The following is a 144179-nucleotide window of genomic DNA, read 5'->3' on the forward strand; positions in this document are numbered from 1 at the left end:
ATAGAAGAGAAAGTGGGAAGTAGCCTAGAACATATGGACACAGGCGGTCTCTTCCTACGTATAACCCCAGCAGCACAGACATTAAGGGCCTCATTGAATAAATGGGACCTCCTGAGACTGAGAAGCTTCTGTAAAGCAAAGGACACTGTCTGTCACTAAGACAAAAAGGCAACCTACTGACTGGGAGAAGATCTTCACCAACTGCTGGGAGCCGATTTGAATAGCTGCCATTACAAGATGGCATTTGGCCCCAGCCTCGCTTGATAGATAACTCCATATTAGGGTTGCAGTTCTTCCACCGGAAAACAGGGTGAGTTGTTGTGATCTAGCTGCCCACACTTCCCCTGACCGGCAGGGGAACATCCTGGTCTGTAATTGACAAGGATGCTCCCCTGCTTTCTTTCCTGCCAGTGGGTCTCCAGAAAAGCAGTTAAAGTATCAAAGTATCAAAAGTTGCTAGGCAGACTCCCTATATAAGCAGCTATAGTTCAGAGCTCCGGGCCCCTTGCTTTCTGCTCTCCCTACAACCAAGAGGCTCCAATAAAGCGTGATTTGAGAAGAATCCTCGTCTGGTGGCTGTTCCTTCCTGCTGGTCAGGGAGCTCGCCGCAACTGGTGCCGAGACCTGGGACGCTGGGACAAGCTTTGGTACCGAGTGAGGGGCCAAATAGGATTCAGAACTCGACACGTGGAGCAGCAACGTCGGTGAGTCTCCCAAGTATGATGATTGCTGGGGTTACACCTGAGGTACTTTGCTTGATCTTTGTGGCCCTCATCATTCTCGTTTTTCTGTGCTGCTTTTGGTTGCACTGGGAAAGGAGGAGGGCACTGCAAGCACACCAGGACAGCCTATCAGAGTCTGATTTAAAAGGGGGTGGGACTTAGGCAGGTCTAGACTGAAAAGAATAAACATAAAAAAGGATAGTAAAAAGGAAAAGGATAAAAGGTATACCAAAAAAAGAAACTCAAGAGAACCCTAAACGGGAAGAAGTGGATGGAAAGGAAAAGAACCGGCTTTACCTAGTCTCCACAGAGTTCGCTGACTTAGATTTGTTGGGCGATGAACTCAGCTCACAGGAAGAGGGGGAGCTAGAGGAGGAGGCTGCTAAGTATGAGGAAGAAAGGTATGAGCGGGATTATCACCGTCCCCCAGCCTATAACCCACCCGGTGCTCGCGCGCAGATGGAGCGTGTGTCCTGCCCCTCGGCACCGCCATTAGGTGCACAAGCGGCTGAACCAGGAGAGGGTTGCCATTATATCAGCCAGAGCACTTGGGCACGCTTGGCCTCAGCATACCCGGTGATAGAGGATTCTGTCACCCATCATAGGTGGTATGAGCCAGTGCCATATAAATAATTAAAAGATCTGATAACAGCAGTTAAGGATTTTGGGGCTACTGCAGATTATTCAATCGCCCTCCTGCGCAGACTTTGCACCTCGGTGCTGACGCCTACAGATTGGACAGAGTTGGCCAGGGCCTGCTTGACTAAGGGACAATTTCTAGATTTTAAGTCTCTGGTTGCCGATAGAGCCCATACCCAGGCTAGAGTTAATGCTCAAAATGGTTATCATGATTGGACAGCTGATATACTTCTGGGACAAGGACAGTTCGCTGGCAACCAGGTTGGACTTCCTATGGAGGTCTATCAACAGATAAGTGATATTCATTACAGGGCCTGGAAGGCACTCCCCAGTAAGGGGGAGGTGGCTGGAAATTTGACAAAAATTATCCAAGGGCCTGTGGAGCCGTTTGCAGATTTTGTGGCTAGGATGATGGAGGTTGCAGAAAAAACATTTGGTAGCTCTGAACATACCTTGCCCTTTGTGCAGCAGATTATGTTTGAACAAAGTACCAAGGAATGTCAGAGAGCCATGGCCCTGGTTGCTGCAGATCCAATCCAACTTGCTCGGGACTTTCATAACCTGTATCATGTCCCCGCTGACACCCTGCAGAGGAAATTTGCCCTGACCAGGAATGATGCTAGAAGTATTGTAAAAGCTTGTTCTTCTTGCGTCACCTTTCTCCATCCTCCTCATGTTGGCATCAACCCCCGGGGTCTGCGACCAAACGCCTTATGGCAAATGGATATTACTCATGTTCTGGAGTTTGGCCGCATCATGTACCTTCACGTTTCAGTGGACACCTACTCGGGTGTCATTTTTGCCACCCCCTTGGCGGGGGAAAAATCTATTCATGTGAAGACCCATTGCTTGGAGGCCTGGGCGGCATGGGGAAAACCTGTCCGTTTAAAGACAGACAATGGCCCTGCCTACTCTTCCAAGGGTTTTCGTGCCTTTTGTGCACAACTCCAGGTTGAGCACACTTTTGGTCTGCCCTACAACCCCCAAGGCCAGGGGATAGTGGAAAGAGCCAATCGCAGCCTCAAGGAGCTCTTAGAAAAACAAAGAGGGGGAATGGCTGAGACTGCCTCCCCCCGGAATAGGATTGCTATGGCCCTTTTCACTCTTGATTTTTTTTTTATAATGGATGACAAAGGTCATACTGCAGCCAACAGACACGCCCACACCTCCCCGGAAGGGGCAGGGAAGGATGTGGAAAGTGACGTGGAAGGATGTGTTGGAGAATAAATGGTATGGCCCGGACCCCGTTATCCGGAGGTCCAGGGGAGCTATTTGTGTTTTTCCCCAGGACCGAGAAGTGCCTCATTGGGTCCCGAGCCGCCTGACCAGAACTGTTGAAGTCCATCATGACAATGACCCAGCTGCTCTTCAGGATGCTGATACTGCTGATCCGGTCGAAGATGATGCCACTGCTGTTCCTGATGACAATGGCGATGACAATCCGGAATCGAGCAGAGCAGAGATGGGGAATACTGTCTGCCTTCTTCACACTGGCAGGAGGTGGCACCCTCGTCTGATGGCAAGGCATGCTCTGGACACTCCAGGCAAGGGCTTTCAGACGCCTCAGACTTGAAGAATCCTGGCGAGCAGGCTTGGCAGGCATCAGCAACCTTCTCGTAGCCCGCCTGGCACAGACACTGCCCAACAGGTACCAGCCACAGTGGCCAGGGGGTGAGTCTCGGAGACGGCCATGGTGATGGTCTCAGGGAAGCGAGCCAGGCTCTGCAGAATCTCTGGACACGGAAGGGGAGTAGCGCCACACAGGGGCCGAAGTCCTGGAAGGCCAGGTAGAAGCCCTTCCAGGTGAGTGGCCTCACCGATGCGCTCCACCACGTTCAGCTTGACATTGCGAGCCTCAAAGTCGCTGCTGACTGTGGTCTCATCCGGGGTTATGGTGTCGATCTTGGTGAACTGGTGCTTCTGGAAATTGGTACCATAGTCCACATCCAACTCGGCGTAGTAGAGGTTGAAGGTCTCTTTGCAGGAGCTGGCGCCTCCCGGGAAGCTGTTGCAGTCTCGCACAGTGAAGTAAAGCCTCAAGGAATTTTTATTATATATTTACCTAAACCTATGCACAAAATATCTAAGTGTATGTGTTTATATACACATTCATTTGGAAGTTAAGCCACATGAATTTGCAATGCTCTTCACAAGAACCACTCCACATGAGTAACTTTTTTTACAAGGGTTAGTCATAGAAATCCAAGTGACTCTCAAAACAATACAGATTTTAAATGTAACCCTTGATTGCCTCTTGGAGATGGAGAGTGAACTCCTATTGCTAAAGATACCACACACATAGAAAACATAACTTGAGCTGGAACTTATCTGTAAGCATTTTCTGTCTATTTAGCTTCTACTGTTCAGAAAACACTATTCAATTTGACAAAGAAGGGAGGAAATTATACAGTCCTACCCAGCTGCAATATCTATGAATCATGACAATTACCAGTTTGATAAGATATGCAGAAAGGTACAATAAGTGGCACGCACATGTCGATAGCAACCAATAGATACCTAATTAGACTTAAGGCCCAATTCTAGAGGAAAGAAATCACACGCAACACAGAAAAATAGATATCATCCCATGAACCTTAGAAAAAATCTACAACTGCCACTTTGCAAGACCAGCATAGTTCTTTACTACATTCTAAATTTTATCCTGATACTAATAGGTAAGTTTACTTACCATTCATCACAGCAAATGTAGTAAACTGAAAACAATGCAAAGACCAACAGATCATGTAGAGCCTAACCCAATGGATATATGTACATCACAGCTCCAGCATCTATGGGTCTGGGAACATCTCAGAAAAGAGGCAGGAAATTTATAAGAATCAGAATACTAGGAATTCTATCATATAACAATCTCTCTTAGAAATGGTTTATGTGGGATTCCTCTCTGCATGTTGTGGATACCATTGGTTAATAAAGAAATTGTCTTAGGCTTGCACAGGGAATAGAGGTAGGTGGGGAAGCTAAACTGATTGCTGGGGAAAAGTAGGGAGATTCAGGGAAAAGACAAGGAGACTCCACCAGAGACAGACACACTGAAACTTTGCTGGTAGGTGATACACAAATTACTAGAAATGGGTTAAATTAAGATGTAAGAGCTAGCCAATAAGAAGCTAGAGCTAATGGGCCAAGCAGTGATTTAATTCATACCATTTCTGTGTGATTATTTCAGGGCTAAGCGGTTGGGAACTAACTAGCAACCTCTTTCCAACAAATGGTTGCATTTTAAAAGCCCAGAATAACAGCAGAGACATGGAAAAAGTAAAATTTTGTAGCATCCCACCCCTAGACAAAGAACTACAGAGAATTATTGACTGCTGGAAGTAGAATTAGTCTGCTGGAGTATATAAAAGGGCCTGACCCACAGAGTTACAGGATCCACAACACAGGGAAGAAACAGAAAGAAGAGTCCCAATGAGGGACCAATATCAGTAGTGTAGAAACTAGAGGACTCGAACCAGACCAATGACTCTTTGCAATGAAAGTTTGCTAATAAAGATATATGTCCTAAAGGGTATATTGTGTGACTCATGGTGTCATATTGCAGCTCCCATAGTGAGATTTTAAAATTTTGCTCCCCTTTCTTTTTTTCTCCTAAATTTTATTGGGGGGAGCATTGCAGGGGCAGAAGGTGGATGCAAAGTACAGGGAAATAAATGGGATCAAGAGGTGTGATGTAAAAGACACATAGAATAAATAGAAAGTTTAAAAATGAGTTTTGCCTTTGCTTCTAATATGCATGTTTAAAATTCAATAAAAGTACAATTTAACTACAGAACTGTGAGTTATTTTAAAACATAAAAAGCTGCAAGTAATAATGTAAGAGAAGATTGTAAACTCTCAGTCAATGTTTCCCACTTCAGGTCTGGCTCACCCACACTTCAGTCAACAGGTTTGGCTCCATTGTGATGCTCAAGCAAAGTACAGGGCCTACTCCCCCAAGTGTTGCAGCTGGTAAGGGTCAGGGACAGCTGTTTTGCTCTTATGCCCACAGGACCAGCATTCCCACCTGCCTCAGATGGGAATATAGTGGGGGTCTCTCCACCCCCATGCCAAAAACCCAGTTCTTTTAGACTTTTCTTTCTTTCCTACAGACTTTTCATTTTACTGGTGAGTTCCTAACAAGTTATAGAGTCATTCATAAACATTTTTATTCCCACTTTACTTTTCCCCTTTCTCATTTCTTTATAACTTCACTAAATATTGGTATCTTGAATTTTGTAAGAAAAGAACCCTCTACTATATATTTTAGTAAAAGAGTACAGTAAAAACAGTTTTATGTGAGGAATGAAATTCAGTTTTATGTGAGGAATGGAAGATAAAAGTATTTTTAAGCACTCCAGGCAGTCGTGCACATGTCTTTGATCCCAGCACTCAGGTGCAGAGGTAGGTGAATCTCTGTGAGTGAGTGGGAAGCCTAGTTTATAATGTGGGCTCCGGGACTGAACAAAGAAACCCTGATGTGGGATGCCCTTCTATATGCTGAGAATATGGGTTGCTCTTATTGGTTGATGAATAAAGCTACTTTATGCTAGCTTATGGCAGGGCAGAATATAGCTAGGCAAGAAAGCCAAACTAAATACAGGGAGAAAGAAAGCAGAGTCCGGGGAGACATTAGCAGTTGCCACTGAAGCAAAATGTGAGATAACAAGCTGCAAAACTTATTGTAAAATAGAAACTAATAAAAATGATTTAATTTAATTTCAAGAGCTAGCTAATAATAAGCCTGAAATAATAAGCCAAGCACTTTGTAATTAACATTAAGCCTCAGAGAGGCTATTTTAAAAGTGGCTGCACGACAGGGTGGGATGAAAAGCCTCCAGTTACAAATAGAATTCATCATCTGATGTGGATTCACATAAGACTTGAGAAAGCTTTAAAAGGGTTCTGAAAGTACAGAAACAGAGCCATACTGTGCTTCCTAGTCTCACAATCTGATGCCAGCAGCAGTGCAGAGGTATGTCTCCTAACAGTTGCCTACAAGATGAAACTTGCAGTCAGTTATCATGATCTAAGCAGTGTGGCAGATTTTCACAGTCTTGCACAGTTCTTGATACAGAAAGGCTAATCTTCCATGTGCTGCATGACAGATTTAGCTTTTGCTCATACAGACAAATAAAAGCTAAAAGATACTCAGTAAAAGAGGTTCAGATGGCAAGACTCTAAACAGGTTTCAGCATATTTTACAATATGTGCTGGCTTAAGAAACAAAGAAAATGAGTATAGGTAGTTATAGAAGTATATAAATCATTTAAAAATAAAATAAAGTATTTAAAGAGATAGTAAAAATAATATAAAAGGTAGGAAATACACAGGGAGTCTGGATCCTTGTATTGTGGTGATTTTGAATTTTTTGATGGTTGATGTTTAAGAGACAGCTGCTGGGAGACATGGGATTGAAAGAGAGACTGATAAAATATACCAACCTAAGTATTTTAAAAATGCCTTAACTTAACAGAAGTCAAAAAATATATTTGTAGAATGGAACTTAAAAGATGCATTGCTTTGGAGAAATGATTTTGCTTTTGTTTCCACAAGAAACAAAAAGACTGTGAATTCATTCTAGGTTGATTTGGATCTGGTTCTTGACAGGTAATATTGATCAACAAAGGTTATAACTGTTCCTCCCAGGACTTGGTCATTATTTCAAAATTTTAGCAGGTACCTTAATGATACTTCACCCACAGACACAGAAAACAGTTTGGAGAACATGATATCCACCTTCCCAATGTTGGTGTGTATGAATGGTTTTTGATTATTTGGTAGGTTAAGGATGTTTGCTATATTTAGGGAATATAGAATATAGGATAAAAAGGCAACTATTAGTCTCAGATGTTTTGCATTGGCATGGAGTTTGGTATAATAAAACAAATTTAACTTTTATACTGTAAATGTTTCTATTCATGTTTAAAGAATTTGTATATTGATGCAAATTTAAGATATTGTCCTTATACTGTACATCTGTTTCTATTTTTGCTTGAGGTATTAACTATACTGCTCATACCTATTCAGCCTGTTTAATTATTAATATAAAGCTTTAGTCCTTAAAAGCTATTCAAGATAATAAAATACATGCTAATGGTCACCTATATCTGTCACACTTATAGTCACACTAGTTAGGTTTTCAAAGTTATTATTTCATATAGATATGTGATCTTCAAGCACTTCAAAAACTTACAGAATATGTCATTTAAATGTTTTAATAACTTAGACTTTCCTCAATTTGAGATGCATCTGCTCTCGTAGCAAGAGTTACTTGGCTCTCTTCCTATCCCATCCAGCTTACATCCAGATCCCCCCACCACCACCCCGTTTACCTCCCTCCCTCCCTTCTTTGGAGGCAGAGCACCTCCCAGTTTAGCCTGCTTGGGCACTGGGACCAGACCCGAAGCTTAAGGAAAAGGGGAGGGCGGTAGCTCCATTGTCCCCATAGCCTGCCTTCAGCAAGCAGGGTGGGCCCTTTGTTTGCGAGCTAACCAAGCAGCAAGCAGATCCGATCTGGACACCAGGGGAAACATCACTGGGGAGTGACATCATTGGGAAGGTACATCAGTGGGCAAGAAGACCTGATCCTGTAAAGGAAGATCCATAGGAGAGTATTGGGAGGAAGAGATGGGGAGACGCCAATGCAAGAATTCACCCAACAATCTGAAAAACAACACGATACCACCAGAAGCCAGCGACCTCACAACAGGAGGACATGATCACCTTAATCAAGAAGAAGTAGAAAAAACTAACTTCATGAAAGTGATTGACACCCTTAAACAGCATATAAAAAACGCCCTTATAGAAATGGATGAGAAGTATAACAGAAAGTTCGAGGAATTGAGTAAATCAGTGAATGATACCCTAGGAAACCAAGGAAAAACAATCAAGCAGATAATGGAAACAGTTCATGACTTGAAAACTGAAATGGAGGCAAAGAAGAAAACACAAACAGAGGGCCGGCTGGACATGGAAAATCTAGGTAAACGAATAGAGACTACAGAAACAAGCATAACCAGCAGAATAGAAGAGATAGAAGAAAGAATCTCAGATTCTGAGGATAACATAGAGAAAATAAACGCACTGATCAAAGAAAACAGCAAGTCCAACAAACTCTCATCACAAAACATTCAGGAAATATGGGACACAATAAAAAGACCAAACCTAAGAATAATTGGAGTAGAAGAAGGAGAAGTAGTGCAGCTCAACGGTCCAGAAAATATATTTAACAAAATTATAGAAGAAAACTTTCCCAACCTGAAGAAGGATGTACCTATGAAGGTTCAAGAGGCATACAGAACCCCAAATAGGCTGGATCAAAAAAAAATCCCCTCGCCATATAATAATCAAAACACAAAATATACAAAATAAAGAAAGAATATTAAGAGCCGCAAAGGAAAAAGGCCAACTTACTTATAAAGGTAAACCTATCAGACTTACACCTGACTTATCTATGGAAACCATGAAAGCCAGAAGGTCCTGGATAGATGTACTGCAAAAACTCAGAGACCATGGATGCAAGCCCAGACTACTATATCCAGCCAAGCTTTCGTTCACTATAAATGGAGAAAACAAAATTTTCCAGGATAAAAACAAATTTAAGCAATACGTAGCCACAAATCCAGCCTTACAGAAAGTAGTAGAAGGAAAATCAGTAACCAAGGAGTCCAACAACGACCTCCAATAACTCAGACATCTAGAGACCCTTCACCAGCGCAACTCAAAGAAGGGAAACACACAAACCCTACTACTAAAAAAGTGACCGGAGTTAACAACCACTGGTCATTAATATCACTTAATGTCAATGGGCTCAACTCACCTATAAAAAGCCACAGGCTAAGAGATTGGATTCGAAAACAGGATCCAACATTCTGCTGTCTACAAGAAACACACCTCAACCACAAAGACAAGTACCTACTCAGAGTAAAGGGCTGGGAAAAGGCTTACCAAGCAAATGGACCTAAGAAACAAGCAGGTGTGGCCATACTAATTTCTAACGAAGTTGACTTCAAACTTAAATCAATCAGAAGAGATGGAGAGGGACATTTTATACTCATAACAGGAACAATTCATCAGGAAGAAGTCTCAATCCTGAATATCTATGCCCCTAATATAAAAGCACCCACGTACGTAAAAGAAACATTGCTAAAATTCAAGACAGCCATCAAACCGCACACACTAATAGTAGGAGACTTCAACAGTCCTCTCTCACCAATGGACAGGTCAATCAGACAGAAACCTAACAGAGAAATAAGAGAATTAATGAAGGTAATGAATCAAATGGACTTAACAGACATCTATAGAACATTCAACCCAAAGAGGAAAGAATATACCTTCTTCTCTGCAGCTCATGGAACCTTCTCGAAAATTGACCACATACTTGGTAACAAAGCTAACTTACACAGCTACAAAAATATATTACTAACCACCTGTGTCTTATCAGACCACCATGGATTAAAGTTAGAATTCAACAACAATGCTACCCCCAGAAAGCCTACAAACTCATGGAAACTGAACAGTCAACTACTGAACCATACCTGGATTAAGGAAGAAATAAAGAAATTAAAGTCTTCCTTGAATTGAATGAAAATAAAGAAACAACATACTCGAACTTATGGGACACTATGAAATCAGTCCTAAGAGGAAAGTTCATAGCACTAAGTACCCACTTAAAGAAAACAGAGAAAGCACATATTGGAGATTTAACAGCCCACCTGAAAGCTCTAGAAAAAAAAGAAGCAGACTCACCTAGGAGGAGTAGAAGATTGGAAATAATCAAACTGAGGGCTGAAATCAACAAAATAGAAACACAGAAAACAATCCAAAGAATCAATGAATCAAGAAGCTGGTTCCTGGAGAAAATCAACAAGATTGACAAACCCCTATCCAAACTAGTCAAACGGCAGAGAGAAAATTTGCAAATTAATAAGATCAGAAATGAAAAGGGGGACATAACCACAAACACAGAGGAAATTCAGAGAGTCATTAGATCTTACTACAAAAGCTTGTATGCCACTAAACTGGAAAATGTAAAAGAAATGGACACTTTTTTAGATAAATACCATTTACCAAAATTAAATCAGGACCAGGTGAACAATCTAAACAGACCTGTCAGTCGCGAAGAACTAGAAGCTGTTATCAAAAACCTCCCTACCAAAAAAAGCCCAGGGCCAGATGGGTTCAATGCGGAATTCTACCAGAACTTCCAAGAAGACCTAATACCTATACTCCTCAATGTATTCCACAATATAGAAACAGAAGGGTCATTACCAAATTCCTTTTATGAAGCTACAGTTACTCTGATACCAAAACCACACAAAGACTCAACCAGGAAAGAGAATTACAGGCCAATCTCACTCATGAATATCGACGCAAAAATGCCTCAACAAAATACTGGCAAACCGAATCCAAGAACACATCCGAAAAATTATCCATTATGATCAAGTAGGCTTCATTCCTGAGATGCAGGGCTGATTCAACATATGAAAATCTATCAATGTAATCCAGCATATAAATGAACTAAAAAAAAAAACCATATGATCATTTCATTAGATGCTGAAAAAGCATTTGACAAAATTCAACATCCATTTATGTTAAAAGTCTTGGAGAGATTAGGGATACAAGGGTCATACCTAAATATAATAAAAGCTATATACAGCAAGCCAACAGCTAACATCAAATTAAACAGAGAGAAACTCAAAGCCATTCCACTAAAATCAGGAACACGACAAGGCTGTCCACACTCGCCATATCTCTTCAATATAGTGCTTGAAGTTCTAGCAATAGCAATAAGACAACATAAGGGAATCAAGGGGATTCAAATTGGAAAGGAAGAAGTTAAACTTTCGTTATTTGCAGATGATATGATAGTGTACATAAGCGACCCCCAAAACTCTACCAAAGAACTCCTACAGCTGATAAACACCTTTAGTAATGTGGCAGGATACAAGACCAACTCCAAAAAATCAGTGCCCCACCTATGTACAAAGGATAAAGAAGCAGAGGGAAATCAAAGAAGCATCACCTTTCACGATAGCATAAAATATCTTGGGGTAACTCTAACCAAGGAAGTAAAAGATCTATTTGACTTTAAGTCTTTGAAGAAAGAAACTGAAGAGGATACTAGAAAATGGAAGGACCTTCCATGCTCTTGGATTGGGAGGATCAACAAAAGCAATCTATAGATTCAATGCAATCCTCATCAAAATCCCAACAAAATTCTTCACAGAACAATAATCAACTTTATATGGAAAAACAAAACCTCGGGATAGCCAAAACAATCCTACACAATAAAAGTACTTCCTGAGGCATTACCATCCCTGACTTCAAACTCTATTACAGAGCTACAGTAATGAAAACAGCTTGGTAATGGCACAAAAACAGAGAAGTTAACCAATGGAAATGAATCAAAGGGCCGGATATTAATCCACAAACCTATGAACCTCTGATTTTCAACAAAGGAGCTAAAATTATACAATGGAAGAAAGCATCTTTAACAAATGGTGCTGGATGTCAATCCGCAGAAGAATGAAAATAGATCCATATCAATCACCATTCACAAAACTCAAATCCAAATGGATTAAAGACCTCAATATCAGTCTGAACATACTGAACCTGATAGAAGAGAAAGTGGGAAGTACTCTACAACATTTGGGCACAGGACACCACTTCCTACATATAATCCCAGTAGCACAGACAAAAAGAGAAACATTGAATAAATGGGACCTCCTGAAACTGAGAAGCTTCTGTAATGCAAAGGACACGGTCATTAAGACAAAAAGGCAGCCTAATGAATGGGAGAAGATCTTCACAAACCCTACCTCAGACAAAGGTCTGATCTCCAAAATATATAAAGAACTAAAGAAACTAGAAATTAAAACTCTAATTAATCCAATTAGAAAATGAGGTACTGAACTGAACAGAATTCTCAACAGAAGAAGTTCAAATGGCCAAAAGACACTTAAGGTAATGCTCAACCTCCTTAGCGATCAGGGAAATGCAAATTAAAACAACTTTGAGATACCATTTTACATGTGTCAGAATGGCTAAAACCAAAAATACCAATGATAGCCTATGCTGGAGACGATGTGGAGTAAGGGGAACACTCATCCATTGTTTGTGGGAATGCAAACTTGTGCTACCACTTTGGAAATCAGTGTGGCAGTTTCTCAGGAAATTGGGAATCAACCTACCCCAAGATCCAGTAATACCACTCTGATGAATATACCCAAGAGATGCCCAATCATACTATAAAAGCATTTGTTCAACTATATTCATAGCAGCACTATTTGTAATAACTGGAACCTGGGAACAACCTAGATGCCCCTCAATGGAAGAATGGATAAAGAAAGTTTGGAATATGTATGCATTAGATTACTACTCAGTGGTAAAAACAATGACATTTTGAATTTTGCATACAAATGGACAGAAATAGAAACCACTATCCTGAGTGAGGTAACCCAGGCCCAAAAAGATAAATATGGTATGTGCTCAACTCATTTGTAGACTCTAAGTATAAACAAGGACATTAAGTCTATAGTTCACAAGCCTAGAGAAGCTAAATAAGAAGGTGAACCCAAAGAAAAACACATATAGATCCTCTTGGAAATTGGAAGCAAACAAGAGTTCTGGGTAAAAGTTGGGAGCATGAGGGGTGTAGGTAAGGTTGGGGAATAGGGAGAGAGGTAGTGGGTAGGGAGAAGAGAAACACTGGGGAGAACTTGGGGGAGTGGAAGGGTAGTGATGAAGGAATGGAGGATATAGGAACAGGGAAGAAGATATCTACATTAAGGGAGCCATTTTAGGATTGGCCTGAGACTTGGCTCTAGAGGGGTTCCTAGGTGTCCATGGGGATGTCCCCAGCTAGGTCCCTGGGCAGCATAGAGTGAGCCTGAACATCCTTGCCCCACTATCACACTGATGATTATCTCGAATATCACTATAGAATCTTTGTCCTGTGACTGATGGAGATAGAGACAGAGACCCTCATCAGAGCAACGGACTGAGCTCCCAAGGTCCAGTTGAAAAGCAGAAGGAGGGAGATGATGACCAAGGAAGTCAGGACCACAAGGGGTTGTGTGAGGCAGTGTGTCTGTTCTAATGAGAGCTCACCAAATCCAGGTGTGCAGGGTTAAGCCAGCCCCTTTAGGAGGTGGGTTTGCCTCAGGCGAATGCGTACTGATGAATGGTCTCGTGGGAGGCGACTCCGCCCTTTCTTTCCTACCTCCTGGGCTACGCAGGAACCTAAGTTCTGTAAGTTTTTCATTAAAGTTGTAAATATTCTTTTATATCTGCATTGCATTTATTTACGCTGATACATTTGGCGCCCGCCCCTTGGGGCTTTGCGGAGACCTGGCCCAAATCGGAGTCTCTTGGGGCCACCGCTCCCAGCGGCTGTCTCCCTGGGCATGCAGACTGTACCCTTTCAGCCGGTCCCACTACGGCTGGGGACACAGCTGAGATTCACTCGATCTTTCCGGTGCCTGCTAAAAAGTCAAACGGGAATTAGCACTCCCCGGCCCCGCCCTGCCTGACAGTGGCACAAGCGCCTCTGTAAGAGCATGATCAGTCTTTGTTCCCCTCCCACCTCCGCCAGCACTTGGGTCACGTGACCGCAGCCCGGTGAGCCAGCTCAAACACGACTGAGTCCCTTTGATTTGTTCACTTTGGTGGCTTTCTCTCTGTTCCTTTTCTGGCCGAATTGCTATTAATCAGCCTGGTGTCTGCTCCAATTTTGTTTTTGAATCATTTATTTCAGACTTAGGCCATGTGGACTCAAGTGGACTCTTTTGCCACCACTGGCAGGAACCAGTCATTGCAGGTAAAAGAATTTTTTTCTTATATAAATAAAATGTCTGAGAACGTGACTGTTTCATATTTCAACAGCTTTTTTTGAGTGTACCAAGTGGGAGTTTTTACAAGAGGTGTCTATCACCCCACATTTATGGATATTTTTGGGATTCTTAATTTTCCTTAGCACTATTTGGTTTGATAATAGGAAAATGATAAAATCTCTTAAGGCAGAGGTTGAACATTTAAAAACTATTGAGAATGACAACAATCTTCTCAAGAATCAGTTTGAAGTTCTCCAGGAACTTTCTTTGTTTTGTTAAACAGATTTCTCTGATTTGTTAAACAGATCTTTGTTTAACATGACTCGGTTAACTGAAAAAAATTTAGAAAAGGTACAGGCTGATGTTAACGAGAAATTCATTACTATGGAAGAAGGAACAGCTGAATTAGATCGTAAGTTCCAGCAGTCCCTTTCTGTAGGAACTGAAACATTAACTGAGAGAATCAAAACTGCTGAATGTGACAATCGAATTTTGTCTAAAGCTTATGACAGATTGGCGGAAAGATTATCAATACAAGAAGGCACGGTTTATGCCAGAAAAATTATGTCCAAAGATGAGATGTTATCTCTAATGGACAAACTCCATACTTTAGAATCCTCAATGAAGGCTTTGGAACATAATTCTGGGCAGGAGATTCAGACATTGCAGAAGGCAATGGTGAATAGAATTGAAAAGATTGAGGAATTTCTAAATTCTGATGAAGAAGAGCAAAGGGTAGAAAGGCAAATTTTAACTACATCTGTGGATAAATCCCTCCGGGGCAATTTCCACAAAGCTCTACCTACAGCTCTACCTGCCTTTCCAGTAATAACAACAGAGAAGGTGATTGGTTCCAGAAACCCTAGGGTCATCAAGGAGGATACATGGGAGCCTGTCCATATGAATGACCTCAAAGAAATAAAACAGGCTGTCATGACTTTTGGGATGCATGCCTCTTTTGTTAAAGAGATGCTAAGAACTTGGGCCACAACAAGCAGAGCAACCCCCTCGGACTGGCTCCAGCTGAGCTCTGTGGTACTTGAGCGTGGACAGCAATTTAAATGGAAATGCTTATTCAGGCAAGAGGCTAGACTTTTAGAAGAGCAGGAAAAGGCAAAGGGAATTGACATTTCCCTAGATAAAATTCTAGGTGAAGGGCTGTTTTCTGACCCTCAAGAACAAGCTAATTTGGATGAAAACACACTCTCCATGTGTACTACAGCAGCCTTAAGGGCTTGGGACAGGGTACAAGGCCCAGGACAGAGAATGGAATCATTTGTCAGAGTTAAACAGGGTCAGAGAGAACCCTTTAGTGACTTTTTACAAAGACTAACTAAGGCTGTACAAATAGGGATATCTGACCCAGAAGCAAGACGTATAATGATTGAGTCTTCGGCTTACAAAAATGCAAATGTGGAATGCAAAAACATCTTGGGCCCTTTAAAGTTCAGATCAGCGCCCTTAAAAGAATGGGTCTTGCATACACTGGATGTAGACACATTTGACTATGGCACTGAAGCATGGGTAGAAGAAGCAATTTCCAATGGTAAAAGGAGACATCAGAATACCATATGTTTTAATTGTGGCAAAATGGGTCATATGAAAAGGAATTGTAAACAACAGATTTTCAGAAATAATAATAATGCATCTTCTAGAAATAACAGAAATAGGAGGACTCAGCATTCAGGTTAATGTAGAAGATGTGGAAAAGGCAGACACTGGACGAATGAATGCAGGTCTACAAGAGATAGACAAGGAAACCTATTACAGACAGGAAATGTGATGGGGGGGCCTCACAGGCCCCCAAGACAAACATGGTTCAGTCATTTCCAGTTTCTGCAGAGAACGTGCCTCATCAGGACAATTAGGAAGCCCCATGCCTACTGTTAAAAGCAATAATGATCAGAAAGATGAATTACGTGTGTTTTGGCAAACTTCTATAAATGATCAAAGACCTAAACTGAGAGTGTGTGTAAATGGCATTTTTATTACTGGCCTGCTGGACACAGGTGTTGATGTAAGTATCATTACCCCAGAATCTTGGCATCCATATTGGCCTCTTCAGAATGTATATGTTCAGCTCCTGGGAATTGGAACCCTATCTTGAGTAAGGCAGAGCACGAGATGGGTTGAACGTATAGGGCCAGAGGGACAAATAGGAAAATTAAGGCCATATGTAGCCAATATCGCAATGAATTTATGGGGTTGTGACCTATTACAACAATGGAATATCCAAATTAACATTCCTGCTACTTCTAGAGCCTATATTTCTGAGAATAATATTAAAAGCTATTACAAATGGAGAAAACCAGCCATTAGGGCTGTACAAGAACAAGCAATTGATGTCTCTTCAGAGATACCAACAGCCTTGCCTCTAAAATGGTTGACTGAGAAACCAATATGGACAAAGCAATGGCCTTTAGCTGAGGAAAAGTTACAGGCTTTAGAACAGCTGGTACAAGAACAACTAGATGCTGGACATATAGAAGAATCTACCAGTCCTTGGAATTCTCCTGTATTTGTGGTTAAGAAAAAATCAGGTAAATGGAGAATGGTGACAGATCTCAGGACCATCAACAAGGTTATTCAACCTATGGGCCCTCTGCAATCTGGAATTCCTTTGCCCTCTTTATTACCAAAAGGATGGCCTCTCATAGTTATTGATTTAAAAGATTGTTTTTTCACTATACCTTTGCAAAAAGAAGATAGAGAAAAATTTGCCTTCACAGTGTCTACTTATAACAATTCTCAACCTTCGAGGAGGTACCACTGGGCCGTCCTCCCCCAGGATATGTTAAATAGCCCCTCCCTGTGCCAATATTTTGTGAACCAACCATTGCAAATAATACACAAGAAATTTCCCAAATCTATTGTATACCATTACATGGACGACATATTGCTATCCGATTCAAACATAGATACCTTGAACAGACTGTTTAAGAAATACAGATATTTTTACCTAAATGGGGATTGCAAATCGCTCCTGAAAAGTTTCAGAAGGGAGATTCTGTTAATTATTTAGGTTATAAAATAGGTTTGCAAAAAAATAAGACACAAAAGGCACAAATTAGGAGAGATCACCTACGGACTCTTAATGACTTTCAAAGACTGTTAGGAGACATTTCCAGTCTACGACCAGCTATTGGAATAACACCTTATCTAATAATTCATTTGAACAAAACCTTGGATGGTGATAAAGATTTAAACAGTCCCAGAGAATTAACAGCTGAAGCAGAAAAGGAACTGACAATGATTGAGGAGAAATTACAACAGGCACATGTGGACAGAGTGAATCCAGAGCTCAATTGTATTCTCATCATATTACCATCAAAAATTTCTCCTACAGGAATTTTAATGCAGAGATGATATTATTTTGGAATGGATCTTTTTACCACATAAACCAAGTGAGAAACTGAAAACTTATGTGGAAAAAGTCTCTGAGTTAATTATAAAAGGCAAGCTGAGACTTTGTCAACTAGCAGGCATAGACCCAGCAGAAATTATAGTGCCTTTCACTGCTGATGTACTAAAGAAATTATGGGAAGATAATGAACCATGGCAAAGAGCTTGTGCTAATTTTTTGGGAGACATTAATAACAACTATCCAAAAAAGCAAGCAGCTTAACTTCATAAAGAGAACTTCTTGGATCCTTCCTTGAATTGTCCGTGATGCTCCAATAACTGGAACCTGTACATTCTATACAGTTGCCAATAAATCAGGGAAGGCAGGTTTCAAATCAGAAGACTTGGGTAAGGTGGAACAAAGTCCTTATGATTCTGTCCAGAAGGCAGAATTATATGCCATTCTTATGGTGCTAAGAGATTTTAAAGAACCTATTAATATAGTTACTGATTCACAATACACAGAGTTATTTTACATATTGAAACTGCTGAATTTATACCTGATGATACAGAACTAACCTCATTGTTTATCCAGGTACAAGATTTGATCAGGAACAGGCTTTGCCCTATATACATAACACAATCCGATCCCATACGGGTCTGCCAGGTCCTCTAGCACAAGGTAATGCAGAAATTGATCAATTATTGATTGGCAGTGTGCTACAAGCCTCTGAATTTCATAAAAAAAATCATGTTAATAGCAAAAGTTTGAAGAAAGAGTTTTCTATTACATGGCAACAAGCTAAGGAGATTATGAAGAAATGCCCTACCTGCTCTTTCTATAACCAAACACCACTGCCAGCAGGGGCTAATCCGAGAGGCACCCATAGGAATGAAATCTGGCGCATGGATGTGTTCCACTTTGCAGAATTTGGCAAATTAAAATATGTTCATCACACCACCATTGACACTTATTCAGGTTTTCAGTGGGCAACTGCTTTAAGTTCAGAAAAAGCTGATTCAGTAATCACTCATTTATTAGAAGTCATGGCTATCATGGGTATACCTACACAAATAAAGACAGATAATGGTCCTGCTTATGTTTTAGGAAAATGAAACTGTTTTTTGATTATTACAATATCAAGCATGTTACAGGTATACCATACAATCCTACAGGTCAAGCAGTCATAGAAAGATCAAATCGAACTATAAAGGATAAGTTGAACAAACAGAAAGGGGTGGAAAACACCCCCAGAAATAGGCTACATAATGCTTTGTTAACCTTGAATTTTCTCAACGCTAATGAGAAGGGAAGGACGGCTGCAGAAAGACATTGGATAATGGAAAAGTCTACTGAACTAAATCAACCAGTTTATTTCAAGGATGTGCTGACCTCACAATGGAAGCCAGGAGATGTGCTGCATTGGGGAAGGGGTTTTGCTCTTATCTCCACAGGTGAGGAAAAATTGTGGATACCGTCAAAATTAATAAAGGTTCGGTTTGAAGAAGAGAAGCCACTTGGAAAAGATAAATAACAATTCAATCACAAGGATGGCAAGCATACTGAGGGTAGTAAGGTTTACAGATCGGTTGGGGGCAGGGTTCTTTTCTTATCTCCACAGGAAAATACTCATCTTCAATGAATTTAAGGGATCCTGAATATTTAATTACTGATGGATGGAAAATAGTTACGACCCACTAAGTATCAACAACAAAATTCTATACATACTGTAAGTATTGATTTTTTATATATATATTTATATGTTTTATTGGACACTTCTTTATGTGTAGAGCTGGTTTTGGAGTTGGACTATGGCTCAGTCCCTCTTCAATTCCAAGCCTGTTGATAAGAGATATTTCAGAGTTTCTGTCTCAAGTCAGGAGCCATGAAATGGGACAGAATAAGAATAATTATATACTTGATAAACTTTCTTTGCCTTCCCTCACATCTGTGTCTTTCTTTATATGTCAGTATATGTCCTTGTTGTTAATGTTTTAATTTCCCATAACAAGCAACATATTTTCCTACAGTAATCTTTGAAGTTTCCATGATGAAGATGGGGCCCCACAACATCAACTCAATCTGGTTTTTATGATGTCACAATTTTTTCTTAAGCGCTAATATTAGACCTGTTTTTTGGTACCAACTGCAGGAGACAATTTCGAATGATGCACATTTTTGACAACACTCTGGCCGGACCTTCTCAAAACGCTCAGAGACTAGTTATAATTTTCTTAGGTCAAAGGTTAATTTGGGAATTTTACCATCATTTGCTTTCACAGGGGCCCCTAAGAAGAACGTCGCCCCCATGTCAGCTAGAAGCAACCTAAGAGGATGACGTCCCCTCTCCCAACAGAGTTTGCCCACAGGGTTAGGGACATCTTTTAGTGGTTGGTTTAGGGGTGAGGGGATGGGGAGATATTGTATGGAATTAGGAGTATATTCAAAAAAAGGGGGGGATTAACTGGTTTGATGGGATAATTGGTATTTGTGATTTACTGTTTTTAGAAAATTATATTGGTACTGTTTCTTGTATATCGATATATTGAATATTGAATGTGAGTGTTCCTACCTCTATTTTTGTATAAGAGTATGCTTATATTGTATGGATACATCTATCATATCACAATGTACATTTCTACCTCTGGTACTATTTATGTAATAACATTGTTTACATTTGATAAGTAATGACATTGTTTACAGGTGAAGATCATTGTCTTCATATATTGCACAGTTGTTTATTCTCTTAGTTTTCAAATTAGATAGGTATTGAGAATTATATGTTTGTCATATTTATTTTTAGGTTAATCAGGTCTTTTAGATACATAGAGATTATATTTAGTATAGATAGTATAATCGTCAGCCTCTTTGAAGAGCTGTAGAAAATGGCCTTTAACCTAACCTAGAATTCTGTGCCAACGAGACACAATCACTCCTGGCAACACCACTCTACTCCCGAGAGAACGTTGAGCACCAAAGACACTCCACTGGGAGCTGTCTTCTTGGCAGAACTGGCCTTTGGGTTAAGAAAATATGACTAAAATATGAAACAGGATTGTCTTATCTTGCCAAGACAGGGTAGGATAATTCTAAGAAAGTTTCTTGCATTTGATGTTAGGCCTTAGCCAAAGTTGGTTGACTCAACATTGCAAACGAGACTTTGGGTGATTGCCCAGGTAGTCAGTTGTCTCTGTCATTTGTTGCACATTTTGGATATCTCTCATTTGTTAAGTAATACTTATTCCCTTCTCAGATCTTTGATGGAGTTGAAGATTATTTAATTGTAGTTACTCTCTACATTATTTGGACTCCTTGAGATAGAATGTCTAGCAAAACTTTTGTTCTCAATATTGTTTGTTATATTTATCATTTGTTATTATTGATTATAGTTATATTTGGTTTGGTTCTGTCTTATTTAGACAAAAAGGGGAGATGCAGGGTTAAGCCAGCCCCTTTAGATGGCGGGTTTGCCTAGGGCGAATGCGTACCGATAAATGGTCGCATGGGAGGCGACTCCGCCCTTTCTTTCCTACCTCCTGGGCTACGCAGGAACCTAGGTTCTGTAAGTTTATCATTAAAGTTGTAAATATTCTTTTATATCTGCATTGCATTTATTTACGCTGATACACAGGTAGACCAGGTCTAAACGAGCATGTGATCAAACTGGACTCTCTGATTGTGGCTAACAATAGGGCTGACAGAGAAGCCACTGATAAAGGCACTGGGACCTATTTTTTGGCATTTTTCTGGCTTTTGGGACCCTAGCTTATATGGATGCACAGCTCCCTAGGCCTGGATGTAGGGGGGGAGGGCCTTGGACTTCCCATAGGGCAGAGTTCCCTGCCCTCTCTCAAGCAGGGAGGGGGAGGGAGGAGGGGGTGTGAAGGGAGAGGAAGAGGATTGGGAGGAGGGGAAAAAGTGCAAATATTTGAAAGAAAAAAAGTTTTATTAAAGATAGTTAAAGGATGACCTGTAACAAGGCTGCATTCACGAATACAAGCTGAAAGAACTAAGATATAAAATGTAAAAGGCATTAATGAGGGGATTGAAGTTGTTTGAAACCTTATAGCTGGAAGCCTGAAAACTGTTTCCTAAATTGTATTGATGTGCCAAGCGAAGAGTCATACAGTCCCACTCTAAGTTACAGGTTACAAACCTTGGAGCTATCAATTATGTCTCAAAAAAGTAAGACAGAAAGTGATGATAAAGGCACATGACATCATCCGTAGATCTTCACATACATACACATACCTAACACATGTGTATACACATACACACACACACTCACAAAACTAATGTTTTTGCTACAGTATAAATCATGTTTCAAAATAAGTTGATCAAAGATTAATAATCTATAATTACAAGGTAAATTATCATTACAAAAGTGTAATGCTTTTTTTGCAAAGTTTCTATAGTACCAGAACTCATTCCTTCAACAGAACTAATTCAGAAATGAATAGTATATAAAATGAATAGCCTATAAAAAGGTGTGTAATAAAAAATATCTTGAATTTTGCAGGCAAATGGATGGAGTTAGAAAACATCATTTTGAGTGAGGTAACCCAGATCCAGAAAGACAATTATCATATGTACTCACTCATAAGTAGGTTTTTTTTGTTTTGTTTTGTTTTTTATTTTTTTTAATTGAGAAAAGGAAAAAAAAAAAGAACAAGTTTCCACCTCGTTTTTAAACATAAAGCAAATCAGCCTACAAATCACAATCCCAGAGAACCTAGACAACAATGAGGACCCTAAGAAAGACATACATAGATCTAATCTACATGGAAGTAGAAAAAGACAAGATCTCCTGAGTAAATTGGGAGCATGCGGACCTTGGGTGAGGGCTGAAGGGGAGGGAGAAGCAGGGAGTAGAACAGAGAAAAATATAGAGCTCAATAAAAATCAATAGAATTTAAAAAAAGGAGAGAAGTTGGCTTTACAAATGAGGAAGTGCAGGTAGTATACATGGAAGCATGCAAAACAGCTGCAGAACTCTGATACAAAGTTATATGGGGTTGTAAGCTACCCAATGTGGGCACTGGCAACTCCAGTCTTCTGTTGACCATTTGAGCCATCTTTTCCATCTCTGAAATAATTTTCTTCTTAAAGAATAATGTAGAAGGGACCTCAGATGGTCAAAGAGATGTCTTGAATTTTGGCTTGATTTTGTAGCTTTTCCACTTCGTTTTGGTTTGAACTGCTGGGGCTCAGGACTCACTCCAAATCCATAGTTCCCTGGTCACTTTATTTAACACTTCTCTTCCATTTTCTATCTAGGAAATTTGGTAGACTTACCTTACATATCAACCGTTATTTTGCAGCATAATTTACTCTAGTCTTTCTCCTGTTTCCTCCATGCTAAAACCATTCTTCACATTTAATTTCAGAACCTACTTTTTTTGCTTTGTTTCAAAGGACTACCAAAAGTATTAAACACTCTTTGCAGATATTTATTAAATAATATTTCCTTTTTCTGATTATTTTTGTTGTTGTTGGAGACAAGATCTTACTAGGTAACCCAGGCTAGCTTTGAACTTCTAATTCTCATGTTGACCTCTGAATGTTGGGATTATAATCATGTTCTATATACTGCATATATTTATTTTTAACAAATATTTTTCTTCATTATTTGAGAATTTGGAAAAATATGTGTAATAATTCTGAGTTGGGCTGCTCCCTTAATGGAAAATTTGCAGTTAATACATTAGAGAGATTTCTCAATTCTTTCACCACATATTTCCAATCAATAACACGCTGTGGTTATTTTGAGAATCAGAGGTCTTCTTTCACATTTGTGGGTACATAAAAACAAAAATTTGAAAAACATTATGCAGCCTTAGAATAATTAACTTCTATTTCAACTAAGAATTTTTAAAAAGTTCATTAACAAATGAATATTCAGCTTTTCCAGCAGTATTTATTAAAAAGGCTGTCTTTTCTCTAAAAATGTAATTTTTTGGCATCTTCGTAAGAAATCAAGAGTTTGTAGCTTTTGTGGGAGTATGTCTGGATCTCTCATTCTTTTCCATGGATATACATGTCTCTTTTTGTTCATGTACTATGCTAATTTGGCACTATGATTCTGAAATACCTTAAAGTCAGGTCTAGTGATATCTCCTAACTTATCCTTTTTTCTTGGGATTTAATTCTGTAAAACATGTCATTGTGATTTGTTTGGTATTACAAAGAATCTAGAGATTGTTTTTGGCAAGGTAGTTATTTTTACAATATTGATTATTTAAACTTATGAGCATAGTAACCATTTCATAGTTCCTTTAATTTATCTCTTTACCATTTAAATGTTCTCAGCATACAAGTTTTTAACTTCCTTGGTTTGGTTTCTTGAAAAACATGCATGTACTGATTTATTTTGTGGAAACTGTGAATGGGATCGTTTTCAATATCCTAGTATAGAGATATTTGCTTACCTTTATTTATTTCAGCTCTATCTAATCACAACTGGAAAATAAAATCAGCCTATATACCTACCAACTGATGAACTGATAATCAAAATGTGAATTCATTTCTGCTATATATAAAAGTACACTATTGTATTTACAGGAAAAGGAAAAGAGCTTGGAAAAAAAACAGTGATTTAACCTATATTCAAACATAGCATGTTCTTAGTCATATGGATATCCTAGCTTTGGATCCTTATAACGCTATGTTTAACTTTTTGGGAACTGTAGAAACTCAGAAAATAGAATAGGTTCCATGAGAAGAATTGGCTCTACAATAGAGGATAGAGAAACTAACAAAAACCATACAATATAAAAGGGAATGGAGGACTAATGAGATCAGAGAATGAAATATGTTGAGTTGAGGAAAGGTGAAACTAAAAGGTTTGGATGAAAATGATATAAAGAAATATTACTTGAAAACAAACAATTTTGTAACTAATATATAAAGAAATTAAAACTGATTTGAGGAGCATAATTATATTTAATAATAAACCTGGCTTGATGATAAACTGGTTGCAGAAAAAAGGGGCTTTAGTGTGAACAAAATGACTCTTATCAGTAAGAATAGAAAAAAGAGCCAGAGAGTGATGGGACACACCTTTAATTCCAGCACTGGGGAGGCAGAGAAAGCAGATTTGTGAGTTCAAGGCCAGCCTGGTCTACTCTAAAACTACAGAGGAACCCTGTCTTGAAAACCAAAAACAAAACAACAACAACAACAAAACAGAATAGAAAAGATTGACAATATTTGATAATTGAAAGAAATTAAGAAAAATAGAATTGATGGATAGTGTTATATTCTACTGACTTAACCTTTACAATGAAATATCACAGCCATTGAATTAAATAAGAATGAAGAGTAACCCGAGGAGAGAAAATAAGTTGTTAAAATTATAGGACTCAAAAGAAACCAAATCAAGAAATAAAGTCATTACAAGCTCACCAAAACAATGTTCTAAAAGAGAAAGTAAGCGGGGTTATTTTATTTGACAGTTACTAGGGAAACTGCAGAATATAAATCATTGTTAAATCCAGAAACAAACTCTGTTGATTCCCATAGTTGCAATTCTTTTCAACCTTGGTTTTCTAATCCCCTACTTCAAGAAGTCCAAGTCAGGTCCAATTTCAAAACACACGTTTATTTTAACAGAAGAAAGAAAATTAAAAGAAAACTAGAATAAATTTGCATACTGTATTTTTTTCATTAAGAAGTAGTTACAACATACAATATATTTTCTCACAATGTGAACTAAAGAGAAAAAAGTAAGAGATAAAATAAAAAATATGAAATAAAAGGCTTATTTTAATAAGTACATGATCTGGCCATTACATAGAGAAGAGTGAAGCATTTAAAAATAAAGAAGTTTAATAAACTTTAAAATTTTCAAATTTTACTTTTCTCTCTGTAGCTCAGGACATCACGTTTTGTATGGTAGTCATAGGAATATTGCTGACAGAATTTTGGGAAAGCACACAGGGCATAGTTTTTAGGAAATGAGCTGTAAATGCATTAGGAGTAAGGACACAATAATGTGTAGACAAGCTCTAGATAAGAAATAAATACTTCTTTAGGTACTGAAGGAATTAAAGGCAAAGAAAGGTATGAAAGGCAGTGAAACTGAGGGAAGGTAAGGGAATAACAGAAAGGAGAGAAAAGGGAGAAAAGAAAGAAGGAAAGAACAAGGAAAGGAGTAACAAGAATTAGGAAAGAATGGGGAAAATCACTTTTCCTAATGTTATAATTCCTGTTGATGAAAATAAGATAGGTGTAGCAAAGGAGTTATGGAAGAAAAAGAAGATGAAGGACTTATATCCTTCTTCTGTACACTACTCATGTGCTCTTTTAAGATATGTGTATGTTCTGTAGGGCATGACAAAAACACATTTTCTCCACATGTTGCCTCTTGAAACTGTTTTTCCTTAGGCTTAATCCTTGAACTTCTGGCTCTTTTTGATTCTAGCTCTTTTTGAGAAAGATCCTCACCCTTTCTACTCAAATCCACCTTTTGCCTCCGCTGTTGACGCCTTTCTGGTGTCTGTTCCTGTGACCGATTCTCTGGGTTCTCAGGCTTCTCAAGCTATAATACACAGACAAGCAAAAATATGTTGTATATAGTTCATGTTTGTACTGCTACCAACAACTGTCCATGACCCATCTCCTTACCTCTAGAAGTGTGTGAATCCGCTCTAAGTTAGGATTCTGCCCAGCTTGCAGCAGCTGCCAAATGCTATAGTTCTCATCTAAGGTCACTTCAAGTAGATCTCCCTCCATCATAAGCTCCTCTAGGGGGGCCCGGGTGGCTTCCGGCAGTTCCAATACAGGACCAGTTAATTGTGATAATAGTGAAGGCAGCAGTTCCTCATCTGGAGGGTTAGTGGACAGCTCTTTTAGAGTCAGACCTTGAAAAAGCTGAGGACAGGACAGAAATCATTTGGTGGTATCTAATCAATAGTCTACTAACACCTAGACTTACCTCTTTTATATAAAGTTTCCTTTAGAAAAGACTTCTCTGGACTTATCAGTCTATCTTCATTTAGTACCAACTCCTCTTCCTGAAGACAGAAGGAATGGATTACTTTAATAAAACTGAAAAATCAGACTGTGGAAAATCAAATTTTATCCATTCTTTATAGAAAACAATAGGAAGTGATTCTCAACCTTCCTAATGCTGTGTACAGCCCTTTAATACAGTTCCTCATGTGGCGACCCCCAACAATAAATGTTATCTGTCATTTTGCTACGATTATGAGTCATAATGTAAATATCCAATATGCAATATATGTAATAGGTGGGGTCAAGACCCACAGATTAACAACCATTGATACAGAATTTAAGAATCCAGAATGATGCAGAACAAGGGAGGGAGACTGACCTAAAAACCATTAGTAAGAGTAGATCTTTAAGGATAGAGACTAGCCTACAGAAATTTAAATGTTAAGAAGTTAGTTGAGCAGCTTACCTTAAGGATATCCTTGCCAGTACTGTTCCTGACAGAGTCAGAGGCAAGGTCTGAAGAAGAGGTAGGAGTCTTCTCATGTCTCAATTTATTCTGTAGCTGTTGGCGGACTTTGGCTAGCTGTTCCAATAAAGCGGTCACATCCTCAGAAGCTAGAGCCTGTCTGGCACGGCCTTGCCAACCAATGGCTCTCTCTGTTAGGCACTGCAGGGCCTCACCCTCAGGTAGCCTCACAGGCAGTCTCTGTAGTCCTACCAGCAATGACAGGATGGTCTCTAGACGTGGACGCCTTGAACGCATGCACAATGGGCATAGGAATTTAGTATTCCATTCCCACCAAGCTAGCAGCTGAGATGATGTAGGACTGGCCCTTAGGGAACTGAGCAGGCGTGGTACTGTAACACATTGTCCATGAAACCAGTCTTGACAGAGGTCACACTGCAGAACTTCCACCCCTGCAGGAACCTTCCCACATATACAGATGGAGGTCGCAGAGGCAGTGGTTGATGAGGACATTGGATTGGGTTTGGCTGAGTTAATGTGTCGCAACTGCAAGATGCCTTCCTTTTCTTTTGCTTCTCCTTCCTTGAAGGCCATGATCTATTGAACCCAGGACAGGGTGAAAGCTGTTGAGCACCTCATCCTCTCTGGATTACCCTCTTTATGCTATTCCCAAATTAAAATAATAGGCTTGGTGATTTCCGCTTATAGGTAACCAATTCAGACTACATAATCATTTTCTTTTCAGAGAGATACCTACAAACCAAATTTTCTGCATGTCAAGCTGCTTACCACAGATCCTGGGTCCCTGAGGTCCTGTGCAGACAGCCCCAGCAATTCTGTGTCGTATTTGTATAACCCCATCTCCTTTTCCATCCACCGACTGCGCTTTGTGCTAATGGAACCAACATCTGCACATGGGCAGAGAACCTATTACCAGACAGAAGGAAGGGGTATTACTGTTCATTTTCCCGAGATGCCCCCAAAATTTATGTTCTTTTATGAGCTTTTTCACAATACACAGAAGACACTGTGGTATAATGTACTAGACCTTACCTCCAACAGTGTGTAGCAAGAATTCTTCTTGAGAAAAGTCTTAGAAGCTTTCTCTTTCCAGGAGTGTGCTGTCAGCACCTGATTTTCCAGTTGTCTCAGTTCTTCTAGCTCCACAGGTAAATCACGACCCACAGCTACTAGGCCCTCCAAATCATCCAAGCAGGGGTAATGATCGCCATTCTGAAATAGGCACAATTAAATTATGTCATTTAATTTTATGTATAATTATGTTTAGATTTGTTGAGTAAAGTTGTATATATTCTACTCTATATCTAACCATAGTGCTGATGAAATGAAGATATACTCTGAAAAAAGAAAAAAATTACAAACTACATTTTACAAAATTCTTCCCTTTCTGTCTCAGAATCAAAAATTCAATGAGGCTATCAACTTGCTTTTTCACCCTTGTTTTGGTTAACTCTTTGTGGGTTTGGACTCTTTTCTCCTCTTCTTGTTCTTATCCTGATAACCTTAACTTCCTCAATGATCTAACTTCCCATGTTCAATTTTTCCCATAACCCAACTATGTGGAAAACTAAAATAAAATGGTTTCTCTTTATTTGCAGTGTTAGACAGAAAAGTAAGAAACATGGTCCTCACTTGAATCTCATTCACATCAGCAATCCAAGCCTGTGCCTTAGTCAGAGCTTCCTTGAGAGACTGGATATTAGGCAAGTAGACAGGAATGTTTTCTGCCTCACGTATTATAACTTCCAAAGTGGCTGGAGTATGTTTTTGCCTAAAAATAATTGGGAAAAAGAAAATTATATTTAATATTATATTGCTTTATGTGTACTTTTTTGTCCTAGTTTCCTTTGCTACCAGTTTAGGCAGTAAAAGTTTTGATAAATCAAGTGAACAATGATACTGGAAGTCTCAGTAAGGATACAGTGGTTACCTGTATATTACATTAATGATGTTGATAATCTGAGAACTCAGCCAAAGAATACACTGGCAGTTTTTGGTTTAAAGTATTGTTAAGATTTCCCGTAGGCTCAAGACCTGTCTACTCTCAGGTACTTGGTTACTTTAGAAGTGTCATGTATGGGGATTGTGCTCTAAATTCACATAAAATGTGGTTGGTTACACCTATAACATTTGTGCTGCTACTGTACCACACTGTCTTGCAGGGAGTTGGTAGGTGAGTAATATTGATTACCACTCTCCTCAAGTAGAGTGAAGAGGACCTAACTAGCACATGAATATAATTGGTATGGGGTAAAGTTTCTAGGTGGGCACCTGATCAATGTTTTTCTGTTGAATTATGTAAGCACATAGTATTTTCAGCAAGGTTATGGAGAGTAACCAATAGTTTTGGTCAAAGTATATGATTTGGGGGTTGGGGAACTATAGGACCCTTTGGCTGCTGAAACAAGATAAAACCCATTTCTGGCATTGCAGGCTTCAATTGGTATTCATACAATTGTCCTGATAGGGCACTATGGGAAAAGTTCTACTATTATTCTACTAAAGGAACAATATCAATAACATGACCCCCAATAACACTGTGTTATACCCATATATCAACTGTCATCATCAAAGTTTCTTATTGCAGTAGATGGGAATTAACATAGACTCACAAATAGACTAATGAATAAAATAAGAATTTCTGAAATTCTAAATTTCTAAAATAAGCACTTAGCTCCAAATGGAATTATTTCAAAAAGGCCCTCTTCTCCAAAGTTTCCTCCTCTTCTAGAGGAGGAATAATTTTAAGAGCCAGAGATACTAGATGATTCCAAGGGAAGTAGCTTCTAGACACAACTACACTGGTACATATATAGAGTATACACACGACATGCACAGAGTGAAATCAGAGAAAAATCCGAGTGCTAAGAGGTGAAATAGACAAAAATAACCTCCCTTAACCCGAAGGCTGTTTGCAATTAATGTGCTGGGAGAGGGAGGATTAGTTTTCTCCCATAAAGAGTCATTGGCCATACTCCAGCACAGGTTCCATACTCAAGTGTATTCTAACACAAAATGGACTTCTGGTTTGGTTATGTGTGTTTTGCTATTTTTCATTTTATTGGTTTTCTTATTTTAAGTTTGATGTTTTATTTTCTTTTTGGTTTTCTGTCTTTTTTAGAAATGGAAAAAGAAGATATAAAATTGAGTATGTAAGGAAGTAGAGAGGTCCAGGACGGAAAAAAAATATGATTTATTTAAAAAAATTTTAAATAAAAATTAATAAAAACCTGAAAGACTGGCATGGCATGTTACATACATAAGACTAGGTTAACCTGGTATGCTTTAGGTAGAGGTATGAAGCCCAAAATAATGCACAGAAATTATACTCTGAAGCTTACCTAGCTTCCAAGCAGAAATGGGCCTTTTCCTCCCAACGTTCTGCAATAGTCAGCAGTTCTTGTAGCTCTGCTCGAGCTTTATTCACAGAAGGGCTGGAGGGTACCTTGGTTCCTGTAACTAAAAGCTTCTTCATGATGACCAGAGAGTGCTTCTGGGCTGAAGGAGATAGGGCTTGCTTCACTTGATCTAGCCATTGTATCTGTTCTATCATTTCCTGAAGCTGATGAGCTTCGGGGACTTCTACGCAAAGCTGTTGACCCTTTTCCAACAGAGACTGAAGTAGTTCTGAATTATAAGGCACTGAAATTAGAGCCTCACGGGTCTGAATTTGGTATGCCTCCACCTGTTGCAGGACATCCTACAAAAAGTTAAAAAATGAAAATTTTAGCAATCTAGACACTCAATACATGACCATCTACTAGTAGAGATTCTCACTATTTTATCGTCACCCTTAATCATTTTTCCCTTTGAAATATTCTATTATTTGAGGTGCTTTATTAGAATATCCCACATACCCTTTAATAATCTGAAAATTAAATTTTCAGGGATTACTTAATACAATTAGCACTGGGGAAGGTCCCTTGAAACCGAGACAGGAAAAACTTCTAATAGTTTCATTGTACAACAATAAGAGCCAGACTTTCATGTGTCAGTAGTTTTAATATATGCTTAGTTCATTGACCTTTCCAGCTTGAAAAAATCACTGTTGGACCTACTCAGACTACTACACAGCTTGTAAGTAAATACTTTAGAGAGTCTTGTTGTGTTTCTGTAGAGAGGCTTGACAAATGTAGACACTCTGTGTTCAAGGTAAATTTATTCTTTCACCAAATTCTTGCTGACTGTAACTAAAATAAGATTCAGTTTATACTACACACACAAAAAGGGGTGTAAGTACTTTGTTTAGAATCAGATTCTTTTTATTTTATTTTAATTTTCTAAACAGAGTATCTCTGTAGCTTTGAGCCTGTCCTGCAGCTAGCTCTTATAGGCCAGGCTGGCCTCGAACTCAGAGAGAGAGAGATCCACCTGCCTCTCCTCCCAAGTGCTTGGATTAAAGGCATGTGCCATGCCACCATACTCAGTGAGTAATCAGGTTCTTACAATTCCTTTATTACTTGGGATTCCCTCATGTATCTCCTTTTAACACTAATTCCATTATTTCATGCCCCTCTTCACCTTAACTTCATTAATCTGATGTATGGCACAGGGCAGAGTATCCATCTGTTTGAGAAGAACCTGTAGCTCAGTCAGGGTGAGTTGTGGAGCTTCTAACCTGTAGGAGGAAAGGAGGATGTATTTAGTAAATCTGCTAATGCCTTCCTTACTGTAAAAACAATAAGAATTTGAACTTTGTATTTTTCCTCCCTATTATACCCCCAAAAGTTCATCTTCTGAAAATCAGAAGCAGAGAGACAAATAAAGATGAAAACAGGGATCAAAAAATCTTTGTAGAGATCAAATAAAGATGTAAAAATAAACGATGAATGAAATATGGGAAGGTTCTGAGCAACATCAAAAAACCTAGAATATGTATTATAGATATAGAAAAGTACCATTCTGTAAAAGGCATAAAATACATTTTATGTAAAATCATGCAAGTTTTCCAATTCTTGGAAGAGATGCTTATCCATGTACAAAAGGTCTGCAGAACAGCAAATAAGACAAAAAAGAAACTCCACTGATATGCTATGATTAAACATAAGAAATAAAGAAAAATTACAAGAAACAGAAAACAAGTCAAATTAAATAAAAGGCAGGTCCAGCAGAACAAAACCTTATTCAATGGAAACTTTTAAAGTAAGAAAGGTATAGTCTAAATTCTAAAAGATTATAGTTGCCAACCTAGACTATTATAGTAAAAAACTCTACTAAAATTGAAGGAGATGGTACCCTCACCACCACTCTACTCCATACTCAGGCTTCCCACATCCTTCTCCAGTGTCTAGCCTGAATGCTATCTTTTTTCCCCAAACCTGACCAGATTCAGTGTGGGTACCACAGCCAGTGTCCTGGTCTTTTCTAGCCACTCATATTTATGCTATAACCAACCTCCAAGTTTCTGAAAGGTCCCACAGCCAGTGCTCCAGCCTGTTCTGAGCACCCCAACCTTCATCTCAGTCAAGCTCTAGACTTCTGCCAGGAACCACCCTCCATGCAACCACTACTCACAGGTCCCTTCTTTTTTCCTCCAACACCTCATTAGGTATCCAGACTTTCTACATCCTTCTCTAGGATCTAACCTGGTGAGTACCCTGACTACCCTATCAGTGCCTTCCCCACAGCTGACTAGAGTTAGCCTGGGTCCTACAAGCAGGGTGTCTGCCTAGTCTGGCCTTTCTTGCCTTCACTGCAAAATAGAGATGGCCTTGCACCAGGTTCCCCCTACTTATCCCCTAACCTGCCGACTCTCAGACCATATCCAATCTTTCCTCCCAGAGATGTACTGCCACACTCCAGCTTGGAAGAGTAAGCACATCCTGTACACAAGACCAATCTCCTCAGTCTACGTGACGTCATCCTGCCCCCCAAGTCACTTCCAACCTCTAGACTTAAACCCTACCCAAACTGTCTCTTCTTCCTCATGCTGTATTTTATCTGCAGCAAATTCAGAACTAACAAATGAAGTCCATAACAAATGAAGGCCACAGGCTATGATTGTGTTGCAAGAATACCAACAACGTTAAAGATCAGGTCAGAACCCTTCCTCCAAAAGGTACCCATCTGGTAAAATGCTGCCACAAAGAACTTAAAGGAATAGCTATAAACCTTCTCATAGAATTCAAGAAAGTTGCAGCAAAACAAGATGAAAAAAAAAAATTAAAGTGTCTTGTATTCAACAACAAAACTCCAAGATAGTCAGTGACTATGGAATAATTTAGGTTGTCCCCTGGTCTCCATATGTGTTACTTGCTTACTTACACACACACACATACACACACACACACACACACACACACACACACACAAACATATTTTACCTAAAGACTCAGGCAAAAATGAGCTGTAGATAAATTCTGATCCTAACAAATTGCAAGATTTACTATCATATAGGGTATCTTTTGTTTTCACTGCCATGTATGGTAAGGTATTGAAATATATTCTAAAATTCCTAGTTCAGATTGCACTATTTTCTATTATATTCTAATTCTTCACAAAACATTTGCCCAGTATTAAGTTTCTTCTTTTTAAAATTAAAAACTTTAAAAATTTTATGTGAGTCTGATTGAGAGTATATGCCATATGTGTGGGGATACATGTCGAAACCAGATGTGTCATATCTCCTGGAGTTAAGAGGCACTTAGAAGTTATTCCAATGAGACCTGACTCAGGACATCTGGAAAAGCTCTCTTAAAATGAGTCATCATCTCTCTAGACCAGAGATCCTTCTACTTAAAAGAAAACTATTTAGTTTTGAATTCCAGCTGGCTAAATACTACATACAAATTGTTGCTACAAGAATTCCATTTTAGGAGTTGCTGAGGAATCTCATCAGGACGGGTAAGTGTGTGCTATCCAGGGGCGGACTGTCCCGGAAGAGAGCACAAACCCCCTCCCCCAGCTCCTTCTGCAGGGCTGTCTTTCTCTCCCACGATCCAGCACCCCCAGCACCCCTCCCCAACCCTGCCCTGCTGTATGCTAGGACCAGTGCTCAAGTACAGTTTTAAGTTCCTAAACTAAGGCGACCCACCCAGAGCGGTGAGTGCCTGCCTACCGGGCAGACCTCAGGGTCCCCTGTAAGGGAGCCGGGCACCTTCAGCTCTGGCGCCAGGCTTCCTGTGCGCTCCTGGATACCATCCCCCCCTTGCTCCATTCATCCTGTTGGCCCTGGATCATTGGGCTACTGGCGGCCCTGCTTAGTTGCTGAGGAATCTCATCAGGACGGGTGAGTGTGTGCTATCCAGGGGCGGACTGTCCCGGAAGAGAGCACAAACCCCCTCCCCCAGCTCCTTCTGCAGGGCTGTCTTTCTCTCCCATGATCCAGCCCCCCCAGCACCCCTCCCCAACCCTGCCCTGCTGTATGCTAGGACCAGTGCTCAAGTACAGTTTTAAGCTCCTAAACTAAGGCGACCCACCCAGAGCGGTGAGTGCCTGCCTACCGGGCAGACCTCAGGGTCCCCTGTAAGGGAGCCGGGCACCTTCAGCTCTGGCGCCAGGCTTCCTGCGCGCTCCTGGATACCATCCCCCCCCTTGCTCCAATCATCCTGTTGGCCCTGGATCATTGGGCTACTGGCGGCCCTGCTTAGTTGCTGAGGAATCTCATCAGGACAGGTGAGTGTGTGCTATCCAGGGGCGGACTGTCCCGGAAGAGAGCACAAACCCCCTCCCCCAGCTCCTTCTGCAGGGCTGTCTTTCTCTCCCACGATCCAGCACCCCCAGCACCCCTCCCCAACCCTGCCCTGCTGTATGCTAGGACCAGTGCTCAAGTACAGTTTTAAGCTCCTAAACTAAGGCGACCCACCCAGAGCGGTGAGTGCCTGCTTACCGGGCAGACCTCAGGGTCCCCTGTAAGGGAGCCGGGCACCTTCAGCTCTGGCGCCAGGCTTCCGGCGCGCTCCTGGATACCATCCCCCCCTTGCTCCATTCATCCTGTTGGCCCTGGATCATTGGGCTACTGGCGGCCCTGCTTAGTTGCTGAGGAATCCCATCAGGACGGGTGAGTGTGTGCTATCCAGGGGCGGGAACGGTTCCTACTTCTACACTGAAGAGATATACCCAGAGAGTAAATCACAGCAAAGACGGGACCAAGAGACCAGGCCTCTCCTGGCTCCATTTGAAGGAAGAGATGGGAAGGCGTCAATACAAGAATTCCTCCAACAACCTGAAAGGCAACATGACACCACCAGAAACCAGAGATCCCGAAATAAGAAGAATTGTACACCCTACTCCTGAAGAAATAGAAGAAATCGACTCAAAAGTTAACTATATGAAAATAATAGAGGACTTTAAACAGGAGGTGAAAAACTGCCATAAACAATTAGAGATTACAAACAAAAAGGTAGAGGAAATGAATAAATCGCTCAAAGACACGCAAGAAAACCAAGAGAAACAAGAAAAAGCAATCAAACAGGTTAGGGAAGCGGTTCAAGACATGAAGAATGAAATGGAAGCAATGAAGAAAGCACAAACCGAAGGAAGAATGGAGATGGAAAATCTGGGTAAACGAACAGGAATGACAGAGACAGGTACTAACAACAGATTACAAGAGATAGAAGAGAGAATATCAGACACTGAAGATACCATAGAGAAAATAAACACACTGATCAAAGAAAACAGCAAAACCAACAAATTCTCATCACAAAACATTCAGGAAATTTGGGACACAATAAAAAGACCAAACCTAAGAATAATTGGAGTAGAAGAAGGAGAAGAAGTGCAGCTCAACGGTACAGAAAATATACTTAATAAAATTATAGAAGAAAACTTTCCCAACCTGAAGAAAGAGGTACCTATGAAGGTTCAAGAAGCATACAGAACACCAAATAGGCTGGATCAAAAGAAAACATCCCCTCGCCATATAATAATCAAAACACAAAATATACAGAATAAAGAAAGAATATTAAGAGCCGCAAAGGAAAAAGGCCAACTTACTTATAAAGGTAAACCTATCAGACTTACACCTGACTTCTCTATGGAAACCATGAAAGCCAGAAGGTCCTGGATAGATGTACTGCAAAAACTAAGAGATCATGGATGCAAGCCCAGACTACTATATCCAGCCAAGCTTTCGTTCACTATAAATGGAGAAAACAAAATTTTCCAGGATAAAAACAAATGTAAACAATACGTAGCCACAAATCCAGCCTTACAGAAAATTATAGAAGGAAAATCACTAACCAATGAGTCCAACAATGCCCACAATAACTCAGTCATCTAGAGACCTCTCACCAGCGCATCTCAAAGAAGGGAAACACACAAACCCTACTACTAAAAAAGTGACCGGAGTTAACAACCACTGGTCATTAATATCACTTAATGTCAATGGGCTCAACTCACCTATAAAAAGGCACAGACTAAGGGATTGGATTCGAAAACAGGATCCAACATTCTGCTGTCTACATGAAACACACCTCAACCACAAAGACAGGCACCTACTCAGAGTAAAGGGCTGGGAAAAGGCCTATCAAGCAAATGGACCTAAGAAACAAGCAGGTGTGGCCATACTAATTTCTAACAAAGTGGACTTCAAACTTAAATCAATCAGAAGAGATGGAGAGGGACATTTTATACTCATAACAGGAACAATTCATCAGGATGAAGTCTCAATTCTGAATATCTACGCCCCTAATATAAAAGCACCCACGTATGTAAAAGAAACATTACTAAAACTCAAGGCAGCCATCAAACCACACACACTAATAGTTGGAGACTTCAACACTCCTCTCTCACCAATGGACAGGTCAATCAAACAGAAACCTAACAGAGAAATTAGAGAATTAATGGAGGTAATGAAGCAAATGGACTTAACAGACATCTATAGATTATTCCACCCGAACAGGAAAGAATATACCTTCTTCTCTGCAGCTCATGGAACCTTCTCGAAAATTGACCACATACTCGGTAGCAAAGCTAACTTACACAGTTACAAAAAAATTTTAGTAACCACCTGCGTCTTATCAGATCACCATGGATTAAAGTTAGAATTCAACAACAATGCTACCCCCAGAAAGCCTACAAACTCATGGAAACTGAACAGTCAACTACTGAACCATACCTGGATTAAGGAAGAAATAAAGAAAGAAATTAAAGTCTTCCTTGAATTCAATGAAAATAAAGAAAAAACATACTCAAACTTATGGGACACTATGAAAGCAGTGCTAAGAGGAAAGTTCATCGCACTAAGTGCCCACTTAAAGAAAACAGAGAAAGCACATATTGAAGACTTAACAGCCCACCTGAAAGCTCTAGAAAAAAAAGAAGCAGACTCACCTAGGAGGAGTAGAAGATTGGAAATAATCAAACTGAGGGCTGAAATCAACAAAATAGAAACACAGAAAACAGTCCAAAGAATCAATGAAACAAAAAGCTGGTTCCTGGAGAAAATCAACAAGATTGATAAACCCCTATCCAAACTAATCAAACGGCAGAGAGAGAACACGCAAATTAATAAGATCAGGAATGAAAAGGGGGACATAACCACAAACACAGAGGAAATTCAGAGAGTCATTAGATCTTACTACAAAAGCTTGTATGCCACTAAACTGGAAAATGTAAAAGAAATGGACACTTTTTTAGATAAATACCATTTACCAAAATTAAACCAGGACCAGGTGAACAATCTAAACAGACCTGTAAGTCGCAAAGAATTAGAAGCTGTTATCAAAAACCTCCCTACCAAAAAAAGCCCAGGGCCAGATGGGTTCAATGCGGAATTCTACCAGAACTTCCAAGAAGACCTAATTCCTATTCTCCTCAATGTATTCCACAATATAGAAACAGAAGGGTCACTACCAAATTCCTTTTATGAAGCTACAGTTACTCTGATACCAAAACCACACAAAGACCCAACCAGGAAAGAGAATTACAGGCCGATCTCACTCATGAATATCGACGCAAAAATCCTCAACAAAATACTGGCAAACCGAATCCAAGAACACATCCGAAAAATTATACATTATGATCAAGTAGGCTTCATTCCTGAGATGCAGGGCTGGTTCAACATACGAAAATCTATCAATGTAATCCAGCATATAGACAAACTGAAAGAAAAAAACCATATGATCATTTCATTAGATGCTGAAAAAGCATTTGACAAAATTCAACATCCATTTATGTTAAAAGTCTTGGAGAGATTAGGGATACAAGGGTCATACCTAAATATAATAAAAGCTATATACAGCAAACCGACAGCTAACATCAAATTAAACGGAGAGAAACTCAAAGCCATCCCGCTTAACTCAGGAACACGACAAGGCTGTCCACTTTCACCATACCTCTTCAATATAGTGCTGGAAGTTTTAGCAATAGCAATAAGACAACATAATGGGATCAAGGGGATTCGAATTGGAAAGGAAGAAGTTAAACTTTCGTTATTCGCAGATGATATGATAGTGTACATAAGCGACCCCCAAAACTCCACCAAAGAACTTTTACAGCTGATAAACAGCTTTAGTAATGTGGCAGGATACAAGATCAACTCCAAAAAATCAGTCGCCCTCTTATACACAAAGGATATGGAAGCAGAGAGGGAAATCAGAGAAGCTTCTCCATTCACGATAGCCACAAACAGCATAAAATATCTTGGGGTAAATCTAACCAAGGAAGTGAAAGATCTATTTGATAAGAACTTTAAGGCATTGAAGAAAGAAATTGAGGAGGATACCAAAAAGTGGATGGACATCCCTTGCTCTTGGATTGGGAGGATCAACATAGTAAAAATGGCAATTCTACCAAAGGCAATTTATAGATTCAATGCAATCCCCATCAAGATCCCATCAAAATTCTTCACAGATCTGGAGAGGACAATAATCAACTTTATATGGAAAAACAAAAAACCCAGGATAGCCAAAACAATCCTATAAAATAAAGGATTGTCTGGAGGCATTACCATCCCTGACTTCAAACTCTATTACAGAGCTACAGTAATGAAAACAGGGTGGTACTGGCATAAAAACAGAGAAGTCGACCAATGGAATCGTATAGAAGACCCGGATTTGATCCCACAAACCTATGAACACCTCATTTTCGATAAAGGAGCTAAAAGTATACAATGGAAGAAAGAAAGCATCTTCAACAAATGGTGCTGGCACAACTGGATGTCAACCTGTAGAAGAATGAAAATAGACCCATATCTATCACCGTGCACAAAACTCAAGTCCAAATGGATTAAAGACCTCAATATCAGCCCGATAACACTGAACCTGATAGAAGAGAAAGTGGGAAATACCCTACAACAGATGGGCACAGGTGATCGCTTCTTAGGTATAACCCCAGAAGCACAGACATTAAGGGCAACATTGAATAAATGGGACCTACTAAAACTGAGAAGCTTCTGTAAAGCAAAGGACACTGTCACTAAGACACAAAGGCAACCTACTGACTGGGAGAAGATCTTCACCAACCCCACAACAGACAAAGGTCTGATCTCCAAAATATATAGAGAACTCAAGAAACTAGACTTTAAAAGGCTAATTAACCCAATTAAAAAATGGGGCACTGAACTGAACAGAGAATTCTCAACAGAAGAAGTTCAAATGGCCAAAAGACACTTAAGGTCATGCTCAACCTCCTTAGCGATCAGGGAAATGCAAATCAAAACAACTTTGAGATATCATCTTACACCTGTCAGAATGGCTAAAGTCAAAAACACCAAGGATAGCCTTTGCTGGAGAGGCTGTGGAGGAAGGGGTACACTCATCCATTGCTGGTGGGAATGCAATCTTGTGCAACCACTGTGGAAGTCAGTGTTTCGGTTTCTCAGGAAATTCGGGATCAACCTACCCCTCGACCCAGCAATACCACTCTTGGGAATTTACCCAAGAGATGCTGTATCATATGTCAAAAGCATTTGTTCAACTATGTTCATAGCAGTATTATTTGTAATAGCCAGAACCTGGAAACAACCTAAATGCCCTTCAATGGAAGAATGGATGAAGAAAGTATGGAATATATACACATTAGAGTACTACGCTGCGGTAAAAAACAATGACTTCTCGCATTTTGCATGCAAATGGGTGGAAATAGAAAACACTATCCTGAGTGAGGTATCCCAGACCCAAAAAGACGAACATGGGATGTACTCACTCATAATTGGTTTCTAGCCATAAATAGGGGCCACGGAGTCTACAATAGGCGAATCTAAAGAAGCTAAGTAAGAAGGTGAACCCAAGGAAAAACATATAGTTATCCTCTTGGATAAGGGAAGTATACAAAATTGCCGGGGAGAAAAGTGGGATGTTGGGGGTGGGGTGGGATGGGGGTAAGGGGAGATGGGGAGAGAAAAGGTAGAAGGAAAGGAGGGGGGACTTGGGGAAACAGGAGGATCGGGATAAAGGAAGGTTGGATAGGGGAGCACGGAACCCCATTTCTTAGTTAAAGGACCCACTTTAGGATGGGCAGGAGACTTGACCCTAGAGGGGATCCCAGGTGCCCAAGCTGAGGCCCCCAGTTAGTTCCTTGGGCAGCTGAGGATAGGGAACCTGAAATGACCCTATCCTAGAGCAATACTGACGAATATCATGCATATCATCCTAGAACTTTCATCTGGCGATGGATGGAGATAGAGACAGAGACCCACACTGGAACACTGGATAGAGCTCCCAAGGTCCCAAGGAGGAGCAGAAGGAGGGAGAACATGAGCAAAGAAGTCGGGACCACGAGGGGTGCACCCATCCACTGAGACAGTGGAGCTGATCTACTGGGAGCTCACCAAGGCCAGCTGGACTGTTACCAAAAAAAGCATGGGATAAAACTGGACTCTCTGAACATGACGAACAAAGAAGCTGATGAGACGCCAAGGACAGTGGCACGCGGTTTTGATCCAACGCAATGTGCTGGCTTGGTGGGAACCTAGCCAGTTTGGATGTTCACCTTCCTAGATATGGACGGAGGGGGGAGGACCTAGGACTTACCACAGGGCAGGGAACCCTGACTGCTCTTTGGACTGGAGAGGGAGGGGGAGAAAAGTGGGGGGAAGGGGAGAGGGGTGGGAGGAGGGGGAGAAGAATGGGAGGAGGGGGAGGGAAATGGGAGGCTGGGAGGAGGTGGAAATTTGTTTTTTTTTTTCTTTCTTTTCTTTATTCTCCTTTTATCAATAAAAAAAAAAATGAGGAGAGCCAAAAAAAAAAAAAAAAAAAGAATTCCATTTTAGCTTACATAGATTTTTGTTACTAATTTTTATATAGTTGTCCACCTTTTCTTCTTTTCTTATCTTTCTTCTTGAAGCTCATGACTGCCCCAGGACTAGCAATTGTTGGACAAGGATTCTACCACTAAATTCCCAATTTTGTTTGCTTTTCTAACATACCTATCATCTGAGTTACTGATTAGTCCAAGAACTTGGGAAATACAAGCCTCTGCCTCACTTAGGCATTTTTTCAGTCGTTGAAGCAGTTCACTATTAGGGAATTGTCTTTCACGAGCTTCAGATTCCAATGCCCTTAGTTCTTCAAAACCTAAAAAAGAAAACAAAGAGTCCAAGTTGTGAGACAGTATTACAGGAAAACAGAAAAGAATTTTCTAAAAGCTGATACACTTTGGTTAAAGGTTCTTCCATTTCTATTACTCACTGCGTTTCCGTCCATCCTCTACCTCTAGAGCTGCTTGTACTTTGTTGGCCCAGTTGTCAAAAGACTCAGCCCGAATCTTCAGCTTTTGTAGCATAGCAGGCAATTCATCCAATGTATACCTATACCTGGAGGAAGACCGGAAAAAAATTATGTAGACTAGATCTGAATTTTTTCTATTTCTTTTATATAGGACCCATACTCACCGTAAGTATTGTCGGTTCCTTGAGCACTTACAAAGATCATTGATGTGAGAAAGGCAGACAAGACCATCTGGGCAGTCATAACAGGCCAAGGCTGATAGAAAACACGTGGTCTTACACTTGATGCACTGACGCTCATCATCTGGGAGCAGCTCAAAGGCTTCTCGTTCAGCTTCCGTGACGCCCTGGGGGTGTTCAACCCACATATACTGTAAAGACTAGGAGCAGGGTTGTGGACACCCCACCACAGCCAATACTGAGCCCTGCTGTGGACGTAAGCTTGTAAGGATAGCTGTAGAGAAATTGGAAGAAAAACACATAAACACATACAGTCTCTGCCCTGACATTTCCAATAGCATGAATTAAAGATAAGGTATAAAGTGCTTACTCAAAATTGGTCTGTGTCTCTATCACAGTATGTTTGATGATTCCTTAGCCCTGGTTTCTACCACCCACCTTCTCCAACAAGGCCTTTCGGAGACGTCGCTCCTCCTGCACCATAATGAACATCTCCTTGTGAACTGCCACTGCTAGATTCAGATCCAGCTTCTCTGGGAATGCAGCCATCTTGCAGATTAACTCCTCATGGGAGAAGACACAATAACGCTGGAGGCGGCGGTAGTGTTCAATACACTGGCGTCCAGCAGGTAGCTGTGTGTTCAAAGATTGTGTATGGCTACCTGGAGAAATCATTAAGTGTAGTTTCTCCACAATGACCCCTATTCATATCCTTTATGCCTTTTTACCTGAAGGTCCACCACACCTAGACTTACCCAATCAGCAGTGCAAAAATTCACTGCCTCAGCAAAGTTATATCCTTGGTTAAAACCACTGTGGTAAGCACGAGGGAAAGTAACAACAAATTCCCCTGCACATTGGTTTGTACGAACAACCTGAAAAATAGAAGAAAAATCAGGAATAGTTATGTGAGAACTATTGATGATGCATATTAACTTATGAATGCCACTGAATTCTGTTACGGACTTCAGAAGGGCAACAGTAGAAATAAAAACTATCTTCAAATGTATGACTGAAAAACAAAAATGAGATTGTGAAGACAAAAAGAGATACACTTAGAAGAAAGTATAAAGCAAAATGATAAGAGAATTTAAAGGAAAGATAATACAACATCATGAAGGTTCTTAGTCAAAAAAGAAAAGATTTTCAGTTCTTATCATCTCTGACTTTCACATTGTGCTCATACAGATTGTAATGGCTAAAGTAATTTAATAAACCACATTTAAATCACTTCTTAAAACAGGAATTATCTGAAAGACTCAATGGAAAAGTCAGATTTTGTTTCAGAAAATCTGCTGAAGTGCTAGATGATCAAAGCTAATTAAACACACAAAAAGAATATAGATATTATATTGGTCAAGCAAATGAAAATATTCTTTACTGTGGTGAGCCCACAACCATTATACAACAAAAATACAGCTGACAAACCACTAGACAAATTCTCAAAATATATAATATTGTAAAGAACTCATTTTGCAGAGCTGCATGGACACCTGCCTTTTGGATAAATCCCTGTGAATTCTGCAGAAATCTTGTGAAATTATGTCATTTCTCCCTTCTACAGTATATAAATTTGACCTTGCCTGTAGGGCAACTGGATACATCCCGACACCATGAAACCACAGTGTGAAAAGTATACACTCAGTCAAGTCTTTGTTCTCATAGCCAAAAGTCAACATAAAACTAATCTCCCACAACTGTCTTTACTGACTGGATTCTTCAACAAGGAAGGGGCCTATCTGTCTGTCTAACAGCAAACTCAGGAAGATGTAATCTACTGGCCTTTTGCTCTAACCTAGCAAGCTACTAACATTCTGTATTACACTTCATCTTGGTTTTAACAGACATAAGATCATAGCCCAGGAAATTAACTGTTTATGCTCTTACCCCTAGAGATGCAGAAAAAAGGCTTGAGTTGCTAAATCAGCCTCAGAGAAATCAATTCTCACTTGAGTACTGGCATGCACCTTGCTAAAATCGAAAGTAAAGCCCAAGAGATCCCCTTTTTACTCAGCCAGCTAGATGTTAAGGCAAATCAAGCCCTCAGGTTACCATGGCTACTAAAACAGTATAGGAAGAAAGTGAAAATACCCAGAGAATGCAATAGTGCTGCTACATTCTTCTGCAAATAATCATAAACTTCTAGTTATACTGAAGAAATATAGTTAGTGCACAAAAACTTCCTCTTAGAATTCTGTAGTGATTTAAAAGGTCCTGTTTTTAATTGATCCTCTCGATATCTGCAGAGGAGCCATCACAGCCATGCCTCCTCTGAGATGTAATGTGCCTCCTTGCAAGATCCACAGGTTTTTGTGATTCTGTGAAATGTATGTTTGATACTATTGTTACTACCTATGGAATAGCTAACATGTCTGTATGCCTAATAAAAACTTAAAGTCTTGTAGATAATGGCTCTCTTTTATTCATTTTTCCCCAAGAAATAAAGAAACATGCAGGAAAAACATGCCTGAGTCAGTCAATTTGTTCTACCCCTCAGCTCCCAGTTCCCAAGGCAATTTTCCCTTGGCATAGAAGTCCTTTTCTGAGCCCTGTGGGAGTGCTGAGACTGGTAATTAATACTTTACATAATTAGTGAAATGCAAGTCAAAACATGAATGTGTAGTTCACTTTTCACCATTATTAAAATAATACTGAGAACACAAGTCTTGATCATCATTAAAAACAAACATAAACAGGTATTAGTAAGATGTAGAAACATCAGGGAAATGTACCGCTAAGCAAGAATGTGAAATGGTCATGAAGTTGCTATAATGTTCCTCTAAATGTTAGAGAATTATTATATGACTATGCAATACTACTGAATACACACCAAACAATTGAAAACAAACATTTTTTTACAGATATTTCTTAACAAACATTCAAAACAGAATTATTTACCACAGCCAAAAGTAAATTAACTTGAAAAGTTATCTTTATACAATAGAATATTATTTATCCACAAAAAGCAATGATGTAGCCAGGCAGTGGTAGCGCACACCTTTAATCTCAGCACTTGGGAGGCAGAGGTAGGCGGATCTCTGTGAATCGAGGATAACCTGGTTTACAGAGTTCCAGGATAGGTTTCAAAGCTATGGAGAAACCCTGTCTCAAAAACAAACAAACAAACCGAAACAAACAAACATATGAAAGTTAAACGAAGAAAAGAACATAGATATTCACAAAAGATCACCTATTTTAAGAGTATATTTTTAAGAAATAGAGAGTAAATTCATAGAGACTAAAAGTCCAAACAGCACCTACTGTTTCTAGCTTGCAGTGCACTGAGGTTCTTAGATATCCACTACTTAAAGCTGGGAAATTGTTTGTTTATGAAGTGTGAGGACAATTTTATTTAAATTTAAAAAAATCTTAGCAGTTGCCAGGAAGATGTAGAAGAAGAAAAGAGAAAGCCTGGGTGGCAGAAGTTGAGCCCACCTTCCTTCTCCCTTTCAGCCTAGCTGCAACATTAGATCTCACCCAAACCAGAGATTCATTTTTGTGACCAGAAGAAACAGTTTTCCTTCAATGGGCCTTTAATGCTTCTAACATGCTCACTGTAAAACCCTTACCCCTTAATACTGAAAGAAAAGAAGAAACCTGTGTGGAAAGCCTACCTTTATTCCCAGCACTGTCCTGAGTAGCTGACTCAGCCTGTCTGAGCAGGCTCTGTGGAATTCTTGCTCATTTGTTTTTGCTAAGGGGTAGATAACCCAGTGCCCTGACTGGGGTCATTCTTTTGCAAAAACTCAAAATTAGAATTTAGTCCCCTGATTAAAAAGCAACATTCAAGAAGAATCTAAATATTAATATTTCTATTCAAAGTGTGAACACAAACATGTTTTCTTAGCAGTTTATCTACTGGGAAATATTTTTAGAGATAGGAAAGGCTGTTCTTGCACTGACTGCTCCTAGAGCAAAGAACATGTGCGATTTGCTTCAAATCTCAGGAAATGCCAAGACAAAACCACACCATGCTCCTAACATCCCTGAACTCTTCCATAAGCTATTGTGATCATCTGTCCTGGTGACTGGCTGCTCTGCATCAAACCAAGCATAAGCACACAGTCAGCTAATTTGTTTATTTTATATAAAATATAGCTTATGATCAACCTACCAGAGCTCATACCCTTAAAAAACCAGTCCTTTCCCAGAAGCCATCAAAAATTGTTCATTTATTATTTCTTTTATTTCACTTATTATTTCCCTTCCTCATTTTTAAAATATATTGTTACACTGGATGACAACCACAATTTTCTAGGACTATAGGTCTTTTTGTTTGTTTTATACCTATACTTCATAGACCAATTTTGTTACAAAGATAGTTGCTAATTCTTCTTACTCAAATAAGTTGTTAAATGTATTGAACATTTCACTTTATGGACAATTTCTGGTTTTTTTATAATTTTCTTTTTATTTATTATTATTGTTATTATTCTTTTATATGGGGTTTCTCTGTGTAGCCCTATCTGTCCTGGAACTAGTTCTTGTAGACCAGGCTGGTCTCAAACCCAGAGATCTGCCTGCCTCTGCCTCCCACATTCAGGATTTAAATACCACCAACTTATTTTATTACTTTTTGATATTTTTACTTTTTCTATGTTAGTATCACTATGTTGCCTACAAAGATCTCTTTAGAATTTATGAGAGTTAGAATCAGAAGCCTAAGTCACATACCTGACTTTGCTAGGAATCTTTTGTGTGATGTGTGCATTTCATAGGAGAATGGTCTCACATGTATACCTAATTCAGTAGTTGAAAGTCACAGTATACTTAAAGAATAGTAACCAATTAAAGGTAGATGATTCTTGAAGTATCAGAAAAAGTAAAACTGGTCACAAGAACTAAGATCAGTAGGATCTGATAGAATGCCTGATACATTAAATGATAAAGTTTCAATAGAAAAACATAATTATTAAACTGATAAAGTTTACCTATAAACTTAAAAAAAATCTAAGCATGGAAGTATATGCTAAACATATACAAGAAAATTTTATAAACACTGTTACATTATAAACCTGAATGACTGTTCACTGATATTCAGGATTTTTTTCTGTAAAATGAATAAAATTAAGAAGGAAAATATATCTGGGTCGTGGTGGTACACACCCGGCACTGGAAGGCAGAGGCAGGTGGATCTCTGTGAGTTCAAGGCCAACCTGGTCTACAGAGCTAGTTCCAGGACAGGCTCCAAAGCTACAGAGAAACCCTGTCTCAAAACAAAACAAAACAAAACAAAACAAAAACAAAAAACCCACAACAACAAAAAACAAACAAACAAAAAATTACAACAAGAAGGAAACATTAAAAGTTCCACGTCTGGTTTGTTCAGATAGAATAAACTAAAATATAGAAAAAAAAAACAGAGCAAATAGAAATCTGAACTGGAAAAGTGCAAAATATTTCAAAATAGAGTACTTTGTTTTCCATAAAGTTCTGTAAAACAAGCTGATATAAAATAACTAAATTGCCAAAATCTACAGTGCAATTTCAACATATCCTGATGAGATTTTATAGTTAGAATTTATGCTCAATAATATTATGACAAGGAACTCAGGACCGGGAGGGGTACACCCACACACTGAGACAATGGGGATGTTCTATCTGGAACTCACCAAGGCCAGATGGCCCGGATCTGAAAAAGCATGGGATAAATTTGGACTAGCTGAACATAGCGGACAATGAGGAAGAATGGGAACTCAAGAACAATCGCAGTGGGTTTTTGATCCTACTGCACGTACTGGCTTTGGGGAAGCCTAGGCAGTTTGGATGCTCACCTTAGGAGACCTGGATAGAGGTGGGCGGTCCTTGGGCTTCCCACAGGTCAGGGAACCCTGATTGCTCTTTGAGCAGATGAGGGAGGGTGACTTGATCGGGGGAGGGGAGGGAAATGGGAGGCGGTGGCGGGGAGGAGGCAGAAATCCTTAATAAATAAATAAATTAAAAAAATATTATGACAAAACTGGTTCTAGAATATGTTAAGATAGTTTTTGTGGTGTTAAATAATAATCCAACCTTTCATATTTTTCTTCCTCTATAACCTTAGATAAGCACTGAAAGACAATTACATTATGTGATGTTCTCTTAAATACTCAAAAAATACAAATAATTTTGTTTCTCTACAACTGGTCTTTTTTATCCCTTTTACCTTTATTTTTGTGTCTAAGGAACTGCATTTTCCCTGGACCCTCATTTCCAGTTACTCACTGGTACTCCATGTGACATGAGAGTGTTCGGATTCATGAGAGTGACAAGCTGGTGTAGGAGGTCAGGTTGGCTGTCAAACAGCTCAGGTGTCAGTCTCTTCATAACCTCTTCCAAGTGTTCTGCTGCCAGAGAAGGTACCCCATACCAGGTTTTTGGTTCACCCCTGCTCAGATAGAAGAGATATATGAAGTGTAGATATATTCTTGTATACAGGTGGTATCATGATATTCATCCCAGGCATTGGTGTCTCACTCACCAGTGCAGGTAGTTAATGGAGTAACTCCAGTGATCCTCAATATGCCAACAAAATGCTGAAAAAACCATGCCCACATATAACCAGGGCACTTTCATGCCTGAGATGTCTGCATTGATGTGACAGAGAACAGACTGGTCCAGCACTGGCATCACATTCAGATTCCAACCACTGGTAGCATACTCCTGTTGGGCCAGAGATACATTGTAGATATAAGACTTAAACTAGGAAGGAAAAATGAGCTAGATATACAGACAAAAATAACAGTGTTCTTAGAACATATATGTTTCCTATAACCTGTGGTCACTTAGGAAGTGTATGTATGATTTTTAAGTATAAATTTTCTTTCAAGGAAGAAAAAGCATTATCACATAAAATATGCTGCAAATGAAGGTTAACATGACCCAGAAATAAGTAAAGTACCATTTTCTAAATGTTAATATAAAGTCTTTTTATCCCATTTGTCATCTATCATATCTAAGATATTCTCTTTAATAGTCAACATATTGGTAACTAATTATTTTTTAATCTTAGCAATATAAAATTATTATCTTATATGAATTACTTATATGCATACACATACATATATGGGTCTAAAATTCTACTCAAGTATTAGTATATAGTAAACTAAATACTTTCCACAGGATACTTCAAAATCACCAAACTACTAAGATATAATGTTTTATTTGTTGTGCTTTAAAACCAGATATATTAGTAAATTTGGGGAGACTGCCACAAAGTCATGAACTTTAGAATTTTTTGTGAAATATCAATTAGACATTTTTTTTTTTTTTTTTTTGGTTTTTCGAGACACGGTTTCTATGTGGTTTTGGAGCCTGTCCTGGAACTAGCTCTGTAGACCAGGCTGGTCTCGAACTCACAAGTGCTGGGATTAAAGGAGTGCGCCACCACCGCCCGGCTTCAATTAGAAATTTTAAAGCAGCCTTCCCACCAACCCTCTCAGGTTTCCTTTCTAGCTCATCTTTATTCTTTTGTCAGTCATGAATTCTCAGAAAAACATTTTACCAGCGATTCCCAATGCTGAAAGTGGAGACTTTTGATATCCCTCCTATTCTCCATTCCAATTTCTCCAGATTTACTCTTAGTCTTTTTTTTTTCTCTTAGTCTTATAGCAATAGAAACTTCTCCTCCCACTCCATATCCATTCTTGTCCTACACAACAGCCAGGAAAGGAATCTAGTTGCTGAAGCAAGAGAGAGACCAGAGGGCTACTGTTGCTTTTTAAAGAGAAAGAGACCACGCCCCAGGGATATTGGTTAAAGGAGCAAAAGGAGCTCTCACAACAGACCTCTGTATGATTTCTTTGTGACTTATTAACTGTGGGAACTGGGCAGGACAGAAACCTTTGTCAACAAATTCATTCCTACATTCTAATGTATTTGGTATAGGAAGATACTTTGCAGGCTATAAAACAAAAAAGGTAAGCACCACATCAGTCACAAACCCTTTCATCAACAATGATATCATAACCTACAAAATATGCTAGGGCAATGGTGAAAAAAAGCTTGTGTGAGTAAACAACAAACACCTGATCTGACTTATGGTTCACTCCACAAGACAGAACACATTCCTAACACCCCTTCAGTGACTAAGAATCAAAGATTAGATAGCCCAAAGATCTAAGGTAAAACTAAATATTAGTAGTTAAAAACAAAAACAAAAAAATTCTCCTGATGCATAATGGGAGAAACAACTGGAATTGGAGGACATCTTTGGGGTGAGATAGAAACCTATCTATGAAAATTCCATGGAATCTATGAGCAAGACCCTACCAAAGGCTCCTAGTAATGGGAAAAGTGGAATCTGAACTGGTTATCTTCTGTATCCAGGTAAGGCCTCAAGTGGAGGGACTGGGACAATAATCCAGTCACAAAACCGTCAACCTACAGTTTGTCCTCACTGCAGAATGTTCTGGGATTGCAGCCTAGCAAAATCCTCATCAAAGAGAACAATTGATGGGAGCAGATGCAGAGTCCCACAGTCAAACATTAGGCAGAGTTCAAGGAGTTCTGTGGAAAAGGAGGAAGGATTTAAGGAACTAAAGGGTTCAGGGACATTACAAGAACACAGTCCAAAAAAATCAATTGACAGAGACTAATGGGGGCTTACAGGAATCAGGAAGCCTGCAGAGGTCTGACTTAGGTCCTCTCTATATATGTTATGGCTGAGTAGCTTGATGTTCTTCTGGGATTGCCAACAGTGGGAGCAGGGGCTGTCTCTGACTCTTTCTGGCTTACTTAAGGGACACTTTTCCTTCTATTGAGTGGTCCAGTCCAGCCTTGATATAATGGTATATACCTAGTCTTATTGCAGCATATTATGTCATGTCTGGTTAATGTCCCTGGAAGGGCTTCTCTTTTCTGAGGGAAGACTATGGAGGGAGGGGTAATGACAACACACTGCAGGGTTGCAGCCATGATATAATATATGAAAGAAAAAAAACAAACAAAAACAAAAGTTAGAAAAGTATATACAAGGGAAAAAAAAACAGACTCCTAATGATATTCTGCTATACTCACAGATCAGTCCCTTGCTCAATCATAAAAAAGAAGCTTTCTCCTGTAGCAAAAATGGGAACAAAAACAGAAACCAAGAGCCAGACAATATACATACAAACATTAGAACACACATATCTAAACAGAATGTCCCTATCAAATCCTTCCCCCATGGTACCGAGGGACTCCTGCAAAGAGTCTTAAAAAGCCAGAGGCATGAGGACACCAAGAGAACAACATCCTCTGAATCAACTAAGCCAACTGCAGCAAGCACAGGGTGTACACAGGTCTACATCAGGTTATCTATAATATATCAGCTTTCATTTTAGTATTTTTTTTATTTTTTATTTTTATTTTTTTTGGTTTTTCGAGACAGAGTTTCTCTGTGGCTTTGGAGCCTATCCTGGAACTAGCTCTTGTAGACCAGGCTGGTCTCGAACTCACAGAGATCCGCCTGCCTCTGCCTCCCAAGTGCTGGGATTAAAGGTGTGCGCCACCATCGCCCGGCTCATTTTAGTATTTTTATAGAATTCCTGAATATGTGAATGAGTGGATCTCCAGCTCTTGAGTCTGTTCTTGGTGCTCTTCTCTTCCTGTTGGAGTTGCCTTTTCCAGTTTTTATGATTGTTTTTGTTTTAAATTATTATATCTTGTCATATTAGGTTGTTATCTCTCAGAAGTGTGTTCTTTTCTAATGACAGACAGAAAGACAGTGGAGGGGAGAAGATGTGGGGACTAAGTGAAAGGAGTAGATGATGGGGAAACTATAATCAGGATATAATGTAGGAGAAAAGAATTTATTTTTAATAAAAGGAGAAAACAGTATAAATACAAACAAAACGTTTTTCTTTACCACACTGATAAAAAAGGGTGAAGTTTCAATATTCACATATAAGGAAATGTTAATATTAAAACTCCTTAACTGATAATCATGGTATGTTACTCTCCAAAAACAAAAGAAGAAAAAACTGACAGTAGCTGACAGTGGCTACGAAAATATTGTCAAGTAATCTGTGTAGTTTCAATTTTCATGTGAGAACAATACTATGTGCAAGAACATAAGGACAGATTTTAAGTGAAAACATGATTCTTTCTAGTCATTTTATTTTTTAGATATTTACTAGATATTAATAGATGCACTCACTACCTCTTCTTCAGGGGATAAGTTCCATTTGCCATTGTTGACAGGAAACCCACTGCCAAATTCTTTGGAGTGAATGTCTGCTCCATACTCAACTGTCACATCTTCCTCAATGCTGCTCACCAGCCTCCAGAATTCCTTTTCCACAACTTCTGTAGGTACCATCTATGAGAAGATGTGAAAAGATAATCATGGCTCACTGAAATTTGCTATCATAACACTAGGAGACATTAACCCCTCAGACACATACATGTACAGGCATGTTGAAGTAGTCAGCCTTGAAGGAATCAGCCATCTCACCAAAGCTCTGCAAAGTATACTCCTGTGTAGCCTGCTCAAAACCAAATGCTTCAGGGGGACGCTTACATTCCTGATAAAGAAAGAAAAGAAAAGAGAAGGGAAGGGAAGGGAAAGGGAAGGGGAAGGGGAAGGGGAAAGGGAAAGGGAAAGGGAAAGGAAAAAGGGAAAGGGAAAGGGAAAGGAAAAAGGGAAAGGGAAAAAGGGAAAGGGAAAGGGAAAAAGGGAAAGGGAAAGGGAAAGGGAAAGGGAAAGGGAAAGGGAAGGGAAGGGAAGGGAGGAAAGAAAAGGGAAGAGAAGGGGAAAGAAAAAAGAGAAGAAAAAATTCAGTAAGACAAAAATAAAAAGGAGAGAAAGAAAGAGTAAAAAATATAAAGGTTTTCAGTCTGCATTTAGTAATATACATTAGAAACCACATTTTAAAACATTTTCAAGTTTTTTCAATGTTTAATTCTTCTTTCCTTTTACCATTATTTTCACAATATAAGAATCATCATATTCTCTACCTAATTTAAATATTTACCACATTTCAGCTATTATCCCATTATTCTTGCTCACTATCAACTAATTTTACTCCATCTCAATCCAAAAAGATAGATAAAAGAAAATGACCAGAAGTTATGATAAAAATGTCTAAGATGAGGTGGGTGGTGGTAGCTTTAATCCCAGCACTTGGGAGGCAGAGGCAGGTGGATCTCTGTGAGTTCAAGGCCAGCCTGGTCTACAGAGCTAGTTCCAGGACAGGCTCTAAAGCTTCAGAGAAACCCTGTCTCAGAAAACCAAAACAAACAAGTCTCAAATGAACAACTCTTACCGCCAAGATACACTTTGGGCACCTCCATATCCCCTTGGGGACTTCAGAAAGGGGTGGCAATAGGCAAAAGATATGGTAACTGTCATCACAGCCATCGCAGAGAAGAAGTCTATCATCTTCATCCCCACGAGAGCATATTCGGCAAACATCCACCTACCAGGAAAAAGAAAGTAAATATGTACGGTTTGGTTCTTCTATATACCTTTCTCAAGTTTCTAGGCTACTGATTCTGAATCCCTATAACCATACAATATGAAAACACAACAGTATATAAATAATCATAGCAATGCATTAATAAACGAATCATGTTCAAGATATTTGGAAAGCAATCATGAAGTCCTCTTTTAGAAAACTCAGTAGTGAGGCTCAAAATGTAGCTTACTTAGCAGAATGGTTACTTCATATTCATGAAGCTTTTGGTACTATTCCTAATACTATATAAACTAAGTATGCCCATGTACACTACAATTCTAGCACTTGAGATATAGGTAGGATAATTAGAATTTCAAGACTATACTCACATACATAGCTAGGCTAGCCAGGAATATAATACAACTATATCTCACATAGCAAAAAGTAACATAAAAAATTCAGTGACATAAAATTTACTAGGGTTGTCTTCCAACTTACACTTAATAGCTAAGTCTACCTACCTCCACCAACAGACCTTGTTTGCCCATATTCAGGGAACCAAAAATCCTCCTCTTCAATACCAATTCACCCATCTCTACTTGCTCCACTCATCTCTGCTACAGACCCCTGCTCAGTTCTTCAGGTAGACTCCAGATCCTGCTCAGTCAGCTACATACCCTTCTATCCCAAGGCCTGCCCGCTCTAAAGGAGGGCACTAAACCAACAGATCTTCTCACCCCCTGGGACAGTCCTTGGAATAAATTGCCCCGAACATCCTGATGATGTGGAAAGTCCATCTTAAGAATTCTTGACTTTCCCCATCCCTAGGCTAGAGACTATGGACTGCATCAACTTTACACCAAACTTCTAACATGCTCCATCTATCCTCCCTCCATGTGCTTGGTTTGCACTCTGAGCCCTAACTTCTGCTAACATCTACCATATTTACTCAGTCCTAGAACCTTGTTTAACCCCATTCCTTGCTGGAAAATTCTAAACCCCTCCCTAGCTGTATTCCCCCAATCAGTTACCCCAACCATCATATATCTTCTTAGAAAATAGTAATATAAAGTTCGATTCGTGGAAAGTTCCATGAAAAATCAGAAACAGAGTTGCAGTTTGAGGCAAAGGATAAAGACTTCAGCCTCAACTCATCACAACTAAGAAGAAATATACTAACTGACGGGAGGGATATCACTGATTTTTACGCTATTGTTTATTTTTCTCTACTTACTATTTAGCTATTTATTGCTGACAATTTTGTATCTTGTTACAATGTTGGGTTTTAGTTTCGTATCTTGCTGGGAAAAAAATTAGCCATTTTGATACCTAATAAAATAAACTTCAGACAAAACTTTCAAGAAAAGATAAAAACAGTCACTATATACTAGTAAAAGAATTCACCAAGAATTTAAAACAATTGTACATATTTTTATACTAAACTGTGATATTTTCGAATTCAGAAAACAAACAGTTCTTTTAAAGGTTTAAAAGGTTAAGTCTGAAGTAATAATTGTGTGGAATTTGAGTAGTCAATCTCTTTTCTTTTGATAGGCTTTCTAAACAAACAAGGAAAAAAGTACAGAACTTATGTGTTAAATAACAATTTAATTAACAGATACCTACAATTCATCTCTGTTGTATATGGAGCCACCTCTAAAATCAATCACACTATCAGCATTACATCAGGACTAAACAAATACAAAAAAGATGTTGACACAATTCCTTGTGGCTTAATAGAACTTAGTGGAATAAAATCAGAAATCAATAGCAAGAGAAGCACATAGGAGCTACAGAATTGGCTCAGGAGATAATAACACTGGTTGATGTTTCAGAAGCCCTGGGATTCACATGCCCAGCATTTACAAGATGGTTCATAGCCATCTGTATCCACAGTTCTAAAGCAATGCAATGCTCTTTTCTGACCTCCATGAGCACCATGTAACTACAGGTGCAGTTATACATGCACCTGTTATACCCAAATTACAAAACAAAACCCCAAGTTTAAAAAACAAAGCAAAAGCACAGAAACTACGAGAGTATTGGAGACTAATATACTTTCAAATGAACCACAGGTCATTAGAAAAATCATGGAAATTTAAACAAGATCTCAAATCAAGTGAAAATGACAGTACAACTGACTACAACCTCTGTGATACAGATAAATCAATTTATAGAGAAAAGTTTATAGTTATAAGAACTTACATTTTAAAAAAGAAAAAAAATCAGAGAGGAGTTTTGAATATGGCTCAAGATCTTTCTGGCCAGTCAGTCTATTAATGGGAGAAATGATATTCACGTCTCAAAAATTAAGGTGGCACACACAACACACACACACCTGCAAACAAATCTAAACATTCACAGTACAAACTCAAAAGGAAAACAAAACAGAGATCTCTAATTAAATACCTCACTGATGCACCTCAAGATTCTTGAAAAACTAAGAGAATAAACTACAAATACAGCAAATGGAAAGATTACAAAATAAGCTGATAAAATAGAAACTAAGAGTAAATAAAACAACTTAAAAAATAATTGATTTTTTTTTTTGGAAAAACTAAAATGGACAAATCCTTACACTAAAAAAATGAAGAAGATCCAAACTAATAACAGTAGAGATAAAAATGGAGTTATTACAATGGATTCTAATAAAATCTAGAAAACCATGAAGGACTATTTTGCAAATTTATGATTCAAAATACCATAAAAATCTGTATAATTCAGAAACACAGTCTAAAATTAAGTCATTCAAATAAATAATCTCCCAATCAACATGAGTAAGCAGTAACTAAAATTCTCACTATAAAAAAAAAATTCAGACACATTGTCAAATATTACAGAACACTTAAAGAACATCTAATATCAGCACTTCTTGAATTAATTCTATAAAAGAGAAATGAAGGAATACTTGAGTCCTGAATTATCCTGATAGCAAAACTGCATAAGGTCACAGAACTACAATAAGAACTGTAGGTTATTCTTACAAACATAGATGTAAAACTTTTCAATAAAATACTTGAATATTAAATTGAAAACTATATTAAGAAGATCATATTTCATTACTATTTCATCTAGGAATAAAAGGTTAATTGATCATATACAAACGAATTAATTTAAAACAACACTGAAACAGTCTCAAATTCATATATGAAAGAACCATCTCACAAGGAGAACAAGGCATTTAACAAGTTTAATGTGCCTTCATAATAAAATTCTTGAAGAAACAAGGAAGAAAAAAAATATACCTCAACATAATGAAGAACAAGACATGCAGTGTTACAGACAACACTACACTGAGAAGAAATTGGGCAACACTTCCTCCAAAATACAGAACTGTGCAAATACTCATATGATAAGATAATGTCTTATTTTGTATTTCTAAAGAAATCAATACTGTTCCATACACCAATGAATTTTCAAAGGAAGAACATAGAAAATATGTACAATTAACAGCATCTTCAAATCTAAAATGTCTCAAAATAAACCCAATGAAGGTGGGAAAGAAGAGAAGGTCCTACACTGCAAATATTAAGACACAGAAGACAGTCTTGGTGAAAATATTAAAAGAACTTCTAGGCTGATTATTGGCCATATTATTTAAGTGTCTGTACTATTAACACATTTTAAAAATTTAATGTAATTTCTATCAAAATCATGACACACTTTATAAAACTTTAAAAAAAATCCCAAATTTTTACATGGAAACATTAAGAGTCTAAATAAAGAGGACAAACCTCACCTCAAATTATTCTACAGAACTCTAGCTCTGACATTCTTTTGTATGTTGGGGTAAAAGGAGCAGTACAGTTCATTAAACTATAAGAAGGGTTAGGGTTTCATAAAATTAAAAATAGAGCCATACATCTCAAATTCCATACCTATAATTCTAGTAGTGGGGAAGTGGAATGAGGTAACAGTTGCTTATATAACATGTTAGAGTCTACCCTGAGCTACAAAAAAACTAAATAAATTTTAATAACATATACAGCATATAAAATAAAAGCAATACAACTATACAAAAATAAATTAAAACAAGAAATAATGATTTTAAGTTCACTCTAATGTCAATAGTTCAAAACAGTATCACAAAATCACTGGTGAATCCTTACAAATTGGGTACTGCTGTGATTATTCCGTAGTTGCATTGTCATCTTTGTACGAGCTTTTAGATTTTGATTTAAGTCCTTCTCAGGAAATGATGCCACTTTTCCAAACCCACTGGCTTCCTCCTTCACTGCAACACTTGGAAGACAGGTTACTTCCTCTTTATCTAGGAACAAAAAGAGTTTAAGTGAAAATAAACCTTTCAACATTGGGATTAACAAAGCCACTTTCTCATGATCCTTCACTATTTTACCCATTAGTTCTTTAGTCCTACCTGGTTGTATGCTATCTTTCTTTCTCAGACTCTTCTCTTTAGCCACCAGGCCCAAGCCTATCATCTTGGGGCCTGCCCCATATATCTGCAGTTTCTTTAGCTCTGGATTTTTCTCAATGTCCTCTTCTGTGGGTTCTGGCTATTGAAAAACAATTCAAAGAAAGAAGTAAAAGAAAGAGAAAACATAGTACTTTATAGGTAGCATATAGAACTTAATATTTGCAAAATACCCTACACCTCAGAAAAGACCCTGATGAACCATTTTCTAGTAGATAAACCTTCACCCATAAAATATGGCATAAAATTTAAAAATCTAAGAAACATTTTTAAAAGATTAGTAAATCATAAATCTATTTATTAGACTATAATGATAAAAACAAGGTTTTTACAAATGTAGAGATAAAGATAATTTTATTCCAAGGAATATGTACCATTAAAAACATAACTCTTCTCCCCCAGTATTATCAAAGATATATTTCATTTTTTATGGTTTGAACCTAACAGTCATATATTTATCACTAAAATATGCAACTCCAACCCTCCTTTTACTTGTATTTTTTGAAAGAAGTATAGAGTAAATTATTCCAATGATCTTTGAATTTCTGCCAGTGGCAATGTAACAGGAGCTACAGACAGTAGTGGAGTTTATAGAATACAGCCCAGTGGACAGGAAAGCTACTTTGGGTGCATCCTGCAGAAGCAAAAGGGGTGGGAAGAGTCTGAGCTACCAGCTGACAGCTAAGTTCTCAGCTCTAACTCCCAGTGGGGGCATTCTGTGTTCCAACCCAATGTCTGCACCTCCAGTAACATGGAAGCACCATCCTCTTCACCCACCTCCACCATCCCCTGCCAGGTGCATTGGCTACCACCTGAGCCACAGGCTCATCCTACAACTGAAGAAGGAGGTGAGTGTCTGAGCTACTAGCAGGACAGGCCCTAGGCCCTGTGGGCACATCCTCTGCTCCACCGCCACCAATCCCATCCCTCAGAAACCAGTATCCTACCAACCCCATCATTCCCTACTGCATCAGGGACCACCAGAGCCACAGGCCCCACTTATACCTAGAGAAAGTGACCACTGGAGCCACAGACACCAACTCTAACAACTGGAGGAAGAAATGGGTAGACAGCAGTGTAAGAACACATTCAACAACATAAAGAACAATATGGCACCACAAAAAACTAGTGGTTCTACAACAGCAAGACCTGAACACCCCAACGTAAATGAAACAGAAAACAATATTAAAAATAACTTTATGAAGATGATAGAGGTCTTTAAATAGGAAACAAAAAAGTCCCTGAAAGAAATGGAGGAAAAGACAAACAGAAAATGAGAAATAAATACCTTTGAGAAAGCCAAGGAAAATCAAGAAAAAACAATCAAAACAGGTGAAGCAAACAGTTCAAGATTTGAAAATAAAAGCAATAAAAGAACACAAACCAAGAGAATTCTGGAAATGGAAAATCTGGGTAAATGATTAACAACTATAGATGCAAGCATAACCAACAGAATACAAGAGATGGAAGAGAGAGATTCTCAGGAGTTGAAGTTACAATAAAGAAAATATATTCATCGGTTAAAGAAAACATTAAATCTAATAAATTCTTTACCCCAAACATACAGGAAATGTGGGACAACATAAAAAGACCAAACTTAGGAATAATAGGTGTAGAAAGAGAAGAATTCCAGCTCATAGACACAGAAAATATATTCAACAAAATTATATAAGAAAACTTACCTAACTGAAATGATATCCCTTTGAAGGTACAAGAAGCTTACAGAACTCCAAATAGACTGGACCAAAAAAAAGTTCACTTGACATATAATAGCCAGAACACAAAACATACACAATAAAGAAAGAATATTAAGAGCTGCAAAGGAAAAGGGTCAGGTAAGATATAAAGCAGACTTATCAGAATTACACCCAACTTCTCATTGGAAACCATGAAAGCCAGAGGTCCTGGACACACATTCTGCATTCGCTAAGAGACCACAAAGCCTATAAACTCATAGAAATTTAACAATGTTCAACTGAATCATCACTAGGTCAGGAAGAAATAAAGAAATAAAAGACTTCCTAGAATTCAACGAAAATGAAGGCACAATGTATCCAAACTTATGGGACACTATGAAAGCAGTGCTAAGAGGAAAGTTCATAGCACTAAGTGCCCACTTAAAGAAAACAGAGAAAGCTCACATTGGAGATTTAACAGCCCACTAAGGAAATCCAAAGAATCATTTGAAAATCTGTATTCCACAAACTTGGAAAATGTAAGAAAAATGAACAATTTTCTGGATAGGCACTACACACCAAAATTAAATTAAGCCAGGTAAAAATTTTAAATAGACTGTAACCCCAAAGGTAATAGAAGCCATCACCATAAGCCTCCCTGTCCCCAAAAAAAGCCCAGAACAGATGGTTTCAGTGCAGAATTCTACCAGAATTTCAAATACCTAAGATGAGCTAATACCAATACTCTTTAAATTGTTCCACACAATATAAATAGAAAGGACTTTACCAAATTGTTTTTAAGGTACCCAAACCATAAAATGCAAACACATAAAGATGCAAAAAAGAGAATTTACAGACCAATCTCCTTTATGAACATTGATGCCAAAATACTCAGTAAAATACTGGCAAACCAAATCCAACAAAACATTAAAAAAAATAAAAACCGCCATGATCATGTTGACTCATCCCAGAGATGCAGGGATGGTTCAACATATGAAAATCTGTCAATGCAATCCACCATTTAAACAAACTGAAAGAAAAAGCTGCATGATCATCTCATTAGATACTGAAATAGCCTTTGACAAAAACCAACACCCCATCATGATAAAGGTCTTGGACAGATCAGGGAATATACCTAAAAATATTAAAGGCAACATACAGCAAGCCAACAGTCACCATCAAATTAAATGAAGAGAAACTCAAAGTGATCCCACTAAAATCAGGAACATGACAAGGCTATCAATTCTCTCCATTATGATGCCGCTATGCTGCTATGATTCAACACAGTTCTTGAAGTTCTGAAGAAAGAAACTAAAAAAAAAAAAAAAAGAAAAAGAAAGATCTCCCATGCTCTTGGATATGTAGGATTAACATAATAAAAATGACAGTTCTACCAAAAGCAACCTATAGATTCAATGCAATCCCATCAAAATCCTAACACAATTCTTCACAATCCTCAAAAAAATAATACTCAACTCCATATGGAAAAACAAAAACTTAGAATAGCCAAAATATCCTCTACAAAAAAAAAAAAGAAAGAAAAAAATTCCAAAGGCATCACTGTCCCTGATATCAAGCTCTACTATAGAATTATAGTAATAAAACCAGCTTGATATTTGCATAAAACATACATGTGGATCAACGGAATGTAACTAACGACCCTGATATAAATCCACACACCTATGAAAGGAGCCAAAATTGTACAATAGAAAAAAGAAAGCATCTTCAATAAATGGTGCTGGCGTAAATGGATGTCAACATGTAAAAGAATGCAAATAGATCCTTATCTATCCCTATGCACAAAACTCAAGTTTATATTAAAGACCTCAATATAAATCCGACCACACTGAACTTGATAGAAGAGAAAGTGGGAAGTAGCTTTTGTAAAGCAAAGAATATTGTCAGTAAAAACAAAACGACAGCCTACATATGGGAACTAAAATTTTTTTAAATAGTGCCCACCCACACAAAAGGTCCTGTGTGTAGTTCTCCAGAACACCCCTTGTTTTTTCTGTGCTTCCTCCTATTTGCTGCTGTTGAGTTCCTGCTTACTCTCTGAAAGGGTTCCACTGTACCCAGTATAGTGTGATTGTTTCTTGGGAAAAAAAAAAATCACACTTTTCACCGGGAAGTTTACTTGTAAACTATAATGAAGATGATTTTTTTATAAAAAGCAATGATGAGTTGTTAGAGATATGATTTAATTGTACTTTCTGGGTTAGCCTGAAAGATAAAACTAATTAGAATAGTTAGTAAAGATGATTAGGGACATGATTTAGGTTATTCTGCCAATTATTCCTAAAAGAGATACAAAATGGCAAAAATAGTCTTGAACTTACCTTCCCCTTTGTTGGATGTGAGATTTGCAGAGGATGGAAAATAAGAACAAGGAAGTTTCATGCATTATAGACTCATGAATTCTGCCTGTGGAAAAACAGGCTGATGATCCAAGAAAACAATTATGTCCCTACATCCAGGGTTAGGCCTGAATTTCTTAGTCTAATAGCGTACAGAATTAATCACAGGTTTCAATATGCACCTTGAAAAAACAAAGTTGTGGAAAGAAATTAAATGATAACTACTGCATGTAAAGAAACCGCAAACAGCTGTATGCCAGTACAAAAGGAACTGACTCAAATTTACATGGCTTGTTTAGAACATTGATAATCAGGAATAAGAAAAAAAATCATTGCTTTAGAATGATGATGATATGGGAGGAAAATTAATAAAAATATTTACTTGTGAGTTTCTAAGGAAAATGTAACTTGTGATCTTGATGTGATGTCTTCCTTTGTAATGGAAAATATGTGATTTGTGTTTATGTAGTAATCTTTTTTGTATAGAAATCTTTCTCTTATGAAGCATAAAAGGGTTAGGAAAAAGTTGTTTTTTTTTTAAAGTAAAAGGAAAAATACAGAGAGAAACATCAGGAAAGATATAGGAGGAGAACAATTAAGAAGAAGAAAATGGATAAAACAGGGCAAATGTACAGACCAGAGAAAGAACAGAATAAGAACCACCAGCAGAACAAAAGAATAAAATGAAGAATTAAGTTTTGGTCCCCAGAAAAATTCTCCTGTGGGTATATGCAGTTCTGCTCACACAGCACCTCCTCTGTAGTAGCAAAAAGCTGGTCTTTCTTTAGCAAAATTACCTTTGTAGTCTATGCAGACTACAAGTAGCTCAACACTCGTAGGTAGCTAGAATTATGATCCTATAATAGCCTATTAATATAATATATACCACTAACCTAAAATTAATATGCTGATAAAATTAATAATCTAGGATTTATAGTATATAACATTTTTACTAAATACTAATCTATTTTTAAATTATTTTATTCCCATGGACAGTCAGGTGTAAATCAGCTCCAAAATAAGTTTAGAGTTACTTAAGGATATATATATTCTCCTATAAAACACACATAACTTGGAAATGAGTGGGATTGGGATGCATGATGTGTATTCCTAAAGAATAAAATTATGTCTAACATTAAAACACATACAAATAACCCAGTTTTTTCTCTTTAATGTTTCTTTTCTTTATTGATTTTTATTTTTATTGAGCTCTACAGTTTTCTCTGCTCCCTTCCCTGCCTCTCCCCTCATACCCCTCCCCTAAGTTCCCCCATGCTCCCAATTTACTCAGGAGATCTTTTTCTACTTTCTACTTCCCATGTAGATTAGATCTATGTAAGTCTCTCTTAGTGTCCGCATTATTGTCTAAGTTCTCTTGGATTGTGGTTTGTAGGATGGTTTTCTTTGCTTTATGTTTAAAAACCCCCTATGAATGAGTACATGTGATAATTGTCTTTCTGTGTCTGGGTTACCTAACTCAAAATAATGTTTTCTAGCTCCATCCATTTTCCTGCAAAGTTCAAGATGTTGTTATTTTTTCTGTTGTATAGTACTCCATTGTGTAAATGTGCCACATTTTCCTTATCCATTCTTTGGTTGAGGGGCATTTAGGCTTTTTCCAGGAATAACCTAATTTTTTTTATTTGTATGTCTATCTTACGTACTGAAAGCCAGGTGTATTATAAGATAGTATCTAGGTATCTACCATCCAATAGTCTAATGTCTCTACAGAAATAACCAAGCCTACTACACTTTTATTATGACATTGGGGCTGATTCCAAAACTTCTGGCTACTAATTGTATTGATTCTTTTTTTAAAAATATAGTTTCTATATTTTATAATGTTCTTTAGCTTACCCAGTGTCTTAGAAATTACTCCAGTCAGCCAAAAATTCCTACAAACTGGTAAGCAACTTCCTAGAGAAATTTTCTTCCAAATATAAACTAATGCATCCTGACTATCTAACTTACAAAGCCCATATTTCTCTTATGGATGTTTATTTAAAAGCTAAGTAGCAGAAAGCCATAAAAAGATCCTGGGATTATTCAAATAAACCAAGTCTAAAATGTTCAGTGACTCATTTTTATTCTTTTTGTAGATAACTCATCTCCTCTCCAGTTTCTCTGACCGGCTGAAAACTGGCCTTTCAGTAGCAAATTTTACTTAGTCCAGGTGCTGTGCTGAGTCCCACACTCGCAATGCTCAGTCTTTCCAGCCTCTATGGTCTGTGCTGAACCCTCCTTGGTGCTGTCCTGAGTCCCCAGGGTGCTGTGCTGAGTCCTCCCGGGTGTATAATGCTTTTCATTTGAAGAACTAACAATAATATTAAATTCTTAATGACACTGACTTCTTCATGACATTAAAATGGAAAGAGGGATAAAGACAGAAAAAGGAAGTCAAATTTCCCTGTTCACAAGGATATAAATACACAGAGAAAAACCAAAAGATTCTAAGAAGACAATTACAATTGATAATTTAATTTAGTAACTATATAAACATCAAGTTTGAATTTACTAATAGTAAACTTTTAAAAAACAAAAACATGAAACAAAATCTGTAGCTACAAAAACAAAAATATCTAGAATTAACTTGACCAAAGACAGAATGATTTCTAAAATGATAATCAGAAATACTACAGAATTAATATTCTTAAAATATTCATACAACAATGTAATTCTAATCAAAATACCAGGTTGTGGTGGTGCAGGCAGGTAGGATTTGCCTGGGGGGGCAGAGACAGATGGATCTCTGTGAGTTCAAGGATAGTCTGGTTTACAAAAGGAGTTCCAGGACAAAGATACACAGAGAATCTGTCTCAAAAAACAAAAAGTTAAAAGTAAAAATTAAAACAATAGAGGTTAAAATAAAGCCACATAAAGATGAAAATACACAGAGAATCATGATACTGTATGCTATTATGTTATCTTTAAATTGTTTGAATGCTAAGGAAGGACCAACAGCTGCTAAAAGATATTTGCTTATAAAATGCTGCAGAATTAATCCAAGATAGGTATTTTGAAAATACCTTGACTTCAAAATTGAAGTCAAGAGGTATGTTACTTTGGAGAAGAGATTTTGCTTTTGTTTCCACAGAAAATGAGAGGCTGTGGATTTATTCAGAGTTAAGAAAAATCAGCTTTGATCAAGGAAGACTACCTGAGAAATCTCCGGCAGGCCCAGATATCTGAGTTCTTCATCCAGAACAGGTTCAAGACTGCTGCCTGAGATGAAGAAGACTCATAGGATACTTCAGTCAGGACTTGATAATAACTCCAAATTTTCTTTAGGTCCCCATAAGATTATCAGTGCCCCCAACCAGCTAGAAGTAGCCTAGAATACTATGTCCACATTCCCAAAAAATGGACTACGGATATTTTCCTTTTTTTAAAAAAAGGGGGGGGGGGGAATGGTGTGTGACAATTTTCTGTAATCTGTCAATCATATTTTAAATAAACACTAATTGGCCAAGCAGGAAGAATAGGTGGGAAAACCAGACAGGAAGTAGAAATGATGCAATGAGAACAAGAGAATTCTGGGAAGGAGGAAGTTGATTCCTCCCAGTCCTGTGCAAACCAACAAGGAAGAAGGATGTAACCTGCCAGCTTAAAAAGGTACCAAGCCATATGGCTAAAATAGGTAAGAATAATTAGCTACATGACCTAATAAGTAGCCTGACCTAATGGGCCAATCAGCTTATAACTTATGGAGACCTCTGTGTGATTTTTTGGGGGCTAAACACCTGTGGGGACCAGGCAGAACAGAAAACCCCAACAAGCAGGACCCTCATGTTACAGTCCTCACTGAACAAGAATCTCCCTCAACATCCATATTAGCTACATAATTTAAAATCCACTTTTGTAGTTTGCATGATCCTATACATTAAGGACAAAACCCAAAAATTTACAACTGATACAAAGTTAACAACATATCAGTAACCTTCCTATACAACAAAGACTAAGATACTGAAAAAGAAATCAGAGAAACAACCAATTCACACCAGACTCAGGAACAACAAGATATCCAAAATCAGACAATAAAGGAATAAATGAATAAGTTTAATTAAATGAAAGACTCCTTCAGTTAAAACCATAAGACAAAAAGCAATCTACAGACTCAATGCTTTCCTAATCAAAATGTAGATTCAGGGGTTGTGAATTTAGCTCAATGGTAGAATATGAAGAAAGGGGTTTGGCCCTCTGCTCCTGTGGGAGAGACAAGGACACACAACATAATTGGTACTCACAAAATATCAGAGCCAACAGCAGACACAGAAAGAAATACTCAAAAAAGTTTATATAGAGACTTGATAGGTGAAAGCAAAAACAAGTTTGAGAAAAATAAATAACTACATGACATATCACCATATCTAACTTCAAATTATAGTACAGAGGCATAGCAACAAAAGCCCTGACATACAGATCACTGGAATATGACAGTTGAGTTTTCAAAACAATACCAAATACTTTGAAACTACAAGAGGAAAATGTCGGGAAGAAACTTCAGTATCTAAGTACCAGAATAGGAGTTTAGTAGCATAGGAAGTAATACCAACAATGTACAATAAGATCTCATAAAACTAAAATAAAAAACCCAGAAACTCTGGAAGAAAAAAACAAGCCTGTACACAAAATGGAAGAAAACCTTTGACAACTATATGTGTGATGTAAGTTTAATAATTCACAAGAAACAAACAAAAAATAATCTCAAAAGAAAATAAACTAGTTAAAAAAAGATTATGAAACTAAACACAAAGTTCTCAAAAGAACAAGTAGGGAAGCTGAGAAACATCATCAATGGGATTCAGGCTAAAACTAAACTAAAATTTGAACTAAATACCATCAAAATGACCATTACCAAGGATACAAATACTGATTTAGATGTAGAAAAAAATCCTTATACAATGTTGGTGGAAATGTAAACTAGTTCCACAATTTTGGAAATCAGAGTGGTAGTTTCTTCAAAATATTAGAAATAGATCTACCAAGAGACCCAGTCAAACCATTCCTAGAGGAACACTTGTGCTTCCATATTGTCTGCAGTTCTACTCACAAACGTCAGGAAATCAAATCAGCATATACTAATGCAGAACCTCATTAATATCTACAATTAAATATGATAACAGTAAGAATTTTAAGGTCAAGGAAATAGCTCTGTAGGGAAGGGTGCTTACCAAGAAGCTTACTTCAACCCCATCTTAAACTCCAAAACTCACCCACTCTGAAAGATTTCCTTTGACTTTTACACATATTTCAGGACATGCATATGCCCAAAGTTATACACATAAATAGATAATATTGGTTCAACAATTCAGAGCACAGGCCACACTTGAAAAGAAACTTGATTCAATTTCCAGTTCCTACAAGTAGACTCAAAATCATCTATGTTTTGAGTTCCATGGAATCTGGTGCCCTCTCACAGCCTCCAAGGGTACTGCATACATGTTGTATACAGATATACAGGCAGGAAAAACTCACATACATATAAAATAAGACTTAAAAAAGTTAAGGTACAGTAAAAATTTTGTAATGATTTGGCTTAGTTTTGAATTACTGTTTAATGCAATTAATATAAGGAAGCTGGGAAAATATGCCTGATATAATAAAAGATGATCCTACCTGTTTTTATTTCAATAATTCCTAGGTTTCTTGTACATTGTAGTTTTTATTCTATACTGCACCACAAAATATAATTATCTATTATTACACCACTACTGTAATGGTTATAGCTATAAAATAAACCAGAAACTTTCTTTTAAAAGCTGATTCCAACTAAGCATGCTGGTACATGTCCTTAATCCCAGGACTTGGGGACAGATGCTGAAGAATAATGAGTTGAAGGCCAGCCTCACTACATAGAGAGGAATCTTTTTAGACCAGCCTATGTACATGGCATCCAATCACATTAAGTGTAAAGTTATAATACTACTCTCAAAATTACAGGTATTTTACTATCCATACATAAAAGAGATGTTAGCATTTTGTGTTCTAACTCAGTCTTTCCTCTTGATATTTTACAACCATCATCTCTACTTAGTAGTTTTAGTCTAAAATACTTTTCAAGAATTTTCATAGCCTCATTAATAAAGGAGGTTAAAAAGGTGTCTAAAATGTTTGGTTTAATTTTCTTTTTTAATATTCTACAAGAGTTCCAGGGAAATTTAACTTTTCTAATATTCAAGGTATCCAAGTTACTTCATGCTTGTTCTTTTTTCTTTGCTTTTCTGTCCTCCCACTCCCTGATACAGCTCTTTCTATAGTAACATCACAAATCTCAATTTATTAACTTTCAATATTTGGAATATAATTTTAATAATATGAAATATAACTAATCCTCTTTCCTACAGTCTCAGATTAAAATGTTTCTAAGTTCAATATTAAGATTATCAAAAATTACCTAAAAATACAAAACTTTATTCTAACATTCTAATATTCTAATAGAATATTTATTCTACTTTATATAGGAGTATTCATAGCATTGTGAAAATGTTCTATTTAGAACACTAACCTATCTTAGCTTGATTAGCTTGATAAGACTATATTGTTTATGTCTTAAATCTTTTTGTCTATTATTTAATCATATATTTATGAACATTTAAAAATCTTTCTACATTACAGTATCGACTCTTTCCAGAGCTAACTTAAGGCACAGGATGATGTTTTTGCTATGTATATAAGAACCAAATCTCCTCACAGTATAGGAAACAATAATTTTCTCTTGTAATCCTTCATAGTAAAGTGCTAGGAAATTAGATAATGCCTTTGTAATTTTAGACTGTTAAAATCAATCCATCAAGTCAAATCCTACTCTTATTAAAGCCTCTCTTCTCTGTAATTTTATGTAATATGTGACATCTTGAGGACCTACACATATAATACATGTAATTTTTGAGTGTTGGTTTTTATCTACCAAGCTGTCATATAAAGATCACAGAAGAAAACAAACAAAAGAACTAAGAAATTTTTTTGCATATTTTATAAAAAAATTGTTCAAAATTGGTTGACATGAGCCTGGAAGATATTTTTAGATATTAATAAATATAAGATTAAATAAGACATAAAATTAAAAACATAAATAATATAGTATTATAATCCCTAATGGAACTAAGCTAAGCTTAAATCATCTAAATATAAATTTTTCATGACATTTTGAATATTTCTGTGTAAAATAAATAGAATGAAATTTTATATTCTTAGATATTTTAAAAAATTGTTGTATTTTAGTTGGGCAGTAGTGGTACACACCTTTTATACTAGCACTGCGGAGGCAGAGACAGGCAGATCTCTGTGAATTTGAGGACAGCCTTGTTTACAGAGCTAATTTCAGAACAGGCTACAAAGCTACAGACAACCTGTCTCAAACTCTCCCCTCCCCCCAAAAATTGTAGTATTTTATTAAAAAACAAGATTCAGGGCTGGAGAGATGGGCTCAACAGTTAAGAGCACTGACTTCTCTTCCAGAGCATCCCGCATCCCAGTTCAGTTCTCAGCAATTACATCGTAGCTCAGAGAAAACACCTATGCACATAAAATAGAAATAAATAAATTTAAAAAATAAGACTCATAGAAACTAATTTAGAGCTGTATGGATTACTCTGAAAATACAAAGTAAAAAAAAATACTTAAAACCACAGTTTAATATCTACTTGCCACCTATTTCATCTTAAAGTAGATATATATGTCATCTTTTTTTTCTTTTCTGAACTTTTTAAACAAATGTCTTCTGGAAATGGATATTCACCCAAACTTGACTTCTAAACAAACTCTGGCAGATTATATGAAGAAAAAAATCACGTTACCTCAGGTTGTAGCCTTTTGGCTCGCCTACTATAGCTATTGAATTTTGATGGCTGGACAGACTGTCTGAGAGGAATGCTATGAGGTTTGTATTCCTTGTCTTTTTCTTCACCATTAAATGGGTCTGAATTACACTGCTGCATATGGAGAGAGGACAAGAAAAAAAATACATTACAAATATGTATAAACAATGTGAGTTCAGCAATAAAGTTCATAAATATACAAAGATAAATGTGAAAAATGGTAACATAAAATTACAATAATGTATTCTTATTAAAACACCTAATTAAGTGAATCCTCGGTTGAACCAAAATAATAATAGTTTACTCATTTTAAACATCTAAATTATAAAGCATTTTAAGAAAGCTTACTAATTTCAGAAAACAATTATTAATTACCTACTCTTCAGATATCAACCTAGTGTAATTGCTCTTCTGTTCCAGTGTGAGATTTGGTTCATAACATCAACACCCTAAGTAAAGAAGGAACTCCCTAAAGTTTACCTACCACAGTCTGAATAATAAAACTTTAAAAAGCAAGTTTCTACAGGCCAATTTCTGAAGTGTGAAATTATATCAATACATTTTAAATGTACATAATTCAAAATAAATGCCAAAATTATGTTTTAAAAAAATGTAAGAAAAAGTAAGAACAAAAGAAATCAAATGCTGTATCAAGCTCCAGGTCAGTCCTCACCACAAGATTGGCTCCAGACTGAAACATTTCATAGGGGTAAATGATACGTTCATAGTGGGATCGTAACAAGGAACCAATGTTTTTCCCTGATGGGTAATTAAGACGCTGGGCAACACGGGCCCACCGACGTTCCTTGCAGATTGCTTCATATCCACCTTCTTCCATCACAATCTAAAAGGATAAGAAAGAATACAAATAAACAATGACTACACTAGAGAAGTCTAAATACTGCAGTGAGCTTTACATAAAAAATGCAACCTTCCACCACTAACTACGGCATCCCTCAAAGATTAAGTCAAGAATTACTGCTGGCTCAATAATCACTCCTTTTTTCTGAAGGGAAAGAGAGTTGAGATAGGGTCTCAGATGCATCTGTGGCTGTCCTGGAACTGACACCGCAGACCAGGCTGGCCTCCAACTTAGAGAGTTCTTTCTGCCTCTGCCTACAAAGTGCTGGAATTAAAGGTGTGTGCCACTAATATCTGGCTCAAAAGTCATCCATTTTTAAATTAGGAGATGAACCACACTGTATTTTCAAGTCAGAGCTAATTTTTTATGTGAAAAAAAAAATCTTTTTTTAATGTGAAATTACTCTTACCTTACTAAGGCTATAAAGGTCCAAGATCTTCCTCTCCACATTAGGTATCTTTAATGAAGAACCTTGAATTTCCCAGAATTTTGCAATCTGATCCAAATAGTTTAGTTTTACTCTAGTCTGGGCCTAGGAAAGAAAATGGTCAGTAAATTTTACTTCCCTGCCCACCCCCATATTTTTATTTTTACTTTTTTAAAAAAAATTAAATCATAATTACATTATTTCCTCATCCCTTTCCTTACTCCACATCCTCCAATTTACTCCCACCTTGCTCTATCAAATACATGGCTTCTTTGTCTTTAATTGTTATTACATATATATTTTAAATACATAAATAAGATCTGCTCAGTCTACATAATGTTATATGTATATATGTTTTCAGGGCTGAACAAATGATATGAGATAATGAGCAAATATACTATTTCTTGGTTGCCTGTAGTTCTTTGTCTAAAGCTGAAGCATCCTGAGCTTTCTATTTTTAATGTTAGCATATTTATTAGTGTCATCATTTTTCAGCTCATGTTTAGGCTGCCATATTGGAAGACTTCAGGGGCATAACAACTCTAACATTTTTAGGAGACAAAATTTCACAGCAAACTTCCTGTTCCTCTGCACTTATAATCTTTCCACTTCATCTTCCACAATGATCCCTAAGTCTTAGGTTTGGAGTGAGTTGTGTTAGAGTAAAAACCAGGAAACTAAAAAGGGACCACTCAGAGTGGTTAGGAAGAAGCATTAAAGTAAAGTATCAAGATGTAAATAATCTTTAGGGGGAAGTGGAAAAATGGGGTCTGGGGCTTTAATTAAACAAGATAGGAGAAATAAATACAGAAGGTGGGAGGAGCATAAAATAACAGTAAAGAGCTGGATGGTGGTGGCACACTTTTTTAATCCCAGCACTCGGGAGGCAGAGGCAGGTAGATCTCTGTGCATTGAAGACCAGCCTGGTCTACAAGAGCTAGTTCCAGGACAGGCTCCAAAAATATGGGGAAAACCTACCTCAAAAAAAAAAAAAAATCCCAAACCAACCAACCAAACAGTAAAGATGTCTGGAAAAGTAAACCATATTAACTACACACCTAAAATACATGTAAACTGGTGTATGTGTATGTATGTGTGTGTACATATGCACACTATATATACTATGCACACACATGCTATACACACAGAGAACCATACACATACTTTTAATGAAAATTTTCCATCTATCCCATCCCCAAGAGCCATTATAAGTCCCTATAACAGGTATCAGAAAGTTCCATTTTGAGTTGTTGGTTATGGTTGTCCAGGAGACCCCCAAAACATTATGTGTTATTGGTATTGCCTGAGGATGCCACCCAGAGAATGAAGGTAATTCTATAGCTGAAGATACCAGGCACTTCAGACACAGGTTCCAATGGACCAGAGCTGAATGTTATCTAAATACCTTTTCCCTGAGTACTAACTCTCATGACCAGATATTATTATGCAAGCTTCCAAGAGACAGAAGCAACCAACAGTGCTACCCTGGTAAGACACCTATGAATCAAAACAATGCTTGTGCATGAAATAATAATCCTAAGTATTCAATAGTAACATGTATAGCTAGGTAGTAACTAATAGGACTTCACTTCTACTTGACAAGAGAGACATCTTATACCTGGTATTGGAAACCTACCTTGATCAAGTGAAATCACAGACCCTTAAGAACATTTCACTTTTAGGAAACCAGTGTAATGCCCAACAACATTTTACATATTTTCCCACACCTACAGATAAGTGTAGTTCTCATTCCTGATCAAAGAAACTTTGAAACAGATGCAAACTATTACAGAAAAATAAATAACTGATCAAAATTCAGGGTAATTGAGCCCTGTCTCAAATGATATAGTTAGGTTTACACTTTACCCTGTCCAAGGTAAAATCCATATATATATATGGTTATATAATACAAACAGTTGTCAAATTACTTGTTTTTAGACTATTTCTTAAAAACGCTGTAACTAACAATTTAGTATTTCTTTAAGTTATATATCTAGAGTCTATAGATAAAATAAAAATGAAACGGCTAAAATATTGAATACAAACCCAGTTTTTTTATTTATTCCTTTCATATCTTGAATCAAGTGGAACATCTAGCCACTGACTACAACAAAAAATCTAATAGCAAAAGAAAATGCCAGTTATTCATGTTTCCTGTATTTGTAAACTAATTTGAATATTTGCTCCATGACTTACAGAAAAGTTTTGCTTCTCATAGCCTGTTATTCAAGAATAAATTTAAAAGACTTATTTTTGCCTTGAATTCTACATTTGTTTAAGAAATCAGAAGAAATTCAGAATTAAAATTACACATGGATATGAGAAAAACAAACTAAAAACTTGCCAGGGCAGATGGTTTTACAAGAAAAGTGCTTGCTATGTAAAACTTCCACGAGACCGACAAGAAAATAAAAGGTGAATGAGGTAACACATATGGTAATCCCAGTATTCCTAAATTTGTTTGTTAGGTGATGAAAACACAAGAATTTTTTGGAAGCTGACAAGAAAAGCATCTTGATTTACTAAAAAGCACAGAAGCAGAAACAAGATAGAACCTGCTTCAATAAGGTTGTCCTCTGACTTCCTCAGGAAAACTAACACATACTTTAGCCTATTCTCTTAAACACATAAAGTATTTTTTGTAAGATATGGGTAAACTATATATATATTTACATTCTTTGTAACTTTAACTTTACCACACTGTATAATGGGATTCTGAGACCTTCATGTTCTGGAATAATAACCCAATAATATGTTTTAAAGAAGATTCTCTCATAGATCAATATTTTAAGAAATGGTGGCAGTAGGATTTCAGTTAACTATATTTGATTTCAAAGACTAAATTCCCAAGTCATTGTTTAAAAACAAAAAGGAAGATTAGAACTCCAACTGTTCTATAGAATTATATTTCTTACCTCCAGTTCATTTAGCCTCTGGATTCGAGGGGTAAATCTGAAGTTATCGATTTCTACAGCAAAAGGAGGCTGCCAATCCTAGAAGGAAGGGAAATTATTGATTATTGAGAAATTGAAATGTGTAAAGAAGTTTAAGAGGAGGATAAGGATAAGAACCATTTCCACTCTCATATTAGTGCTTTATATGAGTTACAGTTGCTATTTGTTTTCCAGAGTTCTTAAATAATTATATCTTGAAACCTCAAAAACTGAAAACAATATACAAAAGTAAAATATAAGTTCCAAAAATAGTCTTCCAAAAGACTCAAAAATAAAAACAAGCAAAGACAAATCTGCAAACTAAGGCTGCACTGCACTAAAATAGAAGTATGCCATCAGTCCATTTGTGTTACAAGTGTTCTTGCAGATAATACAAACAACAAAAAACTAATATACTTTTCCCCTCAATATAACCCTATTTCCAGCATTATGAGAAAGGTGTATGTAAGAAAAGTATAGATTGTTGATACTGAGAGAAATGTGAATAAACAGAAGAGATGAAATGTCTTTAAATTGAATAGTTAAGAGCAGTACTTGTACAAAAAGGTTATTATTCTCTATATGGTAGCTGTTTAATATAATGCTCCAAGGTCATTTGAGTTTGGTTTCTTAGGTAAGCCAAAGTTCTCCAAGCTATTACAGAAAAGGCAAATATGTCCTGTAAATCAACACAACTTAACCTACACTAAGGATCCAATATCCCTCTAATTTTATGGATTTTTTGTTCTGTTTTTTTACATGTAAATGAAATCGAGTGCTATTGAAATTGTCCCAGGAAAAGTGGCAATAACAATAAAAACTTGTGTAAAACCCTTTGTTTCTGTTATAAATGAAGTATTGTTAAATTTTACTCTTAGTTGAAACTTGAAAAATAAAGATAAAATTAGTTGACTATAAAAGGAATTAATTTAAAAATTGCAGAAACATTTCAAGTTCTAAGCAAGAGATAGGGATCTGGATAGCTAAAGAACTTTTCTGCAGTATGAAACGAGGAGCTAGAAGAATTCAAATGCTTACAATTTGTACCTAAATATAAAGGCCTTATCGAGGGCCACAGTATACCCACAATCAATGAAATTATCATTCCATTTCAAGTTTCATTTCAGAAGCTTACCGCAGGTGGACGGATCTTGCAAATGCCTGACTTCTCCGCAATGGGTCTGATTTTAGCTATATAGCCAAGTGGATCTCGGAATTCCGCCCAGCTGGGCTCAAACACTGGGCACTCAGGCGGCGGTAGAAAGTCGTCAGATCCTGGCTTCATGTCCGGCTTAAATGCTGGCATAAAATACGATTCGATAGCTTCCTAGTAACTGCACGATCAGCAGGAACCTTATATTCTTCTAATTCACAGCTGGTTTAAATTTGTATCCTTAAAAATAATCACCTCTCCGTTCACGTCCACCATTTTAAACTACGGCTTTTCATCCTGATAAACGATGTATCGCTCCGCCGACTTATTTTTTAGTTGTTATTTATAATGCTGGAAGTTGTTCCACAGATAGTTAAAAGTTGAACCTGCAGCATCAAGATGACCAAAGGACAAAAAACAAATACCAATTTCTAGACACAATTACACTATATAGTTCAACAACAAAAACAAAATTGGCGATTGATGGGAATAATGATAGCCGGATCTTTTTTAAGGAGATCACTACGCACGCACAGGACGCCTGCGCAGCAGACGCAACAACACGGAAGCGAATATGGTTGAGCTGCGTTTGTGGTAATTTAGTCTACGTGTAAATAGTAACAGATTTTTTTTTTCTTTTCTTTTTTCTTTTTTCCATACTGGACCAATTGACAAAACCTGCGCTTCATAGAAGAGAAACGGTGACTACAATTCAACTGCCCCGGATATTTTCATGCACATTTTAATAACACTGCATCTTCCATTCGTACATTTATAATTGTATTTACACATATTCAAGTTTGAATTTCACCACAAAATCGTCCATAAAAGCTTAAAATTTAATTAACATACTCTTAGTCATTACTGATAAGGAAATATTTTACTACATGAATAGTTAAGGAAACCTGAGATATTCAAAATAAAATTTGTTGTCTATGTTAAATAATGGATACAATTTTGGAACAAACAGAAAATCATGATTACATATTCTGTCTAGAAAACCATCATGGTATATTTACTTTTCTCCCACCTTCATTTCCCCAGGCTCCCTGTCTTTCACTTCTCCCCCTCTTGTTTCTCTATTTAAAGAGGAATTCAGTATTTACTTTCAACTTGGGTAGAACTTTTTGTATGAATACAAATATTCATTCTAACTTACTTAAATTATATTTTAAAACAAACTGCTATGTTTTTCTGTTTGTAATTTTATTTACAAATTTTTACATGTCTGTTAAGAGCTTTGCTGTTTTACTATCTTAGTAATGTACTCTATTTCATTTCCTTTTGTTTTAGTTTTGTTTTGGTCTGTGGTGCCTTAACAAGCTCAGCAAATACTCTACCATGAAACATCCAATTTTGTACTTCCCAAATAATCTTGGAACAATATGCACACAAGGTTTTATTTATTTTTTTTAATTTTTTTTATTGATAAAAGAAGAATAAAGAAAAGAAAAAAAAAACAACAAATTCCCACCTCCTCCCAGCCTCCCATTTCCCTCCCCCTCCTCCCACTCTTCTCTCCCTCCTCCCACCTCTCTCCCCCTCCCCCCACTCCTTTCCCCCTCCCTCTCCAGTCCAAAGAGCAGTCAGGGTTCCCTGCCCTGTGGTAAGTCCTAGGTCCTCCCCCCTCCGTCTATATCTAGGAAGGTGAACATCCAAACTGGCTAGGCTTCCAACAAGCCAGCAGATTGCATAGGATCAAAACCACGTGCCATTGTCTTTGGCGTCTCATCAGCTCTCAGTGTTCGTTCTGTTCAGAGAGTCCGGTTTTATCCCATGCTTTTTCAGTCACAGTCCAGCTGGCCTTGGTGAGCTCCCAATACATCAGCTCCGCTGTCTCAGCGGGTGGGTGCACCCCTCGTGGTCCTGACTTCTTTGCTCATCTTCTCCCTCCTTCTGCTCCTCATTGGGACCTTGGAAGTTCAGTCCAGTGCTCCAGTGTGGGTCTCTGTCTCTATCTCCATCCATCACCAGATGAAGGTTCTATGGTGATATGCAAGATATTCGTCAGTATTGCTCTAGGATAGGGTCATTTCAGGTTCCCTATGCTCAGCTGCCCAAGGGACTAACTGGGAACATCACCATGGCCTCCTGGAAGCCACTCTAGGGTCAAATCTCTTGCCAACCCTACTGTGGCTCCCTTAACTAAGAATTGTGCTTCCATGCTCCCCTATCCAATCTTCCTTTACCGCAATCATCCTGTTTCCCCAAGTTCCCCCGTCCTCCTTTCCTCTCTCACTTTCCTCTCACCATCTCCCCTTACCCCCATCCCACCCCACCCCCAAGATGCCAATTTTCTCCCCAGCAATTTTGTCTACTTCCCAAGGCAAAGAGGATAACTATATGTTTTTCCTTGGGTTCACCTTCTTATTTAGCTTCTTTAGGATCACCAATTGTAGGCTCCGTGTCCCTTATTTATGGCTAGAAACCAATTATGAGTGAGTACATCCCATGATCATCTTTTTGGGTCTGGGTTACCTCACTCAGGATAGTGTTTTCTATTTCCATCCATTTGCATGCAAAATTTGAGTAGTCATTGTTTTTTACCACAGCGTAGTACTCTAACATGTATATATTCCACGCTTTCTTCATCCATTCTTCCATTGAAGGGCATCTAGGTTGTTTCCAGGTTCTGGCTATTACAAATAATACTTCTATGAACATAGTTGAACAAATGCTCTTGTCATATGATAGAGCATCTCTATGGTATATTCCCAGGAGTGGTATTTCTGGGTCCAGGGGTAGGTTGATCCCGAATTTCCTGAGAAACCAAACCACTGATTTCCAGAGTGATTGCACAAGTTGCATTCCCACCAGCAATGGATGAGTGTACCCCTTCCTCCAACCCTCTCCAGCAAAGGCTATCATTGGTGTTTTTTATTTTAGCCATTCTGACAGGTGTAAGATGATATCTCAAAGTTGTTTGATTTGCATTTCTCTGATTGCTAAGGAGGTTGAGCATGACCTTAAGTGTCTTTTGGCCATTTGAACTTCTGTTGAGAATTCTCTGTTCAGTTCAGTGCCCCATTTTTTAATTGGGTTAATTAGCATTTTAAAGTCTAGTTTCTTGAGTTCTTTATATATTTTGGAGATCAGACATTTGTCAGTTGCGGGGTTGGTGAAGATCTTCTCCTGTCAGTAGGTTGCCTTTTTGTCTTAATGACAGTGTCCTTTGCTTTACAGAAGCTTCTCAGTTTCAGGATGTTCCATTTATCAATGTTGTTTTTAATGTCTGTGCTGCTGGGGTTATACATAGGAAGCAATCTCCGGTGCCCACATGTTGTAGGGTACTTCCCACTTTCTCTTCTGTCAGGTTCAGTGTGTTCAGACTGATATTGAGGTATTTTATCCATTTGGACTTGAGTTTTGTGCACGGTGATAGATATGGGTCTATTTTCATTCTTATACAGGTTGACATCCAGTTCTGCCAGCACCATTTGTTGAAGATGCTTTCTTTCTTCCATTGTATACCTTTAGGTCCTTTATCGAAAATGAGGTGTTCATAGGTTTGTGGGTTTTAAATCCGGGTCTTCTATATGATTCCATTGGTCCAATTCTCTGTTTTTATGCCAATACCACATTGTTTTCATTACTGTAGCTCTGTAATAGAGTTTGAAGTCAGGGATGGTAATGCCTCCAGAAGATCTTTTATTGTATAAGATTGTTTTGGCTATCCTGTGTTTTTTGTTTTTCCATATAAAGTTGATTATTGTCCTCTCCAGATCTGTGAAGAATTTTGATGGGACCTTGATGGGGATTGCATTGAATCTATAAATTGCCTTTGGTAGAATTGCCATTTTTACTATGTTGATCCTCCCAATCCAAGAGCAAGGGAGATCCTTCCATTTTCTTGTATCCTCTTCAATTTCTTTCTTCAATGCCTTAAAGTTCTTGTCAAATAGATCTTTGACTTCCTTGGTTAGAGTTGCCCCAAGACATTTAATCTGTTTGAGGCTATCATGAAAGGTGATGCTTCTCTGATTTCCCTCTCTGCTTCCATATCCTTTGTTTGTAGGAGGGCAACTGATTTTTTTGGAGTTGATCTTGTGTCCTGCCATATTATTATAGCTGTTTATCAGATGTAGGAGTTCTTTGGTAGAGTTTTGGGGGTCACTTATGTACACTATCATATCATCTGCAAATAACGAAAGTTTAACTTCTTCTTTTCCAATTCGAATCCCCTTGATCCCATTATGTTGTCTTATTGCTATTGCTAGAACTTCCAGCACTATATTGAAGAGGTATGGAGAGAATGGACAGCCCTGTCGTGTTCCTGATTTTAGTGGGATGGCTTTGAGTTTCTCTCCATTTAATTTGATGTTAGCTGTTGGCTTGCTGTATATAGCTTTTATTATATTTAGGTGTGACCCTTTTATCCCTAATCTCTTCAAGACTTTTGTCATAAAGGGTAGTTTATTTTGTCGAATGCTTTTTCAGCATCTAATGAAATGATCATAGTGTTCTTTTCTTTCAGTTTATTTATATGCTGGATTACATTGATTGATTTTCGTATGTTGAATCAGCCCTGCCTCTCTGATGAAGCCTACTTGATCATAATGGATAATTTTTCGGATGTGTTCTTGGATTCGGTTTGCCAGTATTTTATTGAGGATTTTTGCGTCGATAATCATGAGCGAGATTGGCCTGTAATTCTCTTTCTTGCTTGAGTCTTTGTATGGTTTTAGTATCAGAGTAACTGTAGATTCATAAAAGGAATTTGGCAATGACTCTTCTGTTTCCATATTGTGAAATACATTAAGGAGTATAGGTATGAGGTCTTCTTGGAAGTTCTGGTAGAATTCTGCATTGAAACCATCTGGTCTTGGGATTTTTTGGTAGGGAGGGTTTTGATAACATTTTCTAATTCTTCACAACTAACAGGTCTATTTAGATTGTTCACCTGTTCCTGGTTTAACTTTGGTATACAGTATTTATCTAAAAAAGTGTCCATTTCTTTTACATTTTCCAGTTTTGTGTTATACAGGCGTTCGTAGTAAGATCTAATGATTCTCTGAATTTCCTCTATGTTTGCGGTTATGTCTCCCTTTTCATTTCTGATATTAATAATTTGCATATTCTCTTTCTGCCGTTTGATTAGTTTAGAAAGGGGTTTATCAATCTTGTTGATTTTCTCAAGGAACCAGCTTTTTGATTCATTGATTTTTTGGATTGTTTTCTGTGTTTCTATTTTATTGATTTCAGCCCTCAGTTTGATTATTTCCAGCCTTTTACTCCTCTTACGTTAGTCTGCTTCTTTTTTTTCTAGAGCTTTTAGGTGGGCTATTAATTTTCCAATGTGTGCTTTCTCCGTTTTCTTTAAGTGGGCACTTAATGCTATGAACTTTCCTCTTAGGACTGCTTTCATAGTGTTCCATAGGTTTGAGTATGTTGTTTCTTTATTTTCATTCGATTCAAGGAGGACTTTAATTTCTTTCTTTATTTCTTCTTTGATCCAGGTGTTGTTCAGTAGTTGACTGTTCAGTTTCCATGAGTTTGTAGGCTTTCTGGCGGTAGCATTGTTGTTGAATTCTAACTTTAATCCATGGTGATCTGATAAGACACAGGTGGTTACTAAAATTTTTTTGTAACTGTGGATGTTTGCTCTGTTACCGAGTATGTGGTCAATTTTTGAGAAGGTTCCATGAGCTGCAGAGAAGAAGGTATATTCTTTACTATTTGGGTGGACTGTTTTATAGATGTCTGTTAAGTCCATTTGATTCATTACCTCCATTAATTCTCTTATTTCTCTATTGGGTTTCTGTCGGATTGACCTGTCCATTGGTGAGAAAGGAGTGTTGAAGTCTCTTACTATGAGTGTGTGGTTTGATGGCAGCCTTGAGTTTTAATAATGTTTCTTTTACCTACTTTTATATTAGGGGCATATATAGGGGCATAGATATTCAGGATTGAGACTTCATCCTGATGAATTGTTCCTGTTATGAGTACAAAATGTCCCTCTCCATCTCTTTTGATTGATTTAAGTTTGAAGTCAACTTAGTTAGAAATTAGTATGGCCACACCTGCTTGTTTCTTAGGTCCATTTGCTTGATAAGCCTTTTCCCAGCCCTTTACTCTGAGTAGGTGCCTGTCGTTGTGGTTGAGGTGTGTTTCTTGTAAACAGAAGAATGTTGGATCCTGTTTTTATATCCATCCTCTTCGCCTGTTCCTTTTTATAGGCGAGTTGAGTCCATAGACATTAAGTGATATTAATGACCAGTGGTTGTTAACTCCAGTCACTTTTTTTTCTTTTTTTTTATTGATAAAAGGAGAATAAAAAAAACAAATTTCCACCTCCTCCCTGCCTCCCATTTCCCTCCCCCTCCTCCACTGGGAGCTCACCAAGGCCAGCTGGACTGTGGCTGAAAAAGCATGGGATAAAACTGGACTCTCTGAACATGGCAAACAATGAGGGCTGATGAGACGCCAAGGACAATGGCACGAGGTTTTGATCCTACTTAATGTGCTGGCTTGGTGGGAGCCTAGCCAGTTTGGATGTTCACCTTCCAGTCACTTTTTTAGTAGTAGAGTTTGTGTGTTTCTCTTCTTTGAGTTGCACTGGTGAAGGGTCTAGATGTCTGAGTTATTGTGGTCATTGTTGGACTCCTTGGTTACTGATTTTCCTTCTACTACTTTCTGTAAGGCTGGATTTGTGGCTACGTATTGTTTAAATTTGTTTTTATCCTGGAAAATTTTGTTTTCTCCATTTATAGTGAACGAATTCTTGGTTGGGTATAGTAGTCTGGGCTTGCATCCATGGTCTCTTAGTTTCTGCAGTACATCTCTCCAGGACCTTCTTCTTTACATGGTTTCCATAGAGAAGTTAGGTGTAAGTCTGATAGGTTTACCTTTATAAGTAACTTAGCCCTTTTCCTTTTCAGCTCTTAATATTCTTTCTTTATTCTGTATACTTTGTGTTTTGATTATTATATGGCGAGGGGATTTTTTTTCTGATCCAGCCTATTCGGTGTTCTGTATGCTTCATAGGTATATCTTTCTTTAGGTTGGGAAAGTTTTCTTCTATAATTTTATTAAATATATTTTCTGGACTGTTGAGCTGCACTTCTTCTTCTTCTTCTACTCCTTTATTCTTAGGTTTGGTCTTTTTATTGTGTCCCATATTTCCTGAATGTTTTGTGATGAGAGTTTGTTGGACTTGCTGTTATCTTTGATCAGCGCGTTTATTTTCTCTGTGTTATCTTCAGAATCTGAGATTCTTTCTTCTATCTCTTGTATTCTGCTGGTTATGCTTGTTTCTGTAGTCTCTATGCATTTACCTAGATTTTCCATGTCCAGCCAGCCCTCTGTTTGTTTTTACTTCCTTGTGTCCGATTCAGTTTTTAAGTCTTGAACTGTTTCCATTATCTGTTTGATGGTTTTTCCTTGGTTTCCTAGGATAACATCAACTGCTTTATTCAATTCTTCAAACTTTCTGTTATACTTCTCATCCATTTCTGTAAGGGCATTTTTTACATGCTGTTTAAGGACATCAATCACTTTCATAAAGTCAATTTTTTCTACTTCTTCTTGATTAAGGTGTTCATGTCCTCCTGTTGTGAGGTCGCTAGGTTCTGATGGTTTCATGTTGTTTTTCAGATTGTTGGTTGAATTCTTGCATTGGCGCCTACCCATCTCTTCCTTCGAATGCTCCCCTAAGGATCTTCTTGCCTACTGATGTACCTTCCCAGTGATGGCACTCTCCCGAGATGGCTTTTTAGGTGCCCCAGTCATGGCTCTCCTGGTGCCCAGATCAGATCTCCATGCTATTTTGGTAGGTCATAAACAAGCGCCTACTTTGCTTGCTGCAGGCAGGCTATTGAAACAAAGGAATTTCCGCCCACCCGGCTGCCCTCCAGAGTCAATCCCAGCACCCAGACAGGCTGAGCTGGGTGCTGTTATGTGCCCAAAGATGGCAGGGAGGCAGAAGTGGGAAGGGTTCTGGATGCAAGCTGGGTGAGATAGGAAGAGAGAGCCAGCAATTCCACTCTTGGGAATATACCCTAGAGATGCCCTATCATATGACAAAGACATTTGTTCAACTACGTTCATAGCAGCACTATTTGTAATATCCAGAACCTGGAAACAACCTAGGTGTCCCTCAATAGAAGAATGGATAAAGAAAGTGTGGCACATATACAATTTAGAGTTCTACTCAGCGGTAAAAAACAATGATACCTTGAACTTTGCATGCAAATGGATGGAAATAGAAAACACCCACTGAGACAATGGGACTGATCTAATGGGAGCTCACCAAGGCCAGCTGGACTAGGACTAATGGAGCATGTGATCAAACCGGACTCTCTCTGAATGTGGCTGACAATGGGGCTGACTGAGAAGCCAAGGACAATGGCACTGAGTTTTGATTCTACTGCATGGACTGGCCTTGTGGGAGACTAGTCTGTTTGGATGCTCACCTTCCTAGACCTGGATGGAGGGGGGAGGACCTTGGACTTCCCACAGAGCAGGGAACCCTGACTGCTCTTAGGACTGGAGAGGGATGGGGAAGAGGGAGTGGGGGCGGAGGGGAGGAGGTGGAAATTGAAGGAATAAATTATAAAAAATGAATTATAAAAAATGAATAAATTATAAAAAAGAAAAAATATCAGGGCAGGGGCCATGCTTTTAAAAAGACAAAGCACGTATTAGAATAGTTGGGAGGAATTTGAAGGACGAAAGGGAAGAGAGAAATGGCGTAGCTGCATTTGTCTTTTTGAAAAATATAATAATTATATAATGATTTGTAAAGGACAATACAGACTCTACGGCTCATACTTCGGGGAGACAGTTGTGTTCCGAGTAGTCATTAAGTTTAATTCTCTACTGAAAACAGGATGATGACAGCAACCTCCACATGGACTTTCGTCATGGCAGCTTCCAACCTCAGGGCAGAAAATTTTGGCATTTCCCCTGCAGACCGGCATAAGGTAATAGGAGTTTTACCTACCATTGGCGTTTGCTGAAGCTGTTTTTCCTTCATTTGGGTCTTCTGTAGATGACCACCACCCCTCAAGCAGTAATCTCTGGTGGTTGCTGTCTGTTGCAGAGCAAGCTGGTTGTGGGGGAAGATGATCACAGCCATTGCAACCACCACAGCAGCTGTAGTTGGCCTTGTGTGTCTGGAGTTGTACAAGGTGGTTCAGGGGCACCAACAACTGGAGTCTTACAAAACCAGGTTTATCAACTTGGCTTTGCACTTTTTCAGCTCCTCTGCACCTCTGTCACCAGCCTATCACCAGGTACGGGGCCTACAGGTGTAGGATATGTTGGGGTTCCCATTCAGAGAAGCTGAGTACCTGGGTTGACTGTCTGTCCATCTGTCCCCATTAAGGCAAACATTTAGTGGACAGGTGTGAGGGATGGTAAATGGGGGAAGGAGAAAGCCAGGTCTTCGTGGTGTGTGTCCTTTTCTTTGCAAAGTTTCCACCTGCTGCCTGATCATCATTTAGATGAGGCCACAAGAATGTTTTGGACAAAAGAGCTGTGGTTAATACATGGTAAGACTGTTTGGGGTAGCCCCTTTCTTAGCACTTATCTTTGTCCTCCAGTATTATGATCAAGAGCGGGCATTGTGGGATCGCTTTAATGTACAGGGACCGCAACCTAGTAGTGAGGAGTTCCTAGATGACTTTAAGGTAGGGATCCTTCCTCCTTGATCTCCCTGTATGCGAGGACTTGCACATTTGATTTAGAACTGTCCATCTCAGAGTTACCACTCCCTTGTCTCCTGACCTCTGTAGACTGAGGCTGGAGATCAACATGCTGTCCCGGGGTGTGGCCTTGCTCTATTTCTTCTTTATGCCAGCCTCCAAGCTCAAGGCATGGTTGGATCAGCTGTGAGTTACTCTCTCTGGGCTGGTGGGAGCGGAAGCCTTGTGTGGGATTCTCAGCTTCCCACTGTGCTACTCATAGTTCACTTTCTTTTTCCGTAATCTGCCACCAGCTTTGCCTTCATATTTGCTTTCTTCCCACCTAACTCTTTATTCCCTGATTTCAGGATGACAGAGATTGTGAGCCGTGTATCAAAATGAAAACTGAGCCATCATGTAAAGACCCTAGTGTTCGAGCTGTGCTGCAACAATGAGCGTGGAGAGGACGTCGAGGTTCCTTATATATGATGCATCATCCACTGACCACTAACTGACTGTTTTTTCAATTCCCTTATTCCCTATGTCAGAACGCTTCCAGTTCTGATGAATCCTGAGTCCAGACCTCCCTGTTTCTAAGACCATTTTGATGCAGCTTTTTACATTGTTTAGAACTGAAATTCTTACTGATAAATTTTCAGTCTCTAAGTAGTGTCTCCTCCTCTCCTGTCAAGGGCGTGCATGCTGGAGTCCTGGGAAGGAGTGGAATCCTCATTGTAAACTGCCTAAGTTATGGTGACAGTGTCTGGCTGCACAGAAGCAGCATGGACATTGTCCAGCATTCAGATCCAATACTGAGGATTAAGCTTCAACTGTTCTCATAAATTGTGTTATGCTTGTAGCAATAAGGGCGGCTGGGCTGCGTCCCTGGCACCCGACCACCCGCACGGCTAGCTTTACCCGAAATAATTACATGGAAACTGTATTCTTTTAAACCCTGTCTGGCCCATTAGTTCCAGCCTCTTATTGGCTAGCTCTTACATATTGATCTAACCCATAATAATTTGTGTAGCCCACAAGGTGGCTTACCAGGAAAGATCTTAACCAGCGTCTGTGCCTGGTGGGAGAATCATGGCGACTCTCTGACTCAGCTTCTTTCTCCCAGCATTCTGTTCTGTTTACTCTGCCTATCTAAATTCTACCCTATCAGAGAGCCAAGCAGTTTCTTTATTAATTAACCAATGAAAGCAATAGATAGACAGACGACCACCTCCATCATATGCTGACATTCCTTTTGGTGTTTCTGCTTAGGGAGAAGTGAGGGCTGGGACAGGAAGACCATAGTGAGGTCAGTCCCCACCCAACATTAGTACCCTTTCTTTTCCCCAACCCCGCACCAGGCACAGTGATGTTCAAAGGAAGCAAGACTGTAGGCCTGGCTGCTCTGCGTTGGGACCCTATGTCCTATCTTTATCCTGTACCTGAACTCTTGTTTTCCTGCCCATTGATCATCTGAAATAAAGGGATATAGGGTTGTTATTAGGAATAAGGGCGTAAGGTTGATTGCAGCTTGACACACATATTATTATTGAATATGTATTTGCCTGGCTGAGGTTTTGTCAGTTTGTTCTTGTCTGTGGCTAGGAAGTCCTCTAATGTGCCTCTTTTAGTTGGGAGAGCACTTGACAGTTAGGGTACTCGATGGACCATGGGTGTGTCTCTTGTAAGCCACACATCCACCCCAACCCTGGCAATTGCTGTTTCCTACTTGAATCAGAACAGTTAATGTGCATTTCTTTATCTCTATTCTCCTTGTGACTCGGGGTTATTGAGTTGGGATGTTTGATGCTCTTCTAGTGTCCACTTTGGTGAAAAGTGTCCGTTCCCAACCTGCTGTGATTTCAGGTGCCTTGCTTCCTCATCTGTATATTGCATTCCTTTTTCTTCTTGCAGTGCTGGCCTCCTCCTGTTCCTGGATGGCTGTTGTCTATATTTATCTTGGAATATGTTATGAAGACTTACATTGATTTAAAAGACAGCTTTGCTCAGTGCAGTTATGTGGTTGGCAGTTAGGTCCTCTTGGTGTGGAACCATACCATTGGTTGCATCTTTTCCAGGCTGTTAGGAGTTTAGTCTTGGAGGTCTGAAGCAATTCTGAAGAAAATACCTGTGTGAGTTACCTCTGGCAACTTTCAGTACTCTCTCTTCATCCAGTAGTCCCCACATTTTTCAGTTTTTCTCTTTAATTAAAAATTTCTCTACAATCCATTTCAATTGTGTGTCCTCCTCCTGCAAACACCTCCCTACCTCATAGCTTTGAAAACGGTTACTTCTCTGTGAGATAATAGTATAGGGGTATCATTCCCTTCCCCCTTCCCCTGCCTTCCTCTAAACCCTCCAGTAAATTCCTCCTTGTTCTCTGAAATTCACAGCCATGTTTTTCATTAAATATTGTTATAGACACATGTTTATGTGTATGCATATATATGTGTATATATATTTATATATATATATAAATCATATGTCTATGTATGTATATATTCATGTATACAGCCTGCTCGTTCTGTGTAGTATTACATGTATGTTTTCTTCAGATTAAAATTGTTTATCCACTTAATATTTGATAAACAATTGGTATGTTCGTTCTAGGGAAGGCCTATCTCTCCTATTCTCAAGCATTCCTCAGTTGCCTGTAGTTCTTTGTCTAGGGTTAAAGACTCTTCTGTCCACATTGGCATGTCTCTTATTCTTGTTCATTCATGTTGTCAAGATGGCTCTGCAGTTAAGAGCATGAGAGCATGCCATTCTAGTAAAGAACCCAAATTTGATGCCTAGTTTCCTTGGTCTTGTCACTTCCCTACAAGTGTATGCTTTTGTTAAAGTGTTGTAAATACCACATCTAGTTATCCTTTGAGGTACTTCTTAACTGCTTTAGATTGTATATGGTCCTGATCTTGTTTAATCAAACACAATGCACAGCAGAAAGGCGGAAACTGGGACAAACAGCAGTGAAAGGGAAAACACAATATATAGAAGAAAGGCTAGGCAGCTGGCTCAGTTCTTCAAGTGTTTGCCACACCAGTGTGAAGACAGGTTCAGATCCCCAGCACACACGTAAATGCCAGTGTCTCAATTCCAGCAACTGGAGGTTGGGTATAAGGGATCTTTGGGGCAAGGTGGGTAGGTAGACAGGCTGAGTCTGCCAGGTTCATATGGGACACCCTGCACCATGTTAGAAAGTGAATCATGAATGAGGAAGATACCCAGTGTCAATCTTTTGGAGTTTTCCTTCAAGCTCCTTTAGGACTGATTTTATAGGCAAACATTGCTTAAACTTGGTCTTTATTTCTGAATGTTTCATTTTCTCTAAAAATTGTGATCGAAAGGATTGTTGGGTATAGTAGTCTGGGCTGGCACCACACCTCTGGTCTCTTACAGTCTTGCAGCGCATGTGTCCAGGCCCTTCTGGCTTTTAGAGTCTCCGTTGAGAAGCCGGCTGTAGCCCTAATAGGTCTGCTTTTGTGTTTTCTCCTTGCAGCTTTAATATTCTTTCTCTGTTACCTACATGTACTGTTTTTGACTGTTAATGTAGCATGAGGACTTTCCTTTCAGGTCCAGTGTCTTTGGTGTTCTGAATGCTTCTCGTGCCTTTAATGGGCGACTCTCCCTATGGGTCAGGGCAAGTTTCTTCTATGCTTTTGTTGAAATTACTTTCTGGGCCTTTGAGTTGTGATTCTTCCCCTTCCTCTATTCATATTTTTCTTAGGTTTGGTCTTTTCATAGTGTGCCAGATGTCCTGCCTATTTTGTGCCTGTTTTTTTTTTTACTCCTTTCTCTTTTTTTCCTTTTTTCTATTACTTTATAAATAATACCAATCAAAATTCCCACTTCTGCCTCTCCTCCTACTTCCTTCCTACTCCCCCCCACACACCCTCCCCCTCCACACCTCTCCAGTCCTAAGAGAGGGCAAGGCACCCTGCCCTGTGGGAAGTCCAAGGCCTTCCCCCACTCTATCCAGGCTTAGGAAGGTATGCATCCAAAGAGAATAGGACCCCAAAAAACAGTACATTCAGTAGAGACGAATCCCAGTGCCATTATCATTGGCCCCCTCAGTCTACCCCAGTTGTCAACCACATTCGGAGGGTCCAGTTCGATTCCATGCTCGTTCATTCCCAATCCAGCTGGAGTTGGTGAGCTCCCATTAGTTCAGGCACACTGTCTCAGTGGGTGGACCAACAACTACTTCGTGATCCTGACTTCCTTGCTCATTCTCTCCCTCCTTCCGCTCTTCAACTGGACCTTGGGAGCTCAGTCCAGTGCTCCGATGTGGGTCTCTATCTCTCTCTCCATCCGTCGCCGGAGGAAGGTTCTATGGTGATATTCCAGATAGTCACCAGCCTGACTATGGGACAAGGCCAGTTCAGGCACCATCTCCTCCACTGCCCAGGGTCTTTTCTGAAACTGATCTGTCCATTTCTTAGGTCTTCTCTGTATTCTGTTGGCAAGGCCTACCTCTGAATTTCCTGTTCAGGTTCCTAATTTTTTTGTTTCAGTTTTACCTCAAGATGGGTTTTCTTAGTGATTCTATTTCTACTTTCACATCTTGAATATTTTTCCTCTCTCATGTCTCTCTGTGTTTGTGGTTTTATAGGCTTGATGTGTGGATCTTTTTTCATATCCTCTTTAAGGGCCTTAAGCATATTCCGTTATGTATCGGTAGTCTTGTCTTTTTTTTTTTTTTTCTTCACCCAGATTGCATTTTTCGGCAACTCATGCAGATCTGTTTCTGGGTTCTAATGGAGAGGTACTGACTGTCCTGTCTTACATTGATTGCTTTTATTCTGGCATCTAGGCCTCTGAGTCTCAGATACTTCCAGATTTACAAGTCTATTCTTGTCTTTGTTAGAATGTCTTTTTCTTTTGTTGCTTTTGCCATATCTCAATCTTACGAGGGGGAGGTAGCTGTGGTCACCTTTAGGAATGCCTCCGATTCCTTACAGGAGTGACCACTGACGGTATCCAGTAGGATGTATTTCTAGGATTTGGAGACTGACACCAAGGAACGGGTATGGGCTGGCGGGTGAGTGGTCTGCAGTAATGGGTACATTTGTGATGGTAAAAGATTTCACTCTATACAGGAACTTCCAGAGAGTGCTGGCCCAGGCAAGGAGGAGTAGCCTTTTCACTGTTGAATGGGAGTCCTCCACACAATGAAGTTTCCTTCCGGGTAGGACTCAAAAATGCCCTAGCTAGACTCCAGAAACTGCAGGAGCTTCTCAGTTTTTCTCTGGATCACAAAGTCTTGGAGGTTCTCAGAACCTTCCACTTTTTGACTGACTCCCCCCAAGTTGTAAGAGCATTGGGAGCTCATTTTCTTCTCCCCCAAAACCTGGTAGACACCTTGGGCAGTAGGATACTACAGTCTACCAGTCCTGCCTATCGTTCCAAATTTAGACGAAATGTTCTAAAGGGACTCTAAAAGCTCTCTCTTACTGAGTTGTAAGCCCTCCAAACTCATTCAGTTATTCACCCAAATCTGACCAAAGTACTCAGATAATCGCCACCCTTATCCTTAGTTTCAAACTTCCCATTTTGAGGTTGATGCAGAACTAGACAACTTTCTTAAAGGTACAGCTGCTGTAAGGACAAGCCTTTAGAAGCTCAGGCATTGAGGGAGGAAGACACAGAGTAGGCAATGTCATCACGCATTTGACTTTTCAATCTGAGGAAATAAAACAATTCTTTAGGGCATGCCAAAGGGGACAAAACTAAACCCTCTGGTGCTGGCATAACAGGGAAAAACCCACACCTACCATTAGGGTCTTTCTGTCATCCCTCTCTAGAGAGGGATGCTTTATTTCCCTTTTTACCTGACCCCAGATGTATTGCTTCTGTCTCTCTCTGATGTCTACCAACTAACTTTATTTTTCCCCTACAGCTTATACATGCAGGAAATGTTTCAAGCAGTATTGAAAGTATAATGTAGTTGCAGTCTGTTTTACAAGTCAATGACTATGCTGAATACAAGTAATAGCAGCATGTTTTCCTTATCCTTTAGACTCTTTAATATAATAGGGAAAAAAACAAGTTGTCTCAAGAACCCGCATACATTCATACCCAAGTAACTTGATACAGATTAACAGTGTAAGCAAGCAAACTATTTTGTTTTCAGTTCCCTAACCACCCTGAGGCTACAAAGAAAGTACCAATTACCTTATTTTTTTTATCTCAAAGGAAATGTTACAAAGAAGTCCTTAAAGGTTCGAAGTCTGAGCTTTTATTAATGGAAAATGATGGGTCATCTCCACCTTGGCTCCTCAGGTTACCCACTCATCAGAACTGGGAACAAGGAATTCATCATCTCCTTTTTGGTCACCAAGCCATCCTAGCAAGAAAGGCACATTAGCCATCAGTAGCTAGGTTGCCATTGTCCCTTCCTGTTCCCTAATCTAGAGGGACCTTGAAATCCTCAGTAAGCTATCAAAGTATGCTTTAAATTATTTTCCAAGACTTTGTTTTTTTTAACATCAAAGCCATTAACAAAAAATGTTAACCTTAAGTCCTTATTTATAGCTATATTTCAGCTATGATGCACTGCAAAATCTGTGAAGATATCTTCCAACATTAAGATTAAAAGAACCCGAGCTCACTGGGCTTCTGGGACTCATTTGATTTTCTTAATCAGTAACCTAAGCCACAGACTGTATGGCTCCCCAGGAATACTAGCTGTGTGTCATTTTTTTGTTCTAATTTTGTATCCTCTCAGCCCCTGTTTTATCAAGAATGGGAACGACACCCCATCTTGCTTTTACCTCTCTTAGTTTTCCTAGTTAGCGAATCCTCTCATCACTGTCCCTCGCTGTATTTATTAAGGACTGTCAATCATCAAAATCCTATTTAAACTATCATTAGTATTGTATAAGAGTCATTGCTTCAGCTAAACAGTACAGCTCAGGAGGAAATCATCTCCAGTAAAATGGAGTATTTCCATGAGATAATCATGCCACATTTAAGGCAGTGGGAATCTTTCCACACCCATTCACGCCATGCTAGATAGGAGAGAAAGAAGGTAGCAACAAACGTAAACGTACATCAGATGCAAGAGATGGCCTGACCAAAATTCACCCTTCAGAGATTTGCTTCCTGGGAGGCCAATGTCCTGAAGTCAGTTGCAACCTGCTTCTCCTCTGACATGGCTACCTGCCAAAAGGCAAAGAGTCTGAGGACCCTCCCTATGTTAGCTCCCTACTTTTACCCCCACCCCCACTCCTTTCATTTTAATCATTTAAAATCATTTAATCTCCTGGTCATTTTAAGCCTTCTCTTCTTTTCCACTGAGCTCCAGGTTGTGAGTTTACAAGCAGGCCCAGAGCCCAAACTTAACACAGCTCACAGCTGGGAAGGAAGGAGATAAAATCTGAAGAGTCCTAATGCTGCTGTTTCTACTGGATCTCCAAGCCTGCATCCCTAACTGAGATAGGATCATCATTTTGTTCTTGGGACATCTTCCCTTAACCCTTTGGGCTGCCTTTATTATTAGTGCTGCACCAAGTCTGCGTACTCATTTTGACATCTACTGTCTACTCTTTAGTTAACTTGTTAGGCTTTTCAGGCCATCTGCCTCCATCTTTCCCTCCAAAGCCTTTGCCCTGGGTCAGGATGGCCCTCTAACTCTGTGTCATGGAGAAGGAGAGCAATAAAACACTGGACAGGAGTGGGGAATGGAGGATGGGGGCTGGGGGCTTTAGACATAATTTACTTGAAAACTGCTGAGAGGGTAAACGGGAGTTCTGATATATCCTCAGATGGAAGAACATGGATTCCAGGAGTCTCAAACTTCATAACATGCTGGGTGTGCCTTGAAGTTAGAGAGGCAGGGGACTGATGTACCTGTCACTGATTTCATTAGTATGTGGAAAACATGAGCTTTTCCTAAGGTAAGGGATGCCGGGTGGGGCTGGAGTTGGGGCAGCACAGCTGGATGCTGAACCTTACAAAAGCATGGTATGGGACTGCCTCCTGCTAGTGCTCTTGAGTGTGGCCAAGATTTAGTGTCCTTCCTTTCAGCTAAGCAAAGGTGGGAGGGAGTTAGTTTCCTCCTCCTGCAGGGCAGTCTGTCACCCACTTATGACCGACCCCTGGAAATATGGATGGCTACCAGTGTTATTCTTGTGAAAAATCTCAGGACAGTGGAACTGCTAACAGGCAATGCTGCTTGTGGGGCCTTGGCTCCTGCTTCAGAGATCTTGTCCACTCTCCCCTTCGGTTCCTCGAGGCCCACCTACCAACCCTATCCCTTCCACCCAAAGCTCCTGACAGAAGGTCTGGGTAAGCACCACAAGCCTTCATCTCTCGGGAATGATACCATTCTCAATTCCAGACTACTTCAGCACTAACCCTACAAAGACTTCGGGGAATTAGCTAGAAAAGACTCCCATATGGTGTGAGACACTTCCAGTGGGTTGGTTCCATAAGGTTGCAGCCTCTGTGTCAGCATACATACATCCCCTTCCCCTGCCCTCATTACATATGCACAGACACACAGACTCACAAACACACACACACACACACACACACTCTCTCTCACTCCTCTATTTTCTCCCCTGTGTGTCTGTGTCTGTGTCTGTGTGTCTCCATCTCCCTCTACTGCTCTCTCTCTCTCACACACACACATAAACACACAGATTTTGAGGCAGGATCAAGATATTCAATTTACGCATGAAACACACACACACACACACACACACACACACACACACACTAGAGAGATAGAGAGGCAGAGAGAGAGAGAGAGAGAGAGAGAGAGAGAGAGAGAGAGAGAGAGAGAGAGGAAGATCTATCACCCTTCTTAACTCTTCCTGTTGTTGAGTCTTTGAAATGTAAATATCAAGGAACAAAGGATCTCATAGTCCCCAGGTCAGTAGGAAGTGCCCAGTAAACAACACCTGCTTATTTCACAGATAAAGAGACAACTCCTTTACTTAAATAAATAAGATTATCGTGGTTTCATGGTTTGTTACTATGATTACATATTCTGATATACTGGTCCATTTTCTTTCAAAAGGAAAAAAAATAATATTGATATTGTTTGAGAGTTTAAATATATTCCTTTTTGAAATTATCTACAGTGTAGTTTTATCCTATCTAGCTTGCATTTTCGTTGAAATCTCATGCAGTTTGCTCCCAACTCCCTTCCATAACACAAATTGTTCCTGTACAAATCTCTTTGTTTCGCTATAACTTCAAGAGTTAGGCAGCGGAACAAAAGAGAGTTGCAGGTCCTTTTGAGCTGTCCGTGTTCTGTGGGCTCCTTTTACACCACTGGTCTGAAAGTTTCTCCCAGATATTGGCACTGTAGTCAGTTACCAGGTTTGTACTTCTTGGTATAACCCAGAAAAAGTTCAGAGCAGGAAGTATCAGTGAAGAGATGCCAAAAAAAAGGAGCAAAATCTCTCCAACTCCAAAAATTTAGCTGCCAATTCCAGTTATCACTGCAAAGAGGACAGTGTGATAGGCTGTCTGGAGAAAAGGCCTGAAATTCTAGACAGAGAGCTGCTTCCAAAGTTCAAGCCAGGATTAACTGGAAAGATTCCATGGCAACAGGTCCACAAGGGAGGAGGAGGAAGATAATTCCTAAGTAGGTCCAGGTGAGAAAGAGGAAATCTTTGGATAGCCAGAGGAATCATTGAGATCATTGCCCTTTATCTACATCTCTTTGTGAAAGGGTTTGTGATCAAGGAGTACCTTGGTGATGGGGTCCCAGGAATGCCACAATGATCACACTATGCAACAGACCTCACACAACTGAGAAATGGCTGCCTCTGAGTCAGGGTAGAGACAGTGGAAGACCAGAGAGCAAGCCTTATGGGGGTGTTGGGATATGGAGCATGCACCTAGGGAAAATTCAGGTAAGGCGGGGACAGTGGAAATGTGTCACATTGGCCCTCAGTGATGGGAAGGCATTGTTGCTGAGTCATTGAAGGCAGGGTAACGGGGTGGGTAACACCTGATTCTGGAATGTGGACAGTTCTCTAGTTAGCTAACACTTAGCATATATAATTCACACAAAGGAGAGAAGTCACAAAAAGTGATGGAGAATTCATGCAGAAACTTTCCAGAGAAAGATACACAGGTATCCCCTAGGAGAGATATATTTTCACTCATTTGAGTTAAAAATCTATTCAAAGACTTATGGAACCTTATTTGAGTCCATAGACATTGAAACAGTGCTGGAACACACTCATAAAACCCAATTACCAGGTGGTGGTGGCAGAGGCAGGTGGATCTCTGAGTTCCAGGCCAGCCTGCCCTACAAAAGACATTCCAGGACAGCAAAGGCTACACAGAGAAACCTGTCTCACAAAACCAAACCAAACCAAACGAACAGAACCCCATGAGTTAGAAGCATAGTAGTGCCACTGACTGTTTCATTGAATTCTAGAGAGCAATCTAATATCAGTGCCAATAATTTAGTGTTTACACTAGATGCTTTGAAAGTGGAGTAAAGCTCACAGGTTTTAAGACCATTTCAAACACTTTTTTCGATTCAAAGTGCTCAAAATATCCCAAGGTTCTCTGGATAATATTCCATGTTGTATTATAGCTAGTGTTACAGCATGTCACCGCATAGGCTCAGTGTCTGTTGTTTTCTTCCAACCAATGCTTTAGAGGTATGTCTGACTTACAGTCAGTCATTCAAATGTGATTGGGCAAGACTGTATTGTGCAACATAAATTATAATGAGGAAAGCATTCTGTGGGATTACGCTGATGAAAATGGAAGAGCTAATTTAAGTTCTGGATATAAACCTTTAGAAGCCTGGAGTTAACCACAACCTATGGTTCCTGGAGGTTCCCAGAGGAAACATTTGCAGGGGATCCTGTGCACAGAGTCTTCATTTTTGTTTTAAGTTTGTTTCTAATAACCAGACGGGGGTACTTCAACCCTCCTTAGCTTAAAATCTGCCAGTTGAGTGAATGGGCAAATGTCATGCACCACTCACTCCCCTCAGCACATCCCGGTCCCCTCGTTACACCTTTTGTATCAGTCCAGTCACTTTATATGCATGGAGTCTTGAAGTGTTAGTACATTCAACTACTTGGCCTGTATAGCTTGTTCCCGTGCCCATTCCATTTCTGATGCTTAACCGGACTCTGAAAATACAGCTTTGGTCTGTAATGCTTTTGTACAAAACCTTTCATTTTATAAAACAATTTGATGTTTAAAGACAGATAATATTCAAAAGAGAAGCAGAATGTGACTTCACATGAATGAACAGACGTTAAAGCTTTATTTTGCCAAAAGGTGTTATATAGCTCTCACGGCGTAGTTCGTAGGTGTGGAGTAAGATGATGAAAAGAAGGAAATCTCAGCTTTCCACAGTGGGGAGGAGAACTGAAGAAGAGACTCGAAAGACAGACTTTACATTATCACACTTTACTTATGTATGATATACAGGGACCCTGCAAAACAGTTAGATGCATTTGGTCTACAAAGGAGTGCTTAGCATGCTCAAAGAGGCACAAGCTGGGTTTTTGTTTGTTTGTTTCTTTGTTTCTTTCTTTCTTTCGTTTCATTTTCCCACAGGTGTAAGTTGTATGTGTTTCTCATAGATGTACCCATGGAAGAGCGATAGGTAAAACATAGTTTCCGCAGTGATGAAACTCTTGTCTGTTTAACAGTCTTAAAGATAGGCACAAGCTGTTCTAAGCATTCTCCTTCATTACACACGACACATCTTTACACACCTCGTTTGCGGACCCAAATAGAAAGGAGCAAGGCCTTTATTATGAGAGGAGGGAAATCTTTATCTCAGGCTGTAAATTATAGCAAGAGGGAGTATTGACATACATCCCAGCAGAAGCCAATGTCATGAGATTGCCACAGGGTCTTACCGAGATGCTGTAGCTATGCTGTTTTGTTCACTGGTGATGTCAGTTGGTAGTAAGTAGCTGTGGCTACTGTTGCTGCTGCTGTTGCTGCTGCTGCTGCTGCTGCTACAGCTGCACTTCCTCCTGCTGCTGCTGCACAGGTGCGGTGCTGAAAGGGGATGTCTCCAGGCTGTAAATAGCTTAGCTGGCTCTTGGAGGACAGCTGTGCAGCCCTAGTCCAGTCCTCTCTGTATATGAATGTGCACTGGTACTTGTTCCCTGGCATCAAGTTGTATAGTTTTCTTGAAGAGGCATCTGCAGGCAACAAAGTACCCAATCTCTGTGGCACTTTAGCTCTCCGGTGAGGCCGATACTTATAGTTCGGGTATTTCTTTCTGTGTAGGGTCTTCAGTCTCTGTGCCTCTTGGAAAAATGGCCTTTTTTCGGCTTCTGTAAGGCGTTTCCACTGGTATCCCAGTTGCTTGCTGATCTCTGTGTTTTGCATGCTGGGGTTCTCCAGGGCTAACTTGCGCCTCTGACCACGAGACCACAGCATAAATGCATTCATGGGGCGCTTGACATGGCCTTCTATACCCTCTTTATGACTGCCATCCGTGCCAAAGGATATCTTTTCTCCAGAGCCGATGATATCCTGAGGCTGTAAGCGTGGACTGCAGTAATCATGATTCAATATGCTGAACATTGTGGATGAGATATATTGTAACCAAAAAGAGAGACAAAAGAGAGAGAGAGAGAGAGACTGAGACAGAGAGAGAGAGAGAAAGAGAGAGAGAGAGAGAGACAGAGAGAGAGAGAGAGACAGAGAGAGAGAGAACAGTAGGTGTAGGAGCAGTAGGGGTGGGGAGAAAAAAGCCAAAAGTTAAAGTGTAAGAGCTGAAAGTTACTATCCAATATGTGTTTGTCACAAAGATTTTGTTATTTAAAGTCTGTAACAAAATATCCATGTCTCCACCCTCAGCAGCCCCACCTATTGTGCCGTGTCAGCACCTATAGAACTACCCATTATCTAGCAAACCACTCCAATGCAGGGACTATTAGATGCTGTACTTCTACACTTCCTAACAATGCATCTTTTCTCACTCATTTTTTCCCCATCAAGACTGAGGGGACAACAAGGGGCATATTAGTGAACGTTTTTGTCCTGCAATGCAATTGATTTTCATGATGGACTAACATGAGAAACTAAAAAATTAAAGAAAACCACTGGGGACAGTGGAAAGGATAAGCACAAAACAATCATTTGTATTTTAGTCCTATAAGAAAGTTTAACACTGAAAACATAAATAAATAGTATAACCTGGTTCCATAGTCCAATATAAATATGGGTGCTTATAGGGCAAAACCCAGTAGCAGAACATGTGCTGCTGAAATTTTGAAGCCAGGAACTGTGTCAAAGCTTTGTCTAGGTTTACACTAGGTAATACTGACTAAGGCCTGATGGCTTTGCAGTGTGACACCAGGTAATATAGTTTCATTGATCCCCGTTCATAGACGAGTCATAAGTTTCATCCTTCTCTTAATATGTAATGTAACACAGCACCTTCAAAGCTCAGCAATTCTGTCTGTCTTCAGAGCTCCAGTATGCCTGCTTAAAGCAATTACAGCTGGACTTGTAAATATTAATATTTCTTCAAATAAGGAGAGACAGACAAGAGCATTGGACCTTCACCTATGCATCCCTCACTCCTCCCAGCTGGTTGTAGGTGATTAGGCTCCTAATTCTATTGAGATCTCAGGGTCTTCTGAGTGTAATAGAGACTAAATACTAAAATGAGGAGGAGGGGTCCACCTACACTCTTTGTGAAAACCATTATTTAAAAGGTATTATAAAACGGCAAGGCCCAGATATTGCCAAACATCTCTCCTCTCCTAAAAACAAAGTATGCTTTACTTGTTACTTTTATGACTCGTGCATTTTTAATCAAAGGAACAATACAGACACATACACACACACACAGACATATACACACACTATAATCAGGTCAATCTCATACACACACACACACACACACTCCCACACACACACACACACACACTGAAATGGCTAAATATTGGCCAGGCCGTGGTGGACTCACGCCTTTAATCCCAGCACTGGAGATGCAGAGGCCGATCTCAGATCTCAGTAGTTCAAGGCCAGCATGTATAAAAGAGCTAGTTCCAGAAGGAACGGAAGAAAGAAAGAAAGAAAAGAAAGAAAGAAAGAGAATAGAAGAAAGAAGAAGAAGAAGAAAGAAAGAAAAGAAGAAATCCAGTGCCTACTCCATATAAAATTACTGAAGAAGGAAGGAAGGAAGGAAGGAAGGAAGGAAGAGAAGGAAGAGAAATTAATGAGAAAAGAGAATTATTGGCAATGGCTCTCTGAATACCATACCTGCTGTTTTGGTTCTCATTAACCAGACAGCTACAACAAAATAGTAAATACTTAAATGCAATCTCAAGGTAATCTTATTTGCTACCACCAGCCATATATAGATTCTGAAAGATATAACGTGTATCTTCATGTTACAAATATGATGTAATGATGTCTGTCTATTCACTTATGTCTTTGTAACTTTGTCAAATTAACTACTCTGTGACTCGGTCCACATTCAACAAATAAGTTACGACCATTCTAGATAGCCTTACTTATAAAGGTTCTTAAAATGGATCAGATCTAACTGGATGGCCTGTATCTATGACTTAAAGTTTATCTTGATACTAAAAGAGCTTCAATACAAGGTTAAAAATTTTTAAGACTCAAACAGCACAAAGTTATAAAATTCTAATCTTATGATGGTTACTTGCTGTAAGCTCTTGAAGATTATTAAGCCATATGTGTTAATGGCCAGTCTCCTTAAAAATTATCAAATTCTCTAAAGTATGCAGAACTAGGTTTGTTGTCAAGCTAATGGAAATGTGATTCATTGACAGAGACAAGCTTGAAAGGAGGGACCATTTCTGTCTCCCATTATGTAGACTTCTGTGTAGGTTGTCAAAGTAAATATCCTGAAACAAGTATTTCAAGACAAGATTAAAGTAACTTAAACTTTCTTTCATATAAAATAATACTCAAAATCAGGTATACTAAAAGCAAAGCCAAACCTAGCTATTGAAAAAAAATGAATGTTTGAGTAAAATAGACTACCTTTATAAGATACTTGCATGGCAGGATGTCCCTAGACCCTACTTCTTCCACTGGATGGAGCACGATCCCACCAGAGTCAATTGCATGTAAGCCTCATCACAGGATACGGGGGCACTGGAAAAATAAGATCTACCAGAAGCCTGTTGCTGCTGTCTCTGTCTATATAAACATGACCAGTTCTGTCTGTGTAGGCTTGACCAGCTCTTGCCCTGTGGAGAATCTTGCCCCCACAGAGTCTACAAGTCTACACCCATATCCTAAATGCCTCAAACAACAGAGACAAATACCAACTACTCTGATCTTACTGTCTCCCATACTGAAATGCCAGGATGCTGCAAACAGAAGAACCTGGTACCTAGCCCACCACCTGACAGGTGCGAGACCTGCGTGCCCTCTACTCTAGGTTTCAGTTCTTCCTGTTAACAAAAAGTAATTCCAGGGTCGACTCCCTTACCACCCATGTTCCGTGATTAGGGGGTAATGATTCAGACTATCCAAGTGATCTCCTTGGAAATCCAATGAAAAATGACTCAGTAGGATTCTACTTCTCTTTTAAATTGCCAATTAGGTACTGAATTTAATGGACTTGTTTTTAAAAAGGCCTCCAGGTGTTTGTTCCTTATCTGTGGGTCTGATGCAACAAACAGCTGACTACAGTTATTTTATCCTGCTATAGGACTCTGCTACGTTGTCTAACCAGTTGTACTTTACCTTACTAAACAAAACCTATGTTGCCTTTGACTCTTCATGATATCCCACAAGGTTGTACAGTTACTGCCACCCCGCTTGTGTTCTTTACCATCTGTTGAGTTTTATTGTGGCCCTTGGATAAACCATCCTCTGAGGCACTCTCACTGCTGTCCTTTCTACATTGTCCCTTTTGTCAGCTCAGAAAGAATTCTGCATTCTAAACTTCTAAGAACATTTCAGGTGATCTCTGAGGGGAGGTATCCAACTTATCCACTTGTCGCCATGCTGGACATTGCTTTTGGGACCAAAGCAGAACCAAAGCAGCTGGCCAGTAGCCTCAAAAAAAATCCGTTCACTTCTCTGCTTCATCAGCTCTCAAAAACCCTAGAGAAATTTCAGATCAGTTTACCATCCTTCAGAACCAACTTGTTTCTTTGGCTGCTGCAACACCTACCCCAAGGCTAGACCTGATTGCTGCTAAAGAGAGGATCTGTGTCCTCCTCTTCCAAAGATGCTTCTTTTGCACCAACAAGACCTAACTGGTTTGAGATGAGTTCCAAAGACACAGGGACCAGCAAAAATCTAATCCTCCTTCCAGTTCGGGCTTTTAGTTTCCTCCCACTGGGGATCCTCTGCTGGTCACTCCTTTCCTCCTTATTATCCACAAACTCACATTTTAACCCTGCCTTTTAATTACTGAATTTCCCCTTGCCCCCATACAGAGATTCCACGTAAGTTCTCCCCGTGGCTCTCACCCCGCAACAGCCACCTGTGCAACAGCAATAGGAACCTCACACGTACAACTTACCAATCAGGTTAAGGGAGACCTGGTCTTGGTACAGCAAAGCATAGTCACTCTACTATCAAATCAAGTAGAATCCCTGGCTGCAGCGTTCTGCCAGTCACAGAGGACTGGACTTAATGACTACCAAAAAGGAAGGCATCTGTGCCTTTCATGGGGAGAATGCTGTTTGTATGCAACCCAACCTGGGTGAGTACCAGAAACACTAAATGGCTATTAAAAAGATTTAAAACTGTAAAGATTCCTCTGTTGACAGTTCTAGGTTTAGGTCTGTACTTCATTTCTTATTGGATTATTTGTTCCTATGATAACCAATTTCTTGAGTTCTTTGTATATGTTGGAGATCAGACCTCTGTCTGATGTGGGGTTAGTGAAGATTTTTTTCCCCCAAATCTGTAGGCTGTCATCATGTCCTTTGCTTTACAGAAGCTTTGTAGTTTCAGGAAGTCCCGTTTATTAATTGTTTCTCTCAGCGTCTGTGCTACTGGAGTTATATTGAGGGAGTGGTCTCCTGTGCGTTCACTTTCTTTTCTAAGAGGTTCAGTGTGGCTGGATTTATGTTGAGGTCTTTGTTCCATTTGGACTTGAGTTTTGTGCGTGGTGATAGATATGGATCTCTTTTCATTCTTCTTCGTGTTGACATCCAGTTATGCCAGCACCATTTGTTAAATATGCTTTCTTTTTTCCATCTGATATATTTTGCTTCTTGGTCTAAAATCAGGTGTTGAAGGTGTATGGATTAATATCTGGGTCTTTGATTCCCTTCCATTGATTGGTCCTCCTGTCTATTTTTATGCCATTACCAGGCTGTTTTTAGGACTTTAGCTCTGTAGTAGAGTTTGAAGTCAGGGATAGTAGTAATGCCTCCAGAAGTTCTTTTATTGCGCAGGATTGTTTTACCTGAAGTTCCATAATTTTTTGTAGTTTCTATTGCTGTTATGATTCAGTTGTGGTGGCATCTTCTTCAGTTAATTGATGTTCCAGATAACAGGTTCTATAACTAATCTACTTCTGTGGGTTGAATGCTGTCTGTAGCAAATATCACTATCAATAACTCAAATAATAGATTAGAAGATTACTATGAATAAGACACTTGTTAAGTAATAATACTATAAATGAATAAAAGTTTTAATGACACTCTATATAATAATACATTAGTTTGATTGGAAAGGAAAATAACTTAAATAAGTATTACAGTGAGACTGGTGCTATCAAGTTGTTACTTGGGAAGTTGTAAAGAGTCACGCTCATAACCGCACAAATACCTAAGACAAAGGCAAAAAAATGGGACTGATTTTTTTGAGTTCATATTTACAGTAGACTTAAAACAACAGGAAAAATATATGGCCAAGTATCATAAACTAGGACTACCTTGAAACTTTGGGGTATGTAGCAGTATGAAGAAAGAAAACAAAAGTTGGAAAAAGAAAACAATGGAAAAGTAAAAAAAAGAAAAGAGAGTATAAGCAGGAAAAACAGTAAAACCATATATAATTGGAATAGGGGATGGAATACAATCTTGTACTATATAGGTAAGAAATGACTATTGTATCAACAGGGAGTTCTGGGTGAAGATATAAAATAAGGGACTTTCTGGCAAATAAATAGCTACAATTCTGGGCATTGTTTCACAAACTTTAAAAGCCAGAATTAGGATTTGGAGACTGAATCTACATAAATTCAGGGCTACTATGATTGATACAGGGAGTTTCAAGTTACCTAGGCTTCTTGGTGAGACCATATTGGAAGAAAAACAAATAAACAAAATAGTCAACCATAACAGAAAGGGAGTAACTGAATGGGAAAGAAGAAAGAATATCCAACAGGAAATGTAAGAAAATGAGATTAAGCCAGACAGTGGTGGCACAGCCTTTAATCCCAGCACTAAGAAGGCAGAGGAAGGTGAATCTCTGTGAGTCTGGGCAAACCTGATCTAGAGTGAGTTCCAGGACAAGCTCCAAAGCTACAGATAAATCCAGTCTTGATAAATACGCCCCCAGCAAAAAAGAAGAAGAAGGAGGAGGACGAGGTGGTGGAGGAGAAGGACGAGGTGGTGGAGGAGAAGGACAAGGAGAAGGAGGAGGAGAAGAAGAAGAAGAAGAAGAAGAAGAAGAAGAAGAAGAAGAAGAAGAAGAAGAGGAAGAGGAAGAGGAAGAGGAAGAGGAAGAGGAAGAGGAAGAGGAAGAGGAAGAGGAAGAGAAAGAGGAAGAAGAAGAGGAAGAAGAAGAAGAGGGACAAAGGAGCCACCGCCCTCCCCTTTTCCCTAAGCTTCGGGTCCGGTCCCAGTGCCCAAGCAGGCTGAACTGGGAGGTGCTCTGCCTCCAAAGAAGGGAGGGATGGAGGGATACGGGGGGGGGAGGGATCTGGATGTAAGCTGGATGGGATAGGAAGAGAGCCAAGAAACTCTTGCTACGAGAGCAGATGCATCTCAAATTGAGGAAAGTCTAAGTTATTAAAACATTTAAATGACATATTCTGTAAGTTTTTGAAGTGCTTGAAGATCACATATCTATATGAAATAATAACTTTGAAAACCTAACTAGTGTGACTATAAGTGTGACAGATATAGGTGACCATTAGCATGTATTTTATTATCTTGAATAGCTTTTAAGGACAAAAGCTTTATATTAATAATTAAATAGGCTGAATAGGTATGAGCAGTATAGGTAATACCTCAAGCAAAAATAGAAATCGATGTACAGTATAAGGACAATATCTTAAATTTGCATCAATATACAAATTCTTTAAACATGAATAGAAACATTTACAGTATAAAAGTTAAATTTGTTTTATTATACCAAACTCCATGCCAATGCAAAACATCTGTGACTAATAGTTGCCTTTTTATCCTATATTCTATATTCCCTAAATATAGCAAACATCCATAACCTACCAAATAATCAAAGACCATTCATACACACCAACATTGGGAAGGTAGATATCATGTTCTCCAAACTGTTTTCTGTGTCTGTGGGTGAAGTATCATTAAGGTACCTGCTAAAATTTTGAAATAATGACCAAGTCCTGGGAGGAACAGTTATAACCTTTGTTGATCAATATTACCTGTCAAGAACCAGATCCAAATCAACCTAGAATGAATTCACAGTCTTTTTGTTTCTTGTGGAAACAAAAGCAAAATCATTTCTCCAAAGCAATGCATCTTTTAAGTTCCATTCTACAAATATATTTTTTGACTTCTGTTAAGTTAAGGCATTTTTAAAATACTTAGGTTGGTATATTTTATCAGTCTCTCTTTCAATCCCATGTCTCCCAGCAGCTGTCTCTTAAACATCAACCATCAAAAAATTCAAAATCACCACAATACAAGGATCCAGACTCCCTGTGTATTTCCTACCTTTTATATTATTTTTACTATCTCTTTAAATACTTTATTTTATTTTTAAATGATTTATATACTTCTATAACTACCTACTCATTTTCTTTGTTTCTTAAGCCAGCACATATTGTAAAATATGCTGAAACCTGTTTAGAGTCTTGCCATCTGAACCTCTTTTACTGAGTATCTTTTAGCTTTTTTTTGTCTGTATGAGCAAAAGCTAAATCTGTCATGCAGCACATGGAAGATTAGCCTTTCTGTATCAAGAACTGTGCAAGACTGTGAAAATCTGCCACATGCTTAGATCATGATAACTGACTGCAAGTTTCATCTTGTAGGCAACTGTTAGGAGACATACCTCTGCACTGCTGCTGGCATCAGATTGTGAGACTAGGAAGCACAGTATGGCTCTGTTTCTGTACTTTCAGAACCCTTTTAAAGCTTTCTCAAGTCTTATGTGAATCCACATCAGATGATGAATTCTATTTGTAACTGGAGGCTTTTCATCCCACCCTGTCGTGCAGCCACTTTTAAAATAGCCTCTCTGAGGCTTAATGTTAATTACAAAGTGCTTGGCTTATTATTTCAGGCTTATTATTAGCTAGCTCTTGAAATTAAATTAAATCATTTTTATTAGTTTCTATTTTACAATAAGTTTTGCAGCTTGTTATCTCACATTTTGCTTCAGTGGCAACTGCTAATGTCTCCCCGGACTCTGCTTTCTTTCTCCCTGTATTTAGTTTGGCTTTCTTGCCTAGCTATATTCTGCCCTGCCATAAGCTAGCATAAAGTAGCTTTATTCATCAACCAATAAGAGCAACCCATATTCTCAGCATATAGAAGGGCATCCCACATCAGGGTTTCTTTGTTCAGTCCCGGAGCCCACATTATAAACTAGGCTTCCCACTCACTCACAGAGATTCACCTACCTCTGTACCTGAGTGCTGGGATCAAAGACATGTGCACGACTGCCTGGAATGCTTAAAAATACTTTTATCTTCCATTCCTCACATAAAACTGAATTTCATTCCTCACATAAAACTGTTTTTACTGTACTCTTTTACTAAAATATATAGTAGAGGGTTCTTTTCTTACAAAATTCAAGATACCAATATTTAGTGAAGTTATAAAGAAATGAGAAAGGGGAGAAGTAAAGTGGGAATAAAAATGTTTATGAATGACTCTATAACTTGTTAGGAACTCACCAGTAAAATGAAAAGTCTGTAGGAAAGAAAGAAAAGTCTAAAAGAACTGGGTTTTTGGCATGGGGGTGGAGAGACCCCCACTATATTCCCATCTGAGGCAGGTGGGAATGCTGGTCCTGTGGGCATAAGAGCAAAACAGCTGTCCCTGACCATTACCAGCTGCAACACTTGGGGGAGTAGGCCCTGTACTTTGCTTGAGCATCACAATGGAGCCAAACCTGTTGACTGAAGTGTGGGTGAGTCAGACCTGAAGTGGGAAACATTGACTGAGAGTTTACAATCTTCTCTTACATTATTACTTGCAGCTTTTTATGTTTTAAAATAACTCACAGTTCTGTAGTTAAATTGTACTTTTATTGAATTTTAAACATGCATATTAGAAGCAAAGGCAAAACTCATTTTTAAACTTTCTATTTATTCTATGTGTCTTTTACATCACACCTCTTGATCCCATTTATTTCCCTGTACTTTGCATCCACCTTCTGCCCCTGCAATGCCCCCCCCCAATAAAATTTAGGAGAAAAAAAGAAAGGGGAGCAAAATTTTAAAATCTCACTATGGGAGCTGCAATATGACACCATGAGTCACACAATATACCCTTTAGGACATATATCTTTATTAGCAAACTTTCATTGCAAAGAGTCACTGGTCTGGTTCGAGTCCTCTAGTTTCTACACTACTGATATTGGTCCCTCATTGGGACTCTTCTTTCTGTTTCTTCCCTGTGTTGTGGATCCTGTAACTCTGTGGGTCAGGCCCTTTTATATACTCCAGCAGACTAATTCTACTTCCAGCAGTCAATAATTCTCTGTAGTTCTTTGTCTAGGGCTGGGATGCTACAAAATTTTACCTTTTCCATGTCTCTGCTGTTATTCTGGGCTTTTAAAATGCAACCATTTGTTGGAAAGAGGTTGCTAGTTAGTTCCCAACCGCTTAGCCCTGAAATAATCACACAGAAATGGTATGAATTAAATCACTGCTTGGCCCATTAGCTCTAGCTTCTTATTGGCTAGCTCTTACATCTTAATTTAACCCATTTCTAGTAATTTGTGTATCACCTACCAGCAAAGTTTCAGTGTGTCTGTCTCTGGTGGAGTCTCCTTGTCTTTTCCCTGAATCTCCCTACTTTTCCCCAGCAATCAGTTTAGCTTCCCCACCTACCTCTATTCCCTGTGCAAGCCTAAGACAATTTCTTTATTAACCAATGGTATCCACAACATGCAGAGAGGAATCCCACATAAACCATTTCTAAGAGAGATTGTTATATGATAGAATTCCTAGTATTCTGATTCTTATAAATTTCCTGCCTCTTTTCTGAGATGTTCCCAGACCCATAGATGCTGGAGCTGTGATGTACATATATCCATTGGGTTAGGCTCTACATGATCTGTTGGTCTTTGCATTGTTTTCAGTTTACTACATTTGCTGTGATGAATGGTAAGTAAACTTACCTATTAGTATCAGGATAAAATTTAGAATGTAGTAAAGAACTATGCTGGTCTTGCAAAGTGGCAGTTGTAGATTTTTTCTAAGGTTCATGGGATGATATCTATTTTTCTGTGTTGCGTGTGATTTCTTTCCTCTAGAATTGGGCCTTAAGTCTAATTAGGTATCTATTGGTTGCTATCGACATGTGCGTGCCACTTATTGTACCTTTCTGCATATCTTATCAAACTGGTAATTGTCATGATTCATAGATATTGCAGCTGGGTAGGACTGTATAATTTCCTCCCTTCTTTGTCAAATTGAATAGTGTTTTCTGAACAGTAGAAGCTAAATAGACAGAAAATGCTTACAGATAAGTTCCAGCTCAAGTTATGTTTTCTATGTGTGTGGTATCTTTAGCAATAGGAGTTCACTCTCCATCTCCAAGAGGCAATCAAGGGTTACATTTAAAATCTGTATTGTTTTGAGAGTCACTTGGATTTCTATGACTAACCCTTGTAAAAAAAGTTACTCATGTGGAGTGGTTCTTGTGAAGAGCATTGCAAATTCATGTGGCTTAACTTCCAAATGAATGTGTATATAAACACATACACTTAGATATTTTGTGCATAGGTTTAGGTAAATATATAATAAAAATTCCTTGAGGCTTTACTTCACTGTGCGAGACTGCAACAGCTTCCCGGGAGGCGCCAGCTCCTGCAAAGAGACCTTCAACCTCTACTACGCCGAGTTGGATGTGGACTATGGTACCAATTTCCAGAAGCACCAGTTCACCAAGATCGACACCATAACCCCGGATGAGACCACAGTCAGCAGCGACTTTGAGGCTCGCAATGTCAAGCTGAACGTGGTGGAGCGCATCGGTGAGGCCGCTCACCTGGAAGGGCTTCTACCTGGCCTTCCAGGACTTCGGCCCCTGTGTGGCGCTACTCCCCTTCCGTGTCCAGAGATTCTGCAGAGCCTGGCTCGCTTCCCTGAGACCATCACCATGGCCGTCTCCGAGACTCACCCCCTGGCCACTGTGGCTGGTACCTGTTGGGCAGTGTCTGTGCCAGGCGGGCTACGAGAAGGTTGCTGATGCCTGCCAAGCCTGCTCGCCAGGATTCTTCAAGTCTGAGGCGTCTGAAAGCCCTTGCCTGGAGTGTCCAGAGCATGCCTTGCCATCAGACGAGGGTGCCACCTCCTGCCAGTGTGAAGGCAGACAGTATTCCCCATCTCTGCTCTGCTCGATTCCGGATTGTCATCGCCATTGTCATCAGGAACAGCAGTGGCATCATCTTCGACCGGATCAGCAGTATCAGCATCCTTAAGAGCAGCTGGGTCATTGTCATGATGGACTTCAACAGTTCTGGTCAGGCGGCTCGGGACCCAATGAGGCACTTCTCGGTCCTGGGGAAAAACACAAATAGCTCCCCTGGACCTCCGGATAACGGGGTCCGGGCCATACCATTTATTCTCCAACACATCCTTCCACGTCACTTTCCACATCCTTCCCTGCCCCTTCCGGGGAGGTGTGGGCGTGTCTGTTGGCTGCAGTATGACCTTTGTCATCCATTATAAAAAAAATCAAGAGTGAAAAGGGCCATAGCAATCCTATTCCGGGGGGAGGCAGTCTCAGCCATTCCCCCTCTTTGTTTTTCTAAGAGCTCCTTGAGGCTGCGATTGGCTCTTTCCACTATCCCCTGGCCTTGGGGGTTGTAGGGCAGACCAAAAGTGTGCTCAACCTGGAGTTGTGCACAAAAGGCACGAAAACCCTTGGAAGAGTAGGCAGGGCCATTGTCTGTCTTTAAACGGACAGGTTTTCCCCATGCCGCCCAGGCCTCCAAGCAATGGGTCTTCACATGAATAGATTTTTCCCCCGCCAAGGGGGTGGCAAAAATGACACCCGAGTAGGTGTCCACTGAAACGTGAAGGTACATGATGCGGCCAAACTCCAGAACATGAGTAATATCCATTTGCCATAAGGCGTTTGGTCGCAGACCCCGGGGGTTGATGCCAACATGAGGAGGATGGAGAAAGGTGACGCAAGAAGAACAAGCTTTTACAATACTTCTAGCATCATTCCTGGTCAGGGCAAATTTCCTCTGCAGGGTGTCAGCGGGAACATGATACAGGTTATGAAAGTCCCGAGCAAGTTGGATTGGATCTGCAGCAACCAGGGCCATGGCTCTCTGACATTCCTTGGTACTTTGTTCAAACATAATCTGCTGCACAAAGGGCAAGGTATGTTCAGAGCTACCAAATGTTTTTTCTGCAACCTCCATCATCCTAGCCACAAAATCTGCAAACGGCTCCACAGGCCCTTGGATAATTTTTGTCAAATTTCCAGCCACCTCCCCCTTATTGGGGAGTGCCTTCCAGGCCCTGTAATGAATATCACTTATCTGTTGATAGACCTCCATAGGAAGTCCAACCTGGTTGCCAGCGAACTGTCCTTGTCCCAGAAGTATATCAGCTGTCCAATCATGATAACCATTTTGAGCATTACCTCTAGCCTGGGTATGGGCTCTATCGGCAACCAGAGACTTAAAATCTAGAAATTGTCCCTTAGTCAAGCAGGCCCTGGCCAACTCTGTCCAATCTGTAGGCGTCAGCACCGAGGTGCAAAGTCTGCGCAGGAGGGCGATTGAATAATCTGCAGTAGCCCCAAAATCCTTAACTGCTGTTATCAGATCTTTTAATTATTTATATGGCACTGGCTCATACCACCTATGATGGGTGACAGAATCCTCTATCACCGGGTATGCTGAGGCCAAGCGTGCCCAAGTGCTCTGGCTGATATAATGGCAACCCTCTCCTGGTTCAGCCGCTTGTGCACCTAATGGCGGTGCCGAGGGGCAGGACACACGCTCCATCTGCGTGCGAGCACCGGGTGGGTTATAGGCTGGGGGACGGTGATAATCCCGCTCATACCTTTCTTCCTCATACTTAGCAGCCTCCTCCTCTAGCTCCCCCTCTTCCTGTGAGCTGAGTTCATCGCCCGACAAATCTAAGTCAGCGAACTCTGTGGAGACTAGGTAAAGCCGGTTCTTTTCCTTTCCATCCACTTCTTCCCATTTAGGGTTCTCTTGAGTTTCTTTTTTTGGTATACCTTTTATCCTTTTCCTTTTTACTATCCTTTTTTATGTTTATTCTTTTCAGTCTAGACCTGCCTAAGTCCCCCCCCCCTTTTAAATCAGACTCTGATAGGCTGTCCTGGTGTGCTTGCAGTGCCCTCCTCCTTTCCCAGTGCAACCAAAAGCAGCACAGAAAAACGAGAATGATGAGGGCCACAAAGATCAAGCAAAGTACCTCAGGTGTAACCCCAGCAATCATCATACTTGGGAGACTCACCGACATCGCTGCTTCGCGTGTCGAGTTCTGAATCCTATTTGGCCCCTCACTCGGTACCAAAGCTTGTCCCAGCGTCCCAGGTCTCGGCACCAGTTGCAGGGAGCTCCCTGACCAGCAGGAAGGAACAGCCACCAGACGAGGATTCTTCTCAAATCACGCTTTATTGGAGCCTCTTGGTTGTAGGGAGAGCAGAAAGCAAGGGGCCCGGAGCTCTGAACTATAGCTGCTTATATAGGGAGTCTGCCTAGCAACTTTTGATACTTTGATACTTTAACTGCTTTTCTGGAGACCCACTGGCAGGAAAGAAAGCAGGGGAGCATCCTTGTCAATTACAGACCAGGATGTTCCCCTGCCGGTCAGGGGAAGTGTGGGCAGCTAGATCACAACAACTCACCCTGTTTTCCGGTGGAAGAACTGCAACCCTAATATGGAGTTATCTATCAAGCGAGGCTGGGGCCAAATGCCATCTTGTAATGGCAGCTATTCAAATCGGCTCCCAGCAGTTGGTGAAGATCTTCTCCCAGTCAGTAGGTTGCCTTTTTGTCTTAGTGACAGACAGTGTCCTTTGCTTTACAGAAGCTTCTCAGTCTCAGGAGGTCCCATTTATTCAATGAGGCCCTTAATGTCTGTGCTGCTGGGGTTATACGTAGGAAGAGACCGCCTGTGTCCATATGTTCTAGGCTACTTCCCACTTTCTCTTCTATCAGTTTCAGTGTGTTCAGACTGATATTGAGGTCTTTAATCCATTTGGACTTGAGTTTTTTTCATGGTGATAGATATGGATCTATTTTCATTCTTCTACAGATTGACATCCAGTTTTGCCAGCACAATTTGTTACACCTGTCAGAATGGCTTAAATCAAAAACACCAAGGATAGCCTTTGCTGGAGAGGTTGTGGAGAAAGGGGTACACTCATCCATTGCTGGTGGGAATGCAAACTTGTGCAACCACTCTGGAAAGCAGTGTGGCGGTTTCTCAGGAAATTCGGGATCAACCTACCCCTGGACCCAGCAATACCACTCTTGGGAATATACCCAAGAGAGGCCCTATCATACAACAAAAGTATATGCTCAACTATGTTCATAGCAGCATTGTTTGTAATAGCCAGAACCTGGAAACAACCTAGATACCCTTCAATGGAAGAATGGATGAAGAAAGTATGGAATATATACATATTAGAGTACTACTCAGCAGTAAAAAACAATGACTTCTTGAATTTTGCATACAAATGGATGGAAATAGAAAACACTATCCTGAGTGAGGTAAGCCAGACCCAAAAAAAGGAACATGTACTCACTTATATTTGGTTTCTAGCCATAAATAAAGGACATTGAGCCTATAATTCGAGATCCTAGAGAACGTGAATCCAAAGACAAACATATAGGCATCCTCCTGAATATTAACCTTCATCAGGCGATGAAAGGAGACAGAGACAGAGACCCACATTGGAACACCGGACAGAAATCTCAAGTTCCAAATCAGGAGCAGAAGGAGAGAGAGCACGAGCAAGGAACTCGGGACCACGAGGGGTGCACCCACACACTGAGACAATGGGGATGTTCTATCGGGAACTCACCAAGGCCAGCTGGCCTGGGTCTGAAAAAGCATGGGATAAAACTGGACTCGCTGAACACAGCAGGCAATGAGGACTACTGAGAACTCAAGAACAATGGCAATGGGTTTTTGATCCTACTGCACATACTGGCTTTGGGGGAGCCTAGGCAGTTTGGATGCTCATCTTACTAGACCTGGATGGAGGTGGGTGGTCCTTGGACTTCCCACAGGGCAGGGAACCCTGATTGCTCTTAGGGCTGAGGAGGGAGAGAGACTTGATCGGGGGAGGGGGAGGGAAGTGGGAGGCGGTGGCGGGGAGGAGGCAGAAATCTTTAATAAATAAATTAATTAATTAATTAAGAAAGAAAAAAATTAAAAAAAGGAAAAAAGAGAGATAATATGTGGGTCTGAGTAATCTCACTTAATTCTATCTCTTCTAATTCACTCATTTATCTGCAAATTTGTTTATTTCATATTTCTTTGTAGCTGAATAGTTGCAAAGTACAGATACACCACATTTTTATACCTATTCATTTGTTGAAGGGCATTTAAATGTTTCTATTTCTTATCTTCTATGACTAAGGTAGCTATAAACTTTGCTCAGCAAGTATCTATGCAGTAGGATGCTAAGCCCTTTGAAATACAGACTTCATAGCCAATCTGAGAATCAGTACAGAGAACCTTCAAAAACAACAACAAAAATCTACCATATGCTTCAGCATTGCAGTTTCTTTATTCATTAACTTACTTTTTATTAAAAATGTTAAAATGTAACAAAATTTCATGACAAATGATTTAATTTAAAGCTATTCAAATACTGAATTTGTTTTGTTTTGTTTCCATTATAAAATTGGAATTTTGAGCTAACAATTTTCAGAAGAAATGATTTGAAATACTAGCTATCCCAAACAGAACCGAGCATGAACTTAATTGTATATCAGTTAAACTGGTTACAAAAAATACATATTAGTTAAACTACTTCAAAACATTTTACTTATCATTTGGCATTGGTCAGTCAGGGAATTAATCCCTGGCAAAAATTTTTTCCTTTCTCAGCAGATATTAATTGTCCATGGTTTTCATCTACAGTTGGGACCCATGAGATTTCCTCCATTCATCTTGGCATATCAGTTGGTTTTGTTATTCTTCACTTCCTCATATGGAGTTTGGGCTTAATGGGTATGACTTTCTTGTCATATACAGAAGATAACAGTTACACAGAAGCTCCTAATCTTCTTGATATTACAGTCTTTCTGGTCATTTTTCCATTGAACTTTATGAGTATTGGTTGTATTGTAAATATTCCCTCTTTTTTCCTCTCTCTTACTCTTTCCATAGTCCTCACTTAATATCCTGACTCTGCAATTATTGTAGGATATATATTCTCATCTAAAAACTTTGAATTAGAAACAGAGGAGAAAAAATGCAATAGTTGTCTTTCAGTATCTAGGTTACCTTACTCAGTATGATGTTTTCTAGTTCCAACAATTTATGGTTTCATTATTATTATTATTTTTTCTAATAATTTTTATTACTTTATAAATAATATTATTCAAAATATATACTTCCTCCCCCCACTTCCCTCCCACTCCCCACTCATCCTCACACCCTCCCCCTCCAGTCCTAAGAGAGGGCAGGGTTCCCTGCCCTGTGGGAAGTCCAAGGCCTTCCCCCCTCCATCCAGGCTTAGGAAGGTATGCATCCAAAGAGAATAGGATCCCCAAAAGCCAGTACATGCAGTAGAGACAAATCCCAGTGCCATTATCATTGCCCCAGTCAGAGAGTCCGGTTTGATCCCATGCTCATTCAGTCTCAGTCCAGCTGGCCTTGGTGAGCTCCCATTAGATCAGGCACACTGTCTCAGTGGGTGGGTGCACCCCTCGTGGTCCTGACTTCCTTGCTCATATTCTCTCTTCTGCTCTTCAGCTGGACCTTGGGAGCTAAGTCCAGTGCTCCCATGTGGGTCTCTGTCTCTTTCTCCACCCTATGCGGTGGAAGGTTCTATGATGATATTCAAGATAGTTATCAGTCTGACTACTACGGGACAAGGCTAGTTAAGGTACTGTCTCCTCCACTGCCCAGGGCCCTAGCTGGGGACATCTCCGTAGACACCTGGGAACCCCTCTAGAGTCAAGCCTTTTGCCAACCCCACAATCCCTCCCTTAATTATCATCTTCCCTGCTCCCATATCTGTCCTTCCTCCATCTCAACCATCCTGCTTTCCCCAACCTTCCCCTTCTCCCTTTTTTCTCCCCATCTGCTTTTTCCTCCACCCCCACCCCACCCCCATGCTCCCAACTTTTGCCTGGCCATCTTGTCTGCTTCCAATTTCCAGGAGGATCTATATATGTTTTTCTTTGGGTTCACATTATTACTTAGTTTCCCTAGGATCACGAAGTATAGGCTCAACGTTCTTTGTTTATGGATAGAATCTACTAAGAAGTGAGTACATAACATATTCATATTTTTGGGTCTGGGTTATCTCACTCAGAATACTCAAAAGTGGTATTACTGTGTCTTGAGGAAGGAAATTTTCTAATTTTCTGAGAAATCGCTATACAGACATCCAAAACTCTACCAGCTTGTATTCCCAAGAGTGTTCCCTTTCTTTACCTTTTTACAATCTCCCCAGCATAAATTGACATCAGTGATTTTGATCTAGGCCATTCTTAGAGGTATAAGATGGAATCTCAGTGTTGTTTTGATTTCTCTTTCTCTGAGGACTGAGAATGTTGAACATATCCTTAAGTGTCTTTCAGCCCACTTCAGATTCCTCTGTTGACAGTTCTATGTTTAGGTCTGTACTTCATTTCTTATTGGATTATTTGTTCCTATAATAACCAATTCTTTGTATGTGTTGGAGTTCTTTGTATATGTTGGAGATCAGACCTCTGTCTGATGTGGGGTTAGTGAAGATTTTTTTCCCAATTCTGTAGGCTGTCATCATGTCCTTTGCTTTACAGAAGCTTTGTAGTTTCAAGAGGTCCCATTTATTAATGATTTCTCTCAGCGTCTGTGCTACTGGAGTTATATTGAGGGAGTGGTCTCCTGTGCGTTCACTTTCTTTTCTAAGAGGTTCAGTGTGGCTGGATTTATGTTGAGGTCTTTGTTCCATTTGGACTTGAGTTTTGTGCGTGGTGATAGATATGGATCTCTTTTCATTCTTCTATGTGTTGACATCCAGTTATGCCAGCACCATTTGTTAAATATGCTTTCTTTTTTCCATTTGATATATTTTGCTTCTTGGTCTAAAATCAGGTGTTGAAGGTGTATGGATTAATATCTGGGTCTTTGATTCCCTTCCATTGATTGGTCCTCCTGTCTATTTTTATGCCATTACCAGGCTGTTTTTAGGACTTTAGCTCTGTAGTAGAGTTTGAAGTCAGGGATAGTAGTAATGCCTCCAGAAGTTCTTTTATTGCGCAGGATTGTTTTGCCTGAAGTTCCATAATTTTTTGTAGTTTCTATTGCTGTTATGATTCAGTTGTGGTGGCATCTTCTTCAGTTAATTGATGTTCCAGATAACAGGTTCTATAACTAATCCACTTCTGTGGGTTGAATGCTGTCTGTAGCAAATATCACTATCAATAACTCAAATAATAGATTAGAAGACTACTATGCATAAGACACTTGTTAAGTAATAATACTATTAATGAATAAAAGTTTTAATGACACTATATATAACAATACATTAGTTTGATTGGAAAGGAAAATAACTTAAATAAGTATTACAGTGAGACTGGTGGTATCAAGTTGTTACTTGGGAAGTTGTAAAGAGTCACGCTCATAACCGCACAAATACCTAAGACAAAGGCAAAAAAATGGGACTGATTTTTTTGAGTTCATATTTACAGTAGACTTAAACAACAGGAAAAATATATGGCCAAGTATCATAAACTAGGACTACCTTGAAACTTTGGGGTATGTAACAGTATGAAGAATGGGTGTAAAGAAAGAAAACAGAAGTTGGAAAAAGAAAACAATGGAAAAGTAAAAAAAAAAAAGAAAAGAGAGTATAAGCAGGAAAAACAGTAAAACCATATATAATTGGAATAGGGGATGGAATACAATCTTGTACTATATAGGTAAGAAATGACTATTGTATCAACAGGGAGTTCTGGGTGAAGATATAAAATAAGGGACTTTCTGGCAAATAAATAGCTACAATTCTGGGCATTGTTTCACAAACTTTAAAAGCCAGAATTAGGATTTGGAGACTGAATCTACATAAATTCAGGGCTACTATGATTGATACAGGGAGTTTCAAGTTACCTAGGCTTCTTGGTGAGACCATATTGGAAGAAAAACAAATAAACAAAATAGTCAACCATAACAGAAAGGGAGTAACTGAATGGGAAAGAAGAAAGAATATCCAACAGGAAATGTAAGAAAATGAGATTAAGCCAGACAGTGGTGGCACAGCCTTTAATCCCAGCACTAAGAAGGCAGAGGAAGGTGAATCTCTGTGAGTTTGGGCAAACCTGGTCTAGAGTGAGTTCCAGGACAAGCTCCAAAGCTACAGATAAATCCAGTCTTGATTAATACACCCCCAGCAAAAAAGAAGAAGAAGGAGGAGGACGAGGTGGTGGAGGAGAAGGACAAGGAGAAGGAGGAGAAGAAGAAGAAGAAGAGGAAGAAGAAGAAAAAGAAAAAGAAGAAGAAGATGATGAAGAAGAAGAAGAAGAAGAAGAGGAAGAGGAAGACGAAGAGGAAGAAGAAGGAGAAGAAGAAGAGAAAGATGAAGAAGAAGAGGAAGAAGAAGAAGGAGAGGAGGAGGAGGAAGAAGAAGGAGGAGGAGGAGAAAGAGGAGGAGGAGGAGGAAGGAGGAGTAGGAGGAGGAGAAGGAGAATAAGAAGACGAAGAAGGAGAAGAAGAGGAAGAAGAAGAAGAAGAAGAGAAAGATGAAGAAGAAGAGGAAGAAGAAGAAGGAGAGGAGGAGGAGGAAGAAGAAGGAGGAGGAGGAGAAAGAGGAGGAGGAGGAGGAAGGAGGAGTAGGAGGAGGAGAAGGAGAATAAGAAGACGAAGAAGGAGAAGAAGAAGAAGAAGAAGAAGAAGAAGAAGAAGAAGAAGAAGAAGAAGAAGAAGAAGAAGACCCATATCTATCACCGTGCACAAAACTCAAGTCCAAATGGATTAAAGACCTCAATATCAGCCCGATAACACTGAACCTGATAGAAGAGAAAGTGGGAAATACCCTACAACAGATGGGCACAGGTGATCGCTTCTTAGGTATAACCCCAGAAGCACAGACATTAAGGGAAACATTGAATAAATGGGACCTACTAAAACTGAGAAGCTTCTGTAAAGCAAAGGACACTGTCACTAAGACACAAAGGCAACCTACTGACTGGGAGAAGATCTTCACCAACCCCGCAACAGACAAAGGTCTGATCTCCAAAATATATAGAGAACTCAAGAAACTAGACTTTAAAATGCTAATTAACCCAATTAAAAAATGGGGCGCTGAACTGAACAGAGAATTCTCAACAGAAGAAGTTCAAATGACCAAAAGACACTTAAGGTCATGCTCAACCTCCTTAGCGATCAGGGAAATGCAAATCAAAACAACTTTGAGATATCATCTTACACCTGTAAGATTGGCTAAAGTCAAAAACACCAAGGATAGCCATTGCTGGAGAGGCTGTGGAGGAAGGGGTACACTCATCCATTGCTGGTGGGAATGCAATCTTGTGCAACCACTGTGGAAGTCAGTGTTTCGGTTTCTCCGGAAATTCGGGATCAACCTACCCCTGGACCCAGCAATACCACTCTTGGGAATTTACCCAAGAGATGCTCTATCACATGTCAAAAGCATTTGTTCAACTATGTTCATACCAGTATTATTTGTAATAGCCAGAACCTGGAAACAACCTAGATGCCCTTCAATGGAAGAATGGATGAAGAAAGTATGGAATATATACACACTAGAGTACTACGCTGCGGTAAAAAACAATGACTTCTCGAATTTTGCATGCAAATGGATGGAAATAGAAAACACTATCCTGAGTGAGGTATCCCAGGCCCAAAAAGACGAACATGGGATGTACTCACTCATAATTGGTTTCTAGCCATAAATAGGGTCCACGGAGTCTACAATAGGCGAATCTAAAGAAGCTAAGTAAGAAGGTGAACCCAAGGAAAAACATATAGTTATCCTCTTGGATAAGGGAAGTAGACAAAATTGCCGGGGGGAAAAGTGGGATCTTGGGGGTGGGGTGGGATTGGGGTTAGGGGAGATGGGGAGAGAAAAGGTAGAAGGGAAGGAGGGTGGACTTGGGGAAACAGGAGGATCGGGATAAAGGAAGGTTGGATAGGGGAGCACGGAACCACAATTCTTAGTTAAGGGACCCACTTTAGGGTGGGCAGGAGACTTGACCCTAGAGGGGCTCCCAGGTGCCCAAGCTGAGGTCCCCAGTTAGTTCCCTGGGCAGCTGAGGATAGGGAACCTGAAATGACCCTACCCTAGAGCAATACTGACGAATATATGGCATATCATCCTAGAACTTGCATCTGGCGATGGATGGAGATAGAGACAGAGACCCACACTGGAGCACTGGACTGAGCTCCCAAGGTCCCAATGAGGAGCAGAAGGAGTGAGAACATGAGCAAAGATGTCGGGACCACGAGGAGTGCACCCACCCACTGAGACAGTGGAGATGATCTACTGGGAGCTCACCAAGGCCAGCTGGACTGTTACCAGAAAAAGCATGGGATAAAACTGGACTCTCGGAACATGGCGAACAATGAGGGCTGATGAGACGCCAAGGACAATGGCACGCGGTTTTGATCCTATGCAATGTGCTGGCTTGGTGGGAGCCTAGCCAGTCTGGATGTTCACCTTCCTAGATATGGATGGAGGGGGGAGGACCTAGGACGTACCACAGGGCAGGGAACCCTGACAGCTCTTTGGACTGAAAAGGGAGGGGGAGAGGAGTGGGGGGAAGGGGAGAGGGGTGGGAGGAGGGGGGAGAAGAGTGAGAGGAGGGGGAGAAGAGTGGGAGGAGGGGGAGGGAAATGGGAGGCTGGTGGGAGGAGGTGGAAATTTGTTTTTTTTTTTCTTTTCTTTATCCTCCTTTTATCAATAAAAAAATTAAAAAAAAAAAAAAAAAAAAAAAAAAAAAAAAAAAGAAATGAAGTACAGACCTAAACCTAGAACTGTCAACAGAGGAATCTTTACAGTTTTAAATCTTTTTAATAGCCATTTAGTGTTTCTGGTACTCACCCAGGTTGGGTTGCATACAAACAGCATTCTCCCCATGAAAGGCACAGATGCCTTCCTTTTTGGTAGTCATTAAGTCCAGTCCTCTGTGACTGGCAGAACGCTGCAGCCAGGGATTCTACTTGATTTGATAGTAGAGTGACTATGCTTTGCTGTACCAAGACCAGGTCTCCCTTAACCTGATTGGTAAGTTGTACGTGTGAGGTTCCTATTGCTGTTGCACAGGTGGCTGTTGCGGGGTGAGAGCCACGGGGAGAACTTACGTGGAATCTCTGTATGGGGGCAAGGGGAAATTCAGTAATTAAAAGGCAGGGTTAAAATGTGAGTTTGTGGATAATAAGGAGGAAAGGAGTGACCAGCAGAGGATCCCCAGTGGGAGGAAACTAAAAGCCCGAACTGGAAGGAGGATTAGATTTTTGCTGGTCCCTGTGTCTTTGGAACTCATCTCAAACCAGTTAGGTCTTGTTGGTGCAAAAGAAGCATCTTTGGAAGAGGAGGACACAGATCCTCTCTTTAGCAGCAATCAGGTCTAGCCTTGGGGTAGGTGTTGCAGCAGCCAAAGAAACAAGTTGGTTCTGAAGGATGGTAAACTGATCTGAAATTTCTCTAGGGTTTTTGAGAGCTGATGAAGCAGAGAAGTGAACGGATTTTTTTTGAGGCTACTGGCCAGCTGCTTTGGTTCTGCTTTGGTCCCAAAAGCAATGTCCAGCATGGCGACAAGTGGATAAGTTGGATACCTCCCCTCAGAGATCACCTGAAATGTTCTTAGAAGTTTAGAATGCAGAATTCTTTCTGAGCTGACAAAAGGGACAATGTAGAAAGGACAGCAGTGAGAGTGCCTCAGAGGATGGTTTATCCAAGGGCCACAATAAAACTCAACAGATGGTAAAGAACACAAGCGGGGTGGCAGTAACTGTACAACCTTGTGGGATATCATGAAGAGTCAAAGGCAACATAGGTTTTGTTTAGTAAGGTAAAGTACAACTGGTTAGACAACGTAGCAGAGTCCTATAGCAGGATAAAATAACTGTAGTCAGCTGTTTGTTGCATCAGACCCACAGATAAGGAACAAACACCTGGAGGCCTTTTTAAAAACAAGTCCATTAAATTCAGTACCTAATTGGCAATTTAAAAGAGAAGTAGAATCCTACTGAGTCATTTTTCATTGGATTTCCAAGGAGATCACTTGGATAGTCTGAATCATTACCCCCTAATCACGGAACATGGGTGGTAAGGGAGTCGACCCTGGAATTACTTTTTGTTAACAGGAAGAACTGAAACCTAGAGTAGAGGGCACGCAGGTCTCGCACCTGTCAGGTGGTGGGCTAGGTACCAGGTTCTTCTGTTTGCAGCATCCTGGCATTTCAGTATGGGAGACAGTAAGATCAGAGTAGTTGGTATTTGTCTCTGTTGTTTGAGGCATTTAGGATATGGGTGTAGACTTGTAGACTCTGTGGGGGCAAGATTCTCCACAGGGCAAGAGCTGGTCAAGCCTACACAGACAGAACTGGTCATGTTTATATAGACAGAGACAGCAGCAACAGGCTTCTGGTAGATCTTATTTTTCCAGTGCCCCCGTATCCTGTGATGAGGCTTACATGCAATTGACTCTGGTGGGATCGTGCTCCATCCAGTGGAAGAAGTAGGGTCTAGGGACATCCTGCCATGCAAGTATCTTATAAAGGTAGTCTATTTTACTCAAACATTCATTTTTTTTCAATAGCTAGGTTTGGCTTTGCTTTTAGTATACCTGATTTTGAGTATTATTTTATATGAAAGAAAGTTTAAGTTACTTTAATCTTGTCTTGAAATACTTGTTTCAGGATATTTACTTTGACAACCTACACAGAAGTCTACATAATGGGAGACAGAAATGGTCCCTCCTTTCAAGCTTGTCTCTGTCAACGAATCACATTTCCATTAGCTTGACAACAAACCTAGTTCTGCATACTTTAGAGAATTTGATAATTTTTAAGGAGACTGGCCATTAACACATATGGCTTAATAATCTTCAAGAGCTTACAGCAAGTAACCATCATAAGATTAGAATTTTATAACTTTGTGCTGTTTGAGTCTTAAAAATTTTTAACCTTGTATTGAAGCTCTTTTAGTATCAAGATAAACTTTAAGTCATAGATACAGGCCATCCAGAGACTGGGAATCTCATTTTAAGAACCCTTTTATAAAAGTATGCTTTTATAAACTATCACAATTTCGTAATTTTTATGTGACTCCGAGTCACAGAGTAGTTAAATTTGACAAAGTTAACAAAGACATAAGTGAATAGACATACATCATTACATCATATTTTGTTAACATGAAGATACACCGTTATATCTTTCAGAATCTATATATGGCTGGTGGTAGCAAATAAGATTACCTGGATTTGACATTTAAGTATTTACTATTTTGTTGTAGCTGTCTGGTTAATGAGAACCAAAACACAGGTATGGTATTCAGAGAGCCAATATCTATGGCCATAATTTCTCTTTTCTTTCTTCCTTCCTTCTTCCTTCCTTCCTTCCTTCCTTCTTCCTTCCTTCCTTCTTCCTTCCTTCCTTCCTTCCTTCCTTCCTTCTTTCCTTCTTTTTTCTTTCTTTCTTTCTTTCTTTCTTTCTTTCTTTCTTTCTTTCTTTCTTTCTTTCCGTTCTTCCTTTCCTGGAACTAGCTCTTTTATACCATGCTGGCCTTGAACTCACTGAGATCTGCCCGCCTCTGCATCTCCAGTGCTGGGATTAAAGGCGTGAGTCACCACGGCCTGGCCAATATTTAGCCATTTCAGTGTGTGTGTGTGTGTGTGTGTGTGTGTGTGTGTGTGTGTGTATGAGATTGACCTGATTATAGTGTGTGTATATATGTCTGTGTGTGTGTGTATGTGTCTGTATTGTTCCTTTTGATTTAAAAATGCCACGAGTCATAAAAGTAACAAGTAAAGCATACTTTGTTTTTAGGAGAGGAGAGATGTTTGGCAATATCTGGGCCTTGGCCGTTTTATAATACCTTTTAAATAATGGTTTCACAAAGCTGTGTAGGTGGACCTCCTCCTCATTTTTAGTATTTAGTCTCTATTACACTCAGAAGACCTTGCGATCTCATAGAATTAGGGCCTAATCACCTACAACCAGCTGGGAGGAGTGAAGGGATGCATAGGTGAAGGTCCAATGCTCTTGTCTGTCTCCTCCTTATTTGAAGAAATATTAATATTTAACAAGTCCAGCTGTAATTGCTTTAAGCAGGCAACACTGGAGCTCTGAAGACAGACATTGCTGAGCTTTGAAGGTGCTGTGTTACATTACATTATTAAGAGAAGGATGAAACTCTTACTCATGAACGGTGATCAAAGAAACTAATATTACCTGTGTCCACACTGCAAAGCCATCAGGCCTTACAAGTTCCCAGGTAAACCTTAGAGAAAACATAACACAGCTTTTCCTGGCTTCAAAATTCAGCACATGTTCTGCTACTGGGTTTTGCCCCTAGCATAGCACCCATATTTATATTGGACTATGGAACCAGGTTATACTATTTATTTATGTTTTCAGTGTTAAACTTTCTTATAGGACTAAAATACAAATGATTGTTTTGTGCTTATCCTTTCCACTGTCCCCAGTGGTTTTCTTTAATTTTTTAGTTTCTCATGTTAGTCCATCATGAAAATCAATTGCATTGCAGGACAAAAACGTTCACTAATATGCCCCTTGTTGTCCCCTCAGTCTTGATGGGGAAAAAATGAGTGAGAAAAGATGCATTGTTAGGAAGTGTAGAAGTACAGCATCTAATAGTCCCTGCATTGGAGTGGTTTGCTAGATAATGGGTAGTTCTATAGGTGCTGACACGGCACAATAGGTGGGGCTGCTGAGGGTGGAGACATGGATATTTTGTTACAGACTTTAAATAACAAAATCTTTGTGACAAACACATATTGGATAGTAACTTTCAGCTCTTACACTTTAACTTTTGGCTTTTTTCTCCCCACCCCTACTGCTCCTACACCTACTGTTCTCTCTCTCTCTGTCTCTCTCTCTCTCTCTGTCTCTCTCTCTCTCTCTCTTTCTCTCTCTCTCTCTGTCTCAGTCTCTCTCTCTCTCTCTCTTTTGTCTCTCTTTTTGGTTACAATATATCTCATCCACAATGTTCAGCATATTGAATCATGATTACTGCAGTCCACGCTTACAGCCTCAGGATATCATCGGCTCTGGAGAAAAGATATCCTTTGGCACGGATGGCAGTCATAAAGAGGGTATAGAAGGCCATGTCAAGCGCCCCATGAATGCATTTATGCTGTGGTCTCGTGGTCAGAGGCGCAAGTTAGCCCTGGAGAACCCCAGCATGCAAAACACAGAGATCAGCAAGCAACTGGGATACCAGTGGAAACGCCTTACAGAAGCCGAAAAAAGGCCATTTTTCCAAGAGGCACAGAGACTGAAGACCCTACACAGAAAGAAATACCCGAACTATAAGTATCGGCCTCACCGGAGAGCTAAAGTGCCACAGAGATTGGGTACTTTGTTGCCTGCAGATGCCTCTTCAAGAAAACTATACAACTTGATGCCAGGGAACAAGTACCAGTGCACATTCATATACAGAGAGGACTGGACTAGGGCTGCACAGCTGTCCTCCAAGAGCCAGCTAAGCTATTTACAGCCTGGAGACATCCCCTTTCAGCACCGCACCTGTGCAGCAGCAGCAGGAGGAAGTGCAGCTGTAGCAGCAGCAGCAGCAGCAGCAACAGCAGCAGCAACAGTAGCCACAGCTACTTACTACCAACTGACATCACCAGTGAACAAAACAGCATAGCTACAGCATCTCGGTAAGACCCTGTGGCAATCTCATGACATTGGCTTCTGCTGGGATGTATGTCAATACTCCCTCTTGCTATAATTTACAGCCTGAGATAAAGATTTCCCTCCTCTCATAATAAAGGCCTTGCTCCTTTCTATTTGGGTCCGCAAACGAGGTGTGTAAAGATGTGTCGTGTGTAATGAAGGAGAATGCTTAGAACAGCTTGTGCCTATCTTTAAGACTGTTAAACAGACAAGAGTTTCATCACTGCGGAAACTATGTTTTACCTATCGCTCTTCCATGGGTACATCTATGAGAAACACATACAACTTACACCTGTGGGAAAATGAAACGAAAGAAAGAAAGAAACAAAGAAACAAACAAACAAAAACCCAGCTTGTGCCTCTTTGAGCATGCTAAGCACTCCTTTGTAGACCAAATGCATCTAACTGTTTTGCAGGGTCCCTGTATATCATACATAAGTAAAGTGTGATAATGTAAAGTCTGTCTTTCGAGTCTCTTCTTCAGTTCTCCTCCCCACTGTGGAAAGCTGAGATTTCCTTCTTTTCATCATCTTACTCCACACCTACGAACTACGCCGTGAGAGCTATATAACACCTTTTGGCAAAATAAAGCTTTAACGTCTGTTCATTCATGTGAAGTCACATTCTGCTTCTCTTTTGAATATTATCTGTCTTTAAACATCAAATTGTTTTATAAAATGAAAGGTTTTGTACAAAAGCATTACAGACCAAAGCTGTATTTTCAGAGTCCGGTTAAGCATCAGAAATGGAATGGGCACGGGAACAAGCTATACAGGCCAAGTAGTTGAATGTACTAACACTTCAAGACTCCATGCATATAAAGTGACTGGACTGATACAAAAGGTGTAACGAGGGGACCGGGATGTGCTGAGGGGAGTGAGTGGTGCATGACATTTGCCCATTCACTCAACTGGCAGATTTTAAGCTAAGGAGGGTTGAAGTACCCCCGTCTGGTTATTAGAAACAAACTTAAAACAAAAATGAAGACTCTGTGCACAGGATCCCCTGCAAATGTTTCCTCTGGGAACCTCCAGGAACCATAGGTTGTGGTTAACTCCAGGCTTCTAAAGGTTTATATCCAGAACTTAAATTAGCTCTTCCATTTTCATCAGCGTAATCCCACAGAATGCTTTCCTCATTATAATTTATGTTGCACAATACAGTCTTGCCCAATCACATTTGAATGACTGACTGTAAGTCAGACATACCTCTAAAGCATTGGTTGGAAGAAAACAACAGACACTGAGCCTATGCGGTGACATGCTGTAACACTAGCTATAATACAACATGGAATATTATCCAGAGAACCTTGGGATATTTTGAGCACTTTGAATCGAAAAAAGTGTTTGAAATGGTCTTAAAACCTGTGAGCTTTACTCCACTTTCAAAGCATCTAGTGTAAACACTAAATTATTGGCACTGATATTAGATTGCTCTCTAGAATTCAATGAAACAGTCAGTGGCACTACTATGCTTCTAACTCATGGGGTTCTGTTCGTTTGGTTTGGTTTGGTTTTGTGAGACAGGTTTCTCTGTGTAGCCTTTGCTGTCCTGGAATGTCTTTTGTAGGGCAGGCTGGCCTGGAACTCAGAGATCCACCTGCCTCTGCCACCACCACCTGGTAATTGGGTTTTATGAGTGTGTTCCAGCACTGTTTCAATGTCTATGGACTCAAATAAGGTTCCATAAGTCTTTGAATAGATTTTTAACTCAAATGAGTGAAAATATATCTCTCCTAGGGGATACCTGTGTATCTTTCTCTGGAAAGTTTCTGCATGAATTCTCCATCACTTTTTGTGACTTCTCTCCTTTGTGTGAATTATATATGCTAAGTGTTAGCTAACTAGAGAACTGTCCACATTCCAGAATCAGGTGTTACCCACCCCGTTACCCTGCCTTCAATGACTCAGCAACAATGCCTTCCCATCACTGAGGGCCAATGTGACACATTTCCACTGTCCCCGCCTTACCTGAATTTTCCCTAGGTGCATGCTCCATATCCCAACACCCCCATAAGGCTTGCTCTCTGGTCTTCCACTGTCTCTACCCCGACTCAGAGGCAGCCATTTCTCAGTTGTGTGAGGTCTGTTGCATAGTGTGATCATTGTGGCATTCCTGGGACCCCATCACCAAGGTACTCCTTGATCACAAACCCTTTCACAAAGAGATGTAGATAAAGGGCAATGATCTCAATGATTCCTCTGGCTATCCAAAGATTTCCTCTTTCTCACCTGGACCTACTTAGGAATTATCTTCCTCCTCCTCCCTTGTGGACCTGTTGCCATGGAATCTTTCCAGTTAATCCTGGCTTGAACTTTGGAAGCAGCTCTCTGTCTAGAATTTCAGGCCTTTTCTCCAGACAGCCTATCACACTGTCCTCTTTGCAGTGATAACTGGAATTGGCAGCTAAATTTTTGGAGTTGGAGAGATTTTGCTCCTTTTTTTTGGCATCTCTTCACTGATACTTCCTGCTCTGAACTTTTTCTGGGTTATACCAAGAAGTACAAACCTGGTAACTGACTACAGTGCCAATATCTGGGAGAAACTTTCAGACCAGTGGTGTAAAAGGAGCCCACAGAACACGGACAGCTCAAAAGGACCTGCAACTCTCTTTTGTTCCGCTGCCTAACTCTTGAAGTTATAGCGAAACAAAGAGATTTGTACAGGAACAATTTGTGTTATGGAAGGGAGTTGGGAGCAAACTGCATGAGATTTCAACGAAAATGCAAGCTAGATAGGATAAAACTACACTGTAGATAATTTCAAAAAGGAATATATTTAAACTCTCAAACAATATCAATATTATTTTTTTCCTTTTGAAAGAAAATGGACCAGTATATCAGAATATGTAATCATAGTAACAAACCATGAAACCACGATAATCTTATTTATTTAAGTAAAGGAGTTGTCTCTTTATCTGTGAAATAAGCAGGTGTTGTTTACTGGGCACTTCCTACTGACCTGGGGACTATGAGATCCTTTGTTCCTTGATATTTACATTTCAAAGACTCAACAACAGGAAGAGTTAAGAAGGGTGATAGATCTTCCTCTCTCTCTCTCTCTCTCTCTCTCTCTCTCTCTCTCTCTCTCTCTCTGTCTCTCTATCTCTCTAGTGTGTGTGTGTGTGTGTGTGTGTGTGTGTGTGTGTGTGTTTCATGCGTAAATTGAATATCTTGATCCTGCCTCAAAATCTGTGTGTTTATGTGTGTGTGTGAGAGAGAGAGAGCAGTAGAGGGAGATGGAGACACACAGACACAGACACAGACACACAGGGGAGAGAATAGAGGAGTGAGAGAGAGTGTGTGTGTGTGTGTGTGTGTGTTTGTGAGTCTGTGTGTCTGTGCATATGTAATGAGGGCAGGGGAAGGGGATGTATGTATGCTGACATAGAGGCTGCAACCTTATGGAACCAACCCACTGGAAGTGTCTCACACCATATGGGAGTCTTTTCTAGCTAATTCCCCGAAGTCTTTGTAGGGTTAGTGCTGAAGTAGTCTGGAATTGAGAATGGTATCATTCCCGAGAGATGAAGGCTTGTGGTGCTTACCCAGACCTTCTGTCAGGAGCTTTGGGTGGAAGGGATAGGGTTGGTAGGTGGGCCTCGAGGAACCGAAGGGGAGAGTGGACAAGATCTCTGAAGCAGGAGCCAAGGCCCCACAAGCAGCATTGCCTGTTAGCAGTTCCACTGTCCTGAGATTTTTCACAAGAATAACACTGGTAGCCATCCATATTTCCAGGGGTCGGTCATAAGTGGGTGACAGACTGCCCTGCAGGAGGAGGAAACTAACTCCCTCCCACCTTTGCTTAGCTGAAAGGAAGGACACTAAATCTTGGCCACACTCAAGAGCACTAGCAGGAGGCAGTCCCATACCATGCTTTTGTAAGGTTCAGCATCCAGCTGTGCTGCCCCAACTCCAGCCCCACCCGGCATCCCTTACCTTAGGAAAAGCTCATGTTTTCCACATACTAATGAAATCAGTGACAGGTACATCAGTCCCCTGCCTCTCTAACTTCAAGGCACACCCAGCATGTTATGAAGTTTGAGACTCCTGGAATCCATGTTCTTCCATCTGAGGATATATCAGAACTCCCGTTTACCCTCTCAGCAGTTTTCAAGTAAATTATGTCTAAAGCCCCCAGCCCCCATCCTCCATTCCCCACTCCTGTCCAGTGTTTTATTGCTCTCCTTCTCCATGACACAGAGTTAGAGGGCCATCCTGACCCAGGGCAAAGGCTTTGGAGGGAAAGATGGAGGCAGATGGCCTGAAAAGCCTAACAAGTTAACTAAAGAGTAGACAGTAGATGTCAAAATGAGTACGCAGACTTGGTGCAGCACTAATAATAAAGGCAGCCCAAAGGGTTAAGGGAAGATGTCCCAAGAACAAAATGATGATCCTATCTCAGTTAGGGATGCAGGCTTGGAGATCCAGTAGAAACAGCAGCATTAGGACTCTTCAGATTTTATCTCCTTCCTTCCCAGCTGTGAGCTGTGTTAAGTTTGGGCTCTGGGCCTGCTTGTAAACTCACAACCTGGAGCTCAGTGGAAAAGGAGAGAAGGCTTAAAATGACCAGGAGATTAAATGATTTTAAATGATTAAAATGAAAGGAGTGGGGGTGGGGGTAAAAGTAGGGAGCTAACATAGGGAGGGTCCTCAGACTCTTTGCCTTTTGGCAGGTAGCCATGTCAGAGGAGAAGCAGGTTGCAACTGACTTCAGGACATTGGCCTCCCAGGAAGCAAATCTCTGAAGGGTGAATTTTGGTCAGGCCATCTCTTGCATCTGATGTACGTTTACGTTTGTTGCTACCTTCTTTCTCTCCTATCTAGCATGGCGTGAATGGGTGTGGAAAGATTCCCACTGCCTTAATGTGGCATGATTATCTCATGGAAATACTCCATTTTACCGGAGATGATTTCCTCCTGAGCTGTACTGTTTAGCTGAAGCAATGACTCTTATACAATACTAATGATAGTTTAAATAGGATTTTGATGATTGACAGTCCTTAATAAATACAGCGAGGGACAGTGATGAGAGGATTCGCTAACTAGGAAAACTAAGAGAGGTAAAAGCAAGATGGGGTGTCGTTCCCATTCTTGATAAAACAGGGGCTGAGAGGATACAAAATTAGAACAAAAAAATGACACACAGCTAGTATTCCTGGGGAGCCATACAGTCTGTGGCTTAGGTTACTGATTAAGAAAATCAAATGAGTCCCAGAAGCCCAGTGAGCTCGGGTTCTTTTAATCTTAATGTTGGAAGATATCTTCACAGATTTTGCAGTGCATCATAGCTGAAATATAGCTATAAATAAGGACTTAAGGTTAACATTTTTTTGTTAATGGCTTTGATGTTAAAAAAAACAAAGTCTTGGAAAATAATTTAAAGCATACTTTGATAGCTTACTGAGGATTTCAAGGTCCCTCTAGATTAGGGAACAGGAAGGGACAATGGCAACCTAGCTACTGATGGCTAATGTGCCTTTCTTGCTAGGATGGCTTGGTGACCAAAAAGGAGATGATGAATTCCTTGTTCCCAGTTCTGATGAGTGGGTAACCTGAGGAGCCAAGGTGGAGATGACCCATCATTTTCCATTAATAAAAGCTCAGACTTCGAACCTTTAAGGACTTCTTTGTAACATTTCCTTTGAGATAAAAAAAAATAAGGTAATTGGTACTTTCTTTGTAGCCTCAGGGTGGTTAGGGAACTGAAAACAAAATAGTTTGCTTGCTTACACTGTTAATCTGTATCAAGTTACTTGGGTATGAATGTATGCGGGTTCTTGAGACAACTTGTTTTTTTCCCTATTATATTAAAGAGTCTAAAGGATAAGGAAAACATGCTGCTATTACTTGTATTCAGCATAGTCATTGACTTGTAAAACAGACTGCAACTACATTATACTTTCAATACTGCTTGAAACATTTCCTGCATGTATAAGCTGTAGGGGAAAAATAAAGTTAGTTGGTAGACATCAGAGAGAGACAGAAGCAATACATCTGGGGTCAGGTAAAAAGGGAAATAAAGCATCCCTCTCTAGAGAGGGATGACAGAAAGACCCTAATGGTAGGTGTGGGTTTTTCCCTGTTATGCCAGCACCAGAGGGTTTAGTTTTGTCCCCTTTGGCATGCCCTAAAGAATTGTTTTATTTCCTCAGATTGAAAAGTCAAATGCGTGATGACATTGCCTACTCTGTGTCTTCCTCCCTCAATGCCTGAGCTTCTAAAGGCTTGTCCTTACAGCAGCTGTACCTTTAAGAAAGTTGTCTAGTTCTGCATCAACCTCAAAATGGGAAGTTTGAAACTAAGGATAAGGGTGGCGATTATCTGAGTACTTTGGTCAGATTTGGGTGAATAACTGAATGAGTTTGGAGGGCTTACAACTCAGTAAGAGAGAGCTTTTAGAGTCCCTTTAGAACATTTCGTCTAAATTTGGAACGATAGGCAGGACTGGTAGACTGTAGTATCCTACTGCCCGAGGTGTCTACCAGGTTTTGGGGGAGAAGAAAATGAGCTCCCAATGCTCTTACAACTTGGGGGGAGTCAGTCAAAAAGTGGAAGGTTCTGAGAACCTCCAAGACTTTGTGATCCAGAGAAAAACTGAGAAGCTCCTGCAGTTTCTGGAGTCTAGCTAGGGCATTTTTGAGTCCTACCCGGAAGGAAACTTCATTGTGTGGAGGACTCCCATTCAACAGTGAAAAGGCTACTCCTCCTTGCCTGGGCCAGCACTCTCTGGAAGTTCCTGTATAGAGTGAAATCTTTTACCATCACAAATGTACCCATTACTGCAGACCACTCACCCGCCAGCCCATACCCGTTCCTTGGTGTCAGTCTCCAAATCCTAGAAATACATCCTACTGGATACCGTCAGTGGTCACTCCTGTAAGGAATCGGAGGCATTCCTAAAGGTGACCACAGCTACCTCCCCCTCGTAAGATTGAGATATGGCAAAAGCAACAAAAGAAAAAGACATTCTAACAAAGACAAGAATAGACTTGTAAATCTGGAAGTATCTGAGACTCAGAGGCCTAGATGCCAGAATAAAAGCAATCAATGTAAGACAGGACAGTCAGTACCTCTCCATTAGAACCCAGAAACAGATCTGCATGAGTTGCCGAAAAATGCAATCTGGGTGAAGAAAAAAAAAAAAAAGACAAGACTACCGATACATAACGGAATATGCTTAAGGCCCTTAAAGAGGATATGAAAAAAGATCCACACATCAAGCCTATAAAACCACAAACACAGAGAGACATGAGAGAGGAAAAATATTCAAGATGTGAAAGTAGAAATAGAATCACTAAGAAAACCCATCTTGAGGTAAAACTGAAACAAAAAAATTAGGAACCTGAACAGGAAATTCAGAGGTAGGCCTTGCCAACAGAATACAGAGAAGACCTAAGAAATGGACAGATCAGTTTCAGAAAAGACCCTGGGCAGTGGAGGAGATGGTGCCTGAACTGGCCTTGTCCCATAGTCAGGCTGGTGACTATCTGGAATATCACCATAGAACCTTCCTCCGGCGACGGATGGAGAGAGAGATAGAGACCCACATCGGAGCACTGGACTGAGCTCCCAAGGTCCAGTTGAAGAGCGGAAGGAGGGAGAGAATGAGCAAGGAAGTCAGGATCACGAAGTAGTTGTTGGTCCACCCACTGAGACAGTGTGCCTGAACTAATGGGAGCTCACCAACTCCAGCTGGATTGGGAATGAACGAGCATGGAATCGAACTGGACCCTCCGAATGTGGTTGACAACTGGGGTAGACTGAGGGGGCCAATGATAATGGCACTGGGATTCGTCTCTACTGAATGTACTGTTTTTTGGGGTCCTATTCTCTTTGGATGCATACCTTCCTAAGCCTGGATAGAGTGGGGGAAGGCCTTGGACTTCCCACAGGGCAGGGTGCCTTGCCCTCTCTTAGGACTGGAGAGGTGTGGAGGGGGAGGGTGTGTGGGGGGAAGTAGGAAGGAAGTAGGAGGAGAGGCAGAAGTGGGAATTTTGATTGGTATTATTTATAAAGTAATAGAAAAAAGGAAAAAAAGAGAAAGGAGTAAAAAAAAAAACAGGCACAAAATAGGCAGGACATCTGGCACACTATGAAAAGACCAAACCTAAGAAAAATATGAATAGAGGAAGGGGAAGAATCACAACTCAAAGGCCCAGAAAGTAATTTCAACAAAAGCATAGAAGAAACTTGCCCTGACCCATAGGGAGAGTCGCCCATTAAAGGCACGAGAAGCATTCAGAACACCAAAGACACTGGACCTGAAAGGAAAGTCCTCATGCTACATTAACAGTCAAAAACAGTACATGTAGGTAACAGAGAAAGAATATTAAAGCTGCAAGGAGAAAACACAAAAGCAGACCTATTAGGGCTACAGCCGGCTTCTCAACGGAGACTCTAAAAGCCAGAAGGGCCTGGACACATGCGCTGCAAGACTGTAAGAGACCAGAGGTGTGGTGCCAGCCCAGACTACTATACCCAACAATCCTTTCGATCACAATTTTTAGAGAAAATGAAACATTCAGAAATAAAGACCAAGTTTAAGCAATGTTTGCCTATAAAATCAGTCCTAAAGGAGCTTGAAGGAAAACTCCAAAAGATTGACACTGGGTATCTTCCTCATTCATGATTCACTTTCTAACATGGTGCAGGGTGTCCCATATGAACCTGGCAGACTCAGCCTGTCTACCTACCCACCTTGCCCCAAAGATCCCTTATACCCAACCTCCAGTTGCTGGAATTGAGACACTGGCATTTACGTGTGTGCTGGGGATCTGAACCTGTCTTCACACTGGTGTGGCAAACACTTGAAGAACTGAGCCAGCTGCCTAGCCTTTCTTCTATATATTGTGTTTTCCCTTTCACTGCTGTTTGTCCCAGTTTCCGCCTTTCTGCTGTGCATTGTGTTTGATTAAACAAGATCAGGACCATATACAATCTAAAGCAGTTAAGAAGTACCTCAAAGGATAACTAGATGTGGTATTTACAACACTTTAACAAAAGCATACACTTGTAGGGAAGTGACAAGACCAAGGAAACTAGGCATCAAATTTGGGTTCTTTACTAGAATGGCATGCTCTCATGCTCTTAACTGCAGAGCCATCTTGACAACATGAATGAACAAGAATAAGAGACATGCCAATGTGGACAGAAGAGTCTTTAACCCTAGACAAAGAACTACAGGCAACTGAGGAATGCTTGAGAATAGGAGAGATAGGCCTTCCCTAGAACGAACATACCAATTGTTTATCAAATATTAAGTGGATAAACAATTTTAATCTGAAGAAAACATACATGTAATACTACACAGAACGAGCAGGCTGTATACATGAATATATACATACATAGACATATGATTTATATATATATATAAATATATATACACATATATATGCATACACATAAACATGTGTCTATAACAATATTTAATGAAAAACATGGCTGTGAATTTCAGAGAACAAGGAGGAATTTACTGGAGGGTTTAGAGGAAGGCAGGGGAAGGGGGAAGGGAATGATACCCCTATACTATTATCTCACAGAGAAGTAACCGTTTTCAAAGCTATGAGGTAGGGAGGTGTTTGCAGGAGGAGGACACACAATTGAAATGGATTGTAGAGAAATTTTTAATTAAAGAGAAAAACTGAAAAATGTGGGGACTACTGGATGAAGAGAGAGTACTGAAAGTTGCCAGAGGTAACTCACACAGGTATTTTCTTCAGAATTGCTTCAGACCTCCAAGACTAAACTCCTAACAGCCTGGAAAAGATGCAACCAATGGTATGGTTCCACACCAAGAGGACCTAACTGCCAACCACATAACTGCACTGAGCAAAGCTGTCTTTTAAATCAATGTAAGTCTTCATAACATATTCCAAGATAAATATAGACAACAGCCATCCAGGAACAGGAGGAGGCCAGCACTGCAAGAAGAAAAAGGAATGCAATATACAGATGAGGAAGCAAGGCACCTGAAATCACAGCAGGTTGGGAACGGACACTTTTCACCAAAGTGGACACTAGAAGAGCATCAAACATCCCAACTCAATAACCCCGAGTCACAAGGAGAATAGAGATAAAGAAATGCACATTAACTGTTCTGATTCAAGTAGGAAACAGCAATTGCCAGGGTTGGGGTGGATGTGTGGCTTACAAGAGACACACCCATGGTCCATCGAGTACCCTAACTGTCAAGTGCTCTCCCAACTAAAAGAGGCACATTAGAGGACTTCCTAGCCACAGACAAGAACAAACTGACAAAACCTCAGCCAGGCAAATACATATTCAATAATAATATGTGTGTCAAGCTGCAATCAACCTTACGCCCTTATTCCTAATAACAACCCTATATCCCTTTATTTCAGATGATCAATGGGCAGGAAAACAAGAGTTCAGGTACAGGATAAAGATAGGACATAGGGTCCCAACGCAGAGCAGCCAGGCCTACAGTCTTGCTTCCTTTGAACATCACTGTGCCTGGTGCGGGGTTGGGGAAAAGAAAGGGTACTAATGTTGGGTGGGGACTGACCTCACTATGGTCTTCCTGTCCCAGCCCTCACTTCTCCCTAAGCAGAAACACCAAAAGGAATGTCAGCATATGATGGAGGTGGTCGTCTGTCTATCTATTGCTTTCATTGGTTAATTAATAAAGAAACTGCTTGGCTCTCTGATAGGGTAGAATTTAGATAGGCAGAGTAAACAGAACAGAATGCTGGGAGAAAGAAGCTGAGTCAGAGAGTCGCCATGATTCTCCCACCAGGCACAGACGCTGGTTAAGATCTTTCCTGGTAAGCCACCTTGTGGGCTACACAAATTATTATGGGTTAGATCAATATGTAAGAGCTAGCCAATAAGAGGCTGGAACTAATGGGCCAGACAGGGTTTAAAAGAATACAGTTTCCATGTAATTATTTCGGGTAAAGCTAGCCGTGCGGGTGGTCGGGTGCCAGGGACGCAGCCCAGCCGCCCTTATTGCTACAAGCATAACACAATTTATGAGAACAGTTGAAGCTTAATCCTCAGTATTGGATCTGAATGCTGGACAATGTCCATGCTGCTTCTGTGCAGCCAGACACTGTCACCATAACTTAGGCAGTTTACAATGAGGATTCCACTCCTTCCCAGGACTCCAGCACGCACGCCCTTGACAGGAGAGGAGGAGACACTACTTAGAGACTGAAAATTTATCAGTAAGAATTTCAGTTCTAAACAATGTAAAAAGCTGCATCAAAATGGTCTTAGAAACAGGGAGGTCTGGACTCAGGATTCATCAGAACTGGAAGCGTTCTGACATAGGGAATAAGGGAATTGAAAAAACAGTCAGTTAGTGGTCAGTGGATGATGCATCATATATAAGGAACCTCGACGTCCTCTCCACGCTCATTGTTGCAGCACAGCTCGAACACTAGGGTCTTTACATGATGGCTCAGTTTTCATTTTGATACACGGCTCACAATCTCTGTCATCCTGAAATCAGGGAATAAAGAGTTAGGTGGGAAGAAAGCAAATATGAAGGCAAAGCTGGTGGCAGATTACGGAAAAAGAAAGTGAACTATGAGTAGCACAGTGGGAAGCTGAGAATCCCACACAAGGCTTCCGCTCCCACCAGCCCAGAGAGAGTAACTCACAGCTGATCCAACCATGCCTTGAGCTTGGAGGCTGGCATAAAGAAGAAATAGAGCAAGGCCACACCCCGGGACAGCATGTTGATCTCCAGCCTCAGTCTACAGAGGTCAGGAGACAAGGGAGTGGTAACTCTGAGATGGACAGTTCTAAATCAAATGTGCAAGTCCTCGCATACAGGGAGATCAAGGAGGAAGGATCCCTACCTTAAAGTCATCTAGGAACTCCTCACTACTAGGTTGCGGTCCCTGTACATTAAAGCGATCCCACAATGCCCGCTCTTGATCATAATACTGGAGGACAAAGATAAGTGCTAAGAAAGGGGCTACCCCAAACAGTCTTACCATGTATTAACCACAGCTCTTTTGTCCAAAACATTCTTGTGGCCTCATCTAAATGATGATCAGGCAGCAGGTGGAAACTTTGCAAAGAAAAGGACACACACCACGAAGACCTGGCTTTCTCCTTCCCCCATTTACCATCCCTCACACCTGTCCACTAAATGTTTGCCTTAATGGGGACAGATGGACAGACAGTCAACCCAGGTACTCAGCTTCTCTGAATGGGAACCCCAACATATCCTACACCTGTAGGCCCCGTACCTGGTGATAGGCTGGTGACAGAGGTGCAGAGGAGCTGAAAAAGTGCAAAGCCAAGTTGATAAACCTGGTTTTGTAAGACTCCAGTTGTTGGTGCCCCTGAACCACCTTGTACAACTCCAGACACACAAGGCCAACTACAGCTGCTGTGGTGGTTGCAATGGCTGTGATCATCTTCCCCCACAACCAGCTTGCTCTGCAACAGACAGCAACCACCAGAGATTACTGCTTGAGGGGTGGTGGTCATCTACAGAAGACCCAAATGAAGGAAAAACAGCTTCAGCAAACGCCAATGGTAGGTAAAACTCCTATTACCTTATGCCGGTCTGCAGGGGAAATGCCAAAATTTTCTGCCCTGAGGTTGGAAGCTGCCATGACGGAAGTCCATGTGGAGGTTGCTGTCATCATCCTGTTTTCAGTAGAGAATTAAACTTAATGACTACTCGGAACACAACTGTCTCCCCGAAGTATGAGCCGTAGAGTCTGTATTGTCCTTTACAAATCATTATATAATTATTATATTTTTCAAAAAGACAAATGCAGCTACGCCATTTCTCTCTTCCCTTTCGTCCTTCAAATTCCTCCCAACTATTCTAATACGTGCTTTGTCTTTTTAAAAGCATGGCCCCTGCCCTGATATTTTTTCTTTTTTATAATTTATTCATTTTTTATAATTCATTTTTTATAATTTATTCCTTCAATTTCCACCTCCTCCCCTCCGCCCCCACTCCCTCTTCCCCATCCCTCTCCAGTCCTAAGAGCAGTCAGGGTTCCCTGCTCTGTGGGAAGTCCAAGGTCCTCCCCCCTCCATCCAGGTCTAGGAAGGTGAGCATCCAAACAGACTAGTCTCCCACAAGGCCAGTCCATGCAGTAGAATCAAAACTCAGTGCCATTGTCCTTGGCTTCTCAGTCAGCCCCATTGTCAGCCACATTCAGAGAGAGTCCGGTTTGATCACATGCTCCATTAGTCCTAGTCCAGCTGGCCTTGGTGAGCTCCCATTAGATCAGTCCCATTGTCTCAGTGGGTGTTTTCTATTTCCATCCATTTGCATGCAAAGTTCAAGGTATCATTGTTTTTTACCGCTGAGTAGAACTCTAAATTGTATATGTGCCACACTTTCTTTATCCATTCTTCTATTGAGGGACACCTAGGTTGTTTCCAGGTTCTGGATATTACAAATAGTGCTGCTATGAACATAGTTGAACAAATGTCTTTGTCATATGATAGGGCATCTCTAGGGTATATTCCCAAGAGTGGAATTGCTGGCTCTCTCTTCCTATCTCACCCAGCTTGCATCCAGAACCCTTCCCACTTCTGCCTCCCTGCCATCTTTGGGCACATAACAGCACCCAGCTCAGCCTGTCTGGGTGCTGGGATTGACTCTGGAGGGCAGCCGGGTGGGCGGAAATTCCTTTGTTTCAATAGCCTGCCTGCAGCAAGCAAAGTAGGCGCTTGTTTATGACCTACCAAAATAGCATGGAGATCTGATCTGGGCACCAGGAGAGCCATGACTGGGACACCTAAAAAGCCATCTCGGGAGAGTGCCATCACTGGGAAGGTACATCAGTAGGCAAGAAGATCCTTAGGGGAGCATTCGAAGGAAGAGATGGGTAGGCGCCAATGCAAGAATTCAACCAACAATCTGAAAAACAACATGAAACCATCAGAACCTAGCGACCTCACAACAGGAGGACATGAACACCTTAATCAAGAAGAAGTAGAAAAAATTGACTTTATGAAAGTGATTGATGTCCTTAAACAGCATGTAAAAAATGCCCTTACAGAAATGGATGAGAAGTATAACAGAAAGTTTGAAGAATTGAATAAAGCAGTTGATGTTACCCTAGGAAACCAAGGAAAAACCATCAAACAGATAATGGAAACAGTTCAAGACTTAAAAACTGAATCGGACACAAGGAAGTAAAAACAAACAGAGGGCTGGCTGGACATGGAAAATCTAGGTAAATGCATAGAGACTACAGAAACAAGCATAACCAGCAGAATACAAGAGATAGAAGAAAGAATCTCAGATTCTGAAGATAACACAGAGAAAATAAACGCGCTGATCAAAGATAACAGCAAGTCCAACAAACTCTCATCACAAAACATTCAGGAAATATGGGACACAATAAAAAGACCAAACCTAAGAATAAAGGAGTAGAAGAAGAAGAAGAAGTGCAGCTCAACAGTCCAGAAAATATATTTAATAAAATTATAGAAGAAAACTTTCCCAACCTAAAGAAAGATATACCTATGAAGCATACAGAACACCGAATAGGCTGGATCAGAAAAAAAATCCCCTCGCCATATAATAATCAAAACACAAAGCATACAGAATAAAGAAAGAATATTAAGAGCTGAAAAGGAAAAGGGCTAAGTTACTTATAAAGGTAAACCTATCAGACTTACACCTAACTTCTCTATGGAAACCATGTAAAGAAGAAGGTCCTGGAGAGATGTACTGCAGAAACTAAGAGACCATGGATGCAAGCCCAGACTACTATACCCAACCAAGATTTCGTTCACTATAAATGGAGAAAACAAAATTTTCCAGGATAAAAACAAATTTAAACAATACGTAGCCACAAATCCAGCCTTACAGAAAGTAGTAGAAGGAAAATCAGTAACCAAGGAGTCCAACAATGACCACAATAACTCAGACATCTAGACCCTTCACCAGTGCAACTCAAAGAAGAGAAACACACAAACTCTACTACTAAAAAAGTGACTGGAAGGTGAACATCCAAACTGGCTAGGCTCCCACCAAGCCAGCACATTAAGTAGGATCAAAACCTCGTGCCATTGTCCTTGGCGTCTCATCAGCCCTCATTGTTTGCCATGTTCAGAGAGTCCAGTTTTATCCCATGCTTTTTCAGCCACAGTCCAGCTGGCCTTGGTGAGCTCCCAGTGGAGGAGGGGGAGGGAAATGGGAGGCAGGGAGGAGGTGGAAATTTGTTTTTTTTATTCTCCTTTTATCAATAAAAAAAAAGAAAAAAAAGTGACTGGAGTTAACAACCACTGGTCATTAATATCACTTAATGTCTATGGACTCAACTCGCCTATAAAAAGGAACAGGCGAAGAGGTTGGATATAAAAACAGGATCCAACATTCTTCTGTTTACAAGAAACACACCTCAACCACAACGACAGGCACCTACTCAGAGTAAAGGGCTGGGAAAAGGCTTATCAAGCAAATGGACCTAAGAAACAAGCAGGTGTGGCCATACTAATTTCTAACTAAGTTGACTTCAAACTTAAATCAATCAAAAGAGATGGAGAGGGACATTTTGTACTCATAACAGGAACAATTCATCAGGATGAAGTCTCAATCCTGAATATCTATGCCCCTATATATGCCCCTAATATAAAAGTAGGTAAAAGAAACATTATTAAAACTCAAGGCTGCCATCAAACCACACACTCATAGTAAGAGAGTTCAACACTCCTTTCTCACCAATGGACAGGTCAATCCGACAGAAACCCAATAGAGAAATAAGAGAATTAATGGAGGTAATGAATCAAATGGACTTAACAGACATCTATAAAACAGTCCACCCAAATAGTAAAGAATATACCTTCTTCTCTGCAGCTCATGGAACCTTCTCAAAAATTGACCACATACTCGGTAACAGAGCAAACATCCACAGTTACAAAAAAATATTAGTAACCACCTGTGTCTTATCAGATCACCATGGATTAAAGTTAGAATTCAACAACAATGCTACCGCCAGAAAGCCTACAAACTCATGGAAACTGAACAGTCAACTACTGAACAACACCTGGATCAAAGAAGAAATAAAGAAAGAAATTAAAGTCCTCCTTGAATTGAATGAAAATAAAGAAACAACATACTCAAACCTATGGAACACTATGAAAGCAGTCCTAAGAGGAAAGTTCATAGCATTAAGTGCCCACTTAAAGAAAACGGAGAAAGCACACATTGGAAAATTAATAGCCCACCTAAAAGCTCTAGGAAAAAAAGAAGCAGACTAACGTAAGAGGAGTAAAAGGCTGGAAATAATCAAACTGAGGGCTGAAATCAATAAAATAGAAACACAGAAAACAATCCAAAAAATCAATGAATCAAAAAGCTGGTTCCTTGAGAAAATCAACAAGATTGATAAACCCCTTTCTAAACTAATCAAACGGCAGAAAGAGAATATGCAAATTATTAATATCAGAAATGAAAAGGGAGACATAACCGCAAACATAGAGGAAATTCAGAGAATCATTAGATCTTACTACGAACGCCTGTATAACACAAAACTGGAAAATGTAAAAGAAATGGACACTTTTTAAGATAAATACTGTATACCAAAGTTAAACCAGGAACAGGTGAACAATCTAAATAGACCTGTTAGTTGTGAAGAATTAGAAAATGTTATCAAAACCCTCCCTACCAAAAAATCCCAAGACCAGATGGTTTCAATGCAGAATTCTACCAGAACTTCCAAGAAGACCTAATACCTATACTCCTTAATGTATTTCACAATATGGAAACAGAAGAGTCATTGCCAAATTCCTTTTATGAATCTACAGTTACTCTGATACTAAAACCATACAAAGACTCAAGCAAGAAAGAGAATTACAGGCCAATCTCGCTCATGATTATCGACGCAAAAATCCTCAATAAAATACTGGCAAACCGAATCCAAGAACACATCCGAAAAATTATCCATTATGATCAAGTAGGCTTCATCCCAGAGAGGCAGGGCTGATTCAACATACGAAAATCAATCAATGTAATCCAGCATATAAATAAACTGAAAGAAAAGAACACTATGATCATTTCATTAGATGCTGAAAAAGCATTCGACAAAATAAACTACCCTTTATGACAAAAGTCTTGAAGAGATTAGGGATAAAAGGGTCACACCTAAATATAATAAAAGCTATATACAGCAAGCCGACAGCTAACATCAAATTAAATGGAGAGAAACTCAAAGCCATCCCACTAAAATCAGGAACACGACAGGGCTGTCCATTCTCTCCATACCTCTTCAATATAGTGCTTGAAGTTCTAGCAATAGCAATAAGACAACATAATGGGATCAAGGGGATTCGAATTGGAAAAGAAGAAGTTAAACTTTCGTTATTTGCAGATGATATGATAGTGTACATAAGTGACCCCCAAAACTCTACCAAAGAACTCCTACATCTGATAAACAGCTATAATAATATGGCAGGACACAAGATCAACTCCAAAAAAATCAGTTGCCCTCCTACAAACAAAGGATATGGAAGCAGAGAGGGAAATCAGAGAAGCATCACCTTTCATGATAGCCTCAAACAGATTAAATGTCTTGGGGCAACTCTAACCAAGGAAGTCAAAGATCTATTTGACAAGAACTTTAAGGCATTGAAGAAAGAAATTGAAGAGGATACAAGAAAATGGAAGGATCTCCCTTGCTCTTGGATTGGGAGGATCAACATAGTAAAAATGGCAATTCTACCAAAGGCAATTTATAGATTCAATGCAATCCCCATCAAGGTCCCATCAAAATTCTTCACAGATCTGGAGAGGACAATAATCAACTTTATATGGAAAAACAAAAAACACAGGATAGCCAAAACAATCTTATACAATAAAAGATCTTCTGGAGGCATTACCATCCCTGACTTCAAACTCTATTACAGAGCTACAGTAATGAAAACAATGTGGTATTGGCATAAAAACAGAGAATTGGACCAATGGAATCATATAGAAGACCCGGATTTAAAACCCACAAACCTATGAACACCTCATTTTCAATAAAGGACCTAAAGGTATACAATGGAAGAAAGAAAGCATCTTCAACAAATGGTGCTGGCAGAACTGGATGTCAACCTGTATAAGAATGAAAATAGACCCATATCTATCACCGTGCACAAAACTCAAGTCCAAATGGATAAAATACCTCAATATCAGTCTGAACACACTGAACCTGACAGAAGAGAAAGTGAGAAGTACCCTACAACATGTGGGCACCGGAGATTGCTTCCTATGTATAACCCCAGCAGCACAGACATTAAAAACAACATTGATAAATGGAACATCCTGAAACTGAGAAGCTTCTGTAAAGCAAAGGACACTGTCATTAAGACAAAAAGGCAACCTACTGACAGGAGAAGATCTTCACCAACCCCGCAACTGACAAATGTCTGATCTCCAAAATATATAAAGAACTCAAGAAACTAGACTTTAAAATGCTAATTAACCCAATTAAAAAATGGGGCACTGAACTGAACAGAGAATTCTCAACAGAAGTTCAAATGGCCAAAAGACACTTAAGGTCATGCTCAACCTCCTTAGCAATCAGGGAAATGCAAATCAAACAACTTTGAGATATCATCTTACACCTGTCAGAATGGCTAAAATAAAAAACACCAATGATAGCCATGCTGGAGAGGCTGTGGAGGAAGGGGTACACTCATCCATTGCTGGTGGGAATGCAACTTGTGCAATCACTCTGGAAATCAGTGGTTTGGTTTCTCAGGAAATTCGGGATCAACCTACCCCTGGACCCAGAAATACCACTCCTGGGAATATACCATAGAGATGCTCTATCATATGACAAGAGCATTTGTTCAACTATGTTCATAGAAGTATTATTTGTAATAGCCAGAACCTGGAAACAACCTAGATGCCCTTCAATGGAAGAATGGATGAAGAAAGCGTGGAATATATACATGTTAGAGTACTACGCTGTGGTAAAAAACAATGACTTCTCAAATTTTGCATGCAAATGGATGGAAATAGAAAACACTATCCTGAGTGAGGTAACCCAGACCCAAAAAGATGATCATGGGATGTACTCACTCATAATTGGTTTCTAGCCATAAATAAGGGACACGGAGCCTACAATTGGTGATCCTAAAGAAGCTAAATAAGAAGGTGAACCCAAGGAAAAACATATAGTTATCCTCTTTGCCTTGGGAAGTAGACAAAATTGCTGGGGAGAAAATTGGCATCTTGGGGGTGGGGTGGGATGGGGGTAAGGGGAGATGGTGAGAGGAAAGTGAGAGAGGAAAGGAGGACGGGGGAACTTGGGGAAACAGGATGATTGCGGTAAAGGAAGATTGGATAGGGGAGCATGGAAGCACAATTCTTAGTTAAGGGAGCCACAGTAGGGTTGGCAAGAGATTTGACCCTAGAGTGGCTTCCAGGAGGCCATGGTGATGTTCCCAGTTAGTCCCTTGGGCAGCTGAGCATAGGGAACCTGAAATGACCCTATCCTAGAGCAATACTGACGAATATCTTGCATATCACCATAGAACCTTCATCTGGTGATGGATGGAGATAGAGACAGAGACCCACACTGGAGCACTGGACTGACCTTCCAAGGTCCCAATGAGGAGCGGAAGGAGGGAGAAGATGAGCAAAGAAGTCAGGACCACGAGGGGTGCACCCACCCGCTGAGACAGTGGGGCTGATCTACTGGGAGCTCACCAAGGCCAGCTGGACTGTGACTGAAAAAAGCATGGGATAAAACCGGACTCTCTGAACATGGCGGACAATGAGGGATGATGAGAAGCCAAAGACAATGGCACTGGGTTTCGATCCAACTTCATGTTCTGGCTTTGTGGGAGCCTAGCCAGTATGGATGTTCACCTTCCTAGACCTGGATGGAGGCGGGAGGACCTAGGACTTTCCACAGGGCAGGGAACCCTGACTGCTCTTTGGACTGGAGAGGGAGGGGGAGAGGAGTGGGGTAAGTGGAAAAGGTTGGGAGGAGCAGGAAGGAAATGGGAGGCTTGGAGGAGGCGGGAATTTTTTTCTATCAATAAAAAAAAACTCCACATAAAACCAAACAAACTAAAGCTGATGAAAAAAAAAAGGTGGAATTGCTGGATCCTGAGGTAGGTTAACTCCCAGTTTCCTGAGAAACCGCCACACTGATTTCCTAAGTGGTTGCACAAGTTTCATTCCCACCAGCAATGGATAAGTGTTCCTTGTACTCCGCATCCTCTCCAGCATGGGCTATCATGGGTGTTTTTGATTTTAGCCATTCTGACAGGTGTAAGATGCTATCTCAAAGTTGTTTGATTTGCATTTTACTGATCGCTAAGGAGGTAGAGCGTGACTTTAAGTGTCTTTTGGCCATTTGAAGTTCTTCTGTTGAAAATTCTCTGTTCAGTTCAGTACCCCAGTTTTTAATTGGGTTAATTAGAGTTTTAAAGTCTAGT

The 144179-nt window shown here is 39.8% G+C and overlaps 3 protein-coding genes across 5 annotated transcripts; 1 reads left to right on the top strand and 2 right to left on the bottom strand.

Moving 5' to 3' along the window:
- Positions 1-25116: 25116 nt before the first annotated feature.
- Positions 25117-75296, bottom strand: LOC142842038 (lysine-specific demethylase 5D). Of its 3 annotated transcripts, none has more exons than XM_075959019.1 (26): positions 74767-75296; positions 73614-73691; positions 70681-70803; positions 70083-70253; positions 69389-69523; positions 57503-57641; positions 57234-57394; positions 52993-53145; positions 52132-52251; positions 51888-52046; positions 48228-48409; positions 47972-48134; positions 42523-42642; positions 42206-42400; positions 41753-41934; positions 41550-41674; positions 41288-41435; positions 31501-31597; positions 30321-30679; positions 28612-28750; positions 28012-28191; positions 27748-27885; positions 26959-27555; positions 26473-26551; positions 26163-26362; positions 25117-26076 (listed from the first exon to the last, which is right to left on the bottom strand). In XM_075959019.1, exons 1-26 carry the CDS (start codon positions 74935-74937, stop codon positions 25735-25737), a joined length of 4656 nt encoding a protein of 1551 aa, XP_075815134.1. In that variant the 5' UTR covers positions 74938-75296; the 3' UTR covers positions 25117-25734. The 3 variants fall into 3 exon arrangements, with proteins under 3 accessions (XP_075815134.1, XP_075815133.1, XP_075815136.1); XM_075959018.1 differs by having other exon boundaries at positions 51885-52046; positions 74767-75095; XM_075959021.1 differs by lacking the exons at positions 69389-69523; positions 70083-70253; positions 70681-70803; positions 73614-73691; positions 74767-75296 and adding an exon at positions 61575-61711 and having other exon boundaries at positions 51885-52046; positions 57503-57637.
- A 20976-nt stretch (positions 75297-96272) lies between these two features.
- LOC142842017 (sex-determining region Y protein-like) lies at positions 96273-96938 on the bottom strand. Its single transcript, XM_075959005.1, has one exon. It carries the CDS (start codon positions 96936-96938, stop codon positions 96273-96275), a length of 666 nt encoding a protein of 221 aa, XP_075815120.1.
- Positions 96939-123097: 26159 nt separating this feature from the next.
- On the top strand, positions 123098-123763 carry LOC142842016 (sex-determining region Y protein-like). Its single transcript, XM_075959004.1, has one exon. It carries the CDS (start codon positions 123098-123100, stop codon positions 123761-123763), a length of 666 nt encoding a protein of 221 aa, XP_075815119.1.
- The last annotated feature ends 20416 nt before the right edge of the window (positions 123764-144179 follow it).

This window comes from Microtus pennsylvanicus, chromosome Y (genome assembly GCF_037038515.1).
Source record: "Microtus pennsylvanicus isolate mMicPen1 chromosome Y, mMicPen1.hap1, whole genome shotgun sequence".
NCBI lineage: Eukaryota > Metazoa > Chordata > Mammalia > Rodentia > Cricetidae > Microtus > Microtus pennsylvanicus.

Coding starts and splice junctions, on each gene's coding strand:
- LOC142842038 (XM_075959018.1), bottom strand. CDS start 74,937: ATGCCAGCATTTAAGCCGGACATGAAGCCAGGATCTGACGACTTTCTA. Junction 70,254..70,680: donor ACCTTTATAGCCTTAGTAAG/GTAAGAGTAATT, acceptor TTATCCTTTTAG/ATTGTGATGGAAGAAGGTGG. Junction 57,642..69,388: donor CCAAAAGGCTACAACCTGAG/GTAACGTGATTT, acceptor GTTTTTCAATAG/CCAGAACCCACAGAAGAGGA.
- LOC142842017 (XM_075959005.1), bottom strand. CDS start 96,938: ATGTTCAGCATATTGAATCATGATTACTGCAGTCCACGCTTACAGCCT.
- LOC142842016 (XM_075959004.1), top strand. CDS start 123,098: ATGTTCAGCATATTGAATCATGATTACTGCAGTCCACGCTTACAGCCT.